The sequence below is a fragment of the Malaclemys terrapin genome, chromosome 13 (genome assembly GCF_027887155.1).
Source record: "Malaclemys terrapin pileata isolate rMalTer1 chromosome 13, rMalTer1.hap1, whole genome shotgun sequence".
Classification (NCBI taxonomy): Eukaryota; Metazoa; Chordata; order Testudines; family Emydidae; genus Malaclemys; species Malaclemys terrapin.
Window position 1 is genome coordinate 43,626,426 of NC_071517.1, and position 140,016 is coordinate 43,766,441.

The 140,016-nt window shown below is 49.8% G+C and overlaps 6 protein-coding genes and 2 long non-coding RNA genes across 12 annotated transcripts; 3 read left to right on the plus strand and 5 right to left on the minus strand.

Moving 5' to 3' along the window:
* Nucleotides 1–14,097: 14,097 nt before the first annotated feature.
* Nucleotides 14,098–98,773, plus strand: LOC128848467 (killer cell lectin-like receptor subfamily F member 1). Its single transcript, XM_054048485.1, has 8 exons — nt 14,098–14,212; nt 15,337–15,435; nt 19,518–19,529; nt 51,874–51,894; nt 91,995–92,123; nt 92,783–92,937; nt 94,160–94,272; nt 98,650–98,773. Exons 1-8 carry the CDS (start codon nt 14,128–14,130, stop codon nt 98,771–98,773), a joined length of 738 nt encoding a protein of 245 aa, XP_053904460.1. The 5' UTR covers nt 14,098–14,127.
* LOC128848463 (C-type lectin domain family 2 member D-like) lies at nt 25,868–37,127 on the minus strand. Its single transcript, XM_054048480.1, has 6 exons — nt 36,903–37,127; nt 34,072–34,240; nt 31,410–31,505; nt 29,114–29,301; nt 28,813–28,916; nt 25,868–27,422 (listed from the first exon to the last, which is right to left on the minus strand). Exons 2-6 carry the CDS (start codon nt 34,157–34,159, stop codon nt 27,302–27,304), a joined length of 597 nt encoding a protein of 198 aa, XP_053904455.1. The 5' UTR covers nt 34,160–34,240; nt 36,903–37,127; the 3' UTR covers nt 25,868–27,301.
* On the plus strand, nt 45,480–56,361 carry LOC128848457 (early activation antigen CD69-like). Of its 3 annotated transcripts, none has more exons than XM_054048470.1 (6): nt 45,480–45,830; nt 47,845–48,043; nt 50,785–50,877; nt 51,998–52,209; nt 54,836–54,939; nt 55,559–56,361. In XM_054048470.1, exons 2-6 carry the CDS (start codon nt 47,986–47,988, stop codon nt 55,665–55,667), a joined length of 576 nt encoding a protein of 191 aa, XP_053904445.1. In that variant the 5' UTR covers nt 45,480–45,830; nt 47,845–47,985; the 3' UTR covers nt 55,668–56,361. The 3 variants fall into 3 exon arrangements, with proteins under 3 accessions (XP_053904445.1, XP_053904444.1, XP_053904443.1); XM_054048469.1 differs by having other exon boundaries at nt 47,850–48,043; XM_054048468.1 differs by lacking the exons at nt 45,480–45,830; nt 47,845–48,043 and having other exon boundaries at nt 50,268–50,877.
* Nucleotides 56,469–65,146, minus strand: LOC128848469 (killer cell lectin-like receptor subfamily F member 1). Its single transcript, XM_054048487.1, has 5 exons — nt 64,835–65,146; nt 63,634–63,732; nt 62,081–62,197; nt 60,119–60,273; nt 56,469–59,492 (listed from the first exon to the last, which is right to left on the minus strand). The coding sequence occupies exons 1-5, from the start codon at nt 64,917–64,919 to the stop codon at nt 59,376–59,378; spliced, it is 573 nt and encodes a 190-aa protein (XP_053904462.1). The 5' UTR covers nt 64,920–65,146; the 3' UTR covers nt 56,469–59,375.
* Nucleotides 68,782–84,529, minus strand: LOC128848455 (killer cell lectin-like receptor subfamily B member 1B allele B). Its single transcript, XM_054048464.1, has 6 exons — nt 84,443–84,529; nt 82,217–82,327; nt 78,379–78,540; nt 74,869–75,023; nt 73,542–73,654; nt 68,782–69,376 (listed from the first exon to the last, which is right to left on the minus strand). The coding sequence occupies exons 1-6, from the start codon at nt 84,489–84,491 to the stop codon at nt 69,250–69,252; spliced, it is 717 nt and encodes a 238-aa protein (XP_053904439.1). The 5' UTR covers nt 84,492–84,529; the 3' UTR covers nt 68,782–69,249.
* On the plus strand, nt 83,876–88,354 carry LOC128848472 (uncharacterized). Of its 2 annotated transcripts, none has more exons than XR_008447037.1 (3): nt 83,876–84,122; nt 84,486–84,684; nt 88,108–88,354. It is a non-coding gene; the product is annotated as an uncharacterized LOC128848472 (long non-coding RNA). The 2 variants fall into 2 exon arrangements; XR_008447036.1 differs by having other exon boundaries at nt 88,111–88,354.
* Nucleotides 98,774–106,319: 7,546 nt separating the features above from the next.
* LOC128848461 (C-type lectin domain family 2 member D-like) lies at nt 106,320–125,971 on the minus strand. Of its 2 annotated transcripts, none has more exons than XM_054048477.1 (6): nt 125,845–125,971; nt 117,656–117,827; nt 110,323–110,439; nt 108,350–108,528; nt 106,846–106,949; nt 106,320–106,502 (listed from the first exon to the last, which is right to left on the minus strand). In XM_054048477.1, exons 2-6 carry the CDS (start codon nt 117,738–117,740, stop codon nt 106,379–106,381), a joined length of 609 nt encoding a protein of 202 aa, XP_053904452.1. In that variant the 5' UTR covers nt 117,741–117,827; nt 125,845–125,971; the 3' UTR covers nt 106,320–106,378. The 2 variants fall into 2 exon arrangements, with proteins under 2 accessions (XP_053904452.1, XP_053904453.1); XM_054048478.1 differs by having other exon boundaries at nt 125,812–125,971.
* Nucleotides 125,972–133,205: 7,234 nt separating this feature from the next.
* Nucleotides 133,206–137,445, minus strand: LOC128848470 (uncharacterized). Its single transcript, XR_008447035.1, has 2 exons — nt 136,463–137,445; nt 133,206–134,681 (listed from the first exon to the last, which is right to left on the minus strand). It is a non-coding gene; the product is annotated as an uncharacterized LOC128848470 (long non-coding RNA).
* Nucleotides 137,446–140,016: the final 2,571 nt, after the last annotated feature.

The following is a 140,016-nucleotide window of genomic DNA, read 5'->3' on the forward strand; positions in this document are numbered from 1 at the left end:
CACGGCCACTGATCGGAAAGCCCTGGGGGCGGGACTGTGGTTTTGTTCTGGGTTCGGGCCGTGCCTAGGAGGGTTCACACAGATGAGATGTTTGCAGTAAGTCCCGTTACAGTGAGACACTAAAGCTGGTTACAAGGTGTTTACCTGCCAGAAACGCTAAACATCCGTGTGCCCCTTCGTGCTTCGGGTTAACCCCCGCTCGGTTTCTTTCGCAGCTCAGCACGAGTGGAAGGAATTTAACCCAAACCGGCTTTAGAATCCTTTTGAAATTGCCTCTGTGTGCGGATAGTAACGGTATCCGGATTCACTCTCAACCAATCGTGTGGCCCAGCTCCGAGGTGGGTTGGGAAAAAGAGAACAATTTTTGCCGATGTGACAAGCAGGGAAAATCTGTCTCCCTCAGGCGGTGTGGGCGGGTCGTGTGGTTTCCTTGTCACTCGGACCCATCCACATGGTAGTGACTAGTCTGGGGGAGGAAAGGGGAGTGCATGTGCCGATCTCTAACAATTGACATCATAAACCCCGCGCGCTGCCCTCGCTCCTTTCAACAGAAAAGCCCCGTCCAAAAAATCCAGGCTCCTTTGATTCTAATTTCAGATTCCTGCTTTGTTTCTATGTAACCCTTCGCCACGTGGCGCTCTCAGCTCACATCCGCCCAGCCCCTGCCCAGCAATTAATCCTACCCACCAACCTACAATTCAACCCGCTCCTCCCAGCCCCCCATCAGTTCTGCCCCCCAGGCCCCGAGATCAGTGCAGCTCCCTCGCCCCCAACATTTGCCCTGCCCCCAAATCAATGCTGCTCCCCACATCCACCCTGCCCCCTTCAGCTCTTCGATCAGCGCTGCCCCCTCATCTGCCCTGCCCCCTAGATCAGTGCTGCCTCCCTGCATATGCCCTGCCCCACCCATCCCAACCTCTGCTTCTCCTACAGCTCCTGGAGTTCTTCACACACACCCAGGCAGGTGGAGGTCCCCATCCCTGGCCCCAGGCTGGGTGTTGCAGAGGCGAACGGGGAAGACACAGAGCTAAGTCTGGTTTCCATCCAGCTGAGGTGCAACGTGTCAGAGTCAGAAACCCCAATTCTCCAGCCAGTTCTGGACAGGCAACGCTCCTCACAGGACCAAGGCCTTGTGGTGGGGTGCTCTCCCCACGTCAGCCCAGAAGGGGGGTCATGAGGCTGGGAAGGGGGCAAGTAAGTGGATAGGCCACACCAGAGTAGAGGGTGGGCCCGGGTTCCCCTCCCAGCCACTGGGGAACTGGCACTGTCTGGGCAATGAATTAGAAGGCTCCAGAGCAGAGGTGGGCAAATTATGGCCCGGGGGCTGCATCCGGCCCTTCAGACATTTTAATCTGGCCCTCAAGCTCCAGCAGGGGAGTGGGGTGGGGGCTCGCTCCGTGCATGCCGGGGCTCCGCGTGGCTCCCGGAAGCAGCTGCATGTCCCCCCTCTGCTTCCTACGGGTAGGAGCAGCCAGGGGGCTCCGCACACTGTCCCCACAGCTCCCATTGGCCGGGAACCATGGCCAATGGGAGCTGTGGGGGCGGCACCTGCGGATGGGGCAGCACGCAGAGCTGCCTGGCCGCGTCTCTGCATAAGAGCTGGAGGGAGGATATGCCGCTGCTTCCAGGAGCTGCTTGAGGTAAGCGCTGCCCGGAGCCTGCACCCCTGACCCCCTCCTGCGCCCCAACCCTCTGCCCCAGCCCTGATCCCCCTCCTGCCCTCCGAACCCCTCGGTCCCAGCCCGCAGCACCCTCCTGCACTCCCAACCCCTCATTCCTGGCCTCACCCCAGAGCCCGCACCCCCAGCTGGAGCCCTCACTCACCTCGAACCGCAACCCCTTGCCCCAGCCCTGATCCCCCTCCCACCCGCCGAACCCCTTGGTCCCAGCCTCACCCCAGAACCCACACCCCCAGCCAAAGCCCTCACCCCCTCCCGCACCCCAACCCCCAATTTCATGAGCATTTATGGCCCGCCATACAATTTCCATACCCAGGTGTGGCCCACCCCTGCTCCAGAGAAACTGTCTCAGGCAAAGACTTCGATGTCCTGGGAACAGTGACCTGGCCGGAGGGCCGAGCCAGGGAGAGAGAGCACCGGGTATCTCAGAGAGTGAGGGAGAGAGGGGGCAAGGTGCACAAGCAGCGGCAGAAGGGAATGTCGGACCTGGAAAGAGCTAATCCCCAGAGCAGCCAGGAGGAAGCCCCTTAGCAGTAATTAACCTGACAATCACTGACTATTTAGAACAAAAATCAGAACCCCCACAACGCACACTGACCTGCCAGATGTGTGTAACGTGGCAACATCAAAAAAGAAACCCGGCAGCCACCACATGCAAAACAGGACCCTGGAGACAGAGTCACAACGTACAGAAAACCCACCAATGAAAGCAGCAGAGATCCAAATTCCAGGGATCCTGCCCTGTGGGAACACAAACCAGAATCGGCTCCAGAGGCTGACTGCTGGTCTATATCCTGAGTTGCACAGATGTAATTAAGTCCTTGTCTACATGAGACAGGGTACGTCTACACTAGAAACACTACAGTGGCGCAGCTGCTGTATTGGCACCATAGCAACGCAAGGGGTTCTTCCCTAACTGTAGATAATCCACCTCTCCGCGAGGTGGTAACTAGGTCAGCGGAAGTATTCTCCTGTTGACGTAGGGCTGTCTACACCTGAACTGAGGTTGGTTTAACTATGTATCTCCGGGGGGTGAATTTTTCAGACCTCTGAGCAAAATAGCTACAGCGACCTAACTCTCCAGTGGAGACCAACCCAAAGTTGCACCTAACTTAAGTCGGTTTCTAAACTGGTTTGGTTAACACCCCCCCCCTTTTACCCCCACCCCACATGGACACTTGTTTGGAGTTTAAGGACAGTTCATTACGGTAGCTTAAACCTTTTTCAATCTGATCTGAGACAAACTGAAACGAGCCACTCAAACTCTAAAAAGAGCAGTTAAAAGCATGTTCCAGTTTAGTTAAACTGAAGTAATTTTTAATCTGATTTCAGTTCAACTTTCTTACGTAGATAAGCCCCGTGGCATCTTTATTATTATTTAAATTGCAGCAGCAGGTAGGAGTCGCAGCCATGGACCAAGATCCCCTTGTGCCAGTGCTGGACAAACACAGAACAAGGATGGTCCATGTTTCTAATGTAAGTATGAAACAAGACAATGGGCGGGTGCAGGCAGACGGAGGGGGAGTACAAGGGAAAAGTGAAACAATACTAATCATTTACTGCTGTGCATCTAGTCATCTCTGTAGCGCTATTACACAGCTCTGTAACCTGCTTCTAGCATTTACTCATAATTTATTAACCGTTTATAGATAGAATCATTAGCTAAGAAGTGTGACTGTTTCATGTACCTCCTCCAACCCGAAACAACACCGGGGATAAAGCGGCTTCAAATCCCCCCTTTCAACACACACCTGGAGATGTCACAACCCACCCAAGAGACAGGCTCTATGTTCTACCCTCTCGGCCAGCAGCACCGCTCACACAGACTCTCTTCTCTCTTAGCCATGAGACCAGCCGTTAATTTCGGATCATGTCTCTCACCTACTCATGGAGAGAGACCGGAATGACCGATCCATCCCCTACAGACCAGAGACTCCCTGTCCGTCAATTAGACACGATCCCAGCAACAAGCTCAGGATGAAACTCAACCAGTCTCTGGTGCGAAGCATCCCGCTCAGGCATTGCCACATCCCTGCTCTGGGAAAGCTACACAGCTCCGGGCATCTGGAAGCAGGAGGTTCTGATGGCAACTGGTTTGTAAGTTTAACTACAGCAGCTGCTCCTGCTACAACCCCCAAACCCCAGGGATGGTGCCGAAGGGAGCTCACTCACCAGGTTATCTTCTGCTGGGACCAACAGAGCCTGCCTCTGAGCCGAGCCTCAAGAGAAAGACAAAACATCCTCTAAAGAATCTATGGGACTGAACTGTGGGGGTTGGGTCAGTTTCACCGAGAAAATGGGATAATTATCTGAGTCAGAGTCACACTCCGTCACGGTCTGGGAATTTTCTAAAAAGAACAGTGATAGAGAGAGGAAAGACCCTGACTAGTCAGGACATTGTTACTAATCTCTGTCAATCCCCCATCCCAGCTATGCCAATAGCCCCTCAATCTCCCTACTGTCCCAGCCCTGGACTTTCCCTCGGTCAGTGCCCTTCAACCCCGACCCATAGTCCCCCTCCCCCCACCGCTATCCCAGCCCTGGGCTTTCCCTACCACCACCCCACAGCTCTGCTGGTGCCCCACAGTCCCCTGTTATGCCAGCCCGGGGATCTCCCTCTGTCAATGCCCCTCAATCCTGACCCAGAGCCGTCCTGTTACCCCAGCCCTGGGTTTGCCCTCCTCCTCCTCCCCCCAACTTTGTCAATGCCCTTCAATCCCAAACCCATAGCCCGGCCCCCTCTGCCAGTGCCCTGTAATCCCGACCCGCTGTCCCCTGCTCTCCCAGCTCCCCGATCCCCCTGAAAGGAGGGGGACTTCACGCACACACCCAGCTCTGCCTCAGTAGGTCAGTTCATCCTGATAATCCCATTCCTCAGCTTGTAGCCAGCATCAGACACAGCAGCGAGGACTGTGTGGAGTTAGAGGGGAACCCCTCCCCCCAAGACCCCATCGAGAGGAGCGGTTCTCAAATGTCTGTGATCGCACCCCCATTCTGTGTGTCTGGCGTAGTTTGTGTCCCCTCCGTGACGTCACACACGTACCTATACCGACACAAACACACAACTCTCCCTAGGCCTGGTCTACACTAGGCGTTTATGTCGAAGTTAGCGCCGTTACATCGAATTAACCCTGCACCCGTCCACACCGCAAAGGTATTTAGTTCGACATAGAGGTCTCTTTAATTCGACTTCTGTACTCCTCCCCGACGAGGGGAGTAGCGCTAAATTCGACATGGCCATGTCGAATTACGCTAGGTGTGGATGGAAATCGACGCTAATAGCTCCGGGAGCTATCCCACAGTGCACCACTCTGTTGACGCTCTGGACAGCAGTACGAGCTCGGATGCTCTGAACTGCCACACAGGAAAAGCCCCGGGAAAATTTGAATTTGAATTCCTTTTCCTGTCTGGCCAGTTTGAATCTCATTTCCTGTCTGGACATCGTGGCGAGCTCAGCAGCACTGGCAACGATGCAGAGCTCTCCAGCAGTGATGGCCGTGCAATCTCAGAATAGAAAGAGGGCCCCAGCATGGACTGATCGGGAAGTCTTGGATCTCATCGCTGTGTGGGGCGATGAGTCCGTGCTTTCCGAGCTGCGATCCAAAAGACGGAATGCAAAGATCTACGAGAAGATCTCTAAAGACATGGCAGAGAGAGGATACAGCCGGGATGTAACGCAGTGCCGCGTGAAAATCAAGGAGCTGAGACAAGGCTACCAGAAGACCAAAGAGGCAAACGGACGCTCCGGATCCCATCCCCAGACATCCCGTTTCTACGAGGCACTGCATTCCATCCTCGGTGCGGCCGCCACCACTACCCCACCAGTGACCGTGGACTCTGAGGATGGGATAGTGTCCACGGCTGGATCCTCGGACATGTTAGCGGACGGGGAAGATGAGGAAGGAGATGAGGAGGACGAGGCAGTCGACAGCGCTCACAACGCTGATTTCCCCGACAGCCAGGATCTCTTCATCACCCTTACAGAGATCCCCTACCAACCCTCCCCAGCCGTTACCCCGGACACAGAATCTGGGGAAGGATCAGCCAGTAAGTGTTGTAAAAATCTAAACATTTATTTGTAACAGAACAGGAATATTAACAATTTAAAAAATGGGTTTCTCATGATTAGTTTGATTAGCTTAACGGTTCAGTCATGGGCAGTGCAACTATTGAAAAAAAATCTAGCAATGTCCGGTTTTGCATGATTGTCCTGCCCAAGCCGCTCTACTGGTTAGTCACTGCTACAGCAGCTACAGTAAAATGCGGTCTATATGTCCGGGGATGGAGCAGAAATCCTCCTGTGACATCTCGAGGAAGCTCTCCTGGAGGTAATTGGAAATCCGCTGCATTAGGTTCTTGGGGAGAGCGGCCTTATTGGGTCCTCCGTAGTAGGACACGTTGCCACGCCACGAGACTATCAAGTACTCTGGAATCATTGCTCTGCACAGCATGGCGGCATACGGCCCTGGTCTTTGCAGGCTTTCCCGGAGCATTCTCTCTTTCTCGCTGTCAGAGATCCTCATGAGGGTGATGTCGCTCATGATGACCTGCTTTGAATGAGGTAGGGGAATGTTAGTGTTGGGACTGCTTTGCCGTTCCTTTACAGAACTGTAACCGCTGGTTTGCAGCCACGCGGTGGAGGCGGGAGAGGGGCAGCCGAAAGGGATCGTTCCCGGGGACAGCCGCGAGGGTGTGGGACAGGAGCAGACTTCCTGCTTGCCGAATTGCTGGCAGCAGGGACTGACATTGATTTCAATGTGAAATGAGGCCATTGCTAATATTAAAGTTTTAAGCTGCCACAAGTCTACGGCTTACCATGTCTGCCTGCAACAGAAATTCCGTTCTCCTGAGAGGCTTCTCAAATGTGCTGTAGAAGACCCCAGGCACTGAATGCGAAGGCCGAGAATTCGACCTTGTGCTGAGTGCGCATGTGAGAGGTGCTGTGCATGGTCTTGTTAACAGAGAAAGACTATGTTCTTTGTTCACAACTACATTTATCTTTCTGAGGAATTCACTCCCTTTTTCCCATTCCCACAGCCCCATCTGCGACTGTCTCACAACCTAGCCTGTCATCACACTCCCAGAGGCTAGCGCGGATTAGGCATAAGAAGAAGAGGACACGGGAGGACATGTTCTCGGAGCTTATAGCCTGCTCCAGAGCCCAGGCAGCACAGCAGACCCAGTGGCGGGAGAACTTGACCCGAATGCACCAAGCCAACATGGATCGGGAGGAGAGGTGGCGTCAGGAAGACCAGCAGGCGACTCAAACCCTGCTTGGACTAATGAGGGAGCAAACGGACACGCTCCGGCGCCTTGTGGATGTTCTGCAGGAACGGAGGCAGGAGGACAGAGCCCCGCTGCAGTCCATCTCTAACCGCCCTCCCCCGCCACCAAGTCCCATACTCCCCTCACCCAAAGTGCACAGAAGGAGAGGCGGCAGAGTCCCTGCTAACTCTCACTCCACCCCTGCAGAGAGCTCGAGCAGCAGAAGGCTCTCATTCCCCAAAATTTGACAAGTTCTTTCCTTCCCGCCTGACACAAGCCCCCGTCCAAGTTTCACTTTCCCAGTTCCATGTTTGGTTGATAATAAAAAATACGTTTCTGTTAACTACTGTTTCCATCATGTTCTTTTGCAGGAGGGAGGGAAAGGGGGTTGGTAATTCGACAGGACAGTCACCTTTGGCAGGGTATATAGTCGGGGGCAGGCACAGCAGCAGGGCACATACATAGTGCAGTGATGCAGTGACTAGTTACCCTGGTTAGTCTGGGAGGTTGTTTTCATGTTATGTGGTGGGGGGTGGGTTGCTCTGTGACTTTGTGGCGGGGGAGGGCAGTTACAGATCTTAAGCGGCGGTCCTTAGGCAGGATCACAGAGCCACACAGCAGGGGATCTGTAACCGTCCTCCCCCTGCCACAAAGTCACATAGACCCCCCCATACACACAGTCCCTATCAGGAGGGGTGACAGGCTCCGTTGAAACAACCATCCCACCGCAGCGGAGCCTGTCAATCCTTGAGTTTAGAAGCTGCATTCGCGCCACTACAGTACACCCGCTCCGCACCACAGTCTGCGTCCCAGTTTTAAAAAATTCCCGCGAATACAGTATTAAAGAAAACGGTGTGCTTTAACAAAGTAGAACTATTTTTATTTTGAAATGTGTGTTGGAAGTGGGGTGAAGGGGGTATGTAACTGGATAGGATAGTCAACATTAACTGGGCAAAGAAATGGGGGCAGGTTTAGCTTCTCAATACACAAACTTTAAAGTCACAGGTTACCCTGCTCACTCAGGAACTTTGCTTTCAAAGCCTCCCGGATGCACAGCGCTTCCCGCTGGTCTCTTCTAATCGCCCGGCTGTCTGGCTGTGAGTAATCAGCAGCCAGGCTATTTTCCTCAACCTCCCACCCCGCCATAAAGGTCTCCCCCTTGCTCTCACAGAGATTGTGGAGCACACAGCAAGCTGCAATAACAATGGGGATATTGGTTTCGCTGAGATCACAGCGAGTCAGTAAGCTTCTCTATCTCCCCTTGAGACGGCCAAAAGCACACTCCACCACCATTCTGCACTTGCTCAGCCGGTAGTTGAAGAGTTCTTTTTCAGTGTCCAGGGCGCCAGTATAGGGCTTCATGAGCCAGGGCATTAGCGGGTAGGCTGGGTCCCCGAGGATGACTATAGGCATCTCCACATCCCCAAGAGTTATTTTGTGGTCCGGGAAGTAAATACCTTGCTGCAGCCGTCTAAACAGACCAGAGTTCCTGAAAACACGAGCGTCATGAACCTTGCCCGGCCATCCCACGTAGATGTTGGTAAAACGTCCCCTGTGGTCCACCAGTGCTTGCAGCACCATGGAAAAGTAGCCCTTTCTGTTAATGTACTGGCTGGCCTGGTGTTCCGGTGCCAGGATAGGGATGTGAGTTCCATCTATGGCCCCACCGCAGTTTGGGAATCCCATCGCTGCGAAGCCATCTATGATCGCCTCCACGTTTCCCAGGGTGACTACCTTTGGCAGCAGTACATCAACGATTGCCTTGGCTACTTGCATCACAACAACCCCCACGGTAGATTTGCCCACCCCAAACTGGTTCGCGACTGACCGGTAGCTGTCTGGCGTTGCAAGCTTCCACAGGGCTATGGCCACTCGCTTCTGGACAGTCAGGGCTGCTCGCATCCGGGTGTCATTGCGCTTCAGGGCAGGGGACAGCAACTCACAAAGTTCCAGGAAAGTTCCCTTCCGCATGCGAAAGTTTCGCAGCCACTGGGATTCATCCCAGACCTGCAGCACTATGCGGTCCCACCACTCAGTGCTTGTTTCCCGTGCCCAGAATCTCCTTTCGACGGCATCAACATGACCCATTGCCACCGTGATGTTCTCGGCGCTGGGTCCCCTGCTTTCTGAGAGGTCTGTGCTACTCTCAGACTTCAGGCCATCACCGCGTTGACGTAGCCTCCTCGCCTGACTTTTCTGCATCTGCCTCAGGGAAAGGTGTATGATAAGTTGCGAGGCGTTGAGAGCGGCCACAACTGCAGTGATGGTTGCAGCAGGCTCCATGCTCGCAGTGCTGTGGCGTCCGCGCTGTCACTGACTAGAAAAGTGCGCGAACTGATTTCCCGCCGGCGCTTTCAGGGAGGGAGGGCGGGAGTGATGGACGGATGACGACAGTTACCCAAAAGCACCCTGGACACCTTTTTTTTACCCAGAAGGCATTTGCGGCTCCACCCAGAATTCCAATGGGCAGCGGGGACTCCGGGAACTGTGGGATAGCTGACCACAGTGCACCACTTCCAATGTCGACGCTTTCCCCGTTAGTGTGGACTCACAAAGTCGAATTACTGTCCTTAGTGTGGACACACACGTTCGACTTTGCAATATCGATTCCAAAAATTCGATTTAAGTAAAATCGAACTACTCTCGTAGTGTAGACAAGGCCCTAGCTATTCAGCCCAGCAAGGCGTTGATTCGAACAGAGCCAACGAGCTGTTGTAACAAGAGCAAAGGCAAAGCTGCGACTGGGGTCCAGACCTAGAGTCAAACGGGCCGCGGCTGCATCGCAGCACAGGGATTACTGTCCAGACGGCCGGGACCGTGTCTAACGCTCTGCAAACGGAACAGAAATCCATCCCAATGCACAGCGCCATCAGAGTCACACGCACCGCGCCACCGGAGGAGCTGATGTGTCTGGAGGAATCAGCTTTGCTAGTTTTTCCCTGCTGGGGATAACATGTGCGCAATACGTCCCCCCCCCCTTCTCTCGCCCTCCCCCTCCATACATTCTGCACCCCCCAGTTTGAGAACCTCTGGTCTAGAGAACAAGGCAGGATGGCTCCTCACGGTCCTCCCCCCCGGGCTTCATCCTGGGAAAAGTTTAATCCTTCCAGGTCCCTGCCAGTTTGCTGCATCCCTTGGAGGGGAGGGAAATGAGGCTCCCGCACCAAGACTATCAAAGGGACACAGGGGAGGAGGGGAGTGAAATGCGGGAGGGAGGAATATGAGAACTACACGTGAGCAAAAGAATACAGTGGGGGGTGGATGGCAGGAGGGGTTCTTATAACAATCCAGTCCCTAGCTTCTCCCACACACACCCCCATCTCCATTCCCAAATAGCCATGCTACCCTCCACATACCTGACCTCCAACCCCCAATAGCCATAAACTAACACACACACACACACAAATCCCTATCTACCTAATCTCCACCCCCAAATAGCTACACTACCCTCCACACACACCCCTAATCTCCATGCCCAGATAGCCACATTACCATCCACACACCCACACTAAATCAGTTCTCACCTGCATCCCAGGGCCAGCGCCCGCAGTGCAGATGGGGGCAAAGCACCTGCTCTCCCATGACTGCTGCAGCCTTTCCCTTCTTTACTGTCTGTGCAGCGCTGGGTATTTGCAGCCAACAGTTCCCATTGGCTGCCCAGCTGAGAAGGAAACATCCCAGGAGCTCTTTGGCTGGCTGGCTTTGAGGGGACGACTTGCTTTCCTCCTGCCCCTTAGCTTTGGGCACTGGGAGCCTCACAGAGACCCTCGTGTTTCTCAACCCCTGTGTCCCATTTGGGATGTTGCAAAACTTCCACCTGTGATCCTCTGTTGCCCACTTGTTGTATTTTCACACAACCCCCTCGAGGCTTTCCCCCACCTTTGGGAGAAGCTCAGCGCTTAGCCCTGGCACGTCCTCTGCCCGTGGCGTGCAAGGCGTGACCTTGCACGTCCGGCGTGTGCGAGCTCACGCTTGGCAGAGGGCACCATCATCAACTGCTTCAGCACCCAGTCCCTCTTCTTTTAACAAACGAAGCCCTAGAAGAGCTCCCTGTAAAAATCTGCAAAACGAACTCATTAGCCACCTTCAAGTCTCTCCTCCAAACTCTCTTGTGCCGTGATGCCCACAGCAAACTTGACAATGGTCAGTCTGCTGGTGTGCTGCGACCACGGCCGAGCGTGCTGACCACTCTTGTGTCACCGCTTCCTTGTGCTCCCCCGGCGATCTGTATCTATCTATTGTCTCTGAGATTGTCAGCTCTCTGGGGCCGGGACCCTAGAGCCCGTCTAGCCAAGTTTTTATATTTTCCTTTAAATTGGAATACAGGTCTGTCTCATCTTACGCTGGGGTTACGTTCCGCAGTCAGTGCCTAAAGCGAAAATCGCGTATAGTCAAAATTACATTGAGTGTAATGGCGGGCGGAATCGCCCGCACTACAGAAACAGTATTCAAATTGCAAATCCAGGGGTCAGAGTGAAGGGTGTCATGATGCAATATGCATTTCTCTGTTCTTTGTAACATCAACGTCTCTGTTATGTGGGCAAGTTAGGATTGGCAGGGTCTTTAACTATTCATTTCCTTGATTTCAAGGGCTGGGGTAGACGGCAATGGTATGATTGCTTAGCTGGTTTTGAATGAAGTTTAAGACAAAAAAAAATAATAATCAATGAGTTTTCTGGGCAGTTTGGCACCAAATTCTCCACTTCTAGCCTCATGCAAGGCAATGACCTGCAGGATTATTGGTGACTGTTGGCCAAGAAATAACAATAGTGGGGGGAAAGAGTGTACACAGAACGCCTGGCAGAGGGAAGAAGGGGGCCCTGCTATGGGAGAGAAGGGGGAATGAAGGGCATACACAGCTTTTGGCCTGGGGGGTTGGGTGGCATGCAGAGCTCCTGACATGGGGAGGAGATTTGGGGATGCTGGAGAATAGAGGGAAAATGTGGGGGTAGCGCTGGCATGGGGTGTGGGAGGGAATGAGGGAGAATACAGAGTCCCTTTGTGACACGGAGGTTGACCCTTTGGCAGAAGGCAGGGGGGTGCACAGAGTATGGGGGAGGAGGGAATGGGGGGCACACAGAGACTCTGACTTTGGGGAAGGTTTCAGGGAGTCCTGAAGCAGAGGAAGTAGGAGGATGGCTCACAAGGGATGCACCGCGCTCCGTCCAGAGGAGTGACACAGTGTCACTTGCCGTACGAAGTGTTGAAACAAGAGATTCTTCTTAGAACATCCTCACGTCCCACGGTTTTTAGAACATCCTCACGTCCCGCAGTTCTAGGCCTGGTATTTATTGACCTTCCCTGCAGAACCTACTAGAAACTCTGCCACAGGAGCCTCAGCAACAGAGTGACCACATCCTGCGCCCACCCCTGTTTCCTCCCTGCAGAGACTCGAACTCTCGTCATGCTGTGGTTCTAACGGGGGCAAAGACACTGCCCGAGCCACTTCAGAGCCACGGTCCCCTTTTCAAAAGTGACCCAGGAGCCTGCAGTTCATTGCAAGTCAACGGGATGGAGGGGGCAGATTTCCAAAGGGGTTTAGGTACCTAAAGATGCAGAGAGGGGCCTAGTGGGATTTTCAAAAGTATCTGAATCCATTAGGTACTCCTGACCCACAGCCCTCCCCCATGCCATCTCAGCCCTGGGCTCACCCCCACCCATCCCCAGCTCTGCTGGTGCCCCTCAGTCTCGATCCACAACCCCCCTGTTATCCCACCCATCAGCTCCCCCCACAGCTCTGCCAATGCCTCCATTCCCAGCCCACAACCCCCTACTGCTCCAGCCCTGGGATTCCCTCCATGCCCAGCTCTGTCAGAGCCCCTCAATTGTAACCTCCAGTCTCCTGCTACCCCAGCCCTGGGCCTCCCTTACGCACACAGCTCTGCCGGTGCCCCTCCGTCCTGACCAACGCGGAAGCAGAGCTGTAACTTTGCATTTTAGCACCCTGGGTGAGGAAGCATATTTGCACCCCTACCATTTTCCCCCCATCATTTTTCCACCCCAATTTTCCATCCTTGCAGCTTTGTGCCCTGGGTGGCCGCTCCGTTCGCCCCAGATACAGCCCTGCATGGAAGCATTATCTGAACATTATGGTTGCAATATTCAAACCCATCAGGGGTTTTAAACACATTCTAGGCAACTTTGAAAAACTCACCCAATGCATGTAGCCAGTGGTTAGGTTACTAATACACCACACGAAAGATAGATCAGTCATTTAGGAAAGTCATCCCCATCCAAAACCCATAATGAACTTTGGCAAGATACATAGTGTCTGTGAATCATACCGATCTTTTCAAATTTACTGTGCAATTGTAGCAAACGCAACGTTCCTTAAGAGGCCCCAGTCCTGCAAACGTTTATGCACGTGGCTAACTTTATGCACATAACTAGCCCTACTGACTCCTTGCATTATGGCCCAGTCATAATCTGGCTCCATTGTGCTGGGTGCTGTCCAAAGAAACATCAGTAGAAGACAGCCCCAAAGAGCTCACAGCCCAAGCAGTCACGGCAAACAACTCACCTGTGCTAAGCAAATGCTTCCGTGTTTGCAAGATCTGGGTCTAAGACGGTCATGTTCATCATTGTGTTTTCAAACCAACGTTTTTGGGGGGCAGATCCCCCAGCTGGTGTCAATGGGCCATAGCTCCATTGGACTCAATGGGGCCAGATTCCCCAGCTGGGGTGAATCAGTGAAGCTTCGTTGACTTCAGAAGAGCTATACCAATTAACACCACCAGGGGACTGGGCCTGTGACATTGTTTATTGCATGTTTAGAGATGTGTTTCTCATCACTGATGGGCACAGCAGGGCATGGGGACGGACTGAAGAATAACCCCCCAGTGCCTTGGCAGTTCTCGATCTTGCCTGCAGCTTGCAACTTCCCTGTGACTTATTTTAGAGCATTGGGTCCAGTTTTGCCCTGTGATTGCTCCCTTTACATGCTCCTCTACTGAGTGTTATGTTCTGACCCAGGCTCTAATCCTCTTGCCTTTTCAAAGTGCCAAGTTGTGCAGCTCGCTAGCAGGTTGGCCGGCCTCTTGCATCTGAGTCGACTCTGTGGTTTGACAGCTCGAGATAGGGCTAGCGCTTCCTCTGCAGCCTTGAGCCCTCAGTTGGACAGGGCGAGTCTGTGGAGGGTCATTGTTTTCTTCTCTTCTCGTCATTTTCTGGGCAAGCCTGGAAGATGGAGGATGAAGAAGGTTACACGGTATTAAACCTCCGACCCCAAGAGAAAACCACCACCCGCCCGTCACCAGGGAGGATCCAAGGTACGGACGTTAGAAAGTTTTGCTTCATGAGCATGTCGCAGGGCGAGAATGAGTGAAGAGCATAAGTGCAGAGCGCCATTATTCTGATGTGTGTCAGACAGGCTTTTCTTTGACCCCGTGACCAGACATTCCCTGTTCCTGTTCAGAAATGGATATTTGCACTTTACGGTTGAGATTTTCAATGCTGCCTAAGAGATTTGGACACCCAAATCAAATCAAAATAAATGGGATTTGGACATTCAATTCCCATAGGCTCTGATTTTCAAAGGTCTCTAAATTTGAGCACCTAGAATCACTTGTCACTTTTGAAAATCTTATTTTTAGGGCTGGCTGGACAACAGGAATTCCATTTTTTGAAAAATGTAGCTGTCTCGACAATTGTTTTAATTCTGCAGTAGAACAAAAATAAGATCCCTGGATATAGCAGGGACATGAGCCTGGCTCCCCTACATCCCAGGGGATGCCATAACCACCCCTGAACCTCAACAAACTTTGCTGGAACTGATACACTTCCATGAGAAGTTTTGATGAATCGGCATTTTCCAACAAAAACATGTTTGTTGGCAAATTCCCCACCAGCTGAACGTGAGCTCCCAGTGTGGGGCTCCAACCAAACACGAAGGTGATTCTTGGAGCCATAAACAGGAGAATATTGAGTAGGCGTAGAGAGGGTTTTTTTTACCTCTGTATGTGGCATTGATGTGACTGCTACTAGAATACTGTTCTGGTATCTACAATTCAAGAAGGATCTTGATAAACTGCAGAGGGTTCAGCGGGCGGGAGCTCAGTGCTTGCTGAAAATCAGGCCCCTTTAAGGTCTCTAAATTTGAGCACCCAGAATCACTTGCCACTTTTGAAAATCTTCACCCATAACTTGAAAAATTGCTGCAGCATTTTCTTCACTTGACTTTAGTAGATTTCATTGAGGCTTAAAAAAAAAATCAAGCCAAGACTGGCTGTGCAACTGTGCTGTAAATTACTGCACGTAGGGTTGGATGAGAAAGTTCAGTTTGTATTGCATTATGGATATTATCTAACGATGCCTAATGACATCATGTGAGACCAGATTTTAAAAGGCAAAGATAAGGTTGAAGGCGTCTCACCAAACTTTGCATGTTTTACAGATTCTCCTTTGAGTTCCCAGCGCTTTAAACGCATGCTAGGGATTTTGGGGGCTGTTTGCATCATTCTGACAGTAGCCGTGATCATTCTGACTATCCTGGGTAAGTGTCTGGATCTCGTCTGTTTTGTAAATACGCAGGTGGTGAAATTTCTTATGCCTTAGGAATTCAGCTTAGCTATTTTCTATTTATTGACCGGGATTCTCAATTTTTTCCATTGCACAGTCCGCCTGTGAAGATCCATCTACATTGCACACTCTTTTTGGCAGTGTGCAGAGCACATACACCACATGCCCCCCAACTTGGGTATAAATGGCAGTGTAGCTGGTGAGGCCCTGCTTAGGGGAACAGAGTTAAGATACACTGAACCCTGTGGGTACACACTCAGCTATGCACCCTACACAGCTCTCTACTCGCCAAGCAGTGTCTCTCCCAGCTACACTTCTGTTTTACAGTGTAGTGTCCCACTGCCAGAGTCTTTCCCCGCCACAGGGGAAGATTCAGAAGTGAGGAAAGACTCTGGCAATGGGAAGTCAGCGGTGAAAGGCTCCGGCAGCTCCCTGCTGTGGAGTCTTTCCCGTTGCAGAGGGAGACTCCAGCAGTGGGGAAAGTCTCTGGCAATTCCCTGCTACCAAGCCCCACCCGACCGCTTCCTCCCGGCCAGAACCGTTCCCTGACACATGTAGCTGCGCACCACAGCGTGGACCAGTGGTGGGCAACCTGCAGCCCACGGGCCGCGCGGCCCATCAGGGTAATCTGCTCGTTGGCCGTGAGACAGTTTGGTTACATTGACCGTCCGCAGGCACGGCCGCCCGCAGCTCCCTGTGGCCACGGTTCGCCGTTCTCAGCCAATGGAAGCTGCGGGAAGCGGGGATTACAGATTCCCTGGTGCACACAACATAATCTCTTACAATCTTATAATCTCTTATAATCCCTGTGCCAATGACAGCTATTGCTTGCGTGGAAAGAGTAACATTAGGAAAATAATGTAATTGTTGCTATTGTATAAAGTAATTTAGCAGGTAAAAGCAAAGAGATTTAGCCCTATGTGGCCAGCTTTTACTACCACCAAGTGCTCTCTGGTTCATCATGGGTTACAGTTTGAGAACTGCTGTCCTATATTCATATACCACAGCATTAGTAACGTCAGGAAGAAATGGCCCCCAAGCAGGAAATGGGCAGGCCCCAGTTCAGGTAAGCAGATAGGGACACTTTTAAAATTAAAGATGTGCTTCAGTGGTTTCCTGATTAGGTTCCTTAAAGAGACCATCACCATTAAAACTAGTCAATTTAAAAACAGAAAAACAAGCTAAAAGTATCACTGCTACTGGGTTCTCTTGACTGTCAGATCATTTACAATTAAAGCTGGTCAAAAGTTTGTGAACAATTTTTTTCATTAAAAAAAAAATCTTGTATATCTGGAAACAATTTTTTGGTTCCGACAACATGTCAGTCGTACAAACAATTTCACTGAAAAAATTTCAGTGCTTTGTTCTGTTTGTGAAAAAATTGTTGGGCTTTTTTCCATTTGTCAAAATTATTTCAGTTTTCAGTTTGCCACTGGGTAGATTTTGATTGTCGCAGGTTGTAATATGCTGGTACAAGATGTTTTTAATCCGACTCCTTGATACGATGAATGTGCCTGTCAATTCCTGATACTGTCCCATTGTGTCTCACACAAGAGACTCTGTGGTTTCCAAATACCAGGACAAATTTTATAAAACAAAATATGTCTAGTGTGAAAACAGATAGTTTTTATATTTTTGAATTTTTTAATAAAAAAGAAAATTTTTGACCAGATCTATTTACAATCCCATTTTCCTACAGTTTTAAGAGTGTTTTTCCTCCCCTGGGAGACCCTAGACCACACTTTTCAGAAGTAATTAGCGACTCTGGACAATGGAGTGGAGAGTGAGCTTATAAATTTTGCAGATGACACCACGCTGAGAGGGGTTGCCAGCACTTTGGAGTTCAGGATCAGAATTCAAAACGACCTTCAGAAATTGGAGAATTGGTCTGAAATCGACATGATGAAATTCAATAAAGACAAGTGCACATTGCTTTACTTAGGAAGAACAAAATCAAATGCACAGCTACAAACTGGGGAATAAGCGTCATCAAGTCCAGCCCTCTGCAATGAGGCAGGACCAAATACACCCAGACCATCCCTGACAGGCGTTTGTCCAACCTGTCCTTATACACCTCCAGTGATGAGGACTCCACAACCTCTCTTGGAAGCCTGGTCCAGAGTTTAACTTCTCTCACAGTTAGAACGTTCTTCCTAATATTGAACCCGAATCACCAGATTCAGCCCATTACTTCTCGTCCTGCCTTCAGTGGTCATGGAGAACAATTGACCACCCTCCTCTTTATAACAGTGCTGAACATATTTGAAGACTGTTGTCAGGTCCCTGCTCAGTTTTCTTTTCTCAGGGTTAAGCAGGCCCAGGTTTTTTAGCCTTACCTCTCAGGTCAGATTTTCTAAATCGTTGATCATTTTTGTTGCTCTCCAATTTGTCCACATCATCCACATGTGTCCTAAAGTGTGGCACCCAGAATTGGACACAGTCTTCCAGGTGAGGCCTCACCAGTGCTGAGTAGAGCGGGACAATCACCTCCTGTATTGTACATATGACACTCCCGTTAATACACCCCAGGATGATAGTAGCCTTTCTTGCAACTGCATCACATTGTTGACTCATATTCCATTTATGATCCACTGTAACTGCCACCTAGCCTCTTAGTCCCCATTCCTAGACTGCTATTCCCCAGTTATTCTCCTCCCCTCACTGCAGCAGTCCCTGCTTCTGGTCCTATCAGCTGGAGTCTCTTCGAAATACCATCTTCCTTCTCCTTTCTCACATGCGATGTTGCACAGTGAAACAGCTAACAATGTTGACATTTAAAGTATCATAATTAGTATACAAATTCTGTGGACTGCAATGTGTAGGAGGCCAGACTAGACGACCATGATGGTCCCTTCTGGCCTGAGACTCATAGACTGTAAGTCAGCATCTGTTAAAACGGATGGGGCAGTTCACATACCAGGGCTATTGTTTCAGGCTCTCGGCAGACTCAGGAAGAAGTTGCTGGATCAGTTACACTTTGGTCAACATTTTTAGGGTTGCCCCCACAACAATAATAGCTAGACACTGACTTAGAAGAAGCTCTGGAGACCAACTCAGTGGTCTGTCCATGTCCCCCATTTTTGGAAAAAACTGCCTTAAGTCTTTACAATGTTCTTATGCTGAACGCTACAGACCCCAATAGTTATGGATGAACAAATTGACGTAACAGACCATATTCCCAGAACTGGGCTGCTATCGCTGATAATTAGAGTTGGCTGGAAATTGTAATTTTGGTTCTGTGGGAAATTCTGACAATTTGAAATTTGTATTCATTCTAAATTGGAATGAAAAGCCAAAATTTTGAAATTTCCCACTGGATAAAAATTCCAATTTTTTTTGGCTGGGAACTATCAAGTTGGTTTGATTATGTTGAAACATTATAATAATAATAATAACAGATACAATACACTGGATATTAAATATAAAATGTAATATATGAAACTTAATATTTACTACAATATAAAAGTTGGAATGAAATGAATAAATGAAATGATAAAGTCACAATAATTTTTTTACCTTAGTAAAACATTTTGAAACAAAATGAGAATGTCAAAACAATTCATTTCGATTTTTTCCTCATCAAAAATTTCATTGAAACAGACAAATTCCTGCAAAATGTTTCCATTTTGATAAAACTGCATTTTCCCACAGAAAACTGTTCCGTCAGGTTTTTCAGACCCGTTCTACTGATAACATAAGCAAAGATGCTGATGCCAAAGAAAGAAACGAATGAGGCAGAGGCAAATTGAGCCCAGGGAAAATCATTCAAAATAAAAGAACTACAGGGCCAGCTAGAAATAGACAAAAGCAGGCAAGAGAAATGTGAAAGCACTAAGAGATTACTACATGTAATAGGAAAGGGGGATGTACAAATTGATACATGCCTGTTTCACTTTTGTATTTAAATAGGAACAGAATAGAACTTGCCTCTGGGTTTTTAACAGTTCAGTTTCTTTCTCCTAAATGACTGACTGGGATCCATATTACTCAGTACTTTATTACACACACGCCAGACAGTTCTCTAACCTCTGTTCACATGGCTGCTGTGTGGGGAAGTTTTCCAGGGCGGCCCTCATGAAGGACAGACGGGAACACCCCCAAACACCCCTGCAGACCGTGATTCCGGGCGGAGCAGCTTAAACAGCGCAGAAGGCCGCAGCAGCAGCCCAGCGGACGTCCTCGCTCATCTGAGACAGAATCTGTGCGAGCTGCAAACACCCAGCAGCGCAGGTAACCGCAGCTCCTTCCCTGCCTGAGCTGTCCGCCTGTCTAGCTCCTTAGCCTGCTCTTGTGCATCTATCAGAGCTCCTGCTAGAAAAGTCCCTTCCTGCTCCTCCGCCCACATGTACCACCACCCACCCACCTGTGCTCCAGAGCTTCTCTGCACCCACCCGTCCTCCAGAGCTTCTCTGCACCCACCTGTCCTCCAGAGCTTCTCTGCACCCACCCGTCCTCCAGAGCTTCTCTGCACTGGGTACCAGGAGTGCTGTTAACCACAAGCATTTTCAGATGGGGCTGTGGGGAGCAGCAGTGACACCTCGTGGCCAGTCAGGGTAGCTCTCGGTATATATAGTACCACGGGGGGGAAATCACAAGAGAGTGAGAGGGGAAGGGATGGGCTAGAACAGAGTGAGGAAGAAGGCAGAGGCTGTGCTGGGACATGGCATGAAGGAACATCAGGTGTCTACCCATCATGCCACACACCCAGCCAGAGACAATCCCTGCCCCAGCTGAGATCAGGGCCCCATTGTGCCGGGCACTGCACAGACACACGGCGAGACAGTCCCTGCCCCAGCCGAGATTAGGGCCTCGTTGTGCCGGGCACTGCACAGACACACAGCGAGAGACAGTCCCTGTCCCAGCTGAGATCAGGGCCCGTTGTGCCGGGCGCTGCACAGACACACAGGGAGAGACAGTCCCTGCCCCAGCTGAGATCAGGGCTCGTTGTGCCGGGCGCTGCACAGACACAGTGAGACAGTTCCTGCCCCAAAGAACTTACAAGACAGATGAACAAAGTAGTACTATCCTTATATGACAGATGGGGAAACCAAGGCACAACAGGTCACCATGACTTTTCCCAGGTCACACAGTAGAGTGTACGGCAGAGCTCAGCATTGAAGCCAGATCCCCTGACTCGCAGTCAAGTGCCTGAACCCGCTGCATGGAAAGTGCTGAACCATGAAGTGTTTTCAGCCCCATTAATGCCGTGGCCCTTTCCCCCAGGTGGAGGCTCCGAGTGCAGACTCTGCCCCATGGACTGGCTGTCGCACAGAGGAAAGTGCTACTGGTTCTCTAAAGGGAATAAGGACTGGAATGGGAGCCGTGATGACTGTCCAAGGAAGAGGTCTCACATCCTGGTGATCCAGGACCAGGATGAGATGGTAATGTGAACAATAAAGGGTGCAAACTACACCTAAAACTTAGGTCAGCCTAGTTATGTTGCATAGGCATGTGAAAAATACCTCTCGTTTTAAATCTGGGTTGAAAAATGGTCAGTGACTGAGAATCTACAACGACCCTTGGTAAATTGTTCCAATGGTTAATTACCCTCACTCTTAAAAATGTACATCTTATTTCCAGTGTGAGTTTGTCTAGCTTCCACTTCCAGCCCTTGGATCGCGTTCTACCTTTGTCTGCTAGACCGAAGAGCCCATTATTTAATATCTGTTTCTCATGTAGGTACTTACAGACTGATCGAGTCATCCCTTAACCTTCTCTTCGTTAAGCTACATAGATTGAGCTCCTTGAGTCTATCACTGGTTTTCAAATCCTTTAATCCATTCTCACGGCTCTTCTCTGACCCCTCTGCAATTTAGCAAGATCCTTCCTGAACTGTGGGCACTAGAACTGGACACAGGATTCCAGCAGCGGCCACACCAGGGCCAAACTGAGAGGTAAAAGAACCTCTCTGCTCCATTCAATATTCTCCTGTTTAAGCATCCCAGAATCACATTAGCTCTTTTGGCCACAGCGTCCCACTAGGAACTCATGTTCAGCTGATTATCCACCGTGACCCCTAAATCTTTTTCAGCGTCACGGCGTCCCAGGGTAGAGGCCCCATCCTGCAGTCTTTGTTCTTAGCTATATACATTTAGCCATATTAAAAACACATATTGTTGGCTTGCGCCCATTTTACCAAGAAATCCAGCTCGCTCTGTATCCTTGACCTGTCCTCTTCATTATTTACTGCACCCCAATTGTTGTGTCCGCTGTAAACTTTATCAGTGATGATTTTATTTTTTCTTCCAGGTCCTTGGTAAAAATGTTCAATAGCTTAAGGCCAAGAACCAGTCCCTGTGGGACGCCATTGGAAACACACCCGCTCAATGACGATTCCTTGTTTAAAATTAAATTTTGAGGCCTAGCAGTTAGCGTCCTAACAAGTGTTATATGCCGGGTCTATAGGGGGAAAAAATCCCCTTGTTTGTTTTGGGTCCAACTGAAGGCCTCTTTGGAGACTGTGGATGAAGTTCCCTGGTGTCCTTTAGAACGACTGCTTTTGCCCCAGGCTAAATTCATGCTCCTGCTTTTCTCCACAGGAATTCATACAGAACATCACACAAGGGAAATATCCCATTTGGATTGGGCTTAATGTTACATCCCCAGAGGAGAAATGGACCTGGGTGGACGGCTCCATCTTAAACCAAAATCTGTGAGTGTTTCTTGCTGTTAAATATTTCATGTGTGTCTTGAGGAAAGCTTAGCATTAAGTAACTGTGGATGTTTGCAGAGTCAGAGAGAAAGGCTGGCCTTGAACTGGGGCTCAGGCGATCTGGATTTAGGAATAGACTCCCTGCGTGACCTCGGCCAAGTCACTTAAACTCTCTGGACCTCCACTCCCCAGCTGTCATAAGGAATAATTATTCTTTGGCTGCTTTGTGTATTTAGATTGCAGGCCTCTGGAGGAAAGAACTGCCTCTTGCTAAGTGTATAGATAAAACGCCCAGCACAATGGAGTCCTGATACTGGTTGGGGCCTCTAAGGGTACGTCTTCACTAGCCGCCGGATCGGCGGGTAGGGATAGATCTATTGGGGATCGATCTCTGCCGTCGACTCCGGAACTCCACCGCGGCGAGAGGCGGAAGCGGAGTTGACGGGGGAGTGGCGGCCGTCGATCCCGCGCCATGAGGACGGGAAGTTCTAAGTTGAACTAAGATACATCAACTTCAGCTATGCTATTTTCGTAGCTGAAGTTGCGTATCTTAGGTCGATCACCTCCCCCCAGTGTAGACCAGGCCTAAGCATTACTAGAACACACATAATACAGAGAGTCGGGGAGAAAAATTCCCAACGGAACAGCTTTCCCTCTAGGAACATCTACGCTACAACAGCTACAGTGCAGCAGGTGTGACGCTGTAGCACCAAACGTAGGCACTTCCTACAGCAACCAAAGGGGTTTTTCCGTTGCTGTAGGTAGTCCACCTCTCCACAAGGCAGTAGCTGGGTTGATGGAGGCATTCTTCCATCAACCTAGCTGCATCTACAGCTAGAGGGAAGTCAACCTAACGATGTGGCACAGGGCGCAACATTTTTCACAGCCCTGAGAGATGTAGTTAGGTCGACTGAAGTTTTTAGATGAAAACCAGGTCTCAGAAAACACCGATTCCATGAAATTGACACGTTGCCTGTGACACTGTCGGTTTTTCTCAATTTTTGATGGAAAACGATCGCAACAGTTTATTTCAGCGTCATCTATTTGATTACATTGTATATTACATTACAACATAACAGTGGAAAGATTTTGACCTGATTGAAACATTGCGATAAGGTCTGTTTAGATGTTTCCAAAACAAAATTTTTGGAAACCTCATTTTGCTGTAAATTTCAATGTTTTGTTCTGATTGAGAACAACAGCAAAAAAAATCACCAACAAACCTCCTGATATTTTTGGAATATCCCATGAAATGGAAATTCAATTTTCTAGCTTCTTCTAACAATAAGTCAAGTCCCCTCCTATCAGGAATTAAAGGCGATGCTGAATGTTATTAGGTAGGCAACTTCCCCTTGATTCTCAGGCCGATCACGGGACTGCCAGGTCTGAAAGCATGCACACGACTGCTTGAGAGAAAGGACTGGACTTTGGGCACTTTTGTGGCCCAACCACTAGGAGGAGACAAAGAGCCATACTCAGCAGAGAGCCTGGCAAGCTTTCTTCCAACACGTTTTCCCACCGCCGCCTCTAGGCTAGACTGGTGAGTTCAGTCCCCAGCAGTCGCATGGAGACCAGACGTGGTGGGAGGTTTGGGACATTTATAACCTTGCAGGGAAAAACGCAGATAATGGAATACCTACAGCTGAGCAGGCCAGTAGATTTAATACAAAGAGACGCTTCTCTGGACCTTTGTTTGAGAAGTCTAGACACTAACACGGATTATTTCTCCTCCCCCCGGCCCTTTGTTCCACAGGTTTCCGGTATCTGGTCCAGCTGTGAGAAACAGCTGTGGGGTGATAAAGGGGAATCAGATGCGTTCGGAAATGTGCAGCGCTGAATTTAAGTGGATTTGTCAGAAAGAAGCCGTCCTGATCTAAGCAATGACAGTAGGGAGGCGGTACCCTTAGAAATAATAGATTCCTAGATAGAAAGGCCATTCTGATTGTCTACTCTGACCTCCTGCATAACAAAGGCCAGCGAATGACACTCACTAAAAAGCTGATGGGAGAGAGCCAGATGCTCTTCATAGTTAGGGTGACCAGATGTCCCGATTTTATAGGGACAGACCCAATATTTGGGGCTTTTTCTTATATAGGCTCCTATCGCCCCCCACTCCCTTTCCCGATTTTTCACACTTATCTGGTCACCCTACTCCTAGTCCTCTGAAAGGTCCAGCTCACCCCTGTGACAGAGTGGGAATTTTCTGTAATATTTTTGTATGACACCTGTGCGTGCCTCAGTTTCCCCTGTATGCTGCGTCGTCACCTAGGAGGTAGAAAAGGGCTGGTTACACTCAGGCAGGGGTGGCTGACGCCGGTCTTGAGTGTGGGTCCCATGTCACTGGAAGTCCATGAAGACAATGGCAAAGCCAACACCCGGGACATTTGCTACCAAGCTATGAACAACCCTGGATGGCCCATCCCTCCGCAGGAAGCCAGCCGTGTTTGAGCACCTGGACAACAAAGGACCCAGAAGGGACCTGGTGGGACTGGCCTGAGATCTTGACCAAAGAGGACAGAGTGGGAGCTAGGAGGGGACACACTGCTTTGGCTGGGGCTCTGGGCCAACCAGAATGGACCTTGCTGTAACTTTTTTTTCCTCTATGTTAACCAAGGACTCTCTACACGGTGTTCCAGACAGCTAATAAACCTTCCTGCTTTTACCACGCTGGCCGGGAGTCACAGCCGATGCTGAAGGAGGGCTGCATGGCTCCGTTTGGGGGTACACGTCTCCTTCAGAGGCCCATCTCAGGTGGCCTCACTGAAGGGAGCTCACACTGTGAAGCAGGGGGGCTGGAGACTTCGAGGTTCAGTCCAAGGAGGTGGTGAAGCCAAAGGGTTTACCCTGGTGACAGAGTGAGACCCTAAGGGGGTCTGGCACCCTGAAGGGGTCCTCCCAGGGACTGTTCTAAAGCACTGGGTGTGTGGATCCGTGACAACCCCCAATAACCATCATCCTTAGCATGTAGTGCCCTTCTTGCGCAGATCTCAGTGCTTTGCAAAAGGCAAGTGATCACCATTATTGTAGAGATGGAAGGGGAAATGGAGGCAGGGAGAGAATCACAGAAATGTAGGACTGGAAGGGACCTCGATAGATCATCTAGTCCAGTCCCTTGCACCGAGGCAGGACTAAGTATTATCTAGACCATCCCTGGAAGGTGTTCCTCTAATCTGCTCTTAAAAACCTCCAATGATAGAAACGCCACCATCTCCCTACGTAATTTGTTCCAGTGCTTAATTACCCTGACAGTTAGAAAGGTCCAACATAAATCTATTTTTTTTTTTTAAATCTAAGGTACCTAATACAGAGCCCTCGTTACCACAGTCACTATCTTTAACATCTATTTCTCGTCCCACCCCTCCCCGTCACCTAAGCCCCCTCCGAACCCATTGCTAAGGACCGCTCGGAACCACCCCACGCTCCAGATTCCACCCCAGGTGAGGAGGGGAAGGCTGGGTGGCGCTGGCTGCTTCTGCAGTTGATCAGGCAACTCAGACTCCTCCCCCCACCAAATTAGTTGGCCAGCTGCTAGAAAATCCCCTTTCCTTCCTTCCACCTGGACACAGCCCTCCTGGCACCGAGGAGGCGCTGAAGTGACGCAGGGAAGAAGACAGAACAAAACCGTAGACCCAGCAGTGAGGTCATTTATTTACACAAAGTGCAAAAGAGAGTACAAAACCTTACTTATACACAGACAAAGGTTTAAGCAGCAGTGTTTCTCAAGTATACAGAATACTGAGCCAGGGCAAAACAGGGAAAGGCCCCCAAAGTCTCTCCCAAGCTAGGTAGCTTGTGGGAGGCGGGCTGAGATGACGGATGGCGAAACTAAGCCCTGACTCTTGACTTTTCACAGTTTGGTCTCGGCCTTATTGCGAACGCCCTGGGGCCTGATTCCCTCCGTTTCCTTAAACAGCTCCTTTACACCACTGCAGAATGGGGGTAAGGCTGGGTTTGCACCTAACAATCGGATCGACCCAGCTGCATCGCTCAGGGCTAGGAAAAATGTCACACCCTGTGCACCGTAGTACGATGGACTGTAGATGTAGCTTGACAGAAGAATTCTCTCAGAGGTGGATCAAATACACCCACGGCAAAATTCCTTCTGTCGCTGTCAATGAGACTAAAGCTTCCGAGAGAGACAAGGTGGGGGAGGGAATATCTTTTATCCTGGGACCGACATGGGACACGCGACAAGGGAAGATACCGAATTTTGCTGTCTCTATGGAAACTCTACAATATGAAGAAAAAGGAAGCAAAGCTTAAAGAAGTTATTGGGTGACGGGACGGATCACTTGATGATTGCCTGTTCTGCTCTTTCCCTCTGAAGCACCTGACATTGGCCACTGTCGGAAGACAGGATACAGGGCTAGATGGACCATTGGTCTGACCCAGTACGGGCCGTTCTTATAGTCTAAGTTGGTCCAATAAAAGAGATTACCTCCAGGTTCTAAGACACTTGGATGGGAGTTTCAAAAGCATCTGTCTAAAGGCTTTTAAATGAGTGGATACCCCTTTCGGGAACGAATTCCTGATGAGATTCATCAGCCCATCACCTCTAGAAAGGAGAGATCAGACTCTGCTGGGTCGGACACAAACACATTAAGAAATAAATACAGACGAGGGCTGCATTTAAGCATGCGGCAGTAGGAAGCCCCAGCCATTCTGCTCGGATGTCGTATCCCTTTTCCCTGGCATCCCGTTTGTGGCTGTGAGGTTCTCTGGGGTGGTGGACGAGTCTTACTGAAGTTTGTTTGGACAGCAGCCAGCAAAATGGGGCCCCTGACCTTGACTGGAGCCTCCGAGTGCCCCTGTGATATAAATATCCTCAGAGAAGGGATCAGCAGCAAGTCACTCAGCGGCACCATTTGCGCCCCGGCCACCAGCACCCAACGTAGCACGGAAGAGTCAGCTCTGCATTGCTCTTCTCCTGGAGCAGCCCTTCAGCAGCAAGGAAACGCTTCATTCAACGGTAGCCCGGAGTCTGGAACTCGCCAGCCATCTTATCGGCGCCCTGCAGGTGGTGCTGTCACGTTACAGCAGCGCAGATGACCGCGGCAATGACTGGGCTCCTTCCGTTGCAATATATGCGGATAGCGCAGCAGCAAAAGCAGATCGCAAGTCCGACAAGCCTGGCCTGACCAGTCCCACGCACGTCAGGCACCGCGCGCCGCGGCCCGTCGGCTTTTCCCTAGCCCTTCGTGTGCGCATCGCGTTGGGCGCAGATCCAGTTGCGCAGCGTGTGGCACCACGAGGAGCCGACAGCCTTGTCGTTCAGATAGGCACAGTTGCCGTGGGCTCGGATTTCAAACCTGCAACACAAGTGCCGTGGGGCCGTGAGTCCCGGCTCCGCATTCTGGGTAGCGCAGCAGATGAAAGCAAGTAGCAACGGGGCCTTAATTACCCCGCTCTCCATTGCTCTCCCCCCTGCTGCATCTGGGCCCAGCATCCCCTTGTGATTTGTTTTAATATCAAATTCTGTTCATTTCATGATGTCCTCCCATGTGGAGCATGCAGCCCTGGGGTTAGCACTGGTTTGTCCCTAATGCAGGCAAAACGTCAGGCCGGATGGAGATCAGACCATAGGTAGGATGTTTCCAGCCCATCACGCTATTTAGTCTGATTGTACCTCTGTTGCCCCCAACCCTTGGTCTGTCTTGTCTAGTTAGACTGTGAACTCTTTGGGGTAGAGACTGTCTCCCTGTGTGTCTGTGCAGTGCCCAGCACAACGGGGCCCTGATCTCAGCTGGGACAGGGACTGTCTCTCCCTGTGTGTCTGTGCAGCGCCAGCACAACGGGGCCCTGATCTCAGCTGGGACAGGGACTGTCTCTCCCTGTGTGTCTGTGCAGCACCCAGCACAACGGGGCCTTGATCTCAGCTGGGGCAGGGACTGTCTCTCCCTGTGTGTCTGTGCAGCGCCCAGCACAACGGGGCCCTGATCTCAGCTGGGGCAGGGACTGTCTCTCCCTGTGTGTCTGTGCAGCGCCAGCACAACGGGGCCCTGATCTCAGCTGGGGCAAGGACGGTCTCTCCCTGTGTGTCCGTGCAGCGCCTGGCACAACGGGGCCCTGATCTCAGCTGGGGCAGGGACTGTCTCTCCCTGTGTGTCTGTGTAGCGCCCGGCACGACGGGCCCCTGATCTCAGCTGGGGCAGGGACTGTCTCTCCCTGTGTGTCTGTTCAGCGCCTGGCACAACGGAGCCCTGATCTCAGCTGGAGCAGGGACTGTCTCTCGCTGTGTGTCTGTGTAGCGCCCAGCACAACGGGGCCCTGATCTCAGCTGGAGCAGGGACTGTCTCTCCCTGTGTGTCCGTGCAGTGCCTGGCACAACAGGGCCCTGATCTCAGTTGGGGCCTCTGGGTGCTACCATAATGACAACATCAATACTACTAGTACTACTAATAAAAGGTATCTTGGCCCAGGTCAGTTACACGGGGGACATCAGCCAATAACGTTGCTACAACAGTGCAAACAAACGCCAACGTACAGAAGACCTAAGATCCCCTCAAAGCCAGCTCCATTAAACAATGTATCACCCTCTAATCCCGCACCGAATAGGAGTTCCAAAATACCATGTCCAGTCTTTTTAATGCCAGAAAAAGATTATTGGTGTTTTGTCTTCCAACCAAGCTTAGACTGGTCCAGATTCAATGCTTATTCGAGTCACATGCGTCCCAACACTTAGAAAGAGAGAAGACTCACAGGTTGTTGAATTCTGCACCATTCACCCATTTCCACGGCTCGCCCTCTTCCCTCCGCAGGCCGATCCAGTGCTCGGAAAGGCCTTTATAGCGCAGCATGAAAGCCTTTTTGTAAAAGAAAAAGGAAGACGTTATTTCTGGGTGGGTCCTTCTCACTCTCTCCTGCTGAAGCTGTTCCACGTTGACACCTGAACAGTCGCTGGGGCCAAGAGTCAGTGAGGTGGGTTAGTGCACACACCTGGGAAGAGACCCAAGTTCAGGTCCCTGATCCAGGCCCATTTTGTAGTCTGGAGGCGTCTCACCTTTTCAGGCAGGGTGTCGATCGTAGCCAGGGAGGCGCCGAAGGAGGAGCAGTTGCTCTGGCTGAAGGTCCAGTTTCCTTCGGCCTCTGAGAAATAGTAACATTTCCCCAGGTACCCGACCCAGCCGTCAGGGCACCAAGGGACAGCAGGGGAGCGTGGAGGATCAAAATGAAGTTTCAGTACTACCCCTGGGGGAAAAGAGAGACAGTAACAGACACAGGGTGACAGAGACCCATTTGTTCCTGTGCAATTACACGCAGCAGTAAGAATTTCACACACACGCTTTCCCCAAGATTAACCCAGCCCATCCTGTGCCCAGCACTCAGATCTGTATATTTCGTGGGTGAATGCCCACTTCACATAAGCTTTCGTGGGTGAATGCCCACTTTGTCAGACGAAGTGGACATTCACCCACAAAAGCTTATGCTCCAATACATCTGTTAGTCTTAAAGGTGCCACAGGACCCTCTGTTGCTTATTTCATCAGGTCACCCCTAGTTCTTGTGTTATGGGAAGGGGTAAATGAGACTTTCTCCACACCCGTCATGATTTTACAGACCTCTCTCATCTCCCCCCTTAGCTGTCTCTTTTCTAAGTTGAACAGTCCCAAGCTTTTTTATTTCTCCTCGTACGGAAGCTGTTCCATTCCCCTAATCATTTTTGTCACCGTTCTCTGCACCTTTTCCAATTCGAATATAGCTTTTTTGAGTTGAGGTGAGCAGAACTGCGCACCGTGTTCAAGGCGTGGGTGTACCACAGATTTACTTAGTGCCATTTATGATATTTTCTGTCCTCTTATCTATCTCTTTCCTAATGGTTCCTAATATTCTGTTAGTTTATTTGACTGTCGCTACACACTGAACGGATGTTTTCAGAGAACTATCCAAGATGACTCCACGATCTCTTTCTTGGGTGGCAACAGCTAATTTAGACCCATCATTTGGTATGGGTTTTTTCTAATGTGCATTACTTTGCACTTATCAACATTGTTGAATCAGTAGCGTAGCTAGCGGGGTGCAGAGGAAGCAGCCGCTTCCCCTCAGCACACTTTGCAAAAGCGGCACCTTTCCAAAAGCGGCCGGTGGAGCGAGGGGGGGCGCGGCCGGAGGAGCGAGGGGGCGCAGGTTGGCTGTGGCCTGGCAGCCGCGGCCGGAGGAGCGAAGGAGGGAGGCGGGCGCAGGCTGGCGGTGGGGGGGGCGCAGGCTGGCGGTGGGGGGACGCAGGCTGGTGGCAGGCCAGCAGCCATGGCTGGAGGAGCGAGGGAGGGGGGCGCAGGCTGGCTGTGGCCCGGCAGCTGCGGCCGGAGGAGCGAGGGAGGGGGGCGCAGGCTGGCGGCGCAGGCTGGTGGCCGGAGGAGCCATGGGGGGGGAGGGGAAGGGCGGTGCGGCCGGAGGAGCCAGCCAAGGGGAGGGGGCATGGAGCGGCCGGAGGAGGAGCCGGGGGGCGTGGCCGGAGGAGGAGCCAAGGGGGGCGCCTTTTTTAGGTTTGATCCCCCTCCTCTTAAAAGCTGGCTACGCCACTGTGTTTAATACATGCAGGTAACCTTCATTATTAAAAAAAAAAAAAAAACACTAGATAAAGTCCAGCCACAAGATGGCACCAGAGCCTCGTCACAAAACTTTGCACTGACTGGCTCGGAGAAAGGTTTTAGGTCAGTGGAGGGCAACCTGGGGCCCATCAGGGTAATCTCATTACGGGCCGCGAGTCATTGTGCTAATATTGACCTCCGCAGGCACCGCCCCCCGCAGTTCCCAGTGGCCGCGGTTCTCTGTTCCCAGCCAATGGGAGCTGCGGGAAGCAGCGCCTGCAGGCAAAGGGGCCGCAGGGACGTGCTGGCCACCGCTTCCCACAGCTCCCATTGGCTGGGAACAGAGAACCACGGCCACTGGGAGCTGCGGGGGGGCGGTGCCTGCGGACAGTCAACATCAGCACAATGTCTCCTGGCCCGCAATCCAATTATCCTGATGGGTTGTCCACCATTGTTTTAACTCATTCCACCTCTCATTTAGAGGCCTCTTTATTGGATATTGCATCAAATAAAAGTTGACCAAGTAACAAAACTAAAGACCTCATTGAAATTCTCACCCTTTCAGGGCAACTGGCGCCCATGAATCATATCACAGGGATGGTTTGAAGGGCAAATAAGCAGTCATGTTAAGGGCAGTTGGAGCAAGAATCTTGTATAAATCCACCATGTGGCCCAACTATCTGAGGCAAGAAGAGAGAAAAACGTGCGATTGCGGCCGCTCCTGGGCCGAATGGAAACCAGAAAGGAGCAGGGAGCGCTGAACTCTCACCTGACAAAGCCACGATGCCGATGCCAGCAATGGTCAAGAGGATACATAGGAATTTACGTGTACAACGTTTCCAGGGCTTGGTCCAACGCTGGCCACCTGAAAGAGAGAAAGCTGTCTGGTCTCCTGGAGGAGGTGGATGGGAGGACCCAGAGTTATTAATACCAGCATGTCAGCTGCCAGACAGGGCATTCAGTTAAACGGCTCCTGCTTCCTCTCCCTTACGCTCATTGTTCCGCTCCGGGCTCTCTGGAGCTGTGATCCCGAGTACCCCAGGGCTGCCTGGCCCCCAACTAACAGGGGAGGGGAATGTGTCTCATTCTGCAGTCTCTTCCCTCTGCCCTGCCTGTGCCCCCAACCCAAGAGATCAGACTCTCTCAGACACTGAGCCCACAAACCTAGTGGCCCTACATTAAGTCAGGATGCTCTGAGCCAAGCCATGGGGCGGAGAGGTGCTGGAAATGTGACTGCCTTAGGAGGAGAAGCAGTATACATTTGGTATTATTGTCCCTAAAGAGCAGAGAAATTGCTACAGGATGGAAAATGTCCCCATTCCAGATTACAGGGACTGCAGCCATTACAGTCTGATAGACGATATCAAACAGAGAGAAAATAACCTCTCGTCTCCTACTTGAGATTCCCTTGTTTATGCAGCTCAGGATTGTACTAGTCCTTTTGGCCACAACATCGCATGGCGAGTCCACATTCAGCTGTTTATCCACCATGACCGCCAAGCTTTTCCAGAGTCCCTACTTCCCAGGAGAGAGTCCCCCATCCAGTAAGTATGGCCTGCGTTCTTTGTTCCCAGATGTACACGCTGACTTTGAGCTGTGTTCAAACACCTACTGTTAGCTTGCCCCTAGCTTACGAAGCGCTCCAGATCTCTCTGAAGGAAGAGGGCAGGTCACTGATTCAGAGCGATCTAGATCACTTGGTAAACATGGGGAACAAATAATTAATAACGGGCTCTTCAGTCTCGCAGAGAACGGTACAACACGATCCAAGGGCTGGAAATTGAGGGTAGACAAAGTCAGGCTGGAAAGAAGGCATATATTTTTACTAGGGAGAGTAATTAACCATTGGAATGATTTACCAAGAATCATGATGGTTTCTCCATCACTGGCCATTTTTAACTCAAGACTGGATGTTTTTCTAACAAATCTGCTCTAGACATTTTTTCGGGGAAGTTCTCAGGCCTATGCTATACAGGCGGTCAGACTAAATGACACAATGATCTCTTCTGACATTCGAATCTATGAACCGGTACATTCCTCCTCTATAGCACCTTCAACACAAGGCACCTAAGTTGTTCTATAAACAGCCATGCATTCAAGGGAGCATTCAAAATCACCATTTGTCCAAAAATTTTTCTAGAGAGACTAGTGCTGTAAGCCAAACCTAAGATTCCTGTAAGCGAAAGACACACGCCTCACAACAGGGATTGGCTGGCTCGCCCAGCGGTGTGAATACCAACCTACGTTCCACTACAGTGTGCACCCAACCCTGCCAACTTTGCTGCTGATGTAGCCAAAGTTCCCATGGCCTAGCTTGTGTTCAGACAGTCTGCCAAAGCTATCCCACAATTCCCGGGGTCTACGTGTTCCTGTCCTTCTGTCTCCCATCTTCCCACTTGTCTCCCATGAGCTAGAAGCAACCTGCTGGCTCAAATACAGTCGCCCTGCAGTTAACCCTTCGTTTCCACACGGACGACTTGGTTTGAAACACAGTTCCGCCTAGTTTGTTAAAAAAGCAGAGAAGATGCCTATCAACCAGCGTGTCGCAGGACGGACAGAGATGTTCTCCCATAATACACCACGAACCAAGCCCTAGAACTGCTCTAGCTAGCCGGGCACTAAGAACCCTGGGACGCGCCCCCAGAATCCACCATGTCTGACAGGTGTCAGTGCATCCCCAGTATGGATGCAGCTGCCAGGACACAAGGCAGGTATGAGATGTGCATACCGATGCAGTACGGATGCTCACAGGCGAGTTGGAAAGCATAGGCTTGCACGCCCGAGTACACAGACTCAGGTGCACTATGCAGTAGAGACATTCCCTAAGTGAACCAAATTCCTCTTTTGTATGTGCAAATGCGGAATCCTGGGTTTGCAATGCCTTGGGTGGATTAACCACACCCACTTCCGTCTTTGGCCGTAAAGAGGGAAAGGAAAGGGCACCAGGGCCAAACCATCATGAACAGGTGCAATATATGATCCAGCCCAGAAATGTACGTGAACCTACTTAATAACCCACAGCATTCCCACAGCTGTGCATAGAGTTGCAGGTACAAAATGAGGTAACAACACATAGGAGAGGGTTTGGGGGTGATCAGAGACGCCTGACTGCACATGCAAATGCTGCATCCTCCTTTGAAAAGGCAACCTCAGTATTTAAACAAGGTTACGTCTCTCCTGTGTTATGGTTAGTGTGGACAGAGGGTGAAAAAAAGCAGGTTAACCATGCCATAAACCCTCTTCTAATCCTGCCAGACACCTAGACTAAAACATGTTTGTCCTGTCCACTGTCAAGAAGAGTTTTGTTTAACACAGAAGAGCCACAACCACGTTTCAGATCTGTGACTAAACGTGGCTATTCTTACAGTGTAGATGGGTCTTACATTTGTCTCTACCACCACCCTGTACCTGAGCAGTGAGGCTTTGGTTACCTGGATTTCCTGCCCTCTCTCGATCCCTATTGTTATTAAGAAGGTCCTCAGCAGAATTCTCAGGCTCTCTTCTCTGAGTGAGCTGCATGGTCTATGAACACTGGGCTCTGCTCAGCTCTCTCTCAGGCTGCAGCTGAGTTTAGAAGAGGAACCGCCATCATTTGAAGACCTAAAATCCAAGATTTAAGAGTCAGGACATTTGGGTTTTGTCATTCATTGCCACACGGTGATCAAAACAAACAGTCGGGGCTTTTAGCAGGTGCATTGGCACCTTCAATCTAAAAATATCTTAGAAACCTTGCTGCACACTAAGGACAAGGATTTCTTCAGCCAGTCACTGAATGCAGGCATTCCTGGGGCAGCTGGTTAGTGGCACATTGCTACAGGGGCAAATAAATCTTATCATAAACTGTTAACTGCCTACATGCACAAGAAACTGCAGAGGGAATTTGAAGGAAGCAGAAAATCATTTACTGTGTTTAAATCTGGCCTGGATCAGGGGCGTAATCAGCATTTTCCTGACAGGGACCTAAGGGTGCTGATTTCAGTGGGGGCAATTCTATGGGGCAGCGCATGTGATGAGGCGAGGCAGAGTGTGTGTGAGACCCCCATCAGCCTCGGGCTCCTCCCAGCCTGGGGTTCTCAGCCACCCAGCCAGAGGAGGGACCAGAGGCTGTAGCCCTTTGTGGCCAGGGGCTCTGGAGGGTTCGAGCCCCAGCCAGCCCTGGTTGCACCCCAGCTCTGGATGCTACTTTAATATTAGGTTGGGGAGTTCATGTCTTGCATGTAATCCAGTGCTCTCCCTCCCACACTGTTTTGACAGCACCCCGGCTGCCTGCCACCTACCACGATTAGAGCTAAGACAGTGAACTAGTGTCACAGCCGCCACCTCCAGAATAAGGCCCTGTCTACATTAGAGACATTTGCACTAGTGTAGCTACACTTGCAAACCCCTAAGAAACCTGCTGCATTGGTGCAATAAGCAATTTACACCACTCTCTTACCAGGGAAAGGCCTTGTCCACATTCAGCATTGCACAATACCAATGATTACAATTCAGTTAACCCCATTGTGCTTTAAAGTCAAACAGCTGCCCACAGAAGTCTCTGCACTGGTTTATTTGATGGCTTGTCCACAATTTAGTTCTTAGGCTATTGTTATACAAGTAATCAGAGCTGGTTGAAAACTTTCCGACGGAAGAATTTTCCATCAGATAAAATTGATTTGACAAAATCAAAATGTGCTGCAGGACCGCGTCAATTTCAACAAAAGGTTGTTTAGGAAAAAAATCAAAATGATTTTTTTGGAGGAGGTCGTGTTTTTGTTTCAATTTTTAATTTTGAAATAATGTTTTTGTTTCAAAATGTCAGATGTTATAGTACACAAATTATACTATAAATTAAAGTCGAAACGGAAACATTTCTATGACACTTGCTAATCATCACTCATACAAGGGAGCCACATGCCACCGGCCCTATGCTCAGGGAGACAGATGTCTCACAAACAGGGAGACTCTCCCAAGCTGTTTTCTCCTTGTATAATCATTGACCAGGATCCCACTGTACAAACACAGAAGAAAAAAGACAGCCCCCGCCACAAAGAGTTTGCAATCTAAGCCTTGGGGTCTGTCTACAGTTGAAACTCTACAGATGTAGCACAGTGTAGTGCAGGCACTTCCTACAGCGATGGAAGGGGCTCTTCTGTCTCTGTAGTAAATTCACGTCTCCCAGAGATGGTAGCTGGGTCGACAGAAGAATTCTTCCATCCACCTAGTGAGCTTAGGTCGGCTTAACGACATTGCAGGGGCATGAAATTTTGCACAGCCTTGAGCGTCATAGTTAAGCGGACCTAACTCTGTAATGGGGACCAGGCCTGGGTCTGCACTTGAAAGTGATATTGGCATAGCGACATTGACAAGAAGCGTGGGGGGGGACCAAACATCCCAGACCAACATAGCGATGCCAACAGAACACCCGGCGTAGATGCTACGTCCACAGAAGACTGCATCTGTTAACGTAGCTAAGGTGGTTTGGGGACTCCTCCACTGAGGCCTATTAGCAGCACCCCCCACTTAGACTCCCCCATTAGCAGCCCCCCATTCCTCCATGGGCTCCTATTAGCAGCCCCATTAACCCCTTCCACCCGGGATTCCTCCATTGACCCTCCACTAGCAGCCCCCCCCCCCCTTGGGAATCCCTCACTAACCGCCCCCACTTCAGAGGCCCCCATAACAGCCCTCCCCCCTTGGGAAGCCACCATTGACCTCCCACCACCAGCAGCCGGAGACCCGCACTGACCCCCCCCCCCCCCTTTATGGGACGCCCCCGAGCCGACTCGAAGGGGCGGGGACAGGACGCGCTTCGCTCGCACCCCCGCCCTTTCTTCTGCGCATGCGCTTTGGCGGTACCACGAGCGGCGTGTCCCCTCCGGCTCGCCGTACTGCCGCCATTTTAGCTTTTCCGCTAGCGCCGAGTGGTGCTGGTGCTTCGCTCGTGTCCGAGGGGAGGATCCGTTCAGGGGTCTCCGGCTGCGCAACCCCCCCCCCCCCCCGCCCGGATCCCGTGTTGTCCGAGGAGCTGCCCCCCCACCCCGTTGTCCCCCCCTCCCCCCAGCCGGGGGAGCCCCATAGAGCCCCGCCCCCATCAGGCTCATGCCGCCCCCCCGGCGGGGTGCCCCTCCCCCGATGGCCAGTGCGCCCCGTGTTCGGTGCCCCAGTTCCCTCCCCCCGCCCCAGGATCCGGGCGGGGGGGGGCGCCTAGGAGTCACCCTCGTGCACAGCCCCCCCGTAGCTCCCCCATCAGGGGGCTCCCTACACAGCGCCCCCCTCTCACCTCCCCAGTCAGAGCCGGACCGGGGGGGGGTCGGTCCGTGGGGGCCCCCCCGGCCTAGTCATGGATCCAGGGGCGGCTCCGCTTCTAGAGGTTCAAAGTAACTGCAGATGCCCCCGGCCGGATCGGGCCCGTTGTGTGGGGCTGTCACTCGCCCCGCCTGGCTCCCGGCTGCTCGCCCGCCTGAGACACACTGGCCGCAGCTTGGGCTGCCGCTTCTCCCTTTAAGCCCTTGGTCGTTTCTGATCTGTGATTCACCCGCATTGCATCACCACGAAACTTTTTTTCCCCTAACAGTTTGTGTGTCTCGCAAAGCGAACAGAGCAGGAGCTGGTTGAGTGGGCGTGGGGTTAAGGGAGGTTCTTCTTTAGCACAGGGGCTCTCACCTTTCCAGACTACTGTACCCTGTTTCAGGAGTCTTGATTTGTCTTGGGTACCCCCAAGTTTCACCTCACTTAAAAACGGCTTGCTTACAACATCAGACATCAAAATGTAGAAGTGATACAGCCACTATTACTGAAAAATGTCTGCCCTTCTCATTAAAACAACAAGGAGTCTGGTGGCACTTTAAAGACTAACAGATTTATTTGGGCATAAGCTTTCGTGAGTAAAAACCTCACTTCTTCGGATGATACTTGCCTTTCTCATTTTTACCCTATCATTATAAAAATGTATCAATTGGAAGATACATATTGTATTTACATTTCAGCGTATAGCATATAGAGCAGTATAAACAAGTCATTGTCTGTATGAAATTGTAGTTTGTACTGACTTCACTAGTGTTTTTATGTAGCCTGTTGTAAAACTAGGCAAATAGCTAGATGAGTTGATGTGCCCCCTGGAAGATCTCTGCATACCCCCAAGGGTACATGTACCCTGGGTTGAGAACCACTGCTTTAACACAGCTGTGCTGGGTCGTGAATGAAGATTTACCGTTTATATAATGATGGCACACAGAGATGCCCCAGCTGAGCTCAGGGTCTTGTGCTGTGCACTTTACAAATACCTAGTGGCTATTAAAATTCAAAAGCAATTTAGTTAGTGCAGAGTTGAAGCTGTCTGGCAGTATCTGCTGCCTTCCTAGAACATCAACTTACGAAAACCAAGAAATGCAGCATTAAGATGCTTGTTTGAGTCCATCGGCGCTTGTGACATGCCCTTTGTTGTAAACCATAGACACCGATTCCATGGGTGCTCCAGAGAAAAATGAGTGGGTGCTCAGCACCCACCAGCAGCCACGCTTCTCCGCCCTGCACCCCCGTGCCTCTTGCCCATCCGCGGCTCCTGCTAATCAACTCCTCCACCTCCCAGCGCCTCCTGCCCGCCGCAAACAGCTGTTTCACAGCGTTCAGGAGGCTCCGGGAGGGAGGCGGGGACAGGGGCTTGGGGGAAAGGATGGAGTGGGAGCAGGGCCTGGGGCAAATGGGGGGTGTTGAGCATCCCCCAGCTAGAGGCGAAGTGGGTGCCTATGTTGTAAACGACCAACATTTCTCACTTAGAAGACAGCCCAGTCATTTCAATACTTTGTTTACACCACAAAACCACCAAAAAAAAACCCCGAGTCACAAATCACTAACATGTTGGAAGTCAAAGTGACTCATTTCATAACCAGCCTCTAGTTTGTAAGGAGCATGAAACAACGTTATATATATATATTTTTTTATTATGTTTGCTAACGTGGTAAAATCCTACGTGGGCAGTTTGTGGTTTTCACACACACTAACAGCCTGGGGGAAATGCGTGACTTATTAATGCGTGTGACAACTATCTTTACAAAAACTAATTTCCCCATATTAATTTCTACTGTTACTCCCACCTTCTTGTCAACTGTTTGAAATGGGCCATGCTCATTACCACTGCAAAAGTGATTTTTCCTCCCTTGGTATTCTACTGCTAATTGAATTGTCTCGTTAGCGCTGACCCCCCAACTTGGTAAGGCAACTCCTATCTTTTCATGTACTGTGAATATATACCTGCTACTGTATTTTCCACTCCATGCATCTGATGAAGTGGGTTTTAGTCCACGAAAGCTTATGCCCAAATAAATTTGTTAGTCTTTAAGGTGCCACAAGGACTCCTTGTTTTTGCTGATACTGTGCAGACTAACACAGCTACCATTCTAAAACCTAACAACTGTCTTGTCCACACTCGGATTTTACCATATGTTAGCCAACATCGTGGTAAAACCTTTTTTCCTGGTGAAGACAAGGCCATAGTGTGACATAGAATCATAGAAATGTAGGGCTGAAAGTGATTTTGAGACATCACCTAGTCCATTCCCCCAGCCTGAGGCAGGACCAGGCAAACCTAGACCATCCCTGACAGGTGTTTGTCCAACCTCTTCTTAAAAACCTCCAATGACGGGGATTCTACAGCCTCCCTTGGTAACCTGTTCCAGAGCTTAACTACCCTTAGAGTTAGAAAATTGCTTTGAATATCCAATGTACATCTCCCTTGCTGCAGAGTAGGCCGATTCCTTAACCTACCTCCAGTGGACATGGAGAACAGTTGATCACCGTCCTCTTTATAACAACCCTTAACATATTTGCAAACTGTTATCAGGCACCACTCCATCTTTTCTCAAGACTAAACGTGCCTAGTTTTTATAACCTTTCGTCAAAAGCCAGGTTCTACTTACTCAGGATCTTCCAAAAAAGGAGACTCTTCCCAACCCCCAGCCACCTCCCCATCGTCAGCTGGGACAGAGAGGGAATCCAAACACACGCAGCACTCTGTGCTGGGTGGAAAGGAAACCCCAGAAAGAGGAACGAGAAGCAGGGGGAGAAGGAGAAGTTTGTGGTTCCAAATGAACCGAAGGACAAATGTTTGTTTTCATGTTTTTTAAACACGTGGTGTTAGTAAGTAAAACCACTAAATGGATTCATTTAAACACGTGGTGTTAGTAAAACCATAAAGTGTGGATTCACTGAAACACGTGTTAGTAAAACCACTAAGTGTGGGTTCATTCAAACAAAATCTCGCTGTTGCTCTCTCACACACACACACAAACTCTTAAATCAACAAACTGAAGGAAAAAAGGAAGTTGGGTGAGATGCCACTGTGATTTGATAAATGGCTTGAAATACAACTGAGACCTCCAAGCCCCTCGTGCCAAATGAAACGGAATGCATTATGTCTTGCAAAAGGGTTTGTGTAGAGTTTGGATTTGGTTTATTTCTAAACTCTTGTATGATTACGACATTGATCCGCTGAGGTCATTTGCTTTCTTGAAGCTTATGTGGGCGTTTTGTTTTTACTTTTTAAGTTCCGATCCTGTAGTACTTCAGTAGACCCTTATGCCTGCAGAGCTCCTCACAGAAATCAGCGAACTTCTGTGCGGTGTGGGATTCCGCCCACAAAGAACTCATTGCAGGATTGGAGTGTCAGTTGTTTAAAGGCTGATCTTACATTCAGATGACAAACCAAAAAAGTTTTTTTGATTGAGAAAAATTTCAGAATAGGGAATTGTTCTCTAGATTTCCCCCCCCCCCTTTTTTTTTTTTTACTGTGCTCTTTGTAAGGCTGATAAAGAATGAGGCGTCATCCAGGCATCTCTGAAACCACAGTCATCCTGTTGCTTATTTGACACCAGTCAAAGAAAACCACAACGTTTCCTTCCTTGTCATGCTGCCAACTTCTGAAAACAATAATTGTGCTAGTTATACTGTAGCCGCAGTGCAATTTAACAACTGGAGGGCCTGTGGTTGTATGTTGTAGTCTGGATTAAAATAGTTGTTTTAAATAAATTAATGGAGATATCCTATCTCCTAGAACTGGAAGGGACCTTGAAAGGTCATCAAGTCCAGCCCCCTGCCTTCACTAGCAGGCCCAGGTACTGATTTTGCCCCAAATCCCTAAGCGGCCCCCTCAAGGATTGAACTTCCAACCCTGGGTTTAGCAGGCCAATGCTCAAACCACTGAGAGTGATAGTGAGCGATTGCATTATCTGGCCGTTACAAGTGATATTCTTCCGTGAGGATGTCCCCGCAGTAGGTGTTTTTGGGTGCTGATATTGATTGGTTTCTAGTCTGACTGTTTGCTTAATACAGGTGCCTGGCTCCTGTCACGGACTACGAGAATCCTGTAAGGAATTCCACTGGCTGTATAGAGACTGGAACAGAGACAGGCAAATGTAGATTCAATGCAAGACTGCGAAGAGTATAAAGTAAACATGATAGTCCTTCTCCCCACACTGCAAAAATAACTTGTAAACGTGGTTGTGGCCCAAGTGTAGTGTAACATGCTGGTTTTTCTTTCCAGTGTGGAGAGAAAAAAATGGTGTTGAAGAAGTGAGGTTAATTCTCTAAGCCAGTGTTTCTCAAATGCGGCCACTGTGGGCTTTTCTTGCAGCCACAGCCTCCTGGGTGGTTGTGGGTGGGGCGGGGTAAAGCAGCAGCCCCTCCCTTGGAGCTGCCGGCAGTGGTTGGGCCCTGGCTGCCTCTGAAGAGAGAAAATCTGGAGGAGCAGACGGTCGGCCACGTTCCCTGGGGTGGTGGGTGGCAGGCTCCACCCATGGGGCTTTGGGCTCCATTCCCTGGCTGCGAGGTGATGGGCTCTGGCCCTGAGTTCACCCTCCCCAATCACCCTGGCCCCTGTTGCCTCCCCCAGTGGCCCATCGTCCCGCTGCCTGCGTAATCACTTCCCCATCCAGGGCTTAATTTGTCTCTGGGTTTGCCGGGACTGAGTAAATCTGCTGTGAAAAGTGATATTTGTATGTTTGTTAATATCACTTTTCACAACAGACTTACCAGCTAGCAAGTCTTTTAAAAAAGCAACCAAAAAAAAAGGCAAAAGAAACAATAAGAAAAAAGACACGAAGGTACAAAGCACCTTGTGTTTCTATTCTGTTTAGGTCCAGCAAAGGATAGAGACAACTGTACATTATTTTTATTACTGAGTCTGCAAAAAAAAAACCCTACATAAATAAATTACAATGATTTGGACATGTACGTGTGCATATTTATTTCTTTTTCTTAAAGTTAATGAGGTATTTTAGGAAAAATTGTCGGAGCAGCCACCAGCAAGAGTTAGTGGCCGCACTCTGAGGCCACCAAAAAGTTTCTTGTGAGAATCCCTGCTCTAAGCACTGGAGAACTGAACAGAGCCAAGCCCAGCTGTGCAGCACCAGACCAGGACTTGCTCAATATTTAAGCCTGTACCTGTGATCCCGCCTGTGTCTGCATTGTTCCCAGCCCCGCTCCGGTACGCTTCAGACCTGCTCCCCGGCTTGGTTCCTGAATCTAGCTCTGACCCTTGATGCTGACTCCAGCTCCGACCACGAGGCATGATTGCCGGTGCCCTGGTCTGTGACAGAAAGGAGACAGGAATAGATGAGATAGAACAGAGGGAACGAGAAGGCAGCCACCCTGCTGGAACATGGCGTGAAGGGACATAAGAGGGGGCAGTCCCTAAACAACAACAAAACAACAAAAATAAATCCATTCACTCAGCTCTACTGTAGGATTCAACTGGCTCTTTTTTTCATGGACTTGTGTGTCTGTGAGGGCGCGGCCAACAAATCTCTCTTGGAATTTATCTAAACAAACAAAGCGGCTTCTGAAACTTGGATTTGCATAGCAGACAGGTAGGAAGTATGTTAGGACACAGGCTTTTGTTACAACATTCTATCCAGGTTTTTATCCCTTGGGATCACTGGTATTTGCAGAGCCTTCCAGAAGTGATACATGACTAGCGACATCTCGCACCAAACGGATACACGGAAATGCATTTAGGCTGCGGTTTCACGGTTGCATGCTGCAGTGATGCCAGCACCCGAGGGTGGGGACCCTAGCCTAGAAGTATACCTTACATGGTGTACCTTGTATAAAATTTATCACACTTGTGTAACAGTGGTGACACGTTAAATTTTTGTAAACAGGAATTGTGTTTCTTTTCTACAGCGTCACAAGCAGCGCAGGGTATAAAGGTGCCCCAGCCCTGCTCTACACATAAAAATTAGGTCGACCTAGTTGTATTGCACAGGAATGTATAAAATGTCACGCCCTGTTGTGATGTAGCTAGGTCGATCGAGCCCCCGCTATAGACGCAGCGAGGTCGGTGGAAGAGTTCTCTTGTCGATCTAGCTACTCCTTGTTGGAGAGGCCTACCTACATTGATGGAAAAACCCCTTGTGTTGTTGTAGGAAGCGTCTGCAGTACCGAGGTACAGCTGCAATGCCATAGCTAGGCTGACCAGATAGCAAGTGTGAAAAATCGGGACAGGGGGTGGGGGTAATTTGCGCCTCTATAAGAAAAAGCCCCAAACATCAGGACTGTCCCTATAAAATCGGAACATCTGGTCACCCTAGCCATAGCTGTGCTCCTGTAGCTGCTGTAGTGTAGAGGTACCTTACGTTTTAAGGGTACCATAGGGGCTGACTCTGGGGGTGCTCCGGCCCATGGAAAAATATAGTGGGTGCTCAACAGCCACCCACCGATCAGCTGTTCGGTGGCGGATGGGAGCCAGGAGGCGCTGGGGGGGGGGGGTGGAGGGGAGCGAGGGCGGGGTTAGGGATGTAAAAGCCAGTTAACCGGTAAGCATCAGTCTTATCGGTAAGGTATTCTGGTTAACATTTAAACTCCACTGCGGGATTCTGCTGCCAGCCCTGTGCCACAGATCCAGGCTTCTGCTCCCCACACACCAGGATCCCAGCTGCCCCACTCCCAAGGTCCCAACTGTCGGCCATGGGTCTCAGCTGCCGCCCCACACCCGGGTCCAGGCTGCCAGCCCTGCCCCCAGGGCTCTGCATGGGATGGCGGCCGTGACCCTGGGTGCAGGGCCAGCAATGGAGTCCCCAGCACGGGGCCAGCAGCGAGCGGAATACCCAGGCATGGGGCAGCAGCGGAGCCCTGGGCGCGGAGCTGGCAGCTGGGACCCTGGGCGGAGGGCAGCAGCAGAGCCCCAGGCATGCAGGGGGCAGCCAGGATCCTGGGCGCGCAGGGCGGCAGCAGAGCCTAACAGTTAAACGTTTAACCGGTACAATTTTAATAGTTTAAACATCTACTTTTTTAAACCACTAGTTACATCCCTAGGCAGGGCACACTCAGGGAGGGGGCAGAGTGGGGCAGGAAGAGGTGGGGTAGAGATGGGGGTCTCAGGGGAGGGGCAGAGGCGGGAAGAGGCAGAGCAGTGGTGGGGCCTTGGGGGAAGGGGCGGAGTGGGGGCAAGGCCTCGGGGCACCCACCGGGAAAGAAGAAAGTCGGCGGCTGTGAAGAGTACACCAGGCCTTATTTTGGAATAAGAGTATCCACAACAGAAATTATATCTGTATCAGTTTAACTGTACTGATATAACGGAAAAATTTTCTGTGTAGACAAGAGTCATGTTTACAGTACAGACCTTTGCCGGCATAGCTGTCGGTTCGGGGTGCATAGATGCAGTGATATGAGCCAAACGGTGCTTTTACTGGTGTTTTGCTCATGCAGGGTGGAATAAGCTAATAACTGCAAAGCTGTGCTTTTAAGGGTCAGCTTTTTTCATTGAAAAATACCAGGGTGGATTTGATTTAAATCAAATTGATTTAAATCACTGGTCAGGAAGACTCGATTTAATCATGGATTTCTACATAAAAGTGCATTCTTGTTGGTTGTTATAACCTGAATACACTTTCTTCACAACTCAGAGATAGATGTAGGTTTCATTTTTAGAAGGTACACAACTATACATTTTTAAACAGTCATTTATTCTGAAAACTTTTCAGATGAGTTGTACAGCTATAACAAAAAGTGAATGATTGTTTGGTTATTTCATTTACCAAAGGTAATTGAAGCCGATATTTATGAAGTCATTGGGAGGTGAACTATCTAAAATTCAACAGGTTAATCATTAATATTTGGAAGATTTTCTTGCCAGACTGTATTAGGAGGAGAACATCACCAGACAGACATTTAAATTGTTTTATTTAACTAAAACAACAACATTATGTATTCTGGATTTTTTTTTTCTTCAACAGCAAACATAATATTTTAACAAAACAAGCATATGAATTTTTTAATTCAAGTTTTTTAAAATCAGGTTTGTTTTTGTTAAAATTGTTTTTAACTAAAATAGTTAAATGAAATATAATGCCTATCTTACCCACAGGTAGAGGAACTTCATTCAAATATTCCCAACCTGGATTTCCAAATCCGATTTTTTTTATTAAAAAAAAAAATGATTTTTATCTACTCTGAAAAATACAGATTTGCTTCCCCTGAAACATTTTGTGACTTTGTGTTGATTTCACTGAATTGTTTTAATTGGGTGGGTGGGGAAACAAAAATTCCAAAACAAATCATTTTGACAGTTTTTCAAAAGGACACACTTTGATTTGTTTGGTTTGAAACTTGTTTGTTTTGGGTCCCTGTAGTTTTTTTTTTTTTTTTTTTAAAGAACATCAATCAAATGTTTTTAAAAAGTTCAACATTGAAACAAACTGACCTGAAACAAAAGGAATTACTTTCTGGAGGTTCTCTAGCCTGTCTTACACAGGAGGTCAGAGTAGATAATCAGATTGGTCCCTTCTGCCCTTGGAATCTATAAATTTTTCCCCCAGTGTTTTTAAGAATTGCCAGCGAATCAAAAATTTGTTATTTGCCCACCTCTAGCTGTAGGTGGTTCCTGTGGTTTTCAATCAGCGTTTCTAGTCCAATGTCGCTCAAGCTCAGAAAGTCTCTTTCAGTTTCAGGATCTGTGGCTGGCAGTTCCTTCTCTTGTGCTCCCAAAAGGGCAAGGGGGTACATTTACCACTACAATAGATTCCTGATTTGGTGGCAGGTTGCTATCTTGTCGAATGCTCTCTCACGGCTTTCTCACTGGCTTACATTCATGTCAACTCCTCCCCCAATTAGGATGTTTTGCCCAGTTACCAACGTGAGACTGAACGTCAGTTGCACAATTCTCTCCCAGTTGAGCAGTTCCTTTGGATTCAGAGTTGATGCTGCAGGAAACAGGGTGAGTTATGATTCTGATATTAGGAGACTAGTGGGGAGGGGGTCTGAGGGGAAGGCAGAGGCCTGGCCCAGGGAGGCAAGGAATGGAGTGAAAAGAAGAGTTCTGAGAGAGAAATGCAGAGGAGGGCGGGTGATAAGGTGGGAAAGTTGGTGTAACATCCAAAGAAGAGCTGGGTGAGAGGAAGTTTTGGGTGGGGGACGGTTAGACAACTATAGATTTGGGGGTGGCGGATAATTTTGTTTAGTCAAAAATCCAGTTTCTGTGAGGGAAAAAGTTCTGATGGTAAATATTCGACCGACCTTATAAATTTCATGTAACTATCCAGAACATTCTGGTGCATTCTTGATTAACAAGGGATACATAGCTGCGAGTAATGCTGACACACAGTGGAGATTTCCAACATTGCAGCCCGGTGATAGGGCAATGTTGGTAAACTGGTAAGCTTAGTACTAACGAGCAACCAAGAGAAAACACTGGTTTGGGGAGAAAGAGTTCCGCCTGAGAGGGACGGGGCACTGTGGCCTTGCGAGCAGTGAACTAGCCTGACATTTGCAAGACCCGGGTTCTATTCCTGGCTCTGCTGGGTGACCACAAGTCAGTCACTTCACTCAGTGCCTTAGTTTCCCCCTCTGTACAATGGCAGTAGTGATATCGGAGTGCTTTGAGATCTTCTGAAGGTAAGAGCCAGGTATTATAAGATGAAGACTAGTCTTGTGGCTAAGACTGGGACTCAAAAGACCTGAGGTTCAATTCTTGACTCTGCCATAAACTCCAGGTGTGCCCTTGGACCCATCAGGTAGAGCAAAATGTTCAAAAATGACACCAGCACCATGAGTGAGAGATTTTGAAAGGTATTTAGACACCTACAAATGCAGATAGGTGCCTAGTGGTATTTTCAAAAGCAGGTTAGGCCCCTAACTTCCGTTAGCTTGGGCTTCCATTTTCCAACCTCTAACTAACTCCCACTGAAATCAATATGAGTTAAGCACCTAAATACCCTTGAAGATCTGGACCTTGAAGAACAACTCAGATGTCCATCCTCCCATTGCCCAAAACACACTTTTCCTTCCCAAATACAGATTTTGGGGGTAAAGGAAAATTTCAGCACCTGTGATGAATATTTCAGAAGTTATGAGTGACTGAAAATTGGCAGGGAAGGGTGATTAGAATGGAAACAGGTTTGCGACCTCAATTACAACAGCGCTAGTAAATGCTCACTAAGACTAAATATTGTTGCTGGTAGAACAAATCCATTTTTCTTTAAACTCAGCCCCCGAATTCTCCTTTGGCTAATTGTGGCAATGCGGCCAACAGATTGACTCCATGCTGGGATGTATTAACAACATGCAGTTCTGGGGTGTATTAACAGGAAGGTTGTAAGACAGACATGGGAGGTCATTGTTCCGCTCTACTCAGCACTGGTGGGGCCTCAGCTGGAGTATTATGTCCAGTTTTGGGCACCACACTTTCAGAAAGATTGGAGAGAATCCAGAGGAGAGCAACAAAAAAGATCCGAGGCTTAGAAAACATGACGTATGAGGAAATGTTGAAAGAATTAGGCATGTTTAGTCTAGAGAACAGAAGGCTGAGGAGGGACTTGCTAAGAGTCTTCAAATACGTAAAAGATTATTATAAAGAGGATGGTGATCGATTGGTCTCCAGGCCTTCCAGAGGTAGGACAAGAATAGACACAATTGGCAGCAAGGGAGAGTTAGGTTGACTATTAGGATAAACTTTCTAATTCTAATGATAGTTAAGCACTGAAACAGGTTACCAACGGAGGTTGTGGAACTCCAGGTATTTAAGAATAGATTAGAGAAACACCTGTTGGGATGGTCTAGGTTTACTTATTCCTGCCTCAGCATGCAGGGATGGACTAGATGACCTCTTGAGGTTCCTTCCAGCTCCTTATGATTCTATGCTGCCTAAAGTATTTCAATTTATTTGTCTTGAAAGTTTAAATTAATTTCATCCAGTGAACTCTTGTCTGTTTTCTTTTATCCTCTGGTATAAGAACAGAGCAGACTATAACTCAAGTGGAGAAACCTTAGGAAGAAAAGAACCTGGAGCCAGGACTGTCACAGCTGATCGGGAGTAATTCTATATCAGTGAAAGAGTTGGTTGGGACACACGGACAGCTCGCTTCCCAGGAAAGATGGAGAAAACTAATTCTCATTCTGAAAAGGTGCAACGTTACAACTCGATTGAAAAGGGTAATCTGATGGCCATTCCTTCCTCTTTCTTTTTGGGGACGTGGGGAGTGATGCGTGTTGTAAAGGATTAGACCCTGAGTGTCTGGGAAGGTTTGAATAGCCGATTTTTCAGAGGTTCTGAGAACCCACGGCTTCCATTGTGTGAGCTGCGGGTGCTGAATGCACCTGGAAGCAGGACCAGCCAGAGGTGCCAAGATACTCCAAGCAACAGCCCTTGAAATTTAACCTAGGCAGAAACACCAGGAACATCTGAATAGCCAGACTTATCTTCTAATGCAGGGGTCAGAAACCTTCAGCACATGGCCCATCAGGGTAATCCGCTGGCGGGCCGCGAGACATTTTGTTTTCATTTACCATCCGCAGGCACAGCTCCCAGTGGCCGTGGTTCGCTGTTCCTGGCCAATGGGAGCTGCGGGAAATGGTGCGGGATTACCATGATGGGCTGCGTGCCGAAGGCTGCCGACCCCTGTTCTAATACTATGACCCATAGAGTGAAACATCTCTTGATCCAGGGCAGCTCAACTGCTGATATTGTGGAGGCATTTGATAGGCAATTCCAAAGCTTAAGGTTATAGCCCATTTATAAGCCTGAGGCCTTGTCTACATGTGGTGGCTGCTATCTTGGCCAACACTCCGGGGATCGAACCAAGGACCTGCAGAGCTGAAAGCACAAACTGCTACAGCTTGTGCTAAACCTCTAGAACTAGCGCCTGTAAAAGAAGACTGAGAGGGGACCTGATAATAGTCCTCACTTCAGATACGTTATAAAGACTGTGATAAATTGTTTTCCATGGCCACTGAAGGCAGGATCAAAGTAATGGGTCTAATCTGCAGCAAGGGAGATTTAGGTTAAATGTTAGAAAAAACTTTCTAACTCTAGGGTAGTTATGTTTGTGGAGGATAGGTCCATCAATGGCTATTAGCCAGGATGGGCAGGAATGGTGTCCAACAGTGGAATGAGTCAACAGTGTGATGCTGTTGCAAAAAAAGCAAACAGGATTCTGGGATGTATTAACAGGTGTGTTGTGAGCAAGACACAAGAAGTCATTCTTCTGCTCTACTCTGCTCTGGTTAGGCCTCAGCTGGAGTATTGTGTCCAGTTCTGGGCGCCGCATTTCAAGAAAGATGTGGAGAAATTGGAAAGGGTCCAGAGAAGAGCAACAAGAATGATTAAAGGTCTTGAGAACATGACCTGTAAAGGAAGGCTGAAAGAATTGGGTTTGTTTAGTTTGGAAAAGAGAAGACTGAGAGGGGACATGATAGCAGTTTTCAGGTATCTAGAAGGGTGTCATAAGGAGGAGGGAGAAAACTTGTTCACCTTAGCCTCTAAGGATAGAACAAGAAGCAACGGGCTTAAACTGCAGCAAGGGAGGTCTAGGTTGGACATTAGGAAAAAGTTCCTAACTGTCAGGGTGGTTAAACACTGGAATAAATTGCCTAGGGAGGTTGTGGAATCTCCATCTCTGGAGATATTTAAGAGTAGATTAGATAAATGTCTATCAGGGGTGGTCTAGACAGTATTTGGTCCTGCCATGCGGGCAGGGGACTGGACTTGATGACCTCTCGAGGTCCCTTCCAGTCCTAGAATCTATGAATCTAGCCTCTTGTTTGCCAGAAGCTGGGAATGGGCAACAAGGGATGGATCACTTGACGATTCCCTGTTCTGTTCATTCCCTCTGGGGCACCTGGCATTGGCCACTGTGGGAAGACAGGATACTGGGCTAGATGTACTTTTGGTCTGACCCAGTATGGCCGTCCTTATATTCTGGAATAGGCTTCCAAGGGAATCCAAGGGAAACAGATCGGAGAAACACTTATCAGGGCTGGTCTAGGTTTACTTGGTCCTGCCTCAGCGCAGGGGGCTGGACTTGATGACTTCTTCAGGTCCCTTCCAGCCCGACATTTCTATGATTCTAAGAAATAAGATACTCTGAAACTGAAGTAAAAGCAGTCACACCACCTTTTGTGCTAGTTTTACTGTACTGGTTTAAAATCACACAGCTGAGTGAAATTGGCACAACTCTGCACCCTTATTTTAACCCAGTGAATCTGGTAGAGAATAGAGTATATGGTTCAGGTTGAAGGAAACCTTATTGTGCCTTTTGTTTTTGGTCTGAAGGCCCCGATCCTGCTAACACTTAAATTAATGCTTAATTTTCAGCAGGTTAGTAGTCACATAGGCTTCAGTCTCAGGTATTTGATAAAATAGATCCCTTCTTTGTACTTCTAGCTGCCTATTTTACAGCTGGGGAGCGAAAGCACAAAGGATAAGTGACTGTTCCAAGGACTCATAGGGACTCAGTAGTAGAGCTGAGAATTGTGTCCATTGTCCTGAGTCCCATTCTAGTGCCTTAACCACATGCAATGTAGTAGCTGGAAACACGGAAGAGGAATCAGTGACATGTGACCAGCCGGCTCTCTGCAGACAACCAGCAAGGGCCGTCAGACCAAAGTTGGACAACCCCTTGACTAAGGGATCCTGAAAGATGTCTGAAATCAACCAGACCCTGCTTTAGCCGTGGAGATGGCAAGAGGTTGGCGGCTATCAAGATTAGATCAGCAATAAATATCACCCAGTGGAAGCCTGTCTAGATCTTTAACTTCTCATTCCCCTTTTTAGAAGAGGTGGGGGATGTTGTACGGCAACTGTAACTGCAAACTAAAGCAGTTTGTTTCGGGCAAGTCTGCTGCATGGCTAGCTCCATTAGATGTTTGGATACTATTGGCTTTTTCTCTTCCAGAGGGCAAATCTACATGTATCAGATTTCTCAGATGCAGGATTAGAATTGTAGCTGAATTCCTCCTCCTAGCTGCACTTCTCATTTCTTGGGCAGGTGAGTAAACAGCCTTTAACTTAGCTTGGTATTTGTTCTCTGCATGGGGCTGTTACAAACCTGCATTCTGTCTTCTCAGTTTCTACCTGTCTAGCCCTCATCATAACAGCATTCCCCCACCCCTTTGAGTTAGAGCCGCATTATTATCCCCATTTGCCTCATGAATAGAGCTGGCCTGGAGACAGGACTGAATTTCCATGAGAAATGTTGAGTGTTTAGAATTTTTCTCCTCCTCAGACAGAGACTGACTCAGTAACCAGGGTAGGGAGCCAGGTTCAACTTCCAGGTCTGCCTGATTCTCAGCAAAGACTTGAACCCATGTTTCCCACCTCCCAGATCGGTGCCCGTAGAAGCAAGGCGTGGCCTTGCAGGTACCTTGTCTCGGTTTCCCGGCTCTCAGGGCCTCTTGAGAACTCCACGCAGTCCAAAAGGGTATGAGGCAAAATTTCCCAGCTGCGGTTCTACTTCATTACATCCAAAGAAACTTGAAATAAAGTCTCTCCCCTTGGGCTCAGGGGGTTGCACAGCCCTTGTCTTTGGCGTTTGTATTTCCCAATCCTGACTTGGTGTCTCTGGAGTTCTTCACCCTGAGCAGAGCCCTCGATGGCTTTTTATCAGGTCTACGTGCTTGTTATTCCATTCACTGCCTAGATAGGCTCATTCCCCTTAATTTAGCTCCTCACCAGTAGCTTGGGCCTAGACTCCCCTTAAAGGGGTCAGCAAGCCTGTGAAAGTGCCCTAACCAATGGGCTACTCTGGGGTGTGTCTCTGTCTTGTTTTGATCAATAATCCCCCCTGGACCTGAGAAGCCTTCCCAACAAAACTGATCTGTTTTGGTGAAAAGTTTCAGTTTTGACAAATTGGCATTTTCCAATTGAAAACGCGTTTTGTTAAAAAATTCCCGACCGGCTCCAATTATCATCTCCCATTTAAAGAAGGGGAAACCAAGCACAGAGATGATATCACTTTTGATCTTTCCTATCAGATGCCCTCCAGCCAGCAACCAGACACTGAAGAGTCTTTGAAGCCTAAATTTGGGGGGGTCTTCTTTTGATTCGTGCCCCTGTGACACAGAGCAGTGGGGCAGGAGAGAATCAGTTTCTTTCTTTCTCCTTTCCAGTGATGGGATTTAAAACCCAGCAGTCATGTCCACTCTCCAACTCTGCCTCATGTCCAGTGAGCCGTTCCACCTCCTCATGTGTGGATGGCTGGATCGGGTACAGAGGGAAATGCTACTATTTCTCAGAGGCTGAAGGGAACTGGACCTACAGCCAGAATAATTGCTCTTCCCTCGGTGCCTCCCTGGCTGTGATTGACGCCCGGCAGGACCTGGTAAGGAAGAAACTGATTTCTTGTTCTATATGGCAATTTCAATAGACTGGGATTGCAATGATAGTGACTGACTCATTCCAGAGTTCTAGGTTTGGAATGCTAGTGACTGACTCATTCCAGAGTTCTAGGTTTGGAATGCTAGTGACTGACTCATTCCAGGGTTCTAGGTTTGGAATGCTAGTGACTGATTCATTCTGGAGTTCCGGAATTGGAATGCTCATGACTGTCTCATTCTGGGGTTCTGGGTTTGGAATGCTAGTGACTGACTTATTCCAGGGTTCCAGTTTTGGAATGCTAGTGGCTGACTCGTTCTGGGTTTGGAATGCTAGTGATTGACTCATTCCAGGGTTCTAGGTTTGGAATGCTAGTGGCTGACTCATTCCAGGGTTCCAGCCCTGAAACTCATAACAGCCTCTGGTCCATGTAGTGGTAAAGATGCTAAATAACATGGAAGTTTCAGCGGCTAGATTCAAAACTGGCATCTGTGTTGTCATGGCTGAGATCTGAGAGTGTAAGTTGAAAGGCAGTTCCCATTATAAGCCTATTGCCAAGATTTTTCAAAGTGACGAGTAATTTTTGGTTGCCCAATATCAGATGGCTTCAGTGGGCCTGATTTGGAGAAATTGCTAAACTCCTGTCCTCTAAAAATCAGAGCCCTTTAAGGCTTCTCATGACGGGCACCCAAAAATCACTAGTTTCATTTGAAAATCTTGATCTCTCTAAAATGGGGTTAATAATCCTCACCATTGTCTGTCTTGTCTGTGAGCTCTTGGGGCAATGGGTGTCTCTCAGTATAAGGACACAAAACAGGAAGGGTCATTGAGTCCAGGACCTGCTATCTCAGGCAACCCCATTTGTTAATAAACTTATCAAGCTCCATCTTCAAATGAGTTAGGTGTTTCCTTGCCTCCTCCTATTGGTCACCTCTCCCCCTTGATGAGTAGCAACTTCTAATTTCCAGCCTGAATTTATTCATGGCCAGTTTGTCCCCATTTGTTCTTGTGCCAACATTTGCTTTGAGCGTCAATAGCTTTTTCTCCTTCCCGGGTGTTTTATCCCATGATGTATTTATAGGGAGCAATCAAATCCCCTCTCAGGCCTGCTAAACAAGCCAGGTTGTTCCAGTTTCCTCTCCCATGTGCATGTACATAATAATCTACACGGCCACTCCTTCCTTTGGTGGGCAGTAGCTAAACTGAGCAAGGGCTGCTGCTGGGCAGAAGAATGGTGGCTGCTACAAAGTGTTTTTAAGAGGAGCTCCATCTGTGCGTGGCATTGGATCCGGCAGGGTAGTCATTGCCACGTGTTCCCGACAAAAAGCATTTTGACTTCCTGTCGCAAGTTGATCCCAAGTGGTCTATTTTGTCTGAAAAACACTATTATTATTTATTAGTGTCTAGAGGCCCCCCACAGAGATAAGGGCTCCATTGTGCCAGGCGCTGCCCAGACACCATGAGAGACAGTCCCTGCCCCAGCTGAGATCAGGGCCCCGTTGTGCCGGGCGCTGCACAGACACACAGGGAGAGTCAGTCCCTGCACCAGCTGAGATCAGGGCCCCGTTGTGCCGGGTGCTGCACAGACACACAGGGAGAGACAGTCCCTGCCCCAGCTGAGATCAGGGCCCTGTTGTGCCGGGTGCTGCACAGACACACAGGGAGAGACAGTCCCTGCCCCAGCTGAGCTCAGGGCCCCGTTGTGCCGGGCGCTGCACAGACACACAGACAGTGAGAGACAATCTCTGCTGCAAAGATTTTATAATCCAAATAGCGCCTTGGGATGAACGCTAATGACTAATTGATTTTGCAAAGCACTAAGGCACGTCTATGGTGCATTATAAAAATATACTAGCGCAGGTCAAAAATTGTCAAACAGAACAATTGGGAAATGCTGGGGAATCAAAATATTTTTATAGAATTTGTCAATTTAGACAGTTGTTGATGAAAAATTATCAGAATGAATCAATTTGATAAGGCTGAAATGAAACAGTCCGATTTTCCCAAAATGAAATATTTCATTCCATGAAGAATTTTGAACTTTCAGCTTTTTGTCCTGATTTGGGACAAAACCAAAATTCAGAATTTCCCACCAAATGGAACTTCCATTTTCCCCTGCTCTAAAATGTAGACGTACAGTCATCATAGTGATCATCATCAAACACACATAGTCTACTAAGGACCGTTGCGCCAGTCTGAGTGCCCGTGGTGGCTGGTGTCGCACCAGGTGTTGTGTGGTGAAGTTCCCAGATCTTGTTCAGTCCTGCGAACCCACAGATCTTTGGGGTGGCCGCGGATGTGGCACCAGCTAGGGTCAGGAAACAGTCCCCTTTGCATGTTGCTGGAGAGTTTGAGAGCACGGCGCGCTGGGTTACTTTTGTCCATCTGGTGACATGGCTGAGGAGCCTGCAACACCGCTTTGGAATAAAATGAGCGACTGAAGGAAGGCTGGATCTTTGCGACATTGTGACATTTCCCACAAAACCAAACCACGTTATGCTCAGGAATGGGCCTAGATAGAGTGATGGAACTATAGTCTTCTTCTACAAGAGTGGGGTGGAATGATGCTGTGTGCAGTCACTGAAGGCCGTTGTACATAACGCGCTTCCTCTTTGCTTCTTTATCACCGTAAGGATTTCATACTGCGATATAAAGGCACCACAGATCCGTGGATTGGTCTCCAGAGGGGCTCTGATCATCACTGGAAATGGACAAATGGCACCAAATTCAACAACCTGTGAGTTTCTTTGTTCATCTGGAACGCTGAGTCAGGCTGGGCTGTGTTTAAAGCCGGAACTTAGGAGGTCTGATTTCCATGCCTGGCTTTGCCACAGGCTCTGTGTGTGATCGGGGCCTGCGTCGTAGAATAATGCTTTGGCCAAATCGCTGGGTGGCTGGCCCTTTAAGGGGACATGGGTCTCAATCCCACCTGTGACGCAGTCAACTCTCGTGGGTGGGGAAAATGGCGATCATGTGACCCAATCAGACGATAAGGGCGAGGCTTTGGGTGAATCAGAGGCTGAGCTGCTGGAAAAAAGCACTCAGCCAGCATCTGGTCCCTGGAAAGAGGGCCGTGAAACCCTGGTCTAAAAGGAAGTGTGTGTGCAGGCTGGAGAGGCCGACTTGAACCACACAGTCCCAGGTAGCAGCACTGTGGAAACCCTGAACCTAGAGAGGTGGGTGAAAGGAGGCTGACTTTGGGAGCCGGACTATGTTCAATACATTAGACCCCAAGAAGAGGGCGATACGGTTTTAAAGACTTTTGTGCTGAGTGGCTGATTTCCAGGAACCTCGGAGGGAAACTGAGGCAGGGCCATGAGGGGCGCTTACAAGCCACATCTTGCTGTTCTTTCCAGGTTTGAAGTCAGAGGAGATGCAAACTGCGCATTTCTGACGGAGACTGCAGTCAGCTCTTCAAGGTGCTACACCGTGAGAAGCTGGATCTGCAACAAACCGTATGCGTAATAGATGAAGGGAAAGTAACACGGACATGCAGGGGGGATGCCAGAAATGAAGGACTTAAATCACAGATCGACTCTGAAAACCAAGAGCAAAAAACTGCACCTTAGGAGTACTGATTTATCATCTCTTGGTGTCTCCAGATCAGATGGGCTCATTTTACAAGTAAACAGATGCTGCTGGGGTTCCTCCCTACCCCCACCCGCACCCCCTTTAGCTGCCAGCACCACAAGCTCGCTTCTGGGATCTGAGAGTTAAGCTGGGTTCTCGATTTTGTACAGCATCTCCAGGGATAAAAGTTCTGCGGGGCACAGATGCTGCCCTTTGTGGACACCCATGTAGTTCTTCCGTCCCTTTCCCGTCCTGCCTTCCGTGACCGCCATGAGGCCCCCGTCCTCTTCCCATGCTGCCCCTCTGACCCACACGGCCCCTGTCCCCTCCCTATCCTGCCCTCTATGACTTTCGCACCATCCCCCCATCACCTTGTCCAGCCCTTTACTGACCCTCCTGGGAAGGGGGTTTGTGCGCACCTATATATGCTCCTTGAAATGTTTTTTATCTTGGTTATTTATGAAGGCAGTAATGGCTGAGCAGATGCGTATTACCCCACTGCCCTAAGTATTTACACCTGGCTCGTTTCTGTGACCTCTGAGCCCCAGCAATTCCAGGCTACGAGCCCATAAAAGAAATTGGATCAAAAGCGTGAGCAGTGTGTTGTCATGAATGTAGGGTTCAGAATTAAATCCTAGCCCCAGTGGGGTCAATGGGACTTTCGCTGTTAATGTCAAGGGGGCCGGAACTTCACCCTCTGTTTATATGCTCTTTGGGGTATGGACCATCTTTGTGTGCTGTGTTTGTACAGCCCCTAGCACAGTGGGGTCCTAGTCCATGACCGAGGCATTACTATAGTACTACTACAAAAAAAGAGTGATCATATGGACCTTTAGATCAACACAATAATCAAGAATAAAGCAGGATTGCATTCACAATAGTCTGTTAGCCACTATCGCCAAGCCCAAGTGTTCACAAATCAGGAGTCAAAACAGTCCTGCGGTGCCTGCGGATGGTCAATGTGAACAAAATGTCTCATGGCCCGCCAGCAGATTATCCTGCTGGGCCACGTGTGGCCTGTGGGCCACAGGTTGCCCTCCACTGGACTAGAGACTTGCTTTTATTTTAATTCAAGCTGAGATCATCCTATGATCACATGAGTCCAGGAGCTGGGGCTTTAAGAAACAGGCTGTCACAGGGCATGGCTGCCCCATCATGCGCCCTTCTGGTGGAGTGTGCCTCTGCAGGTGAACCCTGCCTCAGAGTCAGTTTCCACCTCTGAGGCAAGTCGTCTTGGCCTTCTGCACGGGGTCTCTGTTGGCAATTTCATTCCGTCTTGCAGCGAAGTCACTACACAAATTTAACCCCTTCCTGGATAACAAAAGTTCAAGCCAACGAAAGGTTCTTCTGCTCCTTTTGGGCTCCTCTTTAGCCCACCTTCTGGGCTCAGTTCTCAGTCCCCTTTGGCCTACCTTTAGGTGCGTCTTTGCTCTGTTACAGAGCATTGACTCCCTGGTTGCTTTTCCTGGAGTTACCTCTCAGTCTACCACTCACTGGAGTTTTCCCCCAGAAAATGCTGATTTGACAAAATTTAAAATGTTTTGCTGGAACAGATTAATTTCATCAAAATTTTCATTGAGGATGAAGAAGACCTTTCACCAACAGAAATTGGTCCAGTAAAAGATATTACCTCACCCACCTTCTCTCTCTCAAATGTATAACTCCAACTCGTAAAACTCATCACTGCCCATAGACTAAAATACAAAGCTTTCATTTTTTTCCAAGAACGGACCACCAGGTTTATAGCAGGATGGCTCCCATCTGACAAATCCACTTGAATTCAGTGTTGCAAGATTCAGAATTAATCCGATTCCTTCTGATCATCCCACAGCTGTTTCCTTCAGCAGAGCCAGTTACTGGGAACCTGCAAAAGATCTGTGATTTAAAATGTGATTTATCACTACCGATATAAGAAGATTTCAGGAGCGTCACCTGTTTGTCACTCTGAAGTCTAAAATGTGTCTGGAGTCAGTGTGAAGCGATGGAATCAGCGACAAGCACGGTTGAGGGTTTGTTTTGTTCAGAATATCGCCATGTTCGGTCACTAAATATCTTACAACTGATCATGTCAAGATTATGGCTCCAAATGTGGCTGCAATTGGCGGTGGGTGAATAATGATTTTCCGGTTTGTTGGCAATTTAGTCCACACGCAAAAAAATTGTTTCTTGCTGGACCAAAACCAAAACTTGTTGAGATTTTTGGCGAATCATAAAATAAAATTCATTTGGGATCCAACTCAACATTTTGACAAAATCGAAATGTTCTGTTTCGATTTTGACCATTTTAAGACTTTTTTTCAATTTTAAAAACATAAAGTTAAAGGCAATTTTTAAATGAAAAGTAATTTCAATCCGAAAAATTGATATATTTTGTTTTCATAGATTCCACGGTCAGAAAGTACCATTGTGATCACCTAGTCTGACCTCCTATAAAACACAGGCCAGAGACCTGCCCCAAAATAATTCCTAGAGCAGCTTTTTAGAAAAGCATCCAATCGTCATTTAAAAATTGCCAGTGATGGAGAATCCACCAAGACCCTTGGTAAATTGTTCCAGTGGTTAATTATTCTCACTAGTAAAAATTTACACCTTATTTCCAGTCTGAATTTGTCTAGGTTCAGCTTCAAACCACAGGATCATGTTATACCTCTCTCTGCTAGATTGAAGATCCGATTATTAAATATTTGTTCCCCATGTAGATACGTATAGACAGTAATCAAGTCACCCCTTAACCTTCTCTTTGTTAAGCTAAATAGATGGAGCTCTTTGAGTCTCGCACTATAAGCTAGGTATTCTAACCATTTATTCTCTGTACCCTCTCCAATTTATCAACATCCTTCCTGAACTGTGGACACCAGAACTGGACACAGGATTCCAGCCACTCTCGCGCAGGGCCAAATCCAGAGGTAAAACAACCTCTCGACTCCTACTTGAGAGTCCCCTGTTTATGCATCCCAGCAGAGCTTGAACTCTTGGCCACAGCGTCAAGCTCATATTCAGCTGATTATCCACCACAACCCCCAAATCTTTTCCAGAGTCCCTGCTTCCCGGGGTAGAGTCCCCCATCCTGTAAGTAGGGCCTGAGTTCTTTGTTCCTAGATGTGTACATTTACGTTTAGCCGAACTAAAACGCAGATTGTTTGCTTGCGCCCCGTTGAACAAGCGATCTAGATCGCTCTGAATCAGTGACCTCTCCTCTTCATTGTTTACCCTTCCCCAGTGTTTTGAAAATGTCTCAATAGAACGCTTTGATCCATCAATCAATCGATTGATTTTCTGAAATGAACAATTGGGTGGAGCCTACATGAATTTGCAGAACATTTCGGTGTCACTGAATCTCTATTTTTTCCCCCCAAAAAAGTTTTGGCAGAAAGTTTTTGCCTAGTTCTGTTGCATTCCTCCTGCATCCATGAGGGGGAGGTAGAGGCATAAAAAGGAATGAGTTTAGCAATTGCTAATTCTTGAGGATGAAGAAGACCTTTCACCAAGAGAAATTGGTCCTGTAAAAGATATTACCTCACCCACCTTATCTCTCTCAAATCCTGGGACCAACACAGCTACAACTTTTCGACCTCATGTAAACCAGTAACCACTTACAAACACTCACAGACTTTGATCTAATGGGGAAGTGTCCACCCAGGTCCATTTCTTCTCTGGCGATTTAATGGTGAGTCCAATCCAAACAAGGCTTGTCCCTTGAGTAATGTTCTGTATCAGCTCCTGCCAAGTGTGAGACAGATGCATCAGGGTGAATATAATTCTCTGGTTTCTTGTGTTCTCCTCGTGCCCAATGGGAACCCCAAGTCATTGAGAGCCCTATGGGACTGGAAAGATGTAGCTGGATGCAGTGGTGGAGCAGTGACTTTACACAGCACCATACGCTGGCATCCACACACTACAATAGGATCAGCCTTAACTCCAACAGATTCCCATCTCTGAGCCCTCTAGATAGAGGAAAGCACAGGGATAGGCCATACTCGCTCCTGAGAGTGGAAGCAGGTGCATGTGGGGAGGAAGAGTCAGTGAAATTTTCCTATGGCTCTTGAGACCAACAGCCTGGAGCAAGACCACGTCCTGTGCCCCTCCCACTTACCCACAAGCCCCTTCCTCGGTAAGGCTGTCCCTACTGCCTGCAGTGGAGATACACAGATTTAAATCAGCTGGGGATCAGGTACATGGAATTTTCCGTTAAGGATGTTTGGCGACATGGGACAGTCCAGCCCAACTTGTTAAACCAAATATTCCATCTCTGAAATTCACCCTCATCCGCTGTGTTAGCAACATCGACGGTAAACCATAACAAAACCTCCCCAGGCAAAGTTAACCCCCCAGCTTAGTTTCTTTACCATCTCCTCCCTGTCCTGGATGACCAGCATCTGAGACGTCCTCATTTCACAGTCTTTAAAGCTCTCACTCCAGAACTTACTCTCTTTAGAGACCCAATAGCATTTGTCCCTGTGGGGCAGCCAGTCCCGGGGGCAGACTTTGCACCCGGAGCCACCTGGAAAGAGACATAAAAGCAGGGACTTCATCAGCGGAGTTGAGGATTCTGGGGGGAAGCTCAGGCTGGGAGAGCAGGGATCTGCAGTTTGGGACTGAGGGACATTGGCAGAGTTGGAGGAGATGGGGGATGCAGGGCTGGGATAGCAGGTGGCTTCTGGTTGGGACCTAGCTAAAAACCGGAAAAATGTGAGTAAAGGCTGAGAAATACCCTGAGTGACCACTAGATGTCTCAGCTGACCCACAAAGCTGGCCCCAAGAATGTGTTATTACTCTTAACGGTCAGGCCGCACCAAGCAGAAATGACCGGGGGCTGGTGGAGGAAGATACAGTTATGGGCCTATGGCATATTTCTGCTGGACACGCCACCTTTCCTCCTCTCCAATCAGGGTAGGTGCCAAATCTAGACGCAGCCAAATGTCAACAGAAATATTCCAAGGAATCGGTCTGAACTTTGAACCTCCCAGTGGAAACCAGTTACTTTATGCTAGCAAAGTGTGTGCCGCATTCCCCTCCAGTAGCTAGTCCACAGAAAGGAGAATAACTTTAACATTAGAACAGAAGAATGACCAGACTGGATCAGATCAAAGGTCCATCTAGCCCAGTGTCCTGTCTTCGACAGAGGCTAATGCCAGGTGCCCCAGAGGAAATGAACAGAACAGATAATCATCTAGCGATCCATCCCCTGTCACTCATTCCCAGCTTCTGGCAAACAGAGGCTAGGGACAACATCCCTGCCCATCCTGACTAATAGCCATTGATGGACCTATCCTCCATGAATTTCTCTAGTTCTTTTTTGAACCCTGTTATGGTCTTGGCCTTCACAACATCCTCTGGCAAGGAGTTCCACAGGTTGACTGTGCATTGTGTGAAGAAATACTTCCTTTTGTTTGTTTTAAACCTGCTGCCTATTCATTTCATTGGGGGACCCCTGGTTCTTGTGTTGTGAGGAGGAGTAAACAACACTTCCTTATTTGCTTTCTCTACACCAGTCATGATTTTATAGACCTCAATCATATCTCCTGTTAGTCATCTCTTTTCCAAACTGAAAAGTCCCAGTCTTATTAATCTCTCCTCATACGGATCTGTTCCATACCCCTAATCATTTTTGTTGCCCTTTTCTGAACCTTTTCCAATTCCAATATATCTTTTTTGAGATGGGGCGACCACATCTGCACGCAGTATTCAAGATGGGGGTGTACCATGGATTTATATAGAAGCAAGATGATATTTTCTACCTATTATCTATCCCTTTCTTAATTATTCCCAGCATTCTGTTTGCTTTTTTGACTGCCACTGCACATCGAGTGGATGTTTTCAGAGAACTATCCACAATGACTCCAAGATCTTCCTTGAGTGGTAACAGCTCATTTAGACACCATCATTTTATATGTATAGTTGGGATTATGTTTTCCAATGTGCATTACTTTGCATTTATCAACATTAAATTTCATCTGCCATTTTGTTGCCCAGCACCCAGTTTTGAGAGATCTTTTTGTAGCTCTTCACAGTCTGCCTGGGTCTTAACTATCTTTAATAATTTTCATCATCTGCAAATTTTGCCACCTCACTTTTTACCCTTTTTTCCAGATCATGAATGAATATGTTAAATAGGACTGGTCCTAACTTTCTACTACTGCCAGCTAGTGGAGTTACTCCTTTAGCTCACCCAGTAGAAGTCTGTGCTATAGGACCTGGGGTTCAAAGCCCACTGATGACCCTACCAAGGGAAGTGAGATGTGCAGACATTTCTTCCCGGTGGTGTGAAATGTGCATAGCAACCCCGCGTCCGAAGGAGGTGAGGTTACCTGCAGCGCTGCCGGGTGCTGAGTCACACAGACGCCGCCTCAAGTGAGACACCAGCTCCTCCAGGGATGCATTCCCTGCTGCTCCAGCCTGGTCTTCATGAGCTCGCCCCTGGAAAACTTAGAGACCAGCAGAGCTGGGGTTAGGAAATTGCCTGGCAGTGTCTGACTGTAATAAAGCATCAGACAATGTGGCTCGGGGTCTGTTAGGCAGAAGGGCGGAGGGAGAAGACCAGACATTAAATATTTTAGTGGGGGGGAATCTATGGTTCTCCTGCCTTGGATGATTGCTAGCTCCAGCTTAAATATCAAATTGAAACTCTCAAGGGCTAGTGTACGGGGTTTTCCTTTTGGATGTTTGGAGAGGATAAAGCTGGGGGGACAAAAAGAAAGGAAGGGTGGTTTGCGGCTCATGTTCAGGCAACATTTCCAATGAAGTTGATGAGTGTTTGACAGAGGTAGGGTGGGTCTTGTGGTTAAGGTCGTGGATGGAGGTGTGGCTTCAATTCCTAGTTCTGCCACAGACGCAGTCTGTGACTGTGGGCAAGTCACTGCATCTCTGTGTGCCGCCTGTGCCTCAGTTTACCACCTGTGATGTGGGAGTACAGAGCCTTCCTTTGTCTTGTCTATCGAGATGGTGAATTGTTCGGGGCAGGGACTGTCTCTCGCTGTGTGTCTGTGCAGCGCCTGGCACACTGGGGCCCTGATCTCAGCTGGGGCAGGGACTGACTTTCACTGTGCGTCTGTGCAGGGCCCAGCGCAACAAGGCTCTGATCTCAGCAGGGGTAGGGACTGTCTCTCGCTGTGTGTCTGTGCAGTGCCCGGCACAACGGGGCCCTGATCTCAGCTGGGGCAGGGACTGTCTCTCGCTGTGTGTCTGTGCAGTGCCCGGCACAACGGGGCCCTGATCTCAGCTGGGGCAGGGACTGTCTCTCGCTGTGTGTCTGTGGAGCGCCCGGCACAACGGGGCCCTGATCTCAGCTGGGGCAGGGACTGTCTCTCCCTGTGTGTCTGTGCAGCGCCTGGCACAATTAATTGAGTTAGAGAAAACATTGTAGTACATAGGCTTGGAAGAATTTGATTTTTATTGGTAAACGTTGACTTCACCAAATACACACAAATTAATGAAAAACTATTTATGGATAATAATCTAATTTTACTTGTATATTTTGACATGTGATACTGAGTATTTCTGTGAACTGTTATAAAGCTTTCACTTTTAGAATCACAACGTCTGCTGTCATTAAATAATTATCGTCTGACCCCACTGTTGTCCTACCACCCCATAATTCCCCACAACTGTGAACATTTAGATATAAATACGAAAAGCTTAATACCCATAATTTTTCACAACTGTGAAAATTTTACTTGAGAAAAATTTAAAAAATGCTTAAAAATAAACATCAATATTATCCGTCGAAATTATAAACATCAATTGAAATCTGCCAAACCTAGTTAGACTGTTACTTAGCGAAGGTGATAGCACTCTAGAAATCTATCTAAAACAGACTGCATTTGATCGATTTTAAAAAATGGTTGGGATCCCAGACACTTACCCCAGGCACCCAGTGCAATCCCCGCTAACATCAGAATGATACACCAGGCCCCCAAAGCTCCTAGGGCGATTTTGTAACAACGGGGACTCGGAGGAGACTCTGGAAGATGAAAGATTTAGTGAAACATCATCATTAATTAACTCCAGCAAAGGGCTCTGAATAGGAAAGATGCTAGGCCAGGAGTAAATGTTATTATCGGCCCTGAATCTTAGTTCCAAAATTCCCCCTGCAGACAATCAGCGTGTTACCAGAGGACGCCTGGTCTTGTGGTTAAAACACTGTGGATCGGGGTTTAATTCCTTGCTGGGCCAGGGACACAGATTCCTTGTCTCACTCTGGGCAACTTCACTCAATCTCAGATACTGCGGTGATGAGTGTGGGATTGGAATAGAGTCGAATCTCCTGTGTCTCATTTCCCCCTATCTGGAGAGGGAAAATAATCCTCTCTTTAGGCTGTAAATTCTTTAGGGGAGAGACTGTTTCTGGTTATATATCTGTACATCACCTAGCACATAAAGGTCCCGATCATGGATGGCGTCTCTAGGTGCTATTGTAAAACAAAGACAAACTAATAACAATAAGAAATACCATTGTCAGCTCCAGCGGCTGGTCGGTGAGATTGTAATTTAAATGGAGGTTTTAAACAATAGTCTGCAAAATTCTTTCAGCGGGAAATACTGGAAATCTGCAAACCTAACCTGCCTGAGAAGAGGATTTCTTCAATACCAGAATAATAACTGCACATCTAGCACCGGCAATACCAGAGTCCAGATTCAAGTAAGAATTTTTCAGACTGGGCCTCTCGCTACTCCAGTGTATTGTCCACACAGCCTGTGGCACTAAACTCCGTCATCACTAACACTGCAGCTGTATGTTATGTTAGTAATATAATTACACCAAGAGGTTCCGACTGAAATTGGGGCTCTAATTGTGCTGCGCCCTGTACACGTTGCTAGTAAGAGACCTTCCCTTCCCCAAAGAGCTTATAAAGAAACAAGACAGACAAATGGTCGGAGGGGGAAAGGAGATGCCCAAGGTCTCAGAACCAGGATTAGAACCCACATCTCCTACCTGCTAGACCACATGGCTTCTCATGCCCAGGGAAAATGCTTTCCTCTCGCCCCCTCCTTGAAATCTTTGGCATAAAAACCCAGATTTCAATGGCGGTATGTCTCAAACTGAAGACATTCTATGTCAATACCTTGGCGTCCATCTGGAGACAGACAGGCTGAGTTTCCCCTCTTCGGCCGGAGGTTCAGTACCGTGTAACCTTCGTCGTCCTCCATCTTCCCCAAACTCAGCGGAGCTGTATCTTCAAACAAACAGATCGAAATGAGAACTAAGTGCCCACAAGAGTGAAACTGACCCGCTGCAGCCTTTACGAGAAGTCCTGGCAGCTTCTCGGGACTGTGAAACCACACAGGAAATTTAGATGCACGAGTGGAAACATACGGCCCAATTCTCAGGTCCAGCTGAGTGGCGCTCTGGTGACAGAAATACTTGGTGCTGCTGTTTTTTCATTCAGAAACATTTTGGAACAGAAAAGGTCTTTTTTTTCTAGATGAAAATCTTCATTAAAATGTTCATTTCTTTGAATACGTTTGCTGGTTTTTGGCCCCCTATAGCGGGGTGGTTACCTCGCTCCTATTAGGAAAGGAGGGAGAGCAGCTGAGGGAGACTGGCCACCCGCTCAATCAGGGCACAGCGGGTGCAGATAAAAGGGCGTGAGTGAGGAGCCAGGTCAGTCTCACTCTAGCCTTGGAGTGAGAAGGGCCTGGCTGCCTGCACAGGGTACCTTCAACAGAGCAGTGCTGGGGAAGGGGCAGGCTGAGCTGGGGAGCGCGCCTGGCGACCTCCCAGGCTGAGGCCTAAGGTGGTATTGGGGCTGCAGAGGTGCAGCCCGGGGATAGGCAGAGGCAGCCGGTCCAACCCCCTTGCCAATGATGAGTGGCCATGACAGACTGCAGTTTGCCCCGGTGAGAGGGGGCTAGATGATGACTGGCAGTAGTCACTGAGGCAAGGTGGGTATGGGGAGGGCGAGGTTCCCCTGGGAGGGTACCGGGGTCCAGGAGGGACATGGGGGCCCGAGGCAGGAGAGACACTGGCCAGCAGGGGGCGCTCCTGAGCTGGACGAGGTAATTCCCAGGACGACCAGTAGGGGGCGCCCCGCCAGTGAGTCTGCACCCTGTTACACCCCCAAAGAAGTGCTTTTCTGCTTTTTTCCTCTCCTTTCTCTTTCTTTTTCTGTTTGTGCGGATTTGGATAACAATGTTTAGGAGAGATCACAAGATGCCCATTGGTAGCTGGGGTGAAACGTTAGCGACTTCCTTAAGGTTACTATGGTGATAAGGTGACATCAGTGTTAATGAGTATCAGAGGAACAAATAAGTTGGCTTGTGAAAAATGGGTCCTCCCAAAAGTAAAGGGGTGTGGGCGTTCAAATAAGGAAAGGGGGCTGAAACCTTCATCAATATGTGTGAACCCCAGTGGGTGCCACTTAACACATTATAAAAGCTGCATGCCGTGGTGCAGGCCAGGATGTGGAAAGAGAGGGGGAGAAGGCAGGAGGATGGCCACTGGTGGTGGTGATGAGGTGAGGATGAAGATGAACACATCGGGGTTTTCCACAAGGCAGGGCGTGAGTTATGCAAATACTACTTGTGCTGTATTAGTGTGATAGAAAAGGCCTATCCAGTGACATGGTGTGACAAGGTGTTTAACCCCTCACTGGACAGGAGGGGGTCAATGAACAGCTATGGGCTAAGGAGGCCCCACCCCTAAACCCTTGCTGAGCATGCTCGGGTTGGAGGCGGGGTTTAAAAGCCAGCCAGGTAGCTCAGTCAGAGGCTGGCAAGCCAGGGAGGAGGACGTTCCCTGGGAGCTGCAGGGAAGGACGGCAGCTGCGTCTGCATCGAGCCGACTACATCCAGCGACAGGAAGCTCTGAAGGTGACACCTCCCCCAGAGGCAGGCGGTGGCCAGGTAGGGTACGGACTGAGGTAGGAAGAGGTCTAGGGGAGCTGACTGAAGGCTGAAGCTAGACGGAGACAGGTGAACAGCTGAACCGGTCTCACAGAGCCCTGGGTCAGAACCTGGTGGAGTGGGAGGGCCCAGGTGCCCCAACCCCACCTGAACTGAGGCCCGTAGGCAGGGGATCCCTAAACCACGCCCTGATCACACACATCATGATCTTCAGCTCCTAAGAGAGGAGAGGGTGTATGATGCTTTGCATGCTCTGAATGAACAAATTACACAGCAAGGCATTTTCCAAACATCAACACGAACAATGGGGAAACACTCCCAGTTCTTCAATTATGGGGGTGCTGTCCACCCTGGTCCATTTCCTCGCTGAAGGGTTAAAGGTTAACCCAATCCAAAGTGGAATGTCAGCTTCTGTGATAGTTTGTATGTTACCCTAGAAAGTGCAACAGAGGCCTCTGGGGGAATGTACTGCCCTAGAATTCTCTTCTGTGCTGCTAACGTTGGAGCAGAAATATTAGACACAGCCCTAGATGTGGCAGTGCAGGAAAACCTAATGGCAATGAAACAACCGAACACAACGTACTGGAGAAAGTCCCTTCGCTTGTAAAATGAGGATTATGAGCCTCCTTTTGAGCACCGTGTCTCTTTAGATTGTACATTCTTTGGCTCAAGGACAGCATCTCGCTATACGTGCAGCCGGCTCCCAACAGAATGGGATCCCCAGCCTAATTTGACCCATTTGCTGTGCAGTCATAATATACATAGAGTCGTAGGACTGGAAGGGACCTCGAGAGGTCGTCTAGTCCAGCCCCCTGCACACATACAGTAGTATTGTGGCATTGTTGTTAATAGAATCTTAGCGCTCTAAGCTGCTGACCGTTAAGCAAAACAGCGCTGGGGTTGGAACTTGTGTATTAGCTCATTAAGGAGACACATGATGGCTGCCTGCATAATTATTGTTCTTCATACTCTGCTAGAATTTAGGAACGTAGGAATTGCCAGACTGGATCAGACCTGAGGTCCCTCCAGTCTCCCTGTCTCTGACAGTGGCCAGTACCAGCTGCCACAGAGGAAGAACCCACATGAGTTCTCATCCTGATCTATAATAGAGTCTAGCTCTCTGAGATAGATTAATGGCTTAAGCCCTGCAGCGGGAGAGTTAATGTCCTGTATAAAGCCAATGGTAATCCGATAACGATAACATAATGGAGATCAATTGTTCTCCATGACCACTGAACGTAGGACAAGAAGTTCACACACAGACTCTGCCCTCGCTGAGATCCAGGGATTTGGGCCGGGCGCTGCACAGACAGAGTGAGAGGGCTATGGGGCAGGGACTGTCTCTTACTGGGTGTCTGTGCAGCGCCTGGCACACCGTGACCCTGATAGGGTTGCCAGCCGTCCACGATTGGCCTGGAGTCTCCCGGAATCAGCATTGATCTCCTGGTGACTATTGAAAGCAATGCAGGATTTTAATAGGATATTTTAAGAAAATGACATTACGTCACATGGGGGGGTGGGGGAGAATCTCCCAGGATATTTTCAGTCAGAGTTGGCAACCCTAGGCCCTGATTTCAGCTGTGGCAGGGACTCTCTCTCTCTCTGTGTCTGTGCAGCGCCTGGCACTAGGGCCAACAAGAGGGGGAGGGAAGCCGGTACAAATTACCGGGGCCTGGCGGTCCGGAACGGGACCCAGGACCTGGCTTCCCCCCCCCCCCCCCCCCCCCGCCTCATCAGCCCTGTTTAGCCGGTCCACCCTTGCTGGGGGGCCCGAAAAATTTTTTTCACCAGGGCCTGAACCCGCTCTCGGCGGCCCGGCAGCCAGCACAACGGGACCCTGGACTCAGGGCCTCTATCCCACTTCACAATATTACCAGTAAATAAATACAAAGCAGGAAAGCAACACAATGTTTTCACAAGTTTATTTCCCCATAGAAGTGACCGTGCTTCGCATCGAGCCAGGACACACAGACGGGGTCTGCAACAAGGAAAAGGCGCTGCAGCCTGTAAAGGGTTAACTGGTCACATGGCTAGTTGGGGCAGCATATTAAAGGAAGCTGGTTAAAGGGGAACGAAGTGGGGGTGGAAGTGGAGGTTCCCTGGGAATGGGGGCAGGGAGACAGGAAGGAATCATGAAGGGAGGTTCTGAGACTTAGCATTTGGGGGGAGGGGGCTCCAGGCTGGGAAGGTTGGTCCCTACCTGTTCCCAGGCCCGTTCCAGCCTCCTTGGTCCCACTCTTGCCCCCCACGCCCCAAGCTGTGCGCCCGCTGTGCAAGGTTGCAATATTTCCATTGCGGGGGCACTAGCTCCCCAGCTTTGCCAGCCCTGGGGGGAGGGGTGTGTCCTCTTTATTCCTGGGGGACTGGAGTGCGGAAAACCTGTGGCCATTGTGGCCCAGCGGGTGGATTTGCTTTTCTTTAGTGGACAATAAAACCGTTGAAGGTTGACGTCAAAGGCGCAGATGTCCACCAGCTGGGGGTCTGGCCCCCTTGTCTCCAGGGGAGCTATGGCTGATTCACGCCAGCAGGGCTCTGGCCCCAGCTTCTGACATGACATTTATAAGTAAAGCTGAAAATACTGTAGATGTTTCAGACACTGAAGGCCTTTTCCTGTCCCGATCAGTCGTGCCGCAGTCTATAGCAGGAAAGCTACTTTCTGGCAGAGCCATTTTAATTCACTGCTGCAGACGTCAAATTCAAACTTTGTCTTTTTTAACGCTCCACAGTCGCTCTCTCCATCCTGACGTAATCCTGGGAGTCGCCTGTGGAATGAAGCAGAAAGTCCCTGTCAGTTTGTTTCTGTTGATTAAAGAGCCGGTAGCAGCTCTTCCTCGTGGGGTGTCAGGTTGTGGTTCCTTCTTTCATCTCTGTATTTCCCCCCCCCCCATCCCCATTGTGGGAAATGGGTTGGTCAGTTGGGTCCTGGAGAACCCGTGTCCATGTTACCAAACCTTAAGCAACACGACGCCATTACGCCCGTCTTGGTGCCCCCCACCCCACCCCCCCGGGGCAGTCAGCTCTGCAGCTCACCCCATGTAGCTCGGTGCCTGAGAGACACAATCTGGTCCTGAAAGTGAAGTTACAGCCCTGCTGCTCGAGCCCTGACCACTTCAGTTAACAACTCAGGGCCTGTCTACACAGGAACTGGCACGGAAATAAGGATATTCGTTGTCATTCACACCTTGCTGCAAGTCTGCCTGGGGACCCTTTTATTGAGGACTAAGAGGGCCCTCCTTGAATTTAGCTTAAATCGGTAAAATACTGCTCTGTTTTTGAGTCCTTTGAGTTCTAGTTACCAGGCAAAGAAGCCCAAAGGAACATTGTTACTGAAATTCCTCTGTTAATTCACAAATGAGGCTGTTGCCTGCTCAGACGTGCTTTATTAGTGTTTCTGCAAAATCAGCGATACGGCTTATTATGAGGAGCAGATCAAAATTTTTCCAAGGGACCATTTTCCCATTGGAAAAAACTGCTAGGACTGAATTGAAATGTCCCGTGGGAATGTATCGATTTCGTTGAGATTCTTGATATTTTGCTAAGGTTGAAATGTTTTGCTTTGTATTTTTCCTTTCATTTTGCCTTTTGTTTTGACTTTAATTTTGCACTAGCATTAGCACTCACAATCTATATCATAAGGCTCCAGGATGGTCTGTTTTCACGCTAAAGCCTGGATATCTGTGGAGTATCTGTGCAGTGATGGAGACAGCTACATGCAAGGCTAAGAGCTCTTTTTGGTCAGAATGGGAGTACTTGTGGCACCTTAGAGACTAACATAAATTTGTTAGTCTCTAAGGTGCCACAAGTACTCCTGTTCTTCTTTTTGCGGATACAGACTAACACGGCTGCTACTCTGAAACCTAGATTAAATTAGTGTAATGACCCAACCAGTCCCAGTCTCTGTTCAAACCTAAGTTAATTGTATCTAATTTGCATATTAATTCAAGTTCAGCAGTCTCTCTTTGGAGTCTGTTTTTGACGTTGTTGTTTTTTTTGTTGCAAAATTGCCACCTTCAAGTCTGTCACTGAGTGGTTAGAGAGGTTGAAGTGTTCTACTAGTTTTTGAATGTTATGATTCCTGATGTCAGATTTGTGTCCATTTCTTCTTTTGCGTAGAGACTGTCCGGTTTGGCCAATGTACATGGCAGAGGGGCATTGCTGAATGTCGTCCAGTTCAACCCTCGCTGAGGTTTGTTCGTGGCTACAGTCCAAATTTTCTGTTCTCAGAAATTATGACTTTACAAATTACACCCTGGGACAGCAAGGCATGTGTCTATGTCCTGCCAAGAGTCCTAGGCCATTGTGATATCAGAGATGACGATGGCCAATCACCATGATTATTCTACAGCTAATTTGAATGCAACTGTGCCATTGGCTGCACGAGGGAAAGGGCACAGATGCTGAATTACTTGGCCCAATTGCCACAGCTGCTACTAGTATAATATAAAATAAGAGTTGAAAGGATGAAAAAAATTGTTTAAAAGAAAATTCAGTGAATTTCACAGTTTCACAGAAAATTTTGTTTCACAGAAACTTCGCGTTCTTGTTCCTAAGCTTTGACAGCCCTATAGTGGTTGTTTAGCAAATAGCCGCTGACATGGATGGGACAGGTGACTTGGGAGGAAGTAAAAGGTAGCTGGCAGGACGTAAGCCGGGCTAGAATGTATGTGGGTCTAACCTTGTGCTGAGGCTGTTTTCCTGACTGTTTAAATATATTGATCTATTAGCATCCACTAGGCATGTATTTGAATTGCTTCTGCAATGCAACAGTCCTGGGTGGGGTGCAGGTATTGAACTCATGCCCTGTGTGTCTGAAAAAGCACAAGTCACTCGCGGGAGCTAAAGGACACAGCTAGATTAGTTTAAAGTCAGTGGCAGTCTCCTAATATCTGTCATGCAGCCACTAGAGTCACACCATAAGTATGGGTGACAGCGAGGCTTTTGTACCCTGACTGGGTACAGATTGCAAGCAAGAGCTCCCAATACCTATAGGGAGCGTTACCCCTGCACCACCTTTTGGAAGATGCAGCAAGCTCTCTCCTCTTTGCCTGGCCAGCTCCGCCTCCTTCATTGTGGCTTCAGCCCTGAGGGGTGCTGGCGGGAGCAGTGGTACTCAGGAATAGGAGAGCCATTATGCCTAGCTTCTGTGCAGGGGACCACAAGGGGCGGAAGGTGAAGGTTGGTTAGTTGTTTCTTCTCTGTCCCTTCCCTTCCTTTGTGCATCTGTCAACCCGTTAGTCTGGAGAGCAACAGGCGAGTTCTGCAAATTGTGTTCACACCCACTGGGCACCCCAGAGCCTTTATTTACCTGTGTAAAGGGGTGTTTGCACATGGAGATTGAGGAACACTCGTTAGAGAGCAGCAGAACTGCATGCCCAGGTCCCCATTGCAGGTAAATATGGACGTGCAAATAGTGTCTTTCTCAATTTGGGCTCCCCCTGCTGGCGGCTCACCAGATTGCTGTGAGACGGTGCTTTCAGCTTCCCTGGGTCTCAGCAGGCCATAGGTGCCGACTCCGTGGGTGCTCCGGGACTGGAGCAAACCCACCCTCAGTCTGCCACCAGTTCTTAGAAAGGGAGCCCTTCAGCCCCCCCGCCCTAGCAACCTGCAGCTAGCGCGAGTAGTTTAAACACACCCTCAGCCAGTATTGCACCAACGGTCTGAGCCTCCAGTCCCGGGTGACTGTTTAACATTCTCAGGGGACACGGGCAGTTGTAGGGTTGTCAACTCTCCCGGACTGGATGCCATCTTGCGGCAACGGCATCCCCATTTATGTCAATGTCTGGGAGAGTTGGCAACCATAGGCAGTTGTGAAGTGTGAAATGCACAGACAGGCTTTGCACAGAATTCGAACGGCACTAGTGCCCTCTGCTTCAGACAAAGCATAAGCGAGAACAGATCATTTGGAAAACAACCAGCACGCCATGCCCTTCACTAGCTCCCCCTTCCCTTGGGAATCCTTGTGGGGTCTGTGCTTTGGAAGGCGGGGGGTCCCTCTGCCCCATCAGACTCCTACGTGCAGCTGCTGTCAGCTTCAGCTGTAGAAATCATAGACCTGTACAGCTGGAAGAGACTTTGAGAGCACGCGTGCGCACACACACACATATGCACACCCCCTGTGCTGAGTCAAGCAAGAGCAAGCACACAGAATGGCTGATGAGAATGAGAGGTCAGCTCCTGTCCTTTCATAACCTTCCAGACCCTTATAAGCTTAATATGTAAGAATGTGATTCCAACCCCTCCCCAACAGGTGACCTCATTGCTGGGCAACTTCTCCCCTGCTGAACTAGTTCCTCGGGGCAGGGACCAGCCTTTTGTCTAGAGCAAGTATATTTCAGTGGTCAGGCACTTAAGTGATTGACCCTCTTTTGCTAGTCCTCTGCCACACCCTCCCGCCATGCCTTGGATTTCCAGTTCAACCTGGAGGCAAACACACAAAAAGACAACAACTAGCTCTCCCCACCCTTAAAAAAACCTGCAGTTTGCAGCTTGGTAAAGATGCCGGGAACGTGCATAATCTTGCTCAAAGTACTAAATTGGACAGACGGATTCCACAAAGCATCACTGGGGCAAGGTTTAAGTAAGCTGTGGTTTGAGGAGTGGGCATCTAAAGCAGGCTTAGATTATCCTGACAGCTGAGTGACACGTGAATAGGGTGACCAGACAGCAAGTGTGAAAAATCGGGACAGGAGGTGGGGGGGTAATAGGAGCCTATTTAAGAAAAAGCCCCAAATATCGGGACTGTCCCTATAAAATCGGGACATCTGGTCACCCTACACGTGAAATCCGTTCCAGTGACCTACATTGTGTCTCTCAACTGCTACGAGTCCCAGAGGAGCTGGTGTGGGACACTCCGCATGGTCTGAACCAGCAAATTACATGGCAGGGCATTTTCTAAGCATGAAATAGTAAAACTCAGGAGACACTCACAGTTTTCCATGGAAAGAGGCACCGTCCAGCCAGGTCCACTTCCTTTGTGTCAAGTTATATGTTAAGCCAATCCAAACAGCATTGTCAGCTGGTAGGACAGGCTGCAGGGAATCCTGCAATAGAAGCAGCTGGGTGAATGTATTGCTCTAGAAGTCTTTTATGTCTGCCCCAGCGTTAGCAGCACATGGAATTAGACAGACCCCGAGATGCTGCAGTGCAGAAAAACCTAACGGCAATAAACCAGCACAACACGCTATGCTGGACAAAGTCGCTCGACTTCTCTGGGCCTCAGTTTCCCCTTTGTGAAATGGGGATAATGAGCCCATATTTGACCATCTGGTCTATTTGGATTGTAAATACTTTGGCTCAAGGACCCTGTCTCCCGACGGGCACAGCCAGTTCCCACAGAATGAGGCCCCCATCCTCCGTGGGCCCACTAGTTGTGCTCCCTGAATGGAAATAGATAATGATGATGACATTATTATTCATAATAGATCTAGATTCATAATATATCTCTCTGAGCTGCTGACCTGTAAACAAAATGTCTGTCACTCACTGCTGGGGTTGGAACCACATTCTTACCAGTTACCTTTTCATGGAGGTGCCCGGCAGGTCCTTAGATAATTATTGTTATTTGTGCTCTGGTAGAATTTAGGAACACAGGACTGGCCAGACGGGATCAGACCCAGGGTCCATCTAGCCCAGTGCCCTGTCTCCCACAATGGCCGGCACTGGCTGCTTCAGAGGAAAGCGTAAGTCCCCCGCAGCAGCAGACACAGGACGATCTCACCCCACCCTGGTTCCCATCCTGATCTCTAATAGATCGATTCTAGGTCTCTAACAGATCAATGGCTTCAGCCCTGCAGCGGGAGGTTTACTGTCCTGTACAAAGCTCTTCCAGCATTAACTGAGATCTCTGGATATTTATTATCCACATTAGCTTCCAATCTCTTTTTGACTTTTATTTTTGAGCCCCAATCAATTACCTGGGCCCCATTGTGCTAGGTCATGCAGTGGTTCTCGAACTGTGGGTCAGGCGGGACCCCAAAGTGGGTTGCGACCCCATTTTAATGACTTGCTGTGGCCCGAGGGCTTCAGCCTGGGGCAGCGGTCCTGGGACTCCACCCCCCGTATCTGCCCAGGGCGGAGGGACTTGGGTTCCAACTCCATCTCCACTCCCCCACCCGGGGGCATGTAGTAATTTTCGTTGTCAGAAGGGGGTCACGGTGCAATGCAGTTTGAGAGCCGCTGTATAGAGACACGTAACAAAGAGAACAGAGACGTGATGAATGGCTCTCTCTGTGCCCTGACATAAAATGTACGTTACCATCTGTTCCTGATCCTGGATCACCAGCATTTGAGATCCCTTCCTTGAACAGTCGTCGTGGCTCTTGCTCCAGGTGCCAGCCTCGTTCGAAAGCCAGTAGCACTTGTCCCCGTGCAGCACCCAGTTCCCGGGGCAGAGTTTGCACCCGGAGCCACCTGCAGGGGGCAGTGGGAAGAGGTGGAGATCATTAGTGCTTCTGAAGTTACTGAACACTGGGGAATTCTTTTGCTGCAGTTAACCGTGGAGTCAGACAAATCTCCCAGAGCTGGTCCCTGCAGCCTTTCCTGTGGGCTGGCCGGCCTGTTCTCCCCTCCTGGCTAACCCGCCCTCCTCCCAATTCCCTGAGCTGAAATGGGGATGTCTCCGAACGAAGGGCCCAGCGCAGCTGCTGCTGGGGACCTGCCAAAATCCTCAGAGCCGGGTTGCTGCTGGATGGGATGGAGGAAGTGCGGGGAAGCCGCCTCCCCTGTTGAATAGGCCAGTGTAACACCCTGACATGGGTCTTCAAGAGGAACTGAACCCCAGCCCTTCAGCACCAGGAGCACACGCTACTTGAGCTAAAGTAGGTCTGGAAGTGCTGGGGTGACTCTGGCCCACAAACTCTTAGGGTGCCGGTAGCGCGCCCGATGTATCGCATCTCGGAGGCAAGCACTGTAGGCACTTCGGCTGTCTGGCCATGTAGGGGGTAGCCCGGGTGGGTGCCAATAACCACTCAGGCACATGGCTCAGGGAAAGGGTTTCTGACTAGGGCTGGCAGGAAGGGGAGAGGTTGCAGATCGCCTCGGTGCAGAGGTTTAAACAGTGACAGTCATAGGCGCTGACCCCCGGAGTGCTCCAGGGCAAAAGCAGACACAGCTGTGTGAGGAGCTCGGGGGAGGGAGCAGAGCGGGGGTGGGAAGAGGGGGAGTGTGGGCGGGGCCTTAGGGGAAGGGGAGGAGTGGAGTGGGAAGAGGTAGAATGGGGGCGGGGCCTCAGGGGAAGTTGTAGAGGAGGGGCAGTAAGAGGTGGAGTGGGGGCGGGGCCTCGGGGCAGAGCCTGGGGTGGCACATCCACCCGGAAAAATGAGAGTCAGTGTAACGCTGACACACCCCAGTTGTCGGCGGGCAGGATCGAACCAGGGACCTCTGAAGCTTAGTGCATGAGCCTCAACCACATGATCTAAAAGCCAGGGGGGCTCTCAGCTAAGGCTGTCAAGCAGACTCATTTGATCTCTTTCTCTCGCTCTAAGTGGTCTCGGTGCCACTCGCTGGGACAGAACACCACACCCAGGAGGTGTCTGGGTTACATCAGCACCTGTGGTTACAGTTCAAAGGGAGCAATAGCAGACCCTGGTTGGGTCCCTGGGGCCGTCCAGTTCAGAGGCAGGGTCTTCATCCCCAGTGCCTGGGCTGTCCGCTCCGCTCCAGTCTCTACTCCAGCAAACAACCATTTGCGGGTTCCCAAGCCAGACTCAGTTAGTGTCTTTCACTGAAGCCCCTTTGCACCAGTTCCCTGCCCAGCCCGCGGCTCCCCCGTAAGCCCCACACAAACCTCCCCCCATCCGACCATCACAACTTGTTCCACATGTGGCTCAGCCGCAGTTCCTGGGGCTTCTCTCCTGCTGCCACGTGGCTCCCCCTGTTCACACAGAACCTGGCCACTTCCTGGGTCAGACCCTTTCCCCTTCCCTGGGCAGGGGTAGGAGCAGTGCATTATGAGGGATGACATATAGTCCCTGCTTGGCCAGGAGGAATGGGACATACAGAGGTGAGGAGGCTCATGGGAGTTGTAGTCCCCAGCTTTGCAGCTCCATCACAGCCCTCCCCTGGTAGCAGGAGGTGACTTTTTTATGGACCAACCCCTAGAGACCTTGTCATAACAACAGACGCAAAACCTGCAGCCACATCTCCACTGCTAGGATGATCGACACCCACACAACTCACTTGTCAAGATCCAGGAGTCCTGCCCAGGCCTATCACAACATGTGGGGTGTCTCCTCCAGTGCACTACACGCCCCATTCAAAAGAATGGGTGAAACCACAAAATCACTACGCTCTCAAATGCACTCACACAGGAAAGTGATAAAAGACAAAAACACCACATCACCTGTCAGCGAACGCTTTTCACCGAGCGAGCGCTCTGTATCTGCCCTCTCTGTCCTTGTCCTCAAAGGAAACCTGCATGACACCTTCAAAAGACGAGCCTGGGAGCTTAAATTCAAAGCCTGGCTCGATACCAAAAATCATGGTCTTAATAAAGACACTGGATTTATGGTTTATTACAAGCAGCTGTAACTCTTTTTTGTCCTGTGACTGCAGAGGTGTGAACCAACCACTTCACCTTGAACGGTCTCTTACAATCAGGGGTGACTCCAGGCACCACCGCACCAAGCGCGTGCCTGGGGCAACAAGCCGTGGGGGGCGGCCTGCCGGTCGCCGGCAGGGCGGTAGTCAGGCTGCCTTCGGTGGCATGGCTGCAGGAGGTCCGCTGGTCCTGCGGTTTTGGCGGCAATTCGGCGGCGAGTATGCCCAAGGCGCGGGACTGGCGGACCTCGCACAGGCATGCCACCGAATCCGCGTTACCAGCGGACCGCCCGCAGGGGCGCCACCGATAGCCGCTTGACTGCCGTGCTTGGGGTGGCAAAATACATAGAGCCGCCCCTGCTTACAATATGTGTTTACTTGTGCTAAACAATCTGTTCTGCCAGGCATTTAGCTGTGACACTCTGGGGATGTCTACGCTGCAATAAAACACCCACGGCCGACCCGTGCCAGCTGACTCGAGCCCGGATGTCTACACCGTAATTTTATAGCCCCACAGCCTGAGCCGCACAAGCTCAAGTCAGCTAACATGGGCCAGCCCCGGCAGGGCCACCCAGAGGATTCAGGGAGCCTGGGGTCTTCGGTGGCGGGGGCCCCCCGCCACCGAATTGCCGCCGAAGACCCGGCACTTCGGCGGCGGGTCCTGGGGCGGAAGGACCCCCCGCCATGGGTCTTCAGGGCACTTTGGCAGCAGGTCCCAGTGCGGAAGGACCCCCCGCCGCCAAATTGCCGCCGAAGACCTGGAGCGGAAGAAGCTCCGGGGGCCTGGGCCCCGCAAGAATTTTCCGGGGCCCCCAGAGTGAGTGAAGGACCCCGCTCCAGGGGCCCCGAAAACTCTCGTGGGGGCCCAGGGCCTGGGGCAAATTGCCCCACTTGCCCCCACCCTGGGCAGCCCTGAGCCCCGGGTGTTTTATTGCACTGTCGACATGCTCTCAAGAGTCCTTTCTCAGCCCTGAGGAAGAGCTCGGTGTAGCCCAAAAGCTTGTGTCTTTCACCAACAGAAGTTGGTCCAATAAAAGATATCACCTCCCCCACCTTGTCTCTCCAGCCATTAGACAGACGCGCATAGTTTACATTGAACCATTGAGTTATGCCGGCACAGTGGATGTAGATGGCAGGGAAAACATCCCCCCGCAGCACAGCGGTGAATGGACCAGACAGCAGTCCCTTAGATCCAGGTGTGAAGTGGGTCACAGGGAACTGAGGTTACCTGCTGAGTTTATCTCGGCCGGATCACACAGACTCTGCTTCAGACGAGAAAACAAGTCCTGCAGGCTGGCGTTGTGTTCTCCTCCACTTCCGGTTCTCGGTGTGACACTGTCGCTCTTCAAGGCTGATCTTTCCTCCGTTTTATTTGAGAAGCCCTGAAAAACTTCAGAACAGCGTTGGTGGGAAGGATTGTTACTGCTTATTGCTTAGGAGACTCAGAGTGTGGGATGTGATAGATCAGTGACTCTGGCCTGGTCTGCAGATAGACTTGCACTGAACTAACTAAAGGCTCCAGTTAAAACTGATGTAGTTATTTCAGTTCGTATCTCTGCGGGGGCTCTCTTATTTCAAAACTGAAGTGGCTAAAGTCGATTTAGCGCCATTCAAGTTGATACCAACATTAACTAAATTGACCTTAGCGACTTTCATTCCGAAATAACAGAGTCCACACAAAGTGGACAAAGTCAATTTCGTTTATGTCAGGAGCAAACTGAATGAAGCTAAATCGACTTTAGCAACTTTGAGTCTGAAATAAGAGTAAAAAAAAAAAATGAAGAGTCCTTGTGGCGCTTTAGAGACTAACAACTTTATTTGGGCAATAAATAAATAAATTTGTTAAACAATAATCAAATACATTTGTTAGTCTCTAAGGTGCCACAAGGAGTCCTTGTGGTTTTTTTTTTTTTTTTTGTGCTGATACAGACTAACACGGCTACCACTGAAACTGAAATAAGAGTGTTCACCAGAGATTAGACCTAAAATAATTACACTGGCTTCCGAAGAGGAAAGGTGGCACAACTGGTACTCAAGGTGGCTCAGCTGGGTTTGTTTCTTTCCTCTACCGCAGACTTCCTCTTTGACAATATGTGCAGGTCATGACACTGCGCCAGTCACTGTGCCCATGCACTGCTACAAGCTGGGGACCGACTGGCTAAGCGGCAGTTCTGCAGAAAAGGACCTGGGGATTACCGTGGATGAGAAGCTGGATATGAGTCAGCAGGGTGCCCTTGTTGCCAAGAAGGCCAACACATATTGGGCTGTATTAGTAGGAGCATTGCCAGCAGATCGAGGGAAGTGATTATTCCTCTCTATTCGGCACTGGTGAGGCCAGACCTGGAGTATTGCGTCCAGTTTTGGTCTCCCCACTACAGAAAGGATGTGGACAAATTGGAGAGAGTTTAGTGGAGGGCAACGAAAATGATTAGGGGGCTGGGGCACATGACTTACGAGGAGAGGCTGAGGGAACTGGGATTGTTTAGTCTCCAGAAGAGAAGAATGAGGGGTGGATTTGATAGCAGCCTTCAACTACCTGAAGGGCGGTTCCAAAGAGGATGGATCTAGACTGTTCCCAGTGGTGGCAGATGACAGAATAAGGAGCAATGGTCTCAAGTTGCAGTGCGGGAGGTCTTGGTTGGATATTAGGAAACACTTTCACTAGGAGGGTGGTGAAGCACTGGAACGGGTTACCTAGGGAGGTGGTGGAATCTCCTTCCTTAGAGGTTTTTAAGGCCCAGCTTGACAAAGCCCTGGCTGGGATGATTTAGTTGGTCTTGGTCCTGCTTTGAGCAGGGGGTTGGACTAGATGACCTCCTGAGGTCTCTTCCAACCCTGATATTCTATGATTCTGTGATTCAGTCCCTCTAGGCCTCAGTTTCCCCTTCGAAAAACTGGGCTAGGAGTACTCTTCTAAATTAAAGTTGCTCAGTAGTGGGGAACATAGTGTCACTCTACATGCAGTTGTTATACTGGGTTAGAAACTGCCCTAGTTAAAGTGGTTCAAACTCCCCAGTGTGGATATAGTGATGCTGGTATAAAGGTGCACAGCTTATCCCTGTAGATTTACAGGGAGCTGAAAGAAAAGAGGATTGGAGAGAAAGCAGCTGGTTGAAAAATGAAAAAAAAAAAAACCCAACATCAAAGTTAGATTTGTTCTTCAGGTTTCCAAATGAAACAATTTTTCATTTTTTGAATGTTTTCCATGAAAATGTTTCTTTTCAAATTTTTATTGTCCTCCCATTTTTTTTTATCATTTTTTCTCCTTCCCTCTTTTGCCTTTTCCCCCATTTTGCCACAGAATGCGACAAAATGAACCCTGGCCATCGTTTTCTCATTTTTCCATTTGCCACCCCGTACGTTTTCCAAAGTTGCAAAGTGAAAAGAAACAAAAAATACAAAAAACAACAACCCCAAAACCCACAACAACCCAGGGCATTATTTGAGAGGGATTGGAAAAAGGAAAGAAAAAAGGTTAAAGAGGAAAGATGGAAAACACCAGGATAAAAATGATAAATGAAAAACGGCAGAAAAAATAATCTGAAAAATGTCATGAAAAGAATCAGCAAATGGATAAATGAAAAAGAATAAAAGGGGGGGGGAACCCAAACAACCCAAAAATGGGGAGAAAAAAGGCTATTTTTTGTTTTGTTTTCAATTTCATCCATAAGTTTTTAAAGAAGGGGAAAAAAATTGGGTTTGAAAAAGTCCTTTCTGTATTAAAAATGTTTTGATCTGCTCTGGAGAAAGCCTCCTTCATTATAGCAGACGATGCGAGATTAATGCGTCAAGCCCACAGCTGCGCCTGGTCCGTGTAACACTTTGCCCCGCTGTTGGGGATGAGGACCTATCACGCAGTTCACCTGGCAGACAGACTGGATTTCCAGCTGAACAAGAAAATGCATTATTTGTGTTACAGTAGCACTTGGAGGGAGAGTGGCACTCTGCTGTGCTAGGCAATGCAGACACAGCCTCTGCCTCGAACACCTGACAGTAAATAGACCAGACAGACAGAGGATAGGAGGGGAAGGGAGGCAGAAAGAGGGGAAATTAGATGCTCAAGATCACACAATAGAGGGGAAACTGAGGCACAGGGAGGTGTCAGCATTTAATTGAATTGTGTTAACCCCACTTAACTACCAACAGAGAGTCCTGTGGCACCACTTAACTAGTGACTCAGCTGGAAAGCTGGGGTCAGGAGGGCTCACTACAGAGCAAAGAGTCACCAGGCAGGGGTCCTGGTGCACTCTCCGTAACAGAGCAGGTACCACTGGAAGTTAGCCCAGGAGAAGCCAAGGCTAATCAAGGTACTGCGATAGGCCCTGTTAGACTCACTGAGCCCAGAGACAGGGCACCAGACTGAGACGTTACAGAGCGCGTCGTGAGAAGCTACCACGGGTAATGTGAAACAGAGAGTGCAGGTGCATACACACCCGGCTGGCATGGGTGCTCACGAGAGGTGAGTGGCCCCACCACGTAGGGCCGGAGCACTATCAGCCAGCCTTCCATGTCCAACTCTAACTTCCTCACCCTCATAATATTGGGGTGCCCTTATGCTATAGTTTAACCTATTAACGCCATTTAACTCATTATCCTATACGTCCCCTGTTGCTCAAGCAAGTTTGTGGTTGGACATCTGCCCATGAGTCTATCCTAAAATATCCCAGCCCAGTATCACTTCAGTGTTCTGTTAGGTTCCAACTCCGGCTATTGTGCACGCTGTTCCTAGTTCCCCATTCATCCATGCCAAGCGCCACAGGCCGACTCTACTCGACTATACTTATGCTAACTTACTTCAGCTCATATCTGACAGGATATGGGCCTGTCAGTTCCTTGTGTTACTGCTGAACATAAGAAAAGACCTCTGGGCGACAGCCACTGCATCACACACATGGCACGCAGTCATTGTCCCTACAAAAAAATCCTCTGTTAAAATAACGTTAGGGGCTTTGATCTTTACAAACAGACGTGCCTTTACTCAAACGAGTAGCCCCATTGACTTCAATGTGGTGCATTTTGCCTGCAGGAGACTCACACAGCTGAATAAATGGCCTGGAGCGACTCACCCCAAGCACTCAGCCCGGCTACCATCACCAGCAGGACGATGACCCCGGCGCACCCGACCTTCAGAACGACCCCATGCCAGCGCGGGCACTGAGGGGATTCTTGGAGATTCCCTGCTTGATTAAATGTGAGGAAATTGGGTGGTTACCTGATTATTTTGTCTTCTGAGAGCTCACACAACGACTATAAACCTGGCTAACGAGGTGCTTACATAGCCCCCATTGGTTGCAGTTTCAATTACCCACATAGTATCAGTTACTCTGTTTAAATCCTATAGTGTCTTTATTACTACCCCGTAGTAATGTTACTACCCCATCCCCAACCTGCTTCTTTCTCATCTACCTGTTATGTCTTGACCATTATGTCTTGTCAATCCCTCCCATTTTACAGATGAAGAAACTGAGGCAGAGAGAGATGAAGGGTAAAAGTTTTTGCAGGAGCCTAAATGGCTTTGGAGTCCAAGTCCTGTTGACTTTCAAAGTGACTTAGGAGCTTAAGCCTTATTGTGGGACTTGGCTCCTAAGTCACTTTGAAAATCCGATTTATTGGCATTTTTGAAAACTTTACCATAAGTGCCTTGCGCAGGTTGTACAGGGAGTCTGTGGGAGAACACTGGTTTCTTCTCAAGTCCTACTCCAGTGTCTTAGGCACAAGGCCAGCTTTCCTTCCAGAAACTACATCAAGCCGACCAACTCAATGGTCAAGTTTTCCACACCCAAAGAGCAAAACATGCACCCTCCGCCTAGATCACTTCTATCTGAGATGCAGGAAAACAACACAGAACGAACAAACAGAGACTGTCTATGAGAGAGAAACAACAAACCTACAAGTAGCCTGCAAATAAACTGGGTGAAGTTTTCAATAGTGCCTAAGAGAGAGAGGCATCTAAATCGAATTAAAAATCAACAAGACTTTGGTCTCTAAGGACCAAATTTTTAAAGGTATTCAGGAGCCTAGTGGGATATTCAAAAGCAACTAGGTGCTTTTAAGACCCATTGAAATTAATGGGCGGCAGGAGTCCAGGTGCTTTTGAAAATTCCCTTAGCTTTAAAAATCTAGCCCAATGTCCCTTAAGTACTTTTGTTACCCTGTATCTTTCCCAAAAGAGTTACAAGAGTCTACTGCTACTCCAAATGTCTCTTCGCACTCACCAGCTATTAGAAAACTGGGATCCCAACTAAAATCCTCCCAATTTTGACAGCAACCCCTACTTACTGTGAGCTTTAGATGAAGGTGATAGCCTGGCCCCAGCAAGGTTTAAATCAGCATACACTACGTCCCCAGCCATGGCATGTACCGGAGGAGGCAAAACCACCCAGCCAATAGTGTTATGCAAGGACAAGTGTCTATTTATGTATGAAGTAAGCCAGCCAACACACCCAACATCAGGAAGTAGCGTCATTCGGGGAGGTGGGGGGGGGGGCTGAATTTTAAGACAACTCCCACCTGTTTATGCTCTCTGTATGTGTGTATATATATCTCCTCAATATATGTTCCATTCTATATGCATCCGAAGAAGTGGGCTGTAGCCCACGAAAGCTTATGCTCTAATAAATTTGTTAGTCTCTAAGGTGCCACAAGTACTCCTGTTCTTCTTATTGCTGCTCTGTGGTCTTCCCTCATAAATTAAGGTTGCTGGCTGAACATTCTCAACCAAGGTGAACTTTAAATGCTACAGACCCTGAGGAACTTGGGCGACTGGGGTTACGATAAACACACTGACGAGTTGGCTGGCGTGCCCTATGCTGTGTTGGCAGAAGCAGCTCGGAATGGTGAAGAGGCAAGAAATGGATGCGGCGATAAAGTTTTCAGTGGGAATTAGCGCCAGTGGGGGCGGCCATCTTGAATCTAGACGTGGCCACCTACCCTTTTCCCCCACAGAATTGGAAGCGTCAAATTCTTGCATTGGTGGGTATAGATGGAATAGCATTGGTGAATTCTCCTTTCCCCTTCTCTATGGCAATGCCCCCTGCTGCATTATGAGGTGGTGACTTTAACTTGGGATGCAAATTTCTGGTCGTAACAGCCAGAAAGTTAAATGATCAGGTTCCCAGGACATCCCCAATGGGTAAATGATCTGCAGCGTCCCATCTGTGTATCTTAATGGTCCCATCACTATAGTATCTGAGCCTCTCATAATCATTTTATGCCCCTCTGAAACTGGGATATACTATGAGCCCTATTTCACAACTGGGGACCTTGAGGCACAGAGACACCAAATGAGTTACCATAGCAGAGAAAGGACTTGAACACTGGTTGTCCCCGTTCCAGGCTCATGCGCTAACCACTGGAGACCACCTTTCCTCAGAACAGCTTGCCAACCTCTTGACTGATTATTGACCAGTTGGTTGCAAAAACAGATGAACAAAAAACAGGAGCTGAATTTTTCATCCATTGCAGCAAACCCAGCCTCCTCCTCTGAGCAGCAACTCAGCTACCAGCCGGATATCTGTGGTTTTGACCTTTTCTGGTAAGGAGATAGAAAACAGCGATAGTTTTTACACTGTTTTCCATAGAAATGCTAAAACAGAGCTAAATAATCTCGGTAGGGGAATCGGCCAAATCAGATGAGATTGTTAGCCTTTTTAGTCCGAGTGGTTACCCAATATTCAAGGCCTTGCAGGTTGTTTCGGTTAAGAGAGACTGGTGAAGAGCAAGGGATGTCTTTGATTCTATCCTCTGTATTTACATAGACTGTTCATGATGTCCTGTTTTCCCAGAACACAACAAGAATCAAACAACAGGAGGAAGTTTCTTAATGCACAGTTCCAAGCCTCTTTTTGGCCCTCACTCTGCCCAAAGAGCTCTCTCACTTTGCTTGCTTTCAGGGACACATTTCCAGTCCTGCTGTTGCTGTCTGCTTCTGCATGTTCCTGCTCCCAGACACATCTCTCCATCAGCCAACGCTCACCAAAACCCATCCACACACATAGCTCAGTTTCTGAGAGGCCTTGCATGTGGCCTGTGTTTTGGGTGGTGGCTCCTATTGTTTCAGCTATCTCATTCCAAGAAGAAGCTTAATTGCTTCTTACATGTATCCCGAATGGAGGGCAGCTATTGTGCCCAGCAGTTTCAATGAAGTTTCACCCAACCTCCCTCAAAACAATATCCAATGGTTGGAAGTTGAAACTTTACAAATTCAGACTGAAAATAAGGTATACAATTTTAACACTGGATCTATTTACCAAAGGGCTATGGTGGATTCTCCATCGCTGGTGATTTTTAAATCAGGACTGGATGGTTCTTGTAAAATGCTGTAATCAAATAGGAATTATTTTGGGGAAATCTTACGGTCTGAGAGATGTAGGACGTCAGACTAGATGCTCCTGGTAGCCCACTCTGGCCTGATAATCTAAGAATCTATAACATTTTAGATACTCAGTGTTGCCAATTCATGAATTAATTGTGCAATATTTGGTGTGTTTCTTAAAGCCCCAACTCCTGGAGTCATGTTACCCCTCAAGAAACTCAACTCTCATTTGGAAAAAAAACCCTAATTTTCTAGCCCTTATGACTGGATAGAAAAGCTTAAAGATGTGATGCCTAAACGCTCCAACGCCAGAAGGCAAATAAACAGCCCTAAACATTATTGTTTGTTAAGTCTTCCCTTCTCAGTGCCTGCTAATATTTGCACAAGTTATGGGCTTGATGCGGGAATGCTGCTAGTGCACTCGGACCCCTGCCTGTCATGCTGACGTGTAGCGTCACATTGTTTCCTTGTGCTCCCGTCTGTCTGTCTGTATCCATCAGTTGTCTCTTGTCTTACACTTCGATTCTCAGCTCTTTGAGGCAGGAGCCATCTTTTTGATCTGTGTTTGTACAGCACTTAACACAACTGGCCCTTCTCCACGACTGGCGGTATGTGTACACAGCAAACACAAAAACAGCGCCAGTGAGTCACAGAGCCTAGATCAACTGACTCGGGCTTGCACGACTGGCTAAAAATAGCCGTGCAGACCGTCGGGCTCAGGACGGAATCCAGGCTCTGAGACCCCAGGTTGTTACAGCCTGAGCACGAACACCCACACTGCTATTTTTAACCCTGTACCTCGAGCACTGTGAATCTGGGCTCTGAGACTTACAGCCGCAGGTCTCTTTTTGCAGTGTAGACATACCCTGGGGCTCCTAGGTGCTACCGTAATACACCTAGGCTACCATAATATACCTAATAATGCACCACCCCTAGCACAATGGGGGCCTGGTTCATGACTAAAGCTCCTAGGTGCTACGGGCCAATAGATAATTAATAACATCCAGGATACAGGTGCCAACTTTGTCATTTCCTGGGGAATGCTCAACCCCAGCTCTGCCCTGGGCCCCACCCTGGAGCACCCACGGAGTCAGTGCTTATGATCCAGGAGATCAGACCAGATGGTCATGAGGGTCCCTTCTGGCCTTGAAATCTACAAATCTATTCAATCATTGTCTGAAACACCCCAGGCCAGCAGCAGACTATGCCAGATCCAGGAGGCACTCCTATCTTAGGAGCATTCAGTTCATTCACAAACACACCTTAAAGCCTAAAGATCAGATTCCTCTGTGCCTCACTGACAAAGTTGGATCCATTCTTCTAGGAAGCCAAAGCCATTTCTGGTCCTGATCTTCAAGGCGCTCCATGGCCTGGGCCCAGGATCTCCAAATGGATCTAAACCTCTGGGGTGAAAACAATGGGGGATAACTTTGGACTTCCAGCCCAATCGGACTCTAAAATAAGGGGAACGCTCACCTGTGCAGGAGACAGAAACTGTCTCCAGCCTGCCGTGAATTCTCCCAAGAACTAAGGACCTTCCCAAGCCACCCACCTTCTGCTCCAAGGGCAAGGAGCACTTCTTTGAGCTGCCTTCTCTAAATTAAATACATGACTCCACTGCACACACATTTCCCCCTAAGGACAGGATGAGAGAACAAACGTGTGACGGATGTTAGTCACGTTGCTTAATGCACGACTGGAAGGTGCTCAGATGCTGTGGTGGTGAGCAAGGTATAAGAACCTATATGGAATAGAACTAGTCCCACGTATTGCTGAAACCCATGGTCCCCCCACACCCTCAGATGCATGTGAACTGGCAGATTTTGTTTTAAGCAGGAGGGATTTATTTTTAGGGCAGGCCCGAATTCTCCGGCTTCAGGCCTGTTTGTCTAATGGAAAATCTGCACCGCAGAAGCCGCCGAGGTGATGAGATGCAGCAGTGACCAGCAACTGACTCTTTTCCTGTGTGATCTCAAGCCACCGTTGTTCTGCCTGTTTGCAAAAAGTGTCAAAAAAGTGCTCTGGTTTCAGAATCACCTTGCAAAGGGCCCCCTGCACTCTGCGTCCTCTTGGTAAACAGAACCATTGCGGTATAGGCCATAGGCGCTGACTTCATGGGTGCTCTGATAAAATAGTGGGTGCTTAGCACCCTCCAGCAGCCCCACAGATCAGTGCCTCCCCCTCCCCCCAGCGCCTCCCACCTGCCTTGGATCAGATGTTCAGTGGTGTTCAGGAGGTGCTGAAGGGGGAGGAGCAGGGGCAGGAAGATGCAGGGGGAGGGGGAAGAAAGAGGTGGGGCAGGGGTGGGAAGAGGTGGGACAGGGTGGGGGCTTGGGAGAAGGGGTGGAGTGGGTGCGGGGCCTAGGGCAGAGCGGGGGGCGAGCATCCCCTGGGATCTGAGTAAGTCGGCACTTATGGTATAGGCCACGGATGTTGTTGTGGGAGGGAGATCTACATAGGGCCCCAGGATGGGACAACGAGTGAGAAAGAAGGGTGGGAGGGCTGGATCAGAGGAGATATGAGAGATAACTGGATGACCCATTGGGGATTATTAAGACCTAGGAACTACGGGCCCAAGATTAGGGCCCCAGCTTCTGGAGTCATGTGATTACAGCAGAATCTCAGCCTTCATTTTTTTTAAAGCAGATCTCGAACTCTCATGGTTGGGAAGAAAAGCTTAGAAAGGTGGCCTGAGACATGTCTGCCTGAGTCTGCAAGAGCCTGAGATAACTGCTCTGAGAGGGAGAAGTGCCTCCAGTGTAACTGATGCAGGGATACCTGCCTGAGTTTGCAAAGAGCCTGAACTAATCGCTCTGAAGCAGGAACTGCCTGGCCCCTGATGCAACTGATGCAGTGACCTAGTGAAATAAACAGGTTCTGTGGAAATAGATTGTGGGCTTGGGCTATTTTTCACTTGTTCCTGACAAGGCTGGGGTTACATTTATTTTTTTTATCTGCCTTATAATCGTCCTGCATCTGAAAGAGCTGAGATCTCCAGCCTCATATTCATACGTCCATAGGACTATATCACCTGAGCCAGATTCTCAGCCCCCTAGATGGCCCCTTTGTGCCACTGCAACAGCGCAAAGGGTCCATCAAGTTGCCCTCACTGTGCAGCTGAGGAAACCTTGTTGTGGGGGAGCCAGTGGCTGGCATAGAGGAAGAATGGTCCGGTAATAAAGTTGTTAGTGTAGAACTTCAGGAACCGGTGTTCAGTTCCCTGTTCTGACACAAGCTTCCTGTGGAACCTTGGGCGAGTCACTTAGCTTCTGTGTCTCCATTCCCAATCTGTAAAATGGAGATAATGGCATTGCCTTACATCACAGGGATGTTGTGAGGAGACATACAATAGAGACTGTGAGATACTCCTAACAGTGCCATAGGCAGAGCTGGCGTAGATGTCTCTATATTCCCCTTGACATTGAGGGTGATCCAGGGCAGGGGAGATGTGGCCCAAGAGATGCTGCATCTGGTGAACCCCAGCTGATATAATGGCGCCTTGGACCACAATCACTACCTGGTTTGAGGCTTTACCTGAACATAAGAATGGCCAGACTGGGTCAGACCCAAGGTCCATCTAGTCCAGTATCATGTCTTCTGACAGTGGCCAATGCAAGGTGTCCCAGAGGGAATGAACAGAACAGGGAATCATCAAGTGATCCATCCCTTGTCGCTCATTCCCAGCTTCTGGCAAACAGAGGCTAGGGACACCATTCCTGCCTCTCCTGGCTAATAGCCATTGATGGACCTACCCTCCATAAACTTATCTACTTCTTTTTTGAACCCTGTTATAGTCTTGGCCTTCACAACATCCTCTGGCAAGGAGTTCCATGGGTTAACAGTGCGTTGTGTGAAGGAATACATCCTTTTGTTTGTTTTAAACCTGCTGCTCATTAATTTCATTGGGTGACCCCTAGTTTCTGTACTGGAGAAACACCCCGATTACAGGGCCGTAGCTGGCCCAGTGCAAACCACTTGGGAAGGCAGGCTCTGGGGCCGTGGAGTACAAAGGTGGCGTGTTTTTTCCAGGTCTTTTTACAAAATAATAATAATATTTTTTATAAGAGGGGAAAAAAAGTTTTAGTTCCACTCCCGCTTTCTCTAGCTTTCTCCCCTTCTCTTTTTTCCTCCTTTTTCAGAGGTAAAATGGTAAAAAGATAAAACAAGAGAGAGAAAGGGGAAGAAAAAAGCAGAAAAGCGCCTTTTTTTGTCAAATAACCGCAAACACTTTCAAAGAAATGAACATTTCCCATGAAGTTTTGCAACTAGAAAAAAAGCCACTTTCTGTTCAAAAATGTTTCTGAACCACAAACAAGGGGCACTGAATACGTCCGACACGAGAGCTCCACTCAGCTGGACCTGAGAATTGGGCAGCATGTTTCAACCCACAAATCTAAATTTCCTGTGTGGTCTCACAGGGCCAAGAAGCTGTGAGAACTTCTCGTAAAGGCTGCAGTGGGTCAGTTTCACTCTTGTGGGCACTTAGTTCTCATTTTGGTCTGTTTGCTTGATGAAGATGCAGTTCCGTTGAGTTTGGGGAAGATGGAGGATGACGAAGGTTACACAGTATTGAACCTCCGGCCGAAGAGGGGAAACTCAGCCTGTCCGTCTCCAGATGGAGGCCCAGGTATTGACATAGAATGTCTTCAGTTTGAGACATTCCGCCATTGAGATCTGGGTTTTTATTCCAGAGATTTCAAGGAAGGAACGAGTAGAAAGCATTTTCCCTGGAGATGAGAGGCTGTGTAGTCTAGCGAGTGAAAGATCTGGGTTCTAATCCTGGATCTGTGACCTTGGGCATCTCCCCTGACTGTACAGACAATACTTTGGAGTAGAAAGAGGCAGTCTGAAAAAATTGTTACTTGAGTCTGGACTCTGGTATTGCTGGTGCTAGATGTGCAATTATTATTCTGGTATTGAAGAAATCCTCTTTTCAGGTCCGAGTTAGGTTTGCAGATTTCCAGTATTTCCCGCTGAAATAATTTTGCAGACTAATTTTTTAAATCTCAATTTAAAATGACAGTCTTACCGACCTGCCGCTGGAGCTGACAGTAGCATTTATTATTGTTGTTATTATTTCATCTTTCTTTTTCAATAGTGCCTAGAGACCCCATCCATGATCGGGACCTTTTTGTGCCAGGTGCTGTACAGACATAACCAGAAAGAAGTCCCGCCCCTAAAGTATTTACAGCCTAAGAGAGGATAGTGGACAATGAGACCCGAGATTCTACTCGGTTCCAACCCCGCGCTCATCACCGCAGTGTCTGAGATTGAGTGAAGTTGCCTGGGATGAAGCAAGGAATCTGTGGCCCGGCAAGGAATTAAACCCCAATCTCCAGTGTCATCTGGCAACATGCTGGTTGGCCTCAGGGAGAATTTTGGAACTAAGATTCAGGGCCGATAATAACATTTACTGCTGCTTTAGCATCTTTCCTATTCAAAGCACTTTGCTGGAGTTAACTAATTAGCGATGATGTTTCACTAAATCTTTCATCTTCCAGGGTCTCCTACGAGTGCCCGTTGTTACAAAATCGCCCTAGGAGCTTTGGGGGCCTGTTGTATCATACAGACGTTAGTGGTTGCACTGGGCGCCTGGGGTAAGTGTCCGGGATCCCAACTAATCTTTTAAATCTATGAAATCCAATCTGTTGTAGGTAGATTTCTAGGGTTCTAACACCCTAGCTAAGCACCAGTATAACTAGGCTTGGCAGATTGAAATTATTTTTTTTATAATTTCAACAAAGAATATCAGTGTTTATTTTTAAACACTTTTTTCTATTTTTATCAAGTTAAACTTTCAAAATTATGGGTTTTAAGATTTTTGTATTTGTATCTATTTAAATGTTCACATTTGTGGGCAATTATGGGGTGGTAGGACAACAGTGGGCAGACAATAATTATTTAATGACAGCAGACGTTGCAATTCTAACAGTTAAAGCTGTATAATTAGTCTACAAAAGAGCCAATTGCTCTGAGAAAGGGAAGTGCCTCAGGTATAATCAATGCAGGGATAACTGCCTGAGTCTGAAAAGAGCCTGAACCAATTGCTCTGAGTGCCCTGATGTAACTGATGCAGTGATCGAGTGAAATAAATGGCTTCTAGGGAAACAGATTGTGGGCTTTGGCCATTTTTCACCTGTGCCTTTTCACTGATGAGTCTGGGGTTATATTTGGACCCAATGTACTGAACCAGTGTAAGCCCTAATGTGGATGTAGTTCTACCAATATAAAAGTGTTAACATTGCTGTGAATTAACTGATACAAACACTCCTGTGTCAGTATAATTGCGCGCACAATAGGGGCCACATCGTGTTAAAAGAGATGTAATCATAATCAAGATAAGCAACTCTTAAGCCTTTTACACTAATTTAAAAACTGATTACGTTAAACTGCGCAAGTCTGTGTGTCAACTAAGCCAGTGTCACTCCTCTATCACTGATCTATCACAGCCCTGTGCTCTCAATGTTCCCATCCCGGACTATCTTTTACAGGATGTTGTTACAAAGTTTGTCAGAGCCCCTGTCCGAAAGGAAACCCCGCGGAAAGCGACGGTGTCACTCAGCAAACCGGAAGTGGAGGAGAACACAACGCCAGCTTGGAGGACTTGTTTTCTCGTCTAAAGCAGAGTCTGTGTGATCCGGCCCAGATAAGCTCAGCAGGTAACTGCAGTTCACTGTGACCCACTTCACACCTGCATCGCAAAGGGACTGCTGCCTGACCCACTCACCGCTGTGCTGTGTGAGCCCCAACTGCATTCACTGGCATAACTCACTGGTTCGGTGAGCTTATTAAGCTTATAAGACAGAGGGTCTGGAAGGTTATGAAATCCCACTTCTGAACTATGAGCTATGGGTGTCTCTCTCTAGTGGCTGTTCCACATATAAGGATAGGAGTCTACTACTGCTACTAGCCAAGGGAGCTGCTTCTTTAGTCCAAGTGAGGTGTGCTTTTAGCGTTCAAGCTCTGTGGTTCTATTGCTGTTGAGGACTGATATGGGGGGTGTCACGCTGGCCTATTCAACATATCCCTGCCATTTGGCAGCACCAGGCACTAAAGACTTGTTCTGTTTCCTCTGCTGCAGTGCGCTGTGTCTTTAATGCTTTCTCGGCAGTGGTTTACTGACAAATTACCCGATTTCAGCTCAGGGAATTGGGAGGAGGGTGGGTTAGCCAGGAGGGGAGAACAGGCCAGCCCCCAGGAAAGGCTGCAGGGATTAGCTCTAGGAGATTTCTCTGACTCTGCAGTTGAAAGAATCCCTCAGTGTTCAGAAACTGCAGAAGCATTAATGATCTCCACCTCTTCCCACTGCCCGCTGCAGGTGGCTCCAGGTGCAAACTCTGCCCCAGGGACTGGGTGCTGCACGGGGACAAGTGCTACTGGCTTTCGAACGAGGCTGACAGCTGGAGCAAGAGCCACGACGACTGTTCAAGGAAGGGATCTCAAATGCTGGTGATCCAGGATCGGGAACAGATGGTAACGTACATTTTATGTCGGGGCACAGAGAGAGCCATTCATCACGTCTCTGTTCTCTTTGTTACGTGTCTCTATACAGCGGGTCTCAAACTTCATTGCACCGTGACCCCCTTCTGACAACGAAAATTACTACATGCCCCCGGGTGGGGGAGTGGGGATGGAGATAAAGCCCAAGTGCACCCTCCCCAGGCAGATAGGGAGGGCCAGAGCCTGAGCACGGCTTCTGCGGGCTGAAGCCCTCGGGCCACAGCAAGTCATTAAAATGGGGTCGCAACCCACTTTGGGGTCCCGCCTGACCCACACTTCGAGAACCACCCCATGACCTAGCACAATGGGGTCCAGGTAATTGATTGGGGCTCAAAAATAAAAGTCAAAAAGAGATTGGAAGCTAATGTGGATAATAAATACCCAGAGATCTCAGTTAATGCTGGAAGAGCTTTGTACAGGACAGTAAACCTCCCGCTGCAGGGCTGAAGCCATTGATCTGTTAGAGACCTAGAATCGATCTACTAGAGATCAGGATGGGAACCAGGGTGGGGTGAGATCGTCCTGTGTCTGCTATTGCAGAGTTCTTACGCCTTCCTCTGAAACAGCCAGTGCCGGCCATTGTGAGAGACAGGGCACTCGGCTAGATGGACCAGGGTCTGATCTCGTCTGACCAGTCCTGTGTTCCCAAATTCTACCAAGGCACAAATAACAATAATTATCTAAGGACCTGCTGGGCACCTCCATGAAAAGGTAACTGGTAAGAATGTGGTTCCAACCCCACCAGTGAGTTACAGATATTTTGTTTACAGGTCAGCAGCTCAGAGAGCTACGATTCCAGATCTATTATGAATAATAATGTCACCATCATCCTCCTCATCATTATCTATTTCCATTCAGGGAGCACAACTAGTGGGCCCAGGGAGGATGGGGGCCTCATTCCATGGGGAGCTGGCTGTGCCCATCGGTAAACATGGTCCCTGAGCCAAAGAATTTACTATCCAAATAGATCAGACGGTCAAACAAAGGCTCATTATCCCCATTTCACAAAGGGGAAACTGAGGCCCAGAGAAGTCGAGCGACTTTGTCCAGCACAGTGTGTTGTGCTGGTTTATTGCCATTAGGTTTTTCTGCACTGCAGCATCTCGGGGTCTGTCTAATTCCATGTGCTGCTAACGCTGGGGCAGACATAAAAGACTTCTAGAGCAATACATTCACCCAGCCACTTCTATTGCAGAATTCCCTGCAGCCTGTCCTACCAGCTGACCATGCTGTTTGGATTGGATTAACATTTAACTCTACACAAAGGAAGTGGACCTGGCTGGACGGTGCCCCTGTCCACGAAGAACTGTGAGTGTCTCCTGAGTTTTACTATTTCATGCTTAGAAAATGCCATGCCATGTAATTTGCTGGTTCAGACCATGCGGCGTGTCCCACACCAGCTCCTCTGGGACTCGTAGCAGTTGAGCGACACAATGTAGGTCACTGGAATGGATTTCACCTGTGACTCAGGTGCTGTGATAATCTAAGCCTGCCCACTTCTGAAACGGCAGCTTACTTAAGCCTTGCATCGGTGACATTTCGTGGAATCCGTCTGTCCAATTTAGGACTTTGAGCAAGATTAGGCACATTCCCGGTATCTTTACCAAGCTGCAAACTGCATTTTAAATGGGGGGTTGCGGGGAGCTAGTTGTCATCTTTTTGTGGGTTTGCCTCCAGGTTGAACTGGAAATCCAAGGCATGGTGGTGGGGGGGGACAAAGGACATGCAAAAGAGGGTCAATCACTTAAGTGCCTGACCACGGACGTATACTTGCTCTGGACAAGAGGCTGGTCCCTGCCCTGAGGAACTAGTTCAGCAGAGGAGAGGTTGCCCAGCAATGAGGTCACCTGTTGGGGAGGGGTTGGAATCACATTCTTACATGTTAAGCTTATAAGACAGAGGGTCTGGAAGGTTATGAAAGGGCAGGAGCTGACCTCTCATCCTCATCAGCCATTCTGTGTGATTGCTCTTGCTTGCCTCAGCACAGAGAGAGAGAGCGAGTGTGTGTGCGTGTGTGTGTGTGTGTGTGCGCGCACTCTCAAAGTCCCTTCCAGCTCTATGATTTCTATCAGCTGATGGGGCAGAGGGACCCCCGCCTTCCATAGCACAGACCCCGCAAGGATTCCCGAGGGAAGGGGGAGCTAGTGAAGGGCATGGCGTGCTGGTTGTTTGCTAAATGATCTGTTCTGGCTTGTGCTTTGTCTGAAGCAGAGGGCACTAGTGCCGTTCGAATTCTGTGCCAAGCCTGTCTGTGCATTTCACACTTCACAAGTGCCTAGAGTTGCCAACTCTCCCGGACATTGATGCAAATAGGGACGCTGTTGCTGCAAAATGGCTTCCGGTCCGGGAGAGTTGGCAACCCTACAACTGCCCTGTGTCCTCTGAGAATGTTACACAGTCACCTGGGACTGGAGGCTCAGACCGTTGGTGCAATACTGGCAGAGGGTGTGTTTAAACTGCTCGCGCTAGTTGCGGGTTGCTAGGGCGGGGGGGCTGAGGGGCTCCATTTCCAAGCAGGGGTGGCAGACTGAGAGTGCAGGTGCCCAGGAAATGAGCCAGCGAGACCCAGGGAGACAACAGACCTGCAGCCTGCTGCATAGGCACCGACTTCCCCTCTTTCCCCCGGGTGCTCGACCCCCCACTCAGTCCCCGCCCCGACCCCCCCTTCCATGAGGCCCCGCCCCTGCCCTACCTCTTCCCACCCCTTCCCCGCCCCCATTCCAAACCTTCCCCAAAGTCCCCGCCCAGGGCCATCTCCAGCCACCAGCGAAGGAAGCAGGTGCTTGGGGCGGCCAATGGAAAGGGGCGGCACGTCCAGGTCTTCAGCGGCAATTTGGCGGCGGGTCCCTCAGTCCCTCTCTTCCTCTTTGAGCTGCTGCCGAAGTGCCTTCGAAGAGGAAAAGAGGGAGCGAAGAATGAAGCGGCGCGATTGAGCCGAAGTGCCACTGATCGGCTTTATCTTTGGGGCGGCAAAAAAGCTGGAGCCGGCCCTGTCCCTGCCCCAACTCCGCCCTCTCCCTGTCAACCTTTCAATTCCTTCCCCAAATCCCAACTCTGGACCTGCCTCTTCCCCACTTCCTCCCTTGAGCGCACCATGTTCCCGCTCCTCCCCCCACTGCCGGAGCATGCTAATGCTGCCAAACAGCTGTTTTGCGGCGGCTATGGGGGGGGGGGGATTGCTGGGAGGCAGGCGGAGGAGTAGGGATGCAGCGCGCTCAGAGGAGGAGGAGGAGGAGGAGAAGGAGGTGAGGGGAGCTTGGCTGCCGGTGGGTGCAGAGCACCCACTAATTTTTCCCCTTGGGTGCTCCAGCCTCAAAGCACCCACAGAATCGGCGCGTATGGCCTGCTGAGACCCAGGGAAGCTTAAAGCACAGTGGGGGATTCAGGGCCTGGATCCTCTCACAAAAACAACAAGGAGTCCTGTGGCACCTTAGAGACTAACAAATTTATTTGGGCCTAAGCTTTTGTGGGCTAGAACCCCACTTCATCAGATGCATGGAGTGGAAATTACAGTAGGAAGGTATAAATACACAGCGCATGAAAAGATGGGAGTTGCCTTACCAAGTGGAAGGTCAATGCTAACAACTCCCATCTTTTCATGTGTGAGTATATTTATGCCCAAATAAATCTGTTAGTCTTTAAGGTGCCACCAGACTCCTTGTTGTTTTTGTAGATACAGACTAACACGGCTACCCCCTGAGACTAACATGGCTATCCCTTTGGATCCTCTCATAGTAATCTGGTGAGCCGCCAGCAGGGGGAGCCTGACCAGATCTGCCACCACCAAATTCAGAAAGACGCTATTTCCGTGTCCATATTTACCTGCATAAATGGGTACTGTGCATGTAGTTCTGATGCTGATGCTCATGAATGGACGTTCCTCAATCTCCATGTGCAAACATTCCTTTACACAGGTAAATGAAAGCTCTGGGGTGCCCAGTGGGTGTGCACACAATTTGCAGAACTCACCTATTGCTCTTTGGACTAAAGGCTTGACAGATGCACAAGGGAAGGGAAGGGACAGAGAAGAAACGATCAACCAACCTTTGCCTTCCACCGCTTGTGGTCCCCTGCACAGAAGCCAGGCATAAGGCTCTCCTGTTCCCGAGTACCACTGCTCCCGCCAGCACCCCTCAGGGCTGTAGCCACAATGAAGGAGGCGGAGCTGGCCAGCCGAAGAGGAGAGAGCTTGCTGCATCTTCCTAAAAGGTGATGCAGGGGGAACGTTCCCAGGGCCGGCTCTAGGGTTTTTGCCACCCCAAGCAGCCACCCACCCCCTAAAAACAAAAAACAAACAAACAAAAAAGCCGCGATCGCGATCTGCGGCACTTTGGCGGGAGGTCCTTCACTCCGAGCGGGAGTGAGGGACCCCCTACCAGCCAAATTGCCGCGGAAGAGCCGGAGGTGCCGCCCCTCTCTGGTGTGGCCGCCCCAAGCACGTGTTTGGTAAGCTGGTGCCTGGAGCCGGCCCTGAACGTTCCCCATAGGTATTGGGAGCTCTTGCTAAGACATAATGCATCTTGGTGCCCCCCCGGGACAGTCAGCTCTGCAGCACACCCTGTGTAGCTCTGTGCCTAAGAGACACAATCTGGTCCTGAAAGTGAAGTTACAGCCCTGCTGCTCGAGCCCTGACCACTTCAGTTAACACCCCAGGGCCTGTCTACACAGGAACTGAAATAAGGATATTCGTCGTCATTCACACCTTGCTGCAAGTCTGCCTGGGGATCCTTTTACTTTGGACTAAGAGGCCCCAGCTGCTGGATTACTTGGCCCAATTCCCACAGCCGTGCGACTGCTGCTAGTGTAATAGAACATAAGAGTCGAAAGGATGAAAAATGTTGTTTCACAGAAAATTTGGAGACTTCTCCAGGGATTTCCCCAGGACTTGAAATCAGAGGGGGTGTTCGAATGTACCGGGGGTTGGAAAACGACTAAATTGGCCACACTACAAAACTAGTTGACCACTGGGGGAGGGGGTATGGAGGAGTTGGGGGTGCGTATAAGGAAATCCCTGGACTTCACTTTTTCGTTCCTAAGATTTGACAGCTCTATAGTGGTTACTTAGCTGTGTAGCTGCTGACATCGATGGGACAGGTGACCTGGGAAGAAATAAAAGGTAGGTGGCAGGATGCAAGCCGGGCTAGCATGTATTTGGGGCTAACCCAGTGCTGAGGGTGTATTCCTGGCTGTATAAATAAAGGGTCTTGTTCTGCTAGCATCAACTAGGCATGTACTTTAATTGCTTCTGCAAGTCAACATTCCTGGGGCGTTGCAGGTATTGAACTCATGGCCTGTGTGTCTGAAAAGCACAAGTCACTTGCGGGGGCTAAAGGACGCATGTAGATTAGTTTAAAGTCGGTCTCAGACTCCTAATATCTGTCATGCAGCCACTAGCGGGAGAGAGAACCACAGCATAAGCATGGGGGACGGCTCGGCTTTTGTGGCCTGAACACCCAAGTTTCACCCATAATAGGGTCAATTGGTTTTCTTAAGATTTGGTAACATGGACACGGGTTCTCCAGGACTCCAACTGACCAACCCATTTCTCACAATGGAGCTGGGGGCGGGGGGAATATGGAGATGAAAGAAGAAACTACAACCTGACACCCCACGAGGAAGAGCTGCTACAGGCTCTCTTTAATCAGTCAAAACAAACTGACAGGGACTTTCTGCTTCATTCCACAGGGTCCCAGGATTAAGACAGGCTGAAAACAACAGCTGTGGAGCGTTAAAAAGGAATACGGTTAATTTTGACGTCTGCAGCAGTGAATTCAAATGGCTCTGCCAGAAAGCAGCTTTCCTGCTATAGACTGCGGCATGATTGATCTGGAAAGTAAAGAGTCTTCAGTCTCTGAAATATCTACAGTACGTTTACTTATAAATGTAATATCAGATGGCTGCACATCTGGGACCAGAGTGTGAATCAGCCATAGCTCCATTGAAGTCAAAGGGACCGGAACCCCAGCTGATGTACATCTTAGGGTTACCATATTTCAACACTGAAAAAAGAGGACACTCTACGGGGGCCCTGGCCCCGCCCCAACTCCGCCTCTTCCCCATCCCTGCCTCTGCCCCCTCCCCACCCCCATTCCAACCCCTTCCCCAAAGTCCCCACCCCAACTCTGCCCCCTCCTCTGAGCACCCCACATTCCCCCTTCTCCCTCCCGCTCTGTTCTTGGTTGGGGGTTGCTAAGTGCTTCATAAACTGTAAAACGTTTGTAAAACCTACAAAGTGAGGGTGAAACAGAGAAAAGTCTGTGAGCAAAACAAGCTGCTAGTGAGGGAGACATGGCTATCTATATGAGATGTTTTTATTTAAGAATCCATGGTAATACAAATAGTAATGATGATGATGGTGGTAATGCTACAAATAAGCAGTTAAGATTGGGACCTTATTCTAAACAAGAAAATAAAGCTAAACCATGGAGAATGCAGTGAAAATTAATATTGATTATTAGGAATAATGGTGAGGTAGGAATAGCATCATGATGGTCAAGGAGAAGGGATTCTGCTAGGGCCAGGTAGTAACCATGGTTCTATTTAGTATTTGTGTCAAAGCACATTCACCGCTTAAATACAGTTCTCTGGTTTAGTTATTTGGTACAAAGAAGAACAGGAGTACTTGTGGCACCTTAGAGACTAACAAATTTATTAGAGCATAAGCTTTCGTGGACTACAGCCCACTCCTGTTCTTCTTTTTGCGGATACAGACTAACACGGCTGCTACTCTGAAACCTGTCATTATTTGGTACAGTAACTTGCAAACCGTGAAGCCGGTAGTGCTCCGGCAAAAGACGCTCGGGGGACCCCAAGTGCGAGTGGCTGCAGCAAAACTAACAACTCGCACCGAGATGATGTCACAGCGGGCGACCCCCCCCCCCCACAAATTCGGAGAGCCTTAATATAGTTGAAATCCACTGAATTGCAGATTTTTGGATGGACAGAATGGAAACAATAGTAGCTATTTTGCTAAAACTGAAGGACAGCTGTTAGTGTACAGGATTTCTGGCACTGCATTTCTGACTATCCCACTGCCTCATTCGGTGACCCTGGGCCTGTCACTAAGGCCTGCTCTACACACAGATTTTGTGCCAGGGTAACTATTTTGGTTAGGGGTATAGTTTTTTTTTAAACCAATTTAGTTATCCCAGTACAACCCCAAGTGTGGCTGTAATTCTATACTGGTACAAGCACTTTGATCCCAAGTCCATGCCAGGAAGTTGTCCCACTTTCATTATACGGGTACTGTTAAAATGAGAGAATTTTCCTGCGCCACCAAGGCCTTACACTCGATCTGTTTCCACCCATTTATGATTTTCCACTTGCCGCTTTGTGATGCTCACGCTGCAGGAGCTCTACAAGCATAAAGTATTTTTATGGCTGTGTATCACGAGTGGGGTGCGTGGCTAGGAGCCTGACCTTTGCCTCGCCTCACAAGATATGAAGGTGCAAGACCTGGGTAACGTTTCTCCTGGGTCATGGTTTGTGGACAGGACTCACAGGGCACGCAGCAGCCCGATTGATTTTCACCAGTTCCATTCAGGAAAGTAAACAGAGACACGGGACGGGGAAGGGCGGGATCCTGCTCCGCAGACACACCCCAACAACATCCTCCAGACAGCTCAACCTGACTAGCGGCTCCTCTCATGCCCCAGGTTCGCCAGCCGCTCCATGACTGGTGTCTGGGGCCGGAGGCGCAGCTCCAACCCCAGGGGGATGCAAATCCGGACAGTGCCGGCTCCCCCAGCAAGCTGCCAGGTGGTACCGCAACCCCCCCGGGGGCGCCCCCTAGCCCGGCCCTGGCTGCCAAGCAGCGCCCAGAGACACCCCCCACCCAAAGGACAGGGCCCCTCCCCCGGAGGCTTGCTGCCTCACAGGGGCAGGTCGGTCGCGTCGCAGGGGCCGCTGGTAGTTGTTTTTGGCCGCTCCCCTTTCCTGGCTCTCCCTGGAGCGCGAGGCCCGGCCAGACTACAGCCCCCAGCATGTCCCGGGCAGGAGCCGAGTGTCGCACCGAGATGATGTGACAGCGGGCGGCCCACACAAATTCGGAGAGCCTAGCCTCCCTTTTTTCCCGGACATTTTCGGCTTTTTGGCAGTTCCCCCCAGACAGGGATTTGGGGACCAAAAAGCCGGACATGTGGTAACCCTAGTACATCTGGGCCTTTGACATCAATGGTTTTATTGTCCACTAAAGAAAAGCAAATCCACCCGCTGGGCCATAATTCCCAGAGGTTTTCCCCACTCCAGCCCCCCAGGAATGAAGAGGACACACCCCTCCCCCCAGGGCTGGCAAAGCCAGGGAGCTAGTGCCCCCGCAATGGAAATATTGTGAGTCTGCATAACTGGCGCACTCCTGGGAGGTGGAGGGCAAGAACAGGACCTGAAGGGCTGGAACGGGCCTGGGAGCAGCTAGGGACCAACCTTTCCAGCCTGAAGCGCTCTTCTCCCACCGCTAAGTTTCAGCACCTCCCTTCACAATTCCCCTCCTGTCTCCCTGCCCCCATTCCCAGGGAACCTCCACTTCCACCCCCACTTCCTTCCCCTTTAACTCAGCTTCCTTTTATATGCTGCCCCAACTAGCCATATGACCAGTTAACCCTTTACAGGCTGCAGCGCCTCTTCCTTGTTGCAGACTCATCTGTGTGTCCTGGATGCGAAGCACGGTCACTTCTATGGGGAAAGAAACGTTTGTGATAACGTCATGTTGCTTTCCAAATTTTTATTTATTAATTAACATCATACATTAAGATTATGGCTCCAGCTGAGATCAGGGTCCTGTTTTGTCGGGCACTGCCCAGACACACAGGGAGCCCATCCCTGCCCCAAAGAGTTTGCAGTACATAAGTATGTTTGTAGTTTATCACGAAGTCTGTGCTTAAATGCTTGCATGCTCACAGCCTACACAATAACATGGCTATATTTTATTCATAGATTCAAGGACTGGAAGGGACCTTGAGAGGTCATCGAGTCCAGTCCCCTGCCCGCATGGCAGGACCAAATACTGTCGAGACCATCCCTGATAGACATTTATCTAACCTACTCTTAAATATCTCCGGAGATGGAGATTCCACAACCTCCCTAGGCAATTTGTTCCAGTGTTTAACCACCCTGACAGTTAGGAACTTTTTCCTAATGTCCAACCTAAACTTCCCTTGCTGCAGTTTAAACCCATTGTTTCTGGTTCTATCCTTAGAGGCTAAGGTGAACAAGTTTTCTCCCTCCTCCTTATGACACCCTTTTATATACCTGAAAACTGCTATCATGTCCCCTCTCAGTCTTCTCTTTTCCAAACTAAACAAACCCAATTCTTTCAGCCTTCCTTCATAGGTCATGTTCTCTAGACCTTTAATCATTCTTGTTGCTCTTCTCTGGACCCTTTCCAATTTCTCCACATCTTTTTTAAAATGCGGCGCCCAGAACTGGACACAATACTCCAGCTGAGGCCTAACCAGAGCAGAGTAGAGCGGAAGAATGATGTCTCGTGTCTTGCTCACAACACACCTGTTAATACATCCCAGAATCATGTTTGCTTTTTTTGCAACAGCATCACACTGTTGACTCATATTTAGCTTGTGGTCCACTATAACCCCTAGATCCCTTTCTGACGTACTCCTTCCTAGACAGTCTCTTCCCATTCTGTATGTGTGAAACTGATTTTTCCTTCCTAAGTGGAGCACTTTGCATTTGTCTTTGTTAAACTTCATCCTGTTTACCTCAGCCCATTTCTCCAATTTGTCCAGATCATTTTGAATTATGACCCTGTCCTCCAAAGCAGTTGCAATCCCTCCCAGTTTGGTATCATCCGCAAACTTAATAAGCATACTTTCTATGCCAATATCTAAGTCGTTGATGAAGATATTGAACAGAGCAGGTCCCAAAACAGACCCCTGCGGTACCCCACTCGTTACGCCTTTCCAGCAGGATTGGGAACCATTAATAACAACTCTCTGAGTACGGTTATCCAGCCAGTTATGCACCCACCTTATAGTAGCCCCATCTAAATTGTATTTGCGCAGTTTATCAATAAGAATATCATGCAAGACTGTATCAAATGCCTTACTAAAGTCTAGGTATACCACATCCACAGCTTCTCCCTTATCCACAAGACTCGTTATCCTATCGAAGAAAGCTATCAGATTGGTTTGACATGATTTGTTCTTCACAAATCCATGCTGGCTGTTCCCTATCACCTTACCACCTTCCAAGTGTTTGCAGATGATTTCCTTAATTACTTGCTCCATTATCTTCCCTGGCACAGAAGTTAAACTAACTGGTCTGTAGTTTCCTGGGTTGTTTTTATTTCCCTTTTTATAGATGGGCACTATATTTGCCCTTTTCCAGTCTTCTGGAATCTCTCCCGTCTCCCATGATTTTCCAAAGATAATAGCTAGAGGCTCAGATACCTCCTCTATTAGCTCCTTGAGTATTCTAGGATGCATTTCATCAGGCCCTGGTGACTTGCAGGCATCTAACTTTTCTAAGTGATTTTTAACTTGTTCTTTTTTTATTTTATCCGCTAAACCTACCCCCTTCCCATTAGCATTCACTATGTTAGGCATTCCTTCAGACTTCTCGGTGAAGACCGAAACAAAGAAGTCATTAAGCATCTCTGCCATTTCCAAGTTTCCTGTTACTGTTTCTCCCTCTTCACTAAGCAGTGGGCCTACCCTGTCTATATAATGATGATGGGTGTAAGGTTATGTAATAAAATTGCCAATTCAATAAGCCAAGGCTAAAAGAAGGGTGCAATGGGGACCCCCCTGCCAAGTTCAACCTCCCCACTGTAGGATGGCTGAGAAAGAACAAATAAAAGGATGAATCCAATAATCCACTGCCATATAATCAGACTATTCTGAGTAGCACAGCCCCTGAGTCATAGCACCCTCCCAACTTTACCATGCTCCCCTAAAATTTCGATGCTGCCAGCGCTCCTCATTTGATTGCAAATCCCAGCTCCTGGAATCCTGTGAGCAACTCGTCTTTCACTAAGGGCTAGCGTTGCACAGCTGTGGTGCTGCATTGCGTCTGGTGAAGACGCTCTCTGGCGATGAGAGAGCTCTCCTGCTGGCATAATAAACCCACCTCAATGGGAAAAGCACTCCGGCCAACACAGCGCTGTGCACACTGGGGCTTAAGTTGGTGTAATTTACATCACTCAAGGGGCTCGCTTGTTCACACCCCTGAGTGACGTAAGTTATGCCAACATAAGTGGTAGTGTGTACAAGCCCTAAGCAGAGGCGGATTAAGATTTATTGGGGCCCTGGGCACAAAGAATATTTGGACTCCTCCCCCACAGCTCCCTTGCCACTGGGCACCGCCCCCTTCTCCTCCTCCCTCCATGAGGCCCCACCCCCTGGCCAGAAGCCAGAGCCAGGCTGTGGTAAGAGCCATCCAGGGAGCCCAGGCCGCTGTAGGGAGCCCTGGACCTTCCACCTGCCCTGGGCGGCTCATCTCAGGGGGGTGGGGACATGGGCTGGGGGCTGCTCTTGGGGCCCCCAAACTCCACCACAGGGCAGTGGTAGGTCTGGTGCTCCCCACAGCGGCCTGACTCCCTGGATGGCTCTTTACCATGGCCTGGGTTTGGCTTCTGGTCTGGCCAGTGGGGCGGGGCCTTGGAGGAAGAGGCGGAGCAGGGGCAGGGTCACAGTTCTGGCACCAGTGGCCCCCCCCCGACTTCTACACAGATTCCGGTGCTCCTGCTTCTGGCATGGGCCCTGTGGACCTGTGTGTTAATTCGCCTCTGGCCCTAAGTTTCTACCTCTTGTGCTTATGGAGAAAAGTCTAGAAACTAAAAGGCCCAGAGGCTCAGAAAACGAATAAAACCCATGATTTAGTTTTAAAAAATCTCATGATTATTTACAATAATCTTGTGATTTTGGAGACTTGACTAATTTTTAAATGCAGGGGGCTGGCGTTAACATCATTTGCAAATATATAAACAAAGGTCACAATAACAAATGACTAGGTGATTGTGTAGGCCCAATCCTCATTTAAGGGTCTTCCAGTAATCTCCCAGGAATTTGTTCTTCTGACGTTTGTGTATGTTTTGGGGGGTAGGGGTCGCTTTGGGTAGATGGTGTAAACCACATGGGGCCACAGTCAGTGCTGAAGGAGGATTATGTGGCTGGGGAAATTAACAGATGTCTGAACTTTCTTATCAGGTGCAGAAATTTTAGACAGAGGAGATCTGGCTATCACAACGCACCTTCAACCTGTGGAACTCCTTGCCAGAGGATGTTGTGATGGCCAAAACTATAACAGGGTTCAAAATGAAGTAGGTAAGTTCCTGGAGGATACGTCCATCAATGGCTGTTAGCCAAGAGAGTCAGGGATGCACTCCCATGCTCTGAGGGCTTGTGCACACTAGCACTTACGTCGGTATAACATATGTCACTCAGGCTGTGAAAAAAACAACCCCCTGAGCAATGTACGTTACACCAGCCTAAGTGCTGGTGTGGACAGCACTACGTTGGCGAGAGAGCTCCTTTCCCTGACAAAGCTATCACCAGGCGCAGGCAGGGGTGTGCGCAGAACTTGAACGTCTTTTTGGGTGCTACACATTCTGGCTCTGACAGGAGCTTGCTCGTCCCTCTCTCCCTCCCTGTCCCGGCTCTGGCAGGAGCTCGCTCTCCTCCCTGCCACGCTGGAGCCAGGAGGAGCTCGCTTTCCCTGCCACCGCAGCACCAGGGCTGGAGGAGTTCTGTGCCCCCAACAATTAGTTGGGCCGCTGTAGCAACTCTAGCTTAGATTAGCTCTGAATGCCCCTAGCCTCTGTTTGTCAGAAGCTGGGAGTGGATGACAGAGGACGGATTGCTCGAGAGTTGCCCTGTTCTGTTCATTCCCTCTGAAGCACCTGGCATTGGCCACTGTTGGAAGACAGGACACTGGGCTGGATGGACCTTTGGTCTGGACCAATCTGAACAGTCTTATGCTCCACCACAAACTCCACTGCCTCTGATTAAGGCCCTGGGGCACATTCAGAGGCAATTCATTGCCAAGGCATCTCTGGGCTTGCTGCAGCAGTTATGGATATAAAAAAATAAATAAATGGCTTGGGCCCCGGCAGCTCTGTCATTACTAGGGTGATCAGATGTCCCGATATTTAGTTCCCCCATGGCTCCAGTGGGGTGGGGGTGGTGAGCCTGTGACTGCTCTTGCCCCCCTCCCCCCGCACCAATGTGTTCCAATATTTTGTTCTTGTCATCTGGTCACCCTAGTCATAACAAATGAAGCACTGAGGCAGTATAAATGGTGCGGCAAGCTACATGTGGGATGAAGGGTGTCGTTTACATGCCAACAGCACAGCGAGTGTAGCAGGGAAAGCAACTCGGTGATTGTCATGGGCCTACTCTGTCTGCTGCCTTCAGCGAGGATGAGCCTCACTGTTTTAAGGCCTCTTCTGTTCCATCCCATTCTAATCCTTCTTCAGATGCAGGCTGGGTTTGCTACAGACCCAGTTCTTCTCCGTCTGGCACCTCGAGGAGATGACGGCCACGTCGTTCAGATACGCGCAGCTTCCTCCTCCCTTCACTTCAAACCTGCAAACGGGAGACGACGGGGGAGAGCCAGTCAGTGCTAGGCAGAGGCAGAGAGAGTCGAAGGCAGAGACAGACCAGATTTCTGAAGGGATTTCCCTGTCCTGGACCACCACAAAGCTCCTCCCTCCCCACCCAGAGGGGGAATTTTAACAAGGGCCAAAATGGGAGCCGTGGGAGAAAGAGGAAATCAGGGTCCGTGTTGAGGTTCCAGGGGTCAGACAGGAGTCAGAATCCAAGTCAAAGCCAAGGTCCATACCAAGGTGCATGTTTAGCAGCCTGTTGGACAAATTTAGCGCCGGTGAACTAACATGGAGAAACTTCATAGAAAGAAAGCGGGACTCACATGTTGTTGAATTCTGTCCCATCCACCCATTTCCAGGGCTGGCTTCCTTCCCGCCGCAGGCCGATCCAGTGGTAAGTGCGCCCCTTATAGCGCATCAGGAAAGCCTTTAAAACAAGGTGTTTACAAAAATTTGGTCGTCAATTTCACCGAATTGTTCATTTTGCACAAAAACACCCCAACATTTTATAAAAACAATCTCCTATGGTGATTTTCGGGGTATGAACATTTCTTTTCATTTCAAAACGTCTTGTATTTAAAAAAAAAAAAAATCAAGAGATTTTGAAACGAAAAGAAATATTCAAACCCAAAAATCGCAACAGGAGATTGTTTTAAATAAAGGACCATTTTAAAATGCTCGGTCCCTAAAGGAAACATTTTGTTTGACCCGGAATGACTTTTTTTCAACTTTTTTTATTCACTGAAAATGTTTCTTTTGCAGTCTGACCCGAAACGAGGGGTGTTTTTTAATCGATTTTTCAAAGTGGCTAATGCACCAAAAAACACAGACTTGCCCCTCTTTACCCAAGAGCCTCTCTACCTCCCCTTGGGGAGGTTCATGTGTAAATCAAGCCATCTTCTCGGCTCGATTCACCTTACTGTGGCCAATCTGCATGGAAGTCCTGAACTGGGGAAGGAATAAGGTCCACTTTCCTCCTCCAGGAGATGACCAGGGCTGGAGCTCTGCTGAGCCATTCCTTGAGAGGAGAGATTCTCTCAGAGGGATCTGCGGTCCCTACAATTGCACACTGACTGTAGCACCTTGGGCCTAGTCAGGGTTGGGTTCAGTGGCCAGAACTCTCAGACAATGTCACCTCCCAGTACAAGATGCACCAGGGCCCCCCACTGCACTTTCCTTTCCTTTTATTTTTTTTTAAAGTGTTCAGAAAATACTGGAAATCAACACAAAACATTTCAATTGACCCAAAACGAATTTCGGGCCCTCCCAACTTTTCAGTTTGATGACAATTTCGAAAGATTTCCTTTTGAGTTTGCCTCTACTATGGTGCACATCCTCACATCGAGAGTGCCCCCTGCTACCCGGATATGGCATTGCAGGGGACTTCACCTCTCATGCCCCCAGTGGCCACTTCCTTGGCCTACAGTAGCATTTCTCCGCATCACGTCAAGGGTTAAACCCCTTCCAGGGGCAGCATGAACAAGGCCAGATAAAGATTTTAAAAAGGCTTCAAATTAACAGCCCTTCTGCCCCTCTCCCTGGTTGTATCCTGCCTGCTAACCGCTAGAACAGGAGAGACCTCTCTCCGCTGCAATTTTCCCCCAGCTGAGCTCCCTGAGTCTACTTACAAGCTTCGGCTTCACCTCCCTTGCTGAAGGGACAGGTAGTTACTACCTGCCAGGTGCAGAACATGATTCATTGGGTCCTTTCCCTTGCGTTGCAGGTGCTGGGGGCAAAGTCCCATCACAGCTGCAAAACAATTTTTTTTTCCAGACTTGCCAGAGAACCAAACAAACCCCAAACACGTTATTTGCCCCAGTCCCTTACCAGGTCTTGCAGAGTGTCGATCCCAGCCAGGGAGGCGCCGAGGGAAGAGCAGTTGTGGTGGCTTGATTCCCAGTTCCCTTCCCCTTCAGAGAAATAGTAGCATTTCCCTCGGTACCCGACCCAGCCGTCTGGGCAGCAGGGCTCAGAAAGAAGAGGCTCAGGGACACGATACACTACCACTGAAAATAAGAAAGCGACGTAAGGTGAGAGATCTTTCCCTTTCCGTCTCAGGGCCTGGGTCTCCATTGCCACGCAGCGTGGGAGGGAAACACCACCCAAGCACCTTTCGCTCTCTCTGAGCCGCCTCAGTGACTGTCCAAGGCAGAGCGCCACGGGGGATTGGACCTTCTGTATCCAAGGGGAACGAGTAGAAACAATCCCCTCAGATCCAGGCCTGTCTGAGAGCTCGGGCAATGGCTTGGAGGGCAGAGGGAAGCCTCCATGCCCCTGATTTCAGGGGTGCTCTAGGAGGGGAGTGGGGACAAAGTCAGGACTCCTGGGTTCCACCCCCAGCTCTGGGAGGGGAATAGGGTCTAGTGGTTAGAGGCAGTGGTTGGAAATCAGGACTCCTGGGTTCTATCCCAGTTCTGGATGGGGAGTGAGGTGCAGTGGGTTAGACTGGAGGGAAGCTGGGAGTCAGGACTCCTGGGTTCTATCCCCAGCTTGCTTGATGTGAATCAGTGAGAAAGTGGCTCCCCCCCCCCCGTGCCTCAGCTTCCCTTTCTATAAAACAAAGGGATAATGATACCAGCCTTTATAGAGTTGTGATGGGGTGTGTAGACCCCATGCTGTGACAGCCGGGGAAAGAGTTAACAGACGGACCAGTTACTCCTTCAGCTGGGACTAAGGGGAAAGTTAGCAACAGCTCAGCTGCTGGAGAGGTTTTTGCCGGGAGCCAGACTTCCAGAGAGAAAAGACGGGAGGACACAGAATGAGGAGAGGTGGAGGTAAGAAGGAGCAAGGGCTTTAGCTGCTTAAACACAGGGTCCCTGGGCTGGACCCCAGAAAGGGCATTGCAGGATCCCCCCACCACTCCCAGAAAGGGGGGCGGTCTAGGAAAACCTCCCTGAGAAAGAGAGAACAAGAGGCTGATGACCTGATAGAGGGTGATGGACCTTTTGGGCTGTGGGACTAGAAGGGGTGAGATTACAAATGAGAAGAGCCCAGAAATGAGTCCCAGAGGGAGGCTTAGAGGGCCTGGCCATTAGACTTGGGGGTGGGGAGGGGTAGTTTTGCACTTTTCAGCTAACCCTGGAAGGGAACCGGACTGAAGTGACCTGGCTGACCACAGAAGCTGCAAACCATTGCAGAACCAGGTGTTATAATAATAAATAATACTAAACAGATTTATTAACTACACAAGGATGGATTTTAAGTGACTATAAGTAGTAAGTGTACAGATCAGAGCTTGCAGTCTAAATTTCAGCTAAAACGAAATTATTGGGGGGAGGTTGATTCCCGTCATTCTTAGCTCTTCCGTGGCTTTACTCCTCCCTGGATCTGGGAGCAATCTGCCAAGGAGCACTTGGGATCGCGGTCCCTATTTGCCAGGTGGGGGCAGGACAGCATTCGTGCTCGAGCCTGCTAGGACACGTCACTGGGCTACGGGGGAGAGAGCGCATGGACTGTGTGACGCCCCCTGCTGCCCGCCCCAGTCCCGACCCTCAGCAGCCCTGCTCCCTTGTCCCCACCATCCTCAAGGGGTGATGGGTGTTTCCGCCTCATTCCTTCCCCTTGGGTCAGACACCCTGCTGCTGGTGGCTCATGGAGGTGCACAGAGAACCTACCTTCAAGGGCACCAGTGGTCGCTACAGCATTATGGGATGGCTGAGGAGCTGTTCAACTGGGGGCTGTTTGGCCCTGGAGCCCCCCCCCCCAGCATTGCAGGGTGCAGGAGCTATAGATCTGGGACTGTGACCACGACAGCTCCAGGGGAGACACAGAGACTCAGGCATGCAGGGCTGGCAACTCACCCGCCAGAGCTACTATCAGAATGAGGATGAGAATGATCATGATACTCATCAAGCATGTGACTGCAGCTCTGGCTTTACAGGATGAGAGATTTTTGAAAACAGCCTCGGGGGCATAATCTGAAAGAGAAAAGGTGATTAGTGCTCCCACGGGAGCTGCCTTAGGAATTAGCTAAACAATCCCTCACTCTGTTTAACACAACAGCCCTGGATGGGTCGTTGGCAGGATTTCAGCCCAGGCCTTTCTTAGGGCTTGTCTACACTGCCAAGTTGTCATCAAAACTTTTGTCTTTCCCGTGTGCTTAAAAAAGCCCTTCCCCGAAAGACAAAAGTTTTGCCGCTGCAAGGGTGGTGTGAACCATAGGCACCGACTTCCCCCTCTTTCCCCTGGGTGCTCAACCCCCCCTTTGCCCCCAGCTCCGCCCCCACTCCACCCCTTCCATGAGGCACCGCCCTTGCCCCACCTCTTCCCACCCCTTCCCCACCCCCCATTCCAACCCCTTCCCCAAAGTCCCCACCCCAACTCTGCGTCCTCCCTGCCAATATTCCAACTCCTTCCCCAAATCCCCCCCCTGGCCCCGCCTCCTCCCCTGAGTGCGCCACGTTCCCGCTCCTCCCACCCCGCCAGAGCGTGCTAACGCTGCCAAACAGCTATTTGGGGGCAGCTGGGTGGGAAGCGCTGGGAGGTAGGCAGAAGAGCGGGGACGCGGCGCGCTCAGGGGGGAGGAGGAGGAGGGGAGCTTGGCTGCCGGTGGGTGCAGAGCACCCACCAATTTTTCCCCATGGCTGCTCCAGCCCCGGCGCACCCAAGGAGTCGGCGCCTAGGGTGTGAACGTGGTTTTGTTGGCAGGAGCACTCTCCTGCCAACAAAGTGAACACCGCTTGCGGGGGTGGACGTATTTTGTCACCAAAAGTGCCGACAAAGAGCATTTACACCCACCGACTTTTAGTGATAAGGCTGTGTTGACACAGCCCTGTCGCTAAAAGCTGCGTGGTGTAGACAAGCCCTTACTTGAGCTAAAGAACCCAGCTTCCTCACTTCAGAAGCTGCTGCAGACTCATGTCCATACCGTGGCTAGCCACTAGAGGCGCCCTGTGTTTAGCATGGCCATGCTTAGGGACTGGAGTACTACATCCAATATCAGTATGATGCTATCTGGACTAGCCTAACGACTGTGAAACCAGCCATAGATAGCAAACATACGAATTTCTATCTTCGCACCATGAGTGGGGTTTGAACCTGGGATCTAAAGGCATGAGTTGCTGCAGCATGAGCTAAAGGGGCACGTCCTTGAAGGGTTAAAATCCATGTGCATTTTATAGAACAACCTGGTATATGGATTGTGCCAGCTCTTTTCCAGGCCCAAAGTCCAGAGTTTGGTCAAGAGACCAGAGGCCTAGCAAATAGTGATCAGCTAAGAGAAGCAGAATAAACAAAGATAACCTTGCTTGCTAAGACAGGCCTGGTCAGCAAAATTGCCAGATGTTGGAGCCATAACTGAATATTGTGTCTTATGCAAAGTTGCAAATAGAACAAAGCAGCCCTGTTTCTGTTGTGTTAGTTTCTTCTGTAGGGAGATGTTCTTCCCACACGCCAACCTTGAGTTCATGAAGGGTTGGCACATGTCAGTATAAGATATGGCCTCCTCCCACCGCCCTTTCCCAGGGACCAATGCCTGCCTTAAAACACAAAGGAGACAATCTTTATTGTCATATACTTTCACTGTTTCTTTGCTTTATCCCCTAGGAATGTACCTGTTGGACAATCAAAGGAGCTACTTCATTCCTATGGACCCCAAATCAGAATTCAACATCTATATTTTATGCTAATACATTTAATTAAAGTACTAATTAAATGTTAACTTGTTAATTTGAAACCATGGGCGGAGACATTATGTAACCTTTAACCATTGGCTACTGTGCTATCTTGTCTTGCTGCTAGAACCTATCTGGGGGTGTGGGACTGCCTACCCCGTCACCTTCCCCCGCCCATGGAAAAATCTATATATTCCATTGTAATCAATTGCTTGACAGTGTCTCTGAGCCTAATAAGCCAGGTGACACTCCGCCAGCGCTGTGCATAATAAACTCCTATGCTTGACCTCTACACGGTGTGGATGTATGTCCTTCAGTCCTCAAATATAGGAAGCAGTAGCAGACTCGTAAAATTCATACAGGATCCAACCTCTAAAGACCCCACAGTGTGTTAACTAGGTATCACCTACACTATCAGCTAGACGAGTTACAACAGGGGCACCCAACCTTTTCAGCCTGACGCTGAACATATTTCAAAAGGTCGTCCTTTGCCATGCGCTCCTATAGACTTGGACAAAGACAGTCAAGCTTTGTAGGGAGCCAGCAAGGTAGTTCCAATCCCTCCCATTGCAATGCAGCAAGCAGCCAGTAGGGGGTGCTGCAGGCCAAAAGGAAAAGCACCTACTTAAGAATGCTTGTGACACCAGAATTGCTCTAGATGTCTAAGATTCCTGCCTGGTGTGTCTTTCTCATGTGCTCTGGGTGTAACGGATTATCAGATCTGGGATCAAGAAGGAATTTCCCCCCCCCGGTCAGATTGGCAGGAGCCTTGGGGGTCAGGTCTTGCCCTCCTGTGTAGCATGGGACATGAGGTTGCCTGCTGGGATATCTAGAAACATTTCACAAAGTTCTTGAACAATACCATCAACGGTGCCACTGCGAGATCTTCCGAATCAAGTGGGATGATTGACACACCAACAACAGTGTTCTGTCCCAAGCCAAAACCTACAGCATTGAAGCTACGATCGTCCACCACCAACTCCGTTGGCCTGGTCATGTTCTTTGAATGCCAGAACATCGATTCCTGAAGCAGGTCACATTCTCACAGCTGAGCCATGGCCAATGGTCGAGGGTTGGACAAAAAAACCCGCTTCAAAGACACCCTCCAAGCCAATGTGAAGAAGTACAATATTGACATAAACTCATGGGAAACCCAAGCCTTCGATCAAGCAAAATGGAAAAGGACTTTGTGCCAAGGATGCCAGTATTTCGAGATCCAATGGAGACAACAAGAAATGGAGAAAGGGGAAAAGGAGAAAAGAACACTCCGCCGCCTGACTCAACAATCCAGATCCGCCCCTTCCCTTGGAAAATGTCTGCCCCAACTGAGACTAGATCTGTGGATCCCGGATTGGTTTCATTAGCCACCTGCAGATCCACTAGCAATAACTAGCTATCATCCTCAAATGTCGAGGGATCTCCGACCTCCCTGCTGTTCCAGGGGACGCGGGTGTGATGGGTTCTCCTGGGGTACAACCTCAAACTGGGGTACCACTGAGCCCTCTGGCTTACTAACCTGGGATCTCTCTCAGCAATGTGATGCTGTGACAAGCTTCAAACCTCTCCAGGTACTGTATTTACACAGCCATCCAGAGGCAGGGACACACCCAGCTGCAGTTACATGAATGCTTTTGCCAGCCACTCATGAACCAACAATATAGAGGCTCCAGCCAATTCCCCCCAGTTCCCCAGCCTAGGACCCAAGGGCTGTACCATCTTGCCCTGGTCAGAAGCCTGAGCAATGTAAGTTCATTACTCAGTCCACCCCTCCCTCAATGTGGGGAGGACATGCACCAGTCCTTGAAACCTGAGCAGAATTCCCAAGCACTTCAACCAAAACACACTGTTCTAGGAAAAATATAAAATAGATTTATTAATTACAGAAAGATAGGTTTTAAGTGATTAAGCAAGTGTAGAGATCAAAGTTTGTTACCTAAGTACTATCGAAACCTGAGTTCTATAAACTAGACAGGATTTGAATCAGGCAGTGTCTCACCCTGACAGACGGTATAGTTCCTGAATACACAGGCTGGGATTCTTCTTTCCAGTCTGGGGCCACCTTCTCCGTTCAAATGTTCCTCCGTTTCTTCTCCAGATGTGTTTCCAGGTGTTGAGTTGTGGGGGGAGTGACGCCAAATGATGATGTCACTTCCCCTCCTTTATAGTTTCTTCCCCACTGTGTGTGTGCTCTCTCTGAGACGTCTCCATTGTATACAGTTCCTGGGATGGACCTTGGGAGTGTGGATTCCTTTAGTGGAACATCAGCGCGTCTGTCTCCTCTATTGTTGCACCCGAAAAGCTGGTTGTGGGTGTTCCCAACCTCACAACATATTTCAGTCACACACCTGTAGCAAAACTTCATAACTTCTCATCCAATGACAGCACAAACAATCCAACAGGCTATTCATGTTCAACAGATCAAGCCTTTTAAAATGATACCTCGCAAGGCATACCTTGTACAAAACATACCATAACTATATGCCAGTGGTGAATATGGGGGTTCCGGGGTGCTGCACTGATGGCACGTCAGTTTCTCCTGATCTCTGAGGATTAAAATACTTTAGTTTAACTGAAGTTATTGGCCTCAACGTAGGGGTATTTGGGTGAGATGTAGTGGTCTGTGCTATACAGGAGGCCAGGCTAAATTATCTGATGGCCTCTTCCGGCCTTCAACTCTATGAATCTATCTCTTGGGCTGCCAGGGGAATGCTGGGAATGAGTCAGAGAGACAGCACCCCCTACCTCTACTCAATAGCAGTAGGTCACAAGCACACACTTCATGTTATGGTTGTGGGATCCAGCCAATGGAGACATTTTCAATCATCATTGAATGAGCACTTTTACTGAACACACAGAGCTGGATGGACAGTGGCAAACATTTTGTGAAAAATGTTGGGGGGTGTTATTCTGGGTTGGGATTTTTTGCACAGACCACACCAAAAAAATCAGTTTCCAGTTTTAAGCAATTAAACATTTTCAGGACTTTGGGAAAAAATAAACAAAGTCTCCCAAAGGACACTTTTAGGGGGGAATGAATAAGAAATTTCAATCCGTTCTAACGCTATAGCTAGTTGACATTTCCAAATTTCTGATGGAAAATTCTGATTTGACGCTGTTGAAACATTTGGGAGAAACATATTGATTTTGTTGAAATTGTCTAGGGGAAATTATCAAAGTATATCATTTTCACTCTATTGCATTCAACATATCGTTTTCAGCACAGTTGAACTTTCCACTGGAAAGTTATGAAAGTATATCATTTTCAGGACATTCTAATGAAGTAATCAATGTAAAACATTTCAGCAAGGTCTGTTCTATTCAAAATTGGTATTTATAGCATGCTCATCACCGCACCTGAGTGCCTTCCAGCCGTGCATTAAGAAACGTGGCTACACATCTGTCACGTTTGTTCTCTCAGCCTCTCCCCAGAGGGAGAAGAGGGTGCAGTGGAGTGTCTCGTTGTGGCAGGATGCATCTTAGGTTATTATAAATATACCCGTTGCTCTATGTCTAAGAGAAGGCAGGTCAAAGGAGTGTGCCTTGCACTTGGAGTGGAAGGTGCTGAGGTTTGTGATGGTCCTTAGATCTTGGGGGAATTCACACCACAGCCTGGGATCTGTACCCAAAGAAACTTCTGTCTCCCACACAGACTAGCGTTATCCTATAGTTGAGGGTTCAACTGGGCCAGAGGAACAGAGCTGTCTACCACAGTCTTCATCCCAGAGTTTTAGATGGGCTTTTAGGTATATTGGGCCCAGTCCACAGCGTGCCTTGAAGATAAGGATGGAGACCTTGAACAGTCATATGTGAGGGCTACAGTTTAGAGAGATTATTGGGGCCCCCCCAGTAGCTAGAAAATAGACCCTCATCGCTTCCCCTCACCCACATCCCTTCCCTTAACAGCTTAGACATCTGCTGCTTTTTAAATGTCAACACAAAACCACTGGCTTTGTTTATTCATCATGAGCTATTTTATCTGCCCAATCAAGTTCCGCCACCTAGTTCTGCTAGTTTCCTCTCTGACTCACCAGCTCCACCCAGTAATGGGGACCCCTGGGAAGCCCGGGGTATTTTGTGGTGCTGTCCAGAGACCAGCACTATGGACAACCAAAGGGTATTCTGGGACGTAGGTAGGAGAACAGCATGTGAACAAGCCTTCAGAGGCATAGGACAGGGTAAGGCTTCAGGCAGACAATACATGCTTATGCTTTTAGAGCCAGAGATACTGGGTTCAATCCCCCCGATAAACTGAGCAGGGACCTCGTTACGAGTAGATGAGGAATTGAAGTGCTTCTGCTGCCTAATTCATAGCGTCTAAAACCAGAAGGACCCCCTCTGACCATCTAGTTTGGCCTAATACAAGTCAGAGAATTCCACCCACTGTGCTCATAATGTCTCTTCGAGTTGGAGCAGAGATGTTAGAGAGAAACCGAGTCTTGACTTAGACTCCAAGCAATGAATAATCCACCATGTCTTCAGACAAGATGTTCCAAAGGTGAATCACCCTCACCATTAAAACTTCGCACCTTATTTCTAGTCTGTATTTATCTCGCTTCAGCCTCCAGCCATTCGATCTTGTTCTGCCTTAATTTTGTTAGCTTGAAGAGCCCTCTTCTCTCAGAAATCTTCTCCCCGCGTAGATGCTTATAGAACACGATCAAGTCAACTCTTAGCTTTCCCTCTGTTAAGCTAAACAGACAGATTCTTCAGGCAGGTTTTTCAGACCTAGAATCAGTCTTGTAACACTTTTCTGAACGCTTTCCAATTTGCCAACATCCTTCATGAAGTGTGGACATCAGAAGTGGAGACAGTATCCAGTAATGGTCTCACCAGCGCTGTATACACAGATGACACCACCTCTATTTTGTTTCCCACCCTAAGTAGAGATGTTGTCTATAAGACACCCTTCCCCTGGTATTCAGCCCCAAATTTCCAGAAGGTTGAAAAGTTGCATGAGCCAAAAAACAAGACATGTTTCTGTGTTACACCCACAGAAATCCTCATTCACAAGAACTAGGTGGGCAGCCACATGCCCCAGTTACTCAACTGGTCCAACCACTGTTTAATTGCATGCATACCTGTGAGATTGTGCGTGTACACAACCTTTGCCCAGACAGGTTTTTTGGGGATGTGCCAGCTACATTCTAAAGCTTACAGAACTTGGCCCTTGGCTTTTCCCACTTCACATCCTGCCGGGGGGGCGATCTCCCGTGGCTTTAAATATCCTTTCTGTGCCAATCACTCCATCCATCTCCCTCCATCCGATCCCACGTCTCATCCTGCTCTCAGTGGCATTACGGTAACAGTGACAGGTTGCACATAAATTGGGTGCTGGTGCAGAGGACTCCACTGAGGTGACCAAGGCCCAGCTCCATGGCGGAATTTAGGCTGCTTCTCCCATGGATTTGAGCCCAAATACCTTTTGTCCTCCTCCTCCTCCCTCTTCGGAAAGTTTGGTTCTCTCTGTGACTCAATGACACTCCCCAAATTTTCCCCAGGGCATTTATTCTCAGTTGGTTACCTGGCTTTGCTCCTTTCTCTGCATCACCTTGGACTTTAAGCAGATTCTCTGGCTCAGGTTTCTCCTTCTGCGTGCCTTTCCCCATCTCTTCCTAGTTTCTCTCTGATCAGTTGCCCTTCTTTGGGTGCTGCCTTATTCCAGACTCAGTGCACGTCCAATCAGTCTGTCATAACTATAAAGGGAAAGGTAACAGCTCTCCTGTGTACAGTAGTATAAAATTCCTCCTGGCCAGAGACTCCAAAATCCTTTTACCTGTAAAGGGTTAAGAAGCTCAGGTAATCTGGCGGACACCTGACCCAAAGGACCAATAAGGGGACAAGATACTTTCAAATCTTGGGGGGGGGGGGTAGGCTTTTGTTTGTGCTCTTTGTTTTGGGGGTTGTTCGCTCTTGGGACTGAGAGGGATCAGACATCAATCCATGCTCTCCAAATCTTTGTGCACAAGTCTCTCATATTTCAAACTTGTAAGTAAACAGCCAGGCAAGGCGTGTTAGTTCATCTTTGTTTTCTCAACTTGTAAATGTACCTTTTACTAGAGTGTTTATCTCTGTTTGCTGTAACTTTGAACCTAAGGCTAGAGGGGGGTCCTCTGAGCTCTTTAAGTTTGATTACCCTGTAAAGTTATTTTCCATCCTGATTTTACAGAGATGTTTTTTACCTTTTTCTTTAATTAAAAGCCTTCTTTTTAAGAACCTGATTGATTTTTCCTTGTTTTTAGATCCAAGGGGGTTGGATCTTGATCCACCAGGACTTGGTGGGAGAAAAGAGGGGGGATGGTTAATTTCTCCTTGTTTTAAGATCCAAGGGGTTTGGATCTGTATTCACCAGGGAATTGGTGAAGAGTCTCTCAAGGCTACCCAGGGAAGGGAATTAGCATCGAGAGTGGTGGCAGTGGACCAGAGCTAAGCTGGTAGTTAAGCATAAAAGTTTTCATGCAGGCCCCCACATTTGTACCCTAAAGTTCAAAATGGGGAAGCAGCCTTGACACAGCCGGAGGCAGAACCAGAGCAGGGCCCAAAACCTCTGTAATATACCAACCAAGAGTTTTTACAAGCTGTGACTTCTGCAAAACTATGTTTTAGTAGCACCTCATCTGCCCAACTCATCCCCACCCCATTTGTCCCTTTCAACAACCAGTTGCATCCTGTCGGACCCCTAGATTTTAAGCACTCTGGGGCAAGGACTATCTGCTTCATTACTGGTATGTACAGCGCCTAGCACAATGAGGCCCTGACGCTTGATTGGGCTTCCTGGACTTTTCCATAAGATAAAACAATAATGATGTGATTTAAGGGCTAATGAGCTTTATGGGGATCTTTTGTCATTCATCCTCTGGTTCATTAATACATCACTCAGAACAATGGGTAGATTAATAATAAACCTTCCTTTCTCCCACCCGTTGTCTATTTAGATTGTAAGCTCTCTGGGGCAGGTCCTGTCTCTCCCTGTGTGTCTGTGCAGTGCCCGGCACAATGGGGCCCTGATCTCAGCTGGGGCAGGGACTGTCTCTCGCTGTGTGTCTGTGCAGCGCCCAGCACAACGGGGCCCTGATCTCAGCTGGGGCAGGGACTGTCTCTCCCTGTGTGTCTGTGCAGCGCCCGGCACAACGAGGCCCTGATCTCAGCTGGGGCAGGGACTGTCTCTCCCTGTGTGTCTGTGCAGTGTCGGGCAATATGGGGCCCTGATCTCAGCTGGGCCTCTAGGCACAGCCATAATACACATAATAAATAAAAATAATCTGCATGTTCTTGAAAGACTGGGACTGTTTATCTCAGAGAAGAGACAAATAAGAGTGATATGATGGGAATCATCTCTCGTTATTTTATATTGTGTCTATCATGTATGTTAAGTCCCCCTAGTATGTTTTTTTTAAAAAACAGACCTTCTTTTGCAGCTCTTTGGTCACATTTTTGACAAACCCAATTTAATACTAATACCTCATGCATTTCATCAGTAGATCAGGAAGCACTTTATAAAGCAGGTCAGGATCCTTATCCCCATGTTACAAGTGGGGAAATTGAGGCCCGGAGCCCGGAAGTGACTCACCCAGCAAACCAGGGACAGAGCCACTGGAATAAAGGCCAGTATGCACTAGGCCACACTGCCTTTGCAGCTACGAATTGCTAGCTTTAGGACCTGTCTCCTCTGGAAAACGCCAGACACTTTAACCACCAGTGTCAGATGCAGAGTATACAGTACTGTTTGGGGTAGGTTTGCTGCCAGGCCAGGGCTTGCCTGGACTGGCTGGGACAAGCACTTCTGCTGCGGCACCTTGGTAGTTAAAGTGTAATCCAGGAGCAGCTGCTTCCAGTGTCAACAACATCCACACAAGCTTTCGACTAGAGAAAAGGCTTTTGTTGGATAGTGATCTCCCTAGCGCCATAGAAATGAAAGCCACTAAACAATGCTCCAAGCTTTTATTACGCTTGCCTTCCTGGTTGGCACAACATAGCGCAGCAAAGCATTTTCAAAGGGACTCACCCACAAGGGCGTCCAAGAACCTACATAAAATCCCCCCCCTTTTTTTTTTCTAAAGAGCTCAGCAGCAGCCCCCCATGCTGTGCTAGGCAGAGAGGCAAACCTCAGGGGGAAGCACAACACAAGGCACTGGGTGGGAGGGCCAGGGGGAAGCCCCAGGCACAAGGGGAAGGAGCTGTGGGGGACGGCCAGGCACATGGGAACTTGGAGATCGCAAAGGAGAGGCACTAACTGGGAGGCTGGAGGGGATGTGGGAGCTGGGGAAAGGGCATAGAAGGCAGAGAAAAGCACTGGATGGGTGAGGGAGACAGCAAGGCAGAGGATCTAATGGGGGGCAGCAGCCCATCAAATCTAGCTGCCAAGGAGCTGGAAGAAGATGTAGAAAACCTACATCATGCAAATTAGAGAGAGAAACTCCCCTGGCCATGGGCAGAGTGGGTGTAAATCAAGGGAACGCAGCCAAGGGCCTGTCTGCACTAGAGAGATACAGGACTGGTCTATCCTTTACCCCGTTCCCTCGTATCCACACTCCAATTTGCATCGGTCAGCGTTTTACTGCACATCCACCCATCCAAGATCCCCCAGGTGCAAGCAGAGGGAAGCATCTGGTGCTATCGTGGTCATATCATCAGGGCAAACGGCCCTTCCCCTTCCCACGCTGCTGTCCCATGGTGCCCAGGCCATCACAGAGCGGGCCTGTAAAATTACCCAGCATGCAGCATGCCCAGGAATTCTGGGAGTCAAAAGCACAAACTGTTGTGGCTCAAGCGAAAGCTCTGTAGCTAGACTCATATCCCCTAGATCAGCACAAAGGGGCACGTGTTACACAAATATAGCCTTAAACCCCTTTCACATCCCCTCCGAATTCAGCCTGCGATCCCTGCCCCAAGGAGGTGCCAGTATCTTGTACTCCCAATCTAGACTGCCCAGGGCCACATTTGGCAAATTCCTCAGCTATGAGAAACAGGTGTGTTCTGTTTTGCATTTGCTGTTTTATTGGCTTGTTTTAGTTCCTCTCCCAAAGGGAGGTGGGGGAAGGAAGTCCCTGACTTTTGCTTCAGCCAGCAGCAACTCAGATCTCTCTTTCTTCCTGCTCTGTGACCTTGGCCGAATTTCAGAGCTAGGCAGGGGCCACTTTCCCCACTTCAGTGATTTGAAATACAAGAACATACAAACGAATCCCGAGTGGAATCAAGAAGCCCCCACCCATTTCCTCCCTCCTATCTCGCTCCCAAGCATTCTGTCCCCTGTCCCCTGGTTCTGAATGCATCAGTTCTGGATCGTGTCCCTGTTGGGGGGGCCTCAGAAAGAAAAAGGCTGAGAACCCAGTCATAGGTGATAGGGGGTATTCTCTCCTCACCCAGCGGGACAATCTCCCCACTAGCCCATATAGACCAGGAAGGGTGAGCTGCTTCCCGAACTGCAATCCTATTGTTCACTCCCTGAAACATCCTGCTGGGAGCAGCTGGCTTTTGAAGCGAGGGGAGGGGAAAAAGTGAAGCAAACACACGTGATTTCTCAGAAAGGGCTCAGTGAGAAGAAAATGAAACCAACCAGCTAGTTTAATGGGAGGAGACAACCAAAACAAGGAGGAGTCCTGTGGTACCTTAGAGACTAACAAATTTATTTGAGCATAAGATTTCGTGGGCTATCAGATGCATCTGAAGAAGTGGGCTGTAGCCCACGAAAGCTTATGCCCAGATAAATTTGTTAGTCTCTAAGGTGCCACAGAACTCCTCGTTTTTTTTGCTGATACAGACTAACAGGGCTTCCCCTCTGAAACCAGGAGGAGAGAGGGTTGCCATCTTTCTATTTTCTCCAGCTGGAGGGTGTGTGCTCTGGGGTGGAGCCAGAAATGAGGGGTTCAGGGTGTGGAAGGGGGCTCCCAGCTGGGGAAGAGGGTTGGGGTGCGGGAGGGGGTGAGGGATCTGGCTCGGGGTGCGGTTCTGATGTGGGGCCAGGCATGAGGGGTTTGGGGTGCAGGAGGGGGATCCAGGCTGGGATGGGAGGGTGAGGGCTCCGACTGGGGGTGCGGGCTCTGGAGTTTGGGGTTCAGGAGAGGGCTCAGGATGGGGGATTGGGGTGCGGGGTGTCACAAGTCTGGTGATATTTAAAGAGTTGGGGGCGGGGTTCTTAAAGTCCCGTGTAGATTTTAGCTATTAGGACAATATAAATGTCAAACAACAATAATAATTATTCTATGCAATAATTCTCTACACAAAAGAATAAATGGACACAAATCTGACATCAGGAATAACATTCAAAAACCAGTCGGAGAACACTTCAACCTCTTGAACCACACAGTGACAGACTTAAAAGTGGCAATTCTTCAACAAAAAAACCTTCAAAAACAGACTCCAACATGAAACTGCAGAACTGGAATTAATTTGCAAACTGGACACCATCAAATTAGGCCTGAACAAAGACTGGGAGTGGATGGGTCATTACAAAAACTAATTTCCCCCTAGTAATTTCCCCCTTCTGTTACTCACACCTTCTTGTCAACTGTTTGAAATGGGCCACCCTCATTACCACAACAAAAGTGATTTTTCCTTCCTTGGTATTCTACTGTTAGTTGAATTGTCTTGTTAGACTGACCCCCACCTGGTAAGGCAACTCCCCTCTTTTCATGTACAGTAACTCCTCACTTAACGTTGTAGTTCTGTTCCTGAAAAATGCAACTTTAAGTGAAACGATGTTAAACGAATCTAATTTTCCCATAAGATTTAATGTAAATGCGGGGGGTTAGGTTCCAAGGAAATTTTGGGGGGGCAGACAAAAGGCATTATATACTGTACTGTACTTACGGTACTGTACTGTGGTGGGAAGGTGCCCCTGGCTTACCCCTGGGGCTGGGGGTGCAGGGTCTGGGAGGGAGTTAGGGTGCGGGAGGGCGCTCAGGATGGGGGTGCGGGGTCTGGGAGGGAGTTAGGGTGCGGGGAGGGTGCTCAGGGTGTGGGTGCAGGGTCTGGGAGGGAGTTAGGGTGCGGGAGGGCGCTCAGGGTGGGGGTGCAGGAGGAGGCTCAGGGCTGGGGCAGGCAGGAGGTGTGGAGCAGTTATCTGGGGCAGCTCCTGTTTGGTGCAGGAGGTCTGCAGGTGGCTCTGCGCAGCACGGGATCTAGGGGTTATAGTGGACCACAAGCTAAATATGAGTCAACAGTGTGATGCTGTTGCAAAAAAAGCAAACATGATTCTGGGATGTATTAACAGGTGTGTTGTGAGCAAGACACGAGAAGTCATTCTTCCGCTCTACTCTGCTCTGGTTAGGCCTCAGCTGGAGTATTGTGTCCAGTTCTGGGCACCGCATTTTAAAAAAGATGTGGAGAAATTGGAAAGAGTCCAGAGAAGAGCAACAAGAATGATTAAAGGTCTTGAGAACATGACCTATGAAGGAAGGCTGAAAGAATTGGGTTTGTTTAGTTTGGAAAAGAGAAGACTGAGAGGGGACATGATAGCAGTTTTCAGGTATCTAAAAGGGTGTCATAAGGAGGAGGGAGAAAACTTGTTCACCTTAGCCTCTAAGGATAGAACAAGAAGCAATGGGCTTAAACTGCAGCAAGGAAGGTCTAGGTTGGACATTAGGAAAAAGTTCCTAACTGTCAGGGTGGTTAAACACTGGAATAAATTGCCTAGGGAGGTTGTGGAATCTCCATCTCTGGAGATATTTAAGAGTAGGTTAGATAAATGTCTATCAGGGATGGTCTAGACAGTATTTGGTCCTGCCATGTGGGCAGGGGACTGGACTCGATGACCTCTCGAGGTCCCTTCCAGTCCTAGAATCTATGAATCTATAAGGTGCCACAAGGACTCCTCATTGTTTTAACAGTAATAATGGTAAAATAATCTCGGGGGGGGGGGGTGTAATTAGAAAAGAAAAAGTTTCTAGCCTTCGTGGTTGCCGCTTGATGAGGAGGAGGCTCAAAAAGCAAATGAAAAGAGCCCCCAACTTGCATTAAAATCATGAGATTAAAAACAAACCAAAAAAAACCCACATGCTTTTTAGCTGTCTGGCTCATGACTTTTGAATGCTTGAGGCTGACGTTGTGGCAAAAAATATCAGGTTGGAAACTAAAAGCAGTTAAGAGAAAAAATATTTTCTTTTTTTAAAAAAAAATTCCACACTGACTTCCTGGCTTCCGCCGCCCCCTCTCCTCTGCTTTGCTCACTCACAGGGTGACCAGGTGTCCCGATTTTACAGGGACAGTCCCAATATTAGGGGCTTTATCTTATATAGGAGCCTATTACCCCTCCCCACACACACATAGCATAGGGATTTTTCACACTTGCTATCTGGTCACCCTTCTCCTGTCTCTTTCTCGGTGCTCCCTACACTTAGTTCAATTTCAAGCCTTTGCCCAACTTTAGAAATGTAAGCGGGGGAATGGTCCTGCTATTGTGGGGAACTTTCCTGGCTTCTGCACTACCCCGGTGAAGTGGGCTAGCGAAAGGATCTGAGTCCTCGCTCCCACTTCCTTTACCCAGAGGCCTCCCTGCCCTCGAGGACTCCCCTTACACTCTGTCTGGCAGAGTCCTTGTAATCCCAACAAGGCTGGGCCCAGGATTCCTGGGGGGCTCGACCCCCAACCCTGCGGTGGTCACCCAGGACAGGGGCTAGGGTGTCCCCACTCTGGGGTGCTCTCTCTGCACTGGACACCGCCCTGATCCACTGATTATTCCATACAATTTAAAGCAAATACAAGTTGTTTAATTAACAATTAATCTAAAGAAAAGAATTAGGAAAAATGGGAAAGGTTAAAGGAAAACACATCACCCCGCTCTGTGGGGGGGAACATCACAACCAGTGTCTCTGGAACGTCAGGGCAGTTCACAGTCTGTGCCTTGTACGTCCCAGGCTCCTTCTCAGGCCCTGGCTGTGCTGCAGGGACGCTGCAGGTTGGACACTTGCAATGGTGGTGGCCACACACCTCCGGGCTTTGAGTGGTAGGACCCTTCTTCCAGCATCAGCCCCCCCGTCAGGTTACGGTCCCCCTCCCGGTCTGGCCTGCAAGGACCCTTGGCTGGGGATGTCTTTCTGTGCTGGGCCCTTTGCCCAAGGTCCCCCCTTGGCTGGCCCCAGTCGTTCACCACACCCGGCTCTGTGGCTGCAGCTCTGCTCCTCGCACCGGATCTGCTCTCCCTGGGCTGCATCTCTGGCTCTGTGGCTGCAGCTCTGGCCCCTCTAGATCTGGCAGGGCTCTGCTCCCCAGCTCAGCTCGGGCCCCTGCTCTCTCCTTAGCTCTGCCCCACTCTGTCTGACCCAGGCAATCCCAGCTCACCCGGAGGACGGGACCCCCCACCCTCCTGACTCCCTCATTAGCCTGCCCTGTCAATCAGGCTGATCTGGAGCATTGGCCTCTCCCCACTGTTCCTGGGGACAGTCAGTCTCAGGCTTCTGATTTCCCATCGACCCCTCCCCTTTCAGTGCTGGGAGCTAGCAACCAAAACACCCCCACTGAGTGTTAGTAAGGGGGCAACCGTCCCCTTACAGAAAGTTCAGCGACGCGTAATGCAGGAAGATTCAAACATAAACCAGAGCGGAATCTAGTGGCTCCCTCCCATCTAGCCCCGTCCCTGTCTGGCCCTCCATCCGCAGTGGGGGGAGGCTCCACACAGCCCTTGCCCCCTCTGAACTGGGTTAGAGCCCCCAATCTTAGTGTTGCCCCAACCCCCTAGCTTACCGTGGAAAATACAACCCCCGGGCCCCTCCTTACGTTCTTTGCTGCTGAAGATCAGGCAGTCGGCAACAGGAGATGAGAGTTTCTCTTTAGTGACGGTTTGTCTTTAGGATTACCATATTTTGTGCCTCCAAATGGAGGACACTCCCAGGGGCCCTGGTCCCGCCCCAACTCCGCCCCCTCCCAAAGTCTCCGCCACCTCCCCTGCTTCCCACGAACATTTGAGTCACTGGAAGCCTGTAGCAGGTAAGGGCGGTGTGGGGGGTGGTGTGGGGGGAGGCGCGGCCCAGGCTGGCCCCCCCCCTCCCGGCGGCTCCAGCCTGGGTCGGCTCGGGCCCTGGGGTGTGTAGCCCCACAAAGTGCTCCCGCTCCCGTTTTGCTACTTTGGGTGTACTGAGCATGCCCAGTAACCTTCGTTGTAGCCACTGCCCTCTCTCTGCCCTTACTTCTGCTAACGATTTGCTACCTCCTCTTTGGGGGGGGGTTAAAAGGATTAAGGGGGCAAATCGCAGCGGGGGGGCTGTCAGGGTCTGAGCAGGGGGCAGAATTTTACTGGCCTGGGGGGTTCAAGCTACTGTAGCTAGCGGCAGAAGAGGGGCTGAAGGGCAAAAATCGGTGGTGGGGGGTGAGAGCCGGGGTTAAGCGGGGGGGGGGGGAGACACTGCCAGACCCCGTGCGGGTACAAAACCCCTGTTTAGGGAGGGGGAGGGGGGGGGAACAGTGACCCCATGGGATGAGCCACCCACTGTGCTCGCTAATCTAGGGGTGTGGGGGGGGCAGAGGCTGTTTTTGTTGTTCTCACAGGGACGCTGCATGTCAGCCTCGGAGCAGGGGGCAGGTTCCTGGGGCTGGGGTCTTAAAGGCACAGGCCTCCAATTCCTAGCCTGTCAAAGCTTAATCAACACAGCTCCTCTCTATCCTATACAAGTGTTGCAGGGCCAGGGCCGCCCAGACGGGGGGGGCCAAGTGGGGCAATTTTTTGCAGGGGCCCCCACGAATATGTCGGAGGCTGCCCCCGCCTCCGTCTTCCCCCGGTGTCTCAGCGTGCCGCGTCCGGGAGCGGCCCTGGCGCACTGCAGCGCAGTGGCTCCAACGCGGTCCGGGGCCGCTCCTGGTCGCAGCACGCTGAGGCTCCAGGAGAGGGGGTAAGCACCATGGTAAGGTGTGGGGCACCCCCCCCGACCCCATCCTAACCATCACCATCACCCAGCAACAGCCCATTATGTAATTGCAAATGTATACATACCATTAAAGCATTGAATGTTTTTAAATAATGTATTTCGTGTATTTTCAAATTATTACAAATTAATTTTTGAATGTATGTCACTGGTTATTTTTTACATTTCAAAATACATGTTACTATAGTATTGCAACTGTTTTTATGGAAGGGGCCCCCAAAATTGCTTTGACCCAGGCCCCCTGAATCCTCTGGGCAGCCCTGTACATGGCTACGTTACTGATCCAGCCAGGAGACTGAATGCGGTGAAATATTGTACAGACACTCCCTCCCTCCAACTCTGCCTCTCACATTTTGAATATGTAAAAGTGTCTTCTATCAGTTTCTATGCCTATATGAAATCACTGCAGTTCATTTCTCTTATATAACGTGCTGAGTTGCTAACTCCCTCCCAGAGCCCACATGTCTGCACCCCCTCCTGTACCCCAATCCCATGCCCCAGGTCAGAGCCTGCACCCCTCACTCAAACTACCCAAACTACCTATAGCCTGCAACCCTCCTGCACCCCAACTCCATCCCAGAGCCTGCACCCCAAAAAGGGATGGATTAACTTTTTGTGGGCCTGGTGCTAAACATATTTGTGGTCCCCCAGGGGGGAAATGGGGACATGGGGCATGGGGGGCAGAGTCCTCAGAGCGACGGGCTGGCCGGGGGCAATGGGAGATGGGTCATGGCACGGCAGGAACAATCCTGCTCCACCCAGCCCAGTACAATGGCACTGTTTACAAACCGGGAGCTGCCAGACGCACACTGGCCAGCCCGGCCCTGTGCTCCCATCATGCTTCTTCCCCTTCGGGGCGGGCCCATGACCCCAAGGGTGATACCAGAGTGGCCCCTTTGGTCGATCTGCTTCCTCCTGGCTAATGTGACAAATTGATCTATTGTACGATTGAGGCGCGCTGTTTCACGTATTTGTGTGTGAGTCCGTGAAAAGGGAGGTAAGCTTTGGGGGTACGGAGCATGCCCCTGAGCCCAAGGTGAGACCAGAGTGGCCCCTTTCATCGATCTACTTCCTCCTGGCTAGCATGCCCCTGAGCCCAAGGTCATACCAGAGTGGCCCCTTCCATTTTTTCCACTGGCTTCCGCCTTCCTTATTTCCAATGACTTGTCTGCTCATGCACCTGTCACTGGTCCATGGGGTTGCGAATCAGGAGGGATGGGGTTTGTGGTCAAAAACACTCACGGTCTGCTTCCTCCTGGCTAATGTGCCAAATTGATCTATTGGTCAATTGAGGCGCACTGTTTCACGTTTTTGTGTGTGAATACGTGAAAAGACCCCCACAAACCCCCATGCCCAGTGCCCTCCCACAGACCACTCTGAACCCCCCCAGATCCTCTCACTGCCCAGTGCCCCCTAGCTGTAGACCCCCCACAGCCCTCCGACAACTGCACAGTGCCCTGCCCCTCCCCGCCCAGAGCCCCCCCACAGATTCCCTCACTGCCCAGTGCCCCCCACCGCCCCACTGCCACAACTGCACAGTGCCCCACCCAGACCCCTGCACACTTCCCAGTGCCCCAACACACACAGATCTTCCCACCCCTCACTGCACAGCACCCCCCCAGACCCACTAGAGACCTACTCTCCCACACCCTAACCCCCAGCCACAATACCCGGCCCTGAGGGGAGGTGACTGTGTCTGCCAGGCTGAGCCGGCAGCGCAGCCACAGCTTGTCCTGGGGCAGGATAACTCCGGCCCTTGGGGTGCAATCAGCCAGGCTGGCAGTCACGACTGGAACACAGGTATGGAGGGGTATGCGCTGTTTAGGAAAGACCGGGACAAAGGTAAAGGTGGGGGGGGGCATTGTATGTCAATAGTGAAATAAGCTGTAAAGAAATAATAGTCGATGGAATAGATAACACAGAGTCCGTCTGGGCAATACTCACACTGGGTAAAAGGACTACTAGAGCCTCTCCGTGGATAGTGCTTGGGGTGTGCTATAGACCGCCGGGATCGACCCAGGATATGGATAAGGAACTATTTAATGTGTTTAGAGAAGTAAATACTAATAGAAACTGTATAATTATGGGGGACTTTAACTTCCCGGATATAGATTGGGGAACAAACGCTAGTAGCAATAATAGGGCTCAGATGTTCCTAGATGTGCTTGCTGATCAATTCCTTCATCAAGTGGTAGCTGAACCGACGAGGGGGGGCGCATTTTAGATTTGATTCTGGTAAGTAGTGAGGACCTCGTGGAGGAAGTGGTAGTAGGGGACAATTTGGGCTCCAGTGATCATGAGCTAATTCGGTTTAAACTAAATGGAAGGAGTAACAGAATTAAGTCAAAGACTAGGGTTTATAATTTTAAAAAGGCCAATTTTAACAAATTAAGGGGACTGGTAAGGGAAGTGGATTGGGCAAACATATTAATGGATCTAAAGGCAGAAGAAGCCTGGGATTACTTCAAGTTAAAGATGCATGAGCTGTCAGAGGCCTGTATCCCAAAAAAGGGAAAAAGATTACTAAGCAAGAGATTTAGACTGAGCTGGATGAGCGACCGACTCAAAGGGGCGATTAGGAAAAAACAGAAAGCGTACAAAGAGTGGAAGAGGGGAGGGATCAGTAAGGAAACTTACCTTAGTGAAGTCAGAGAATGTAGACATAGAGTGAGAAAGGCCAAAGGCCGGGTAGAGTTGGACCTAGCGAGGGGAATTAAAAGCAATAGTAAGAGGTTTTACAGCCACATAAATAGGAAGAAATCAAAGAAAGAAGAAGTGGAACCACTGAAGACTATAGGCATGGCGCAATATCTCAATGAATATTTTGCATTGGTGTTTAATGAGGCCAATGAAGGTATTAGGGTTACTAGCACCATTACAGAGGGGCATTCAGGATGGGGGATTACCGTATCCGAGATAGAAACAAAACTCGAACACCTTAATGGGGCTAAGTCGGGAGGACCAGACGATCTTCATCCGAGAATATTCAAGGAATTGGCGCGGGAAATAGCAGGCCCATTAGCGATAATATTTAATGAATCTGTAAACTCGGGGGTGGTCCCGTTAGACTGGAGAATAGCTAATGTGGTTCCTATTTTCAAGAAAGGGAAAAAAAGTGATCCGGGTAACTACAGGCCTGTTAGTTTAACATCTGTAGTGTGCAAGGTGCTAGAGAAAATTCTGAAAGAGAAACTAGTTGAGGACTTGGAGGTTAATGGCAAATGCGATAAATTACAACATGGTTTTACGAAGGGCAGATCGTGCCAAACGAATCTGATCTCCTTCTTTGAGAAAGTAACGGATTTATTAGATAAGGGAAATGCGGTGGACCTAATATACCTGGATTTCAGTAAAGCGTTTGATACTGTACCGCATGAAGAATTATTGGTTAAACTGAAAAACATGGGGATCGATATGAAAATCCAGAGGTGGATAAGGAATTGGTTAATGGGGAGAATGCAGCGGGTCGTATTGAAGGGTGAACTGTCAGGTTGGAGGGAGGTTACTAGTGGAGTGCCTCAAGGTTCGGTTTTGGGACCCATTTTATTCAATCTATTTATAACTGACCTCGGAACCGATTGCAGGGGTGGGCTGATAAAGTTTGCGGATGATACGAAGGTGGGAGGCGTTGTAAATTCGGAGGAGGATAGGGATATCCTGCAGGGAGACTTGAATGAGCTTGTGAATTGGAGTATCAGAAATAGGATGAAATTTAATAGTGAAAAGTGTAAGGTGATGCATTTGGGGATGACTAACAACAATTTTAGTTACAAGATGGGGACGCATTGGTTAGAAGTAACGGAAGAGGAGAAGGACCTAGGGGTCCTTGTAGTCCACCCCCAGGCAGCGACAGCCCTTTTGCACCAACCATCACCATCACCCAGCGAGAGCCCATTATGTAACTGCAAATGTCTACATCCCATTAAAGCATTTAATGTTTTCAAATGTTGGATTTAGTGTATTTTCAAATTATTACAAATTAATTTTTGAATGTATTTCACCGGTTATTTTTTACATTTCCAAATACATGTTACTAGAGTATTGCAACTTTTTTTTTTTTGCAAATTAAAGGGGCCCCAAAAATTGCTTTGTATATGATGCAAATTGGAAGAGTAAAGTAAAAAAAATCTCTTTTCACGGATTCACACACAAAAAAAGTGAAACAGCATGCCTCAATCATGCAATAGATCAATTTGGCACATTAGCCAGGAGGAAGCAGACTGTGAGTGTTTTCAACCACAAACCCCATCCCTCCCGTTTCGCAACCATCCTCCCAGAGGAAGCAGACCGGGAGTGTTTTCCACCACAACCCCATCCCTCCCGTTTCGCAACCATCCCCCAGAGGAAGCAGACCGGGAGTTTTTTCCACCACAACCCCATCCCTCCCGTTGTGCAACCATCCCCCAGAGGAAGCAGATTGGGAGTGTTTTCCACCACAACCCCATCCCTCCCGTTGTGCAACCATCCCCCAGAGGAAGCAGATTGGGAGTGTTTTCCACCACAACCCCATCCCTCCCGTTTTGCAACCATCCCCCCACAGGAAGCAGACCGGGAGTGTTTTCCACCACAACCCCATCCCTCCCGTTTTGCAACCATCCCCCCACAGGAAGCAGACCGGGAGTGTTTTCCACCACAACCCCATCCCTCCCGTTTCACAACCATCCCCCAGAGGAAGCAGACCAGGAGTGTTTTCCACCACAACCCCATCCCTCCCGTTTCGCAACCATCCCCCAGAGGAAGCAGACCGGGAGTTTTTTCCACCACAACCCCATCCCTCCCGTTTTGCAACCATCCCTGGACCAGTGACAGGTGCATGAGCAGCCCAGTCATTGGAACTAAGCAAGGAGAAGCCAGTGGAAAAAATGAAAAGGGGCCACTGTGGTCTCACCTTGGGCTCAGGGGCATGCTCCGTTCCCCCAAACCTTACCTCCCTTTTCACGGATTCACACACAAAAAAGTGAAACAGTATGCCTCAATCATGCAACAGATCAATTTGGCACATTAGCCAGGAGGAAGCAGACCGGGAGTGTTTTCCACCACAACCCCATCCCTCCCGTTTTGCAACCATCCCTGGACCAGTGACAGGTGCATGAGCAGCCCAGTTCTTGGAACTAAGCAAGGAGAAGCCAGTGGAAAAAATGAAAAGGGGCCACAACACTACCTCCCCTTTCACGAATGCAATGAATGGCCACTCCGGTCAGGAAGCAGATCGGGATCGTTTTTGACCACATACCCCATCCCCTCCTGATTCGCAACCCCATGGACAGGCGGTAGCAAGTTAACAAACAGTTTACCAAACTGCTACGCTGCGTGGCAGAAACCGCTCCCAGTAGCAAAAGGGGAGGGGAGCACTTTGTGGGGCTACACCGGCCCCGGGCGGCCCGGCGCAGCCCCCGGTGCCCCCGGCCCCCCCGGCTCTGCGGACCTCCCGGCCCCCCCGGCTCCCAGCCCCGCGGCCCAGCGGCCCCCCGGCTCGCGGCCCAGCGACCCCCCGGTTCCCGACCCAGCGGACCCCCCGGCCCCGCGGGCCCGGTCTGCCTCGCGGCCCCGCGGCCCCCCCGGCTCCCGGCCCCGCGGCCCCCCCGGTTCCCGGCCCAGCGAACCCCCCGGCCCCGCGGGCCCGGACTGCCTCGCGGCCCCGCGGACCCCCCAGCTCCCGGCCCCGCGGACCCCCCGGTTCCCGGCCCAGCGGACCCCGCGGCCCAGCGGCCCCCCGGCTCCCCCGGCTCGTGGCCCCGCGGGCCCGGACTGCCTCGCGGCCCCGTGGACCCCCCGGCCCCGCGGACCCCCCGGTTCCCGGCCCAGCGGACCCCGCGGCCCAGCGGCCTCCCGGCCCCGCGGTCCCCCCCTGTTCCCAGCCCAGCGGACCCAGCGGACCCCCCGGCTCGCGGCCCCAGACTGCCTCGCGGCGCAGCGGACCCCCCGGCTCCGGGACCGGCACCGCGCCCCCGGCTCCCCGCCCAGCCCCCCGCCCGGCCCCGCGCCCACCCTGGCCCGGCACTGCGACCCCGGCCTGGCATCGCGCGCCCGGCCGGGCTCGGCACCATGCCCCCGGCCCCGCGGCCCCGGCCAAAGAGGCCCCGGCCGAGCCCTCCCGATTTTCCCGGACATGCCCGGCTTCTGGGGATTTCCCCCCGATGGGGATTTGAGCCCCCAAAAGCCGGACATGTCCGGGAAAATTGGTGTTGAGGTCAGACAGTGAGTCATGGGGCTGAAAGATGATTTCACTAGGAATGTTTATATTTTTCTTGCTGTCTGTGTCTTTTTTTGGTCTGAGAAGGATCTAGCAGCCACGGTGAACAAACAACTCAACCTGAGCTCCCAGTGCGCTGTTGTGGCTAAAAGGGCTAATGTTATCATTTGGATGGACAAACAGGGGAGTAACAGGAAGGTGTAGAGAGGTGATGTAAGCTCCGTATGGGCCATTGGTGAATACTACGCCCAGTTCTGGTGTCAACGTTTTTAAAAAGGATGTTAAAAAACTGGAGAGGGTGCAGAGATTAACCTACAGATTATTCAAGGGCTGGGAAAAAATGCCATATGGTGAGAGACTGAGGGCTCAGTTTGTTCACGTTAAGATCAAGAGGTGATCACAGTGTATAAATACCATCGGGGAGAGAAATTACCAGGTGCTAAATCGTGACTCTAGTAGCAGAAGGCAGAGTAAGAACCAATGGCTGGAAGTTAAACAAAGCAACTTCAAATTAAAAATGAGGCCCGGCCAGCTGTTTGCTGATTCAAGCAGACGTCACCACCGAATGTGGACTCGGTTCTTGTTTGGGAGGTTTTCTTTACTTCCGTCAGTGCTACAGGCTTTGTTAAAAAAACCCTGTAATGCTTAGGGGCTGCAGACTCAGCTCCACTTTGTATAAAGAATTGGAGCAGGGGGACTGGACCTACAGCTTCTTGGGGGGTGTACTAATGATGAAGTTTTAGAGTCATTTGCTCTCTTATTCACTCTCTGCCCCAGTGATTCTTTAGTTATTTATCCACAGTGGAACAACTTCAGGGGAAGCTCCACAACAGCATACCCCATAGCTCAGTGCAATCACCTGCGTGGTGGGGAAACCCTGTTCAAATCTTTTCCTCCCCCTTGGGCAGAGGTGGGAATTGAACCTACATCTTCCACATCCCAGGGGAGCATTCTAAGGGGGGGGTCTGAGCTGGTAGGCCTGGTCAGAGCTTGCCTACTGGATCCATCCCTGCATGCGACTTAGGTGGGTGAGCAGCAATGATCTTCCCCTGGTTCGTGGATCATTTGACTAATGAGATGGAGAGGAAAACGTGTGTAACGTGGGTGAACAGCGTGTACGGGAGTCATGGGAACAAGCGATAAGACTCAGGGGGTGGGAGTGCTTGGAGGGGTGAGATTGAGCAAAAGGGAAAATTTCCTAACAGTGAGGTGATCCATCCGGCTGTGGCACATTCTCCCCCGGGGAAGCAATAGAAACCCCATTAGTGGAGTGGCTTAACTGGGACTGGGCGAAGCCCTGGAGAATCAACTGTAGGGAACAGTCTTGCATTGCTTGGAGGGTGACAAGATGGGATCGCACTAGGCTCTTGCATTGTTGATTTCTTTGTAAGCTTTCACACTCTGGTTCTTCTTGTGGTCGGCTGCAGATCCAGTGTTCTCTGTGTAGCAACTGAAAGACGCCCCAGGCAGAAAGCAATTTCCTTCCCCCTCTTACCGGCAACCTGAAACAGAAAACAGAATTTAGTGTCCATATATAGTCACAGAGTGAGACAGGCTCAAGCACCAGAAAGAATGGTGGAAGAGAGCTACTGCGGGTCAGATGCTCGGTGGTGCAGCTGGTGTCGCTCCACTACGCCAGCGCTGAGCTGCAGTAGCTGAGAATCTGGTCCTACTCCGGATTTCCCTTTCCTGAATAACCAATAGCTTTGGAGCCTAATCGCTTTCCTGCCGGCGATGGAACAAGCCAAAGGGGAATCTCGAAGGGATAGAATGGTGCAGGTCTCGGGGGAAGGGGCGGGAAGTGGCAGGGAGTTTTCTAGTGTGGAACTGATGGGGCTGGTTTTCCATTCATTTACACTAAGATAAATCGGGAGCAGCCGCACTGCAGTCAGCGGAGTCACACTGGTATGTGAAGAGCATCTAGCTCCGAATCTGCCGTGCTCCTCTGGTTCCTGCTAATGCTAATTCTCTGCGGACGGGGCTAACTTGTTGGCAAGTACAGTCCATCCGTGCCCGGCACAGCCTCAGTCCGCCGGCCCCGGGGTCAGCATGAAAAAGGGTGACGAGTTTCTGGATGATCAGCCGAATTGCCACTACGGCTACAGCTTGATTTGACTGAGATGCTGGTTCTGTGTCAGGAAACTCCCCGTGAAGTGGATTTGCTCATTACCCGAGCTTTTCTTTTACTTTGCCTTTTGGTGCACAATGTGATGAACGTCGGCTTCACTGCACCGGCCAGGAGACAAACTCCCCATAGGAACAGGCCATCGGTTTAGCGATACAGGGGCATTATTATCTGCCTAACACTGGTGTGTAAAGCCCCAGCTGAGATCAGGGCCCTTTGGTGCATGGTTTAGAAAAGCCTTTTCAATCAGTGACCCCAAGTGTCCACAGAGCGGTGCCAGAACTTCAGAAACCCTACCCTAGCCATGCCCCTGCTAAGCCCCCCTCCCCACCCCCCGTGTAACTTGATCCTCTTTTGGCTTGAAAGAGACATTTGGTTCCCCTAATGCAGCAGGAGGAGGATTTAAAGGGGAAAACTGCAGCCCAGAAACGTAACCCTTTCAGTGCCGACGTGACGGCACAGCGGTGCAGTTGCCCATTCGTTATTATTTATATTACAGTAGAAATGATATTGCAGCTAGGGCTGGGGCCCCATTGGGAAGGGTTTGTATAGCTGGACCTGAAGAGTTTATAGTCTAAGGCCCCTTGCATCTGAAGAAGTGAGGTTCGTACCCACGAAAGCTTATGCTCCCTGTACTTCTGTTAGTCTTAAAGGTGCCACAGGACCCTCTGTTGCTTTTTACAGATTCAGACTAACACGGCTACCCCTCTGATACTTACATCCGTGATTGCCTTTAGGAGCCATGATCCCCAGCTAGTGTAAAGGGTGTAATTGTTCGGAGGACTGGGGCGTAGATTAGGGTGACCAGACAGCAAGTGTGAAAAATCAAGAGGGGGGTGGGGGATAATAGGGGCCTTTATAAGACAAAGCCCCAGATATCGGGACTGTCCCTATAAAAGCAGGACATCTGGTCCCCCTAGACAGACAAAGGCAGGATTATTTCCTAGCAGGGAGGGGGAAGACCTGGGCCATGCAGAGTTTAAGTGCCTTTGCCCAAGGTCACCCAGGGAGTTGCTAGCACAGGTGGTATTTGAACCGAGATCCCCAGGCCAGTGCCCTCACCGCAAGGCCGCCCTTCCCGACTCCAGGAAGGGGTTTGAAATGGGGAATGGTAAATAGAGAACATGGGGTGCAAAAAGGAAGGAGATGGGGTGTTACCTCCATGGCTCCCTGGTCCCAGCATCCTCAGTGCTTCTCCGGCTGGGTGTCTCTGTGTCAGACTCACGGCGCCAATTCCAGGCAGAGGCACCAGCCTGGCCTCCTTCCCACTCCGCGCTTCCCATGGGCTCTCCGGAATCCGGGATGTAGCAACCAGGGCAGGTCCCCCTTCCATTGTCCTCTTCATCCACTCGAACAACCAGCGCTTTCAGTGGTGTAATCAAAATCAACATTCCATCTCCCCGGCTCCATGAGCTCCCCAGCTGCCGTGTCAATCCGGTGTAGCCCCACTTAGGTCTGTCTACACCAGCCGGGGATCTGGCTCATCGCTGGTGCCAATACTCACCTGGCTGGCGGAGCAGCAATTCCCCAATAATCCTCTACATGCCGAAAAATAAACCGGCGGAGACTCCTCTTGGCCAGATCAAAGTGTACAAGCCCCAGCTTGCCCCGTTTGGAGGTGCAGAGAGAGCACCATCCCCTTTGCGATGCAGAAGGGTGTGAATCTGCACTGGTCAATTTCTTTTTACCCCGCCTCTCCGGCTGCTGACTCAGCCAGTGGCATGTTGGCAGCTGCCCAATGGCTGGTGCAATGTGTCACCACAGCCCCTCCCATCTCCTCCCCGCAAGCCCTGCTCTGACAGGGAGGCTCCTTCAGTGTTTCTCAACCTTTTTGATACCAGGCACCGGCTTGCTGCCTTCCTAAACTGTGTCAGGGAGATCTCAGTGACCGGCACCGGTCCACGGACCGGTCCTTGAGAAGCACTGCTCTGCATCCCAGGAGCATGCAGTATCCTCGCCCCCGGCGGAGTCTATCCCCCCTGGACTGTGTGCAGCAATGGGTCCCAGGTCCTGCATCTCTCAGCCAGCAGCTGGAGTGGGGGGCAGTGTTGCCCCTGTATTCTCTCCCCACATGCTCATACTGTGGGATATAGACTGACTCCCATCCCTCCATAGGGATGGGCTCCCTGTTACTCTGCGACACCGAGGAATACCCCAGCACAGGGGGTGGGGCAGGGTGGAAGAGGGAAGGGCATGGCTATGGGGGATTTTGGGGAGCAGGGTTAGGGGCTGGACGAGGGTAGGGCTAGTAGGGGGCATGGCCATGGGGTGCAGCAGGGATGGGTGGCTGGAGCAGAGAAGGCTGGAAGTGGGAGGGGCTATGGTGATTTTGCTCCTCCCCAGGGATGCACCAGAAGGGGTACAAGTGAGGACGGCCCTGGTCTGTGAAATGGACCAAACCAACCTCTGGCTATCTACGAATAAGAGAGATGCAGGCTGCCTGTGCCGGTCTTAGCTGCCCTTGCACCTCCCAGGTTCTGGGCTGCTCTGGGGACTGGCGCATACCCCAGGATAAGTTAGAGCAGCCTCGGGGGTGCTGTAACTTAGAGCAACTTCACAGCCTGACGTGCAGAGTGCTCTGGCCACGCCCCCTCCTGTCATGGCCGCTCCCCCAGCGGCTGAGCGGGAGGGCAGCACGTGCTTCCAGTGAGCTCCAATACCACGAGCCTTTGGCTCCGGAGACCTGGGCTCTATTCCCAGCTCTGTCATGGGTCCACTGGGTGACCCTGGGCAAGTCAATGTCCCCGCCTCGTGCCTCAGTTTCCCCATCTGTCAAATGGGGATAACGATACTGGCCTCCTGTAAAGCGCCTTGTGATCTACAGATGAAAAGCCCTAGACAGGAGCTCTCTCCCGTTCACTTCTCCCTGCCTCCCACCCTGGGCAGGTTCTCATCCCAGGGGCAGCATCTGTGAGACCCCTTCACCCTGCACCGTTCTGCTTGTGGGAAAACATCAGCTACAAAGTAGGACCTGATCCAGGGCTGCGCCTGCGCTGGGACTACTGGCTTTCGATTGCGTATCAGCCTGTGCCAAGATAGAGCTTAAAAAGGGCAATTTTTCCGCATTTCATCATTTGGGGGGGTTTTGAAGGATTTTCATCGTTGTTGGTTTTTATTGAACATTTGCTGGTTTCAAAGTAGCAAATATTTTTAAAATTAATTTTTTAGTCGGTCAACGTCCCCTGTGTCTGCATTGCCGATGGGCAACAGAAACTTTCTCCATGTGAAATTGATCAATGTACGATACAAGTGGCTTTATTATTATGTGTATTATGGTAGCACACGGAAGTCCCAGCTGAGATCTGGGCCCCATTGTGCCCGGCGCTGCACAGACACACAGGGAGAGACAGTCCCTGCCCCAGCTGAGATCAGGGCCCCGTTGTGCCGGGCGCTGCACAGACACACAGGGAGAGACAGTCCCTGCCCCAGCTGAGATCAGGGCTCCGTTGTGCCGGGCGCTGCACAGACACACAGGGAGAGACAGTCCCTGCCCCAGCTGAGATCAGGGCCCCGTTGTGCCAGGCACTGCACAGACACACAGGGAGAGACAGTCCCTGCCCCAGCTGAGATCAGGGCCCCGTTGTGCCGGGCACTGCACAGACACACAGCGAGAGACAGGCCCTGCCCCAGCTGAGATCTGGGCTCCATTGTGCCGGGCGCTGCACAGACACACAGGGAGAGACAGTCCATGCCCCAGCTGAGATCAGGGCCCCATTGTGCCGGGCGCTGCACAGACACACAGGGAGAGACAGTCCCTGCCCCAGCTGAGATCAGGGCCCCGTTGTGCCGGGCGCTGCACAGACACACAGGGAGAGACAGTCCCTGCCCCAGCTGAGATCAGGGCCCCGTTGTGCCGGGCACTGCACAGACACACAGCGAGAGACAGGCCCTGCCCCAGCTGAGATCTGGGCCCCATTGTGCCGGGCGCTGCACAGACACACAGGGAGAGACAGTCCCTGCCCCAGCTGAGATCAGGGCCCCGTTGTGCCGGGCGCTGCACAGACACACAGCGAGAGACAGTCCCTGCCCCAGCTGAGATCTGGGCCCCGTTGTGCTGGGTGCTGCACAGACACACAGGGAGAGACAGGCCCTGCCCCAGCTGAGATCAGGGCCCCGTTGTGCCGGGCGCTGCACGGACACACAGGGAGAGACAGTCCCTGCCCCAGCTGAGATCTGGGCCCCGTTGTGCTGGGTGCTGCACAGACACACAGGGAGAGACAGGCCCTGCCCCAGCTGAGATCAGGGCCCCGTTGTGCCGGGCGCTGCACGGACACACAGGGAGAGACAGTCCCTGCCCCAGCTGAGATCAGAGCCCCGTTGTGCCGGGCGCTGCACAGACACACAGGGAGAGACAGTCCCTGCCCCAGCTGAGATCAGGGCCCTGTTGTGCCGGGCGCTGCACAGACACACAGGGAGAGACAGTCCCTGCCCCAGCTGAGATCAGGGCCCCGTTGTGCCGGGCGCTGCACAGACACACAGCGAGAGACAGTCCCTGCCCCAGCTGAGATCTGGGCCCCGTTGTGCTGGGTGCTGCACAGACACACAGGGAGAGACAGGCCCTGCCCCAGCTGAGATCAGGGCCCCGTTGTGCCGGGCGCTGCACGGACACACAGGGAGAGACAGTCCCTGCCCCAGCTGAGATCTGGGCCCCGTTGTGCCGGGCGCTGCACGGACACACAGCGAGAGACAGTCCCTGCCCCAGCTGAGATCAG

Bases quoted from the DNA above. Each gene is read 5' to 3' on its own strand.
- LOC128848467 (XM_054048485.1), top strand. From the start codon at position 14,128: ATGGAGGATGAAGAAGGTTACACGGTATTAAACCTCCGACCCCAAGAG. The intron at 92,124-92,782 runs GTAACTGCAGTT...TGCCCGCTGCAG, and splicing joins GGCCCAGATAAGCTCAGCAG to GTGGCTCCAGGTGCAAACTC. The intron at 92,938-94,159 runs GTAACGTACATT...CTTCTATTGCAG, and splicing joins TCCAGGATCGGGAACAGATG to AATTCCCTGCAGCCTGTCCT.
- LOC128848463 (XM_054048480.1), bottom strand. From the start codon at position 34,159: ATGCAGCTCACTCAGAGAAGAGAGCCTGAGAATTCTGCTGAGGACCTT. The intron at 31,506-34,071 runs GTAACCAAAGCC...TCTCTCTTTCAG, and splicing joins AGAGAGGGCAGGAAATCCAG to GTGGCCAGCGTTGGACCAAG. The intron at 28,917-29,113 runs GTGAGACGCCTC...TTTTACAAAAAG, and splicing joins TCGACACCCTGCCTGAAAAG to GCTTTCATGCTGCGCTATAA.
- LOC128848457 (XM_054048468.1), top strand. From the start codon at position 50,676: ATGTTGTACGGCAACTGTAACTGCAAACTAAAGCAGTTTGTTTCGGGC. The intron at 50,878-51,997 runs GTGAGTAAACAG...TCTCCTTTCCAG, and splicing joins ACTTCTCATTTCTTGGGCAG to TGATGGGATTTAAAACCCAG. The intron at 52,210-54,835 runs GTAAGGAAGAAA...TATCACCGTAAG, and splicing joins TTGACGCCCGGCAGGACCTG to GATTTCATACTGCGATATAA.
- LOC128848469 (XM_054048487.1), bottom strand. From the start codon at position 64,919: ATGGAGGACGACGAAGGTTACACGGTACTGAACCTCCGGCCGAAGAGG. The intron at 63,733-64,834 runs GTATTGACATAG...TTCATCTTCCAG, and splicing joins GTCTCCAGATGGACGCCAAG to AGTCTCCTCCGAGTCCCCGT. The intron at 59,493-60,118 runs GTAAAGAAACTA...CACACTTGGCAG, and splicing joins TCCAGGACAGGGAGGAGATG to GAGCTGATACAGAACATTAC.
- LOC128848455 (XM_054048464.1), bottom strand. From the start codon at position 84,491: ATGAGCCTGGAACGGGGACAACCAGTGTTCAAGTCCTTTCTCTGCTAT. The intron at 75,024-78,378 runs GTAACCTCAGTT...TGCCCCCTGCAG, and splicing joins GGCCGAGATAAACTCAGCAG to GTGGCTCCGGGTGCAAACTC. The intron at 69,377-73,541 runs GTGAGTGTCTCC...TTCATTCCACAG, and splicing joins GCCTCTTTCCATGGAAAACT to GCGACTCCCAGGATTACGTC.
- LOC128848461 (XM_054048477.1), bottom strand. From the start codon at position 117,740: ATGGGGAAAGGCACGCAGAAGGAGAAACCTGAGCCAGAGAATCTGCTT. The intron at 110,440-117,655 runs GTAACCAACTGA...TTTCTCTTTCAG, and splicing joins AGAGAAAGGAGCAAAGCCAG to ATTATGCCCCCGAGGCTGTT. The intron at 106,950-108,349 runs GTAAGGGACTGG...CTTGTTTTAAAG, and splicing joins TCGACACTCTGCAAGACCTG to GCTTTCCTGATGCGCTATAA.